This window comes from Photinus pyralis, unplaced genomic scaffold (genome assembly GCF_008802855.1).
Source record: "Photinus pyralis isolate 1611_PpyrPB1 unplaced genomic scaffold, Ppyr1.3 Ppyr1.4_LG2, whole genome shotgun sequence".
NCBI lineage: Eukaryota > Metazoa > Arthropoda > Insecta > Coleoptera > Lampyridae > Photinus > Photinus pyralis.
Window position 1 is genome coordinate 18,991,734 of NW_022170403.1, and position 106,943 is coordinate 19,098,676.

Sequence of the window (106,943 nt, forward strand, 5' to 3'; positions counted from 1 at the left end):
AGAACTAAAATAACAGCACGACGCGTCAAATTCCAACGTACCGTTAGAAGGCAGGTGGGTTTATAGAATGCTGAAAATAAATAACGATTCCTCGCATACTGCGGTGCGAAGTATGTGTCGCATAGGTGCGGCAATAACTCTGGTCCTACGTGCAGAGAGTCCGAGTGCGACGATGACTCGCTGGGCGAGTCGCTCGCCTGACTGTCGCGTCGTCCCGAACGATTTTCGAATCTCTGCCTGAAGAACGCTAGCTTTTCGGCGCCTATTTGTTTTAAGGATAGTAGACGGGACGTTGCACTATCACTTAGACTTGTATTAATTTCGGGCGGCCAAATGTAGCCCGTGGAATGCTGCTCGAGGATTAGACGCCATTGTTGGCCGCTTTCTCCGTTAATCTGTCAAAAGGTAAGCAATCAATTGATGGTGTAACGTGTAAAGAACGGGAAATTGTGTTACAAGCACGAAATTTGGTATACCCTTACCCTTTAGACATCGCTTTATTTTTTCGATTCGTACAATCACCTAAATATTCAATACATGAGAAACACAATTCTTGTATTGGAAGCAATCGCAGTAGATATCCAGTGTACTGTAACAGGTGGTTGCTTCAGAATTGAAAAAGTATTTTTTCGAATTTGTATTTTGTCCAGCATAAGAAAATTTACATACCGCTTCATAGCGAACATGAACGAAAATATGTCTGGTGATAACAAGCGATATCAAGAAACGTATTGCAGAAAGCGAGCGCGATTGCGACGATCTCTTGGGCCCTAAAAGTTTCGTTCCGTTTTGTGAAACGCACCTGGCGTAAATGGCTCGAGGATTGGGAAATAGCGGGGCCTATCGAATTGCAGTTCTTCTTGCGTAAGGTTTACCGTTAGGCGGCGCGTCCGAAGCTTGCTCGCAGAGTAACGGGGAGACTGCTTCGCTTCGCTTATACGATAAGAAAATAAAGAGTATTTTAAACATGAAGATCAATTGGGTACATGGTACAATAGAATTTGAATATTAAAAATCTCCAGTGTTTTTGCAAAAACTACCCTTGAAGTATGACGTTAATTCCAATGTTTGACATATTTATTACGGAGTTAAAATAATAAAAGTGGAAAAACAATTCAGTCGCAATGGAGTTTAAACTACTACTTACTTCGGGAATAGAGCACTTAATTAGCACCTAATTAGCACATAATTATAGTTAGTTCACTTTTCTTTTTCTTGATTTTTTGAGGTAGTTCATATGAACCTGGCAGAAGACGTAATAATTTTTTTTTAAACAGGAGCATTCAATTCGGGAATAAGGGCACTTAATTAGGTTAATGGACATAACGTTACAAATGCTGATAAGAGATATAGGAGAAAATTAAAAAATTGTTAATTTCAGAATGCCCCTATACTTTATTAATTACACAAGATATAGAAAAAATCACAAAAGTATCTTGATAATGATTGCTAAATAATATGCCATTTTCAGAATAAGTATACGGGATCAGGTAAAAATAAGACCTTCCCTCATTTTTTTTTAATCTAGAAAGATTCAATTGATTAAGCTCGGTCTGGGCCACAGGAAAAAAGAAGGGAATGAAAGATTGTGAGAGAAAGGTCTATCGGCACTCGCCAAGTCCCACTTTCCAATTTTTTTGTATTTTTTTGAAATGATCAATTGAAACTTTTTTAAATCTTTTTGAATTTTTCAGAATCACTTGAATGTTTTTTTTAATATCATCCATGGTGTGTGATATTTTGGAAAAAAGAATTTAATGACTTTGTAAATTAAAATATACAGGGTGTTCCATTAAAAAAATTGCGGTTAGGTCCAACAACTTTTTTACCGGATCCCATATACTTATTTCGAAAATGAATGATTATTCAACAATCCTTACAAAGAAACTTTTGCAATAAACATTTTTCTGTATCTCTTTTAACTTAAGAAAATATAGATCATTCTCCAATTGACATTTTTTATTTTCCCCTGTATCTCTTAAGCGACGTGAACGTTTTCAAATTTTGATTTTGTCATTTTAAGTTTCACACAAAAATAGCACATTACACCAATTAATACTACTTTTTTAGTAACACCAACAATTACGGAAATACCCTATAAAACTGTCAAAAATGGAACACCCTGTACAACCTCTCCGTAAGGAACCAAGCACATGTAGACTTAGGAGACGTGTTAAGAGTACAATTGTGAGACGGATCTTACCAACTAAACCAGCTATTCACCCTCAAGCTAATCTGCATTTGCACTCAAACAATCCCTATGTATTTTTGAAAAAAAATTAAAGAAATGTAATTTTACAGACTATTTTAAAGGTAGTTTTCAAGCAAAAGTTTAAGGCTCTAAGGTCCTGGGGCGGGGGGGGGGGATATGGACATGGCATGACAATTATACGGAAATTTGTTCTCTTTTTACTGGGAGATACGTTTTGCCTCCACGTTCAGCACTAAGGGCTCTTTCCTAGACTCTTTCCAAACTTCATGACTAAAAAGCTAATCTAAAAAAATTAATTGTAAAGGTTCAAAACATTAAAAAATAATTTTAACATTTCAAAAATCTTTTTGAAGTTTGTGTTTTTTGAATCATTTGAAATCCTTTTTATTTTTTACTGTTTTTGAATTCTTTTGAATCACTTGAGCCTTTTTTGAATGTCATCCATGATGTTATATTTTTGAAGAATAATTTAATGTTATCTTTTTAGATCAAAATATACAGGGTGTTTTATTTAAAAACTGCGGTTAGATCCGATAACTTTTTTACCTGACTCCGTAAACTTATGTTGGAAACTGAAAATTATTCAAAAAGACTCTCTTGTAATAAACGTTTTTCTGTATCTCTTTTAACTAAGAAAATATATGGCTATCTTTTGTAGGTGATTGCCTGATTGGTACACACTTACACTTAACTGTAGAGAATCCCAAAAATTTGAAAATAATCTACAGGGTGTTTTCATTAGTGTACCGTGTGTCCTATTTTCGTTGAGAACCCTTTTTTGTGAAACTTTTAATGCCACAAACAGAACCAATTTAGCTACGTTTGTTTCCAAGATACAGGGTGAAAACGCAAAGTTTAACTTTTTGGGATGTTAACGTATCTTACTACCCATGTGAGATAGAAAAAAAGATGGCATAGTAAAAAAAAATGTTTACCCCACCCATTTCCAAGATTTGACTTTTTTAGCCATGAAAATGAATAAAAACCTTATTTTTTTTTTTAGTGTTTTTAAATAGTAGGCCATGGATTCATGGGGATGTTTTGTTTATTGTATCCATAGTAACTGAGGCAGCCAATACCAATCAATAAAAATTCCGTAAAAATCCAATGGGGCGTCCATAAGAAATAAGAAAGTAAGTACTATACTGTGGCTTCTACCTCTAGTGTGTAATGGATATTCTAATAACAGATTTACGTTCTCCGAAAAAAAGTACTGTTAGCCAAGCAAGCCCCTCTTATTACCAGGCCCCAGGTACGGTGCTACCTTGATTACTAAAAATAAAGTCACTATTTGAGGGAATTAAGACAACCTAGCAGATAGATTTTGAAAATCTTTATAAAAACAAACAATTAAAACCAAAGGTCTTGGTACACGTCAAATCAATTGTCTCAAGGCCAAATGTCATGCTTGTACCACAAATTTCTTGCAGTATACTCCTTACCAGCAAAGAGACACAGTCTAAACTATTATCCTGACAGAGGTACAATCGTATAACTGCATCGCTAATGTTACAAGTAGCCAAACAGCGACCGTCTGTCAGGCTAATTAGTGCAATTACGCCATCTTCGTAACCGACCAACGCATTCTGATTACAATCGAGAGTTTGCCACCAGACTAAGCTTAACGGTTTCGAATCCGAAACATTGGGAGCTTTCGAGAAGTGAGTCAAATCAGTCAGTGACCATTTACAGTCGATTCTTTGCCGCTTATCGACGAGGCTAAGTGCTGGTATAATATACAACGAACTATCTAACGCTAAAACAAACGTATGCAGAGGACAGCAAAGCTGTAGATCCACGTACCGACTACTAACAGCCAAGTGCAAGTCGGATCGAAACAAATTGCCTTTATTTTCTTGCCGCTCTCGTTAAACCACGTCAGCCGCTTAACTACGGCGGACAATTCCCCATAAATGTAATGTAGAACGATATCACCTTCGCTAGAACACAAAGTAAGCGGTGCACCCATGAGAAACAAGGTACATACCCAGTAACCAAAGCCAATAGCTGCTTTATACCGTTTTCGGTACGACAACACAATTGAATATCGATATTATCTAAGAGACAGCTTAAATCGAACAAATTCTGTAAAGGCGGCGACATCATTTACTTGCGTAATTAGTAAGCGATAAAAAACGAAGAATTATAAAAATACAGGACTACATTTTTATCTTTCTTAATTCAATTGGCAATGTCGGAGTAAGAGGTTTTCCACTTGATACGAGAAATTTTCCAAAATGTATCCATCTTGTTCTTACAACGATCGGTTTTTTTTGTAAATTATTAATTTAGGTAATTGGTTTTTTAATTAGAAAAATTGACCCAGTTCTACACTTCAATATTTATTGTAAATCAAAATAAATTAAATTGTATTGCCAACTTCAGGAAATCTATCAATTTTTCCCCCACAACTGTCACCAATCACTGAATATTTTGAATTTTCATATACAGGTTGGGGGAAAAAAATTTGCGAATCTTATAAACACAGATAAACCCAAATAACAAAGATTATTGGGTTTCTTTCTAGCTTAGTATAAATAAATATGATGTGAGGGCGTTGAGAAAAAGGAAGCAAGAGGAAAATTTGAAAGCGGTGCAAAGGAGGAGTAAATAAAATGTGAAGGAAACGCAGAGCGAATCGTTTTATGAATGATCAATTCCCACTATTCATACTTATATTTATACGTACCGGTCTTGTAATATATAACCCAATAAACTCTCCTTTTCTTCATTTTAATTACGATGTCCCGCTTCATTTACCCATCCTGAAAATACATACGGAAAGTCGTATTTATTACCTTATTCTATTTATATCTGAATTAGAATTGCATTTCTAATCGCGCTTGTTACTTTATATTCCTGATTCCCTACCAACGTCCTTACGGTCATAATGAAATACCAACTGGGTTGACGGAATTTAGGCTTCGATCGGTTGCACAACTAATTAAAAAATTCCCATTTACTTTGTTGCGCACTTAATGGACCACACTGTACAGGCTATGGAAACGCCCTTTATTTTAAAAGATAGAAAAAATGGACCTAGGTGTCCGAAGCTCAATTTAAGAGAAAATCACTGGTGCAAAAAGAATTCAGCTATGTCTAATCGTTTGGCCGCTAGGAGGCGTTTCTGGAATGAAGTCGATTTCTTTAATGCCCTATAACTTTCTTATTATTAAAGATAGTTGATTTTGGCAAAAACTTTCTTAGAGCACTTTTTATGTAGAACCCATCGCGTAACGCAGGTTATACAGGGTGTTTGGTTTTTTATACTACATTTTTTCATACGAACCACCCTAAAACGGACCCAATTCTACACTTCAATATTTATTGTAAATCAAAATAAATTAAATTGTATTGCCAACTTCAGGAAATCTATCAATTTTTCGCCCACAACTGTCACCAATCACTGAATATTTTGAATTTTCATATACAGGTTGGGGGGAAAAAATTTGCGAATCTTATAAACACAGATAAACCCAAATAACAAAGATTATTGGGTTTCTTTCTAGCTTAGTATAAATAAATATGATGTGAGGGCGTTGAGAAAAAGGAAGCAAGAGGAAAATTTGAAAGCGGTGCAAAGGAGGAGTAAATAAAATGTGAAGGAAACGCAGAGCGAATCGTTTTATGAATGATCAATTCCCACTATTCATACTTATATTTATACGTACCGGTCTTGTAATATATAACCCAATAAACTCTCCTTTTCTTCATTTTAATTACGATGTCCCGCTTCATTTACCCATCCTGAAAATACATACGGAAAGTCGTATTTATTACCTTATTCTATTTATATCTGAATTAGAATTGCATTTCTAATCGCGCTTGTTACTTTATATTCCTGATTCCCTACAACGTCCTTACGGTCATAATTAAATACCAACTGGGTTGACGGAATTTAGGCTTCGATCGGTTGCACAACTAATTAAAAAATTCCCATTTACTTTGTTGCGCACTTAATGGACCACACTGTACAGGCTATGGAAACGCCCTTTATTTTAAAAGATAGAAAAAATGGACCTAGGTGTCCGAAGCTCAATTTAAGAGAAAATCACTGGTGCAAAAAGAATTCAGCTATGTCTAATCGTTTGGCCGCTAGGAGGCGTTTCTGGAATGAAGTCGATTTCTTTAATGCCCTATAACTTTCTTATTATTAAAGATAGTTGATTTTGGCAAAAACTTTCTTAGAGCACTTTTTATGTAGAACCCATCGCGTAACGCAGGTTATACAGGGTGTTTGGTTTTTTATACTACATTTTTTCATACGAACCACCCTAAAACGGACCCAATTCTACACTTCAATATTTATTGTAAATCAAAATAAATTAAATTGTATTGCCAACTTCAGGAAATCTATCAATTTTTCGCCCACAACTGTCACCAATCACTGAATATTTTGAATTTTCATATACAGGTTGGGGGGAAAAAATTTGCGAATCTTATAAACACAGATAAACCCAAATAACAAAGATTATTGGGTTTCTTTCTAGCTTAGTATAAATAAATATGATGTGAGGGCGTTGAGAAAAAGGAAGCAAGAGGAAAATTTGAAAGCGGTGCAAAGGAGGAGTAAATAAAATGTGAAGGAAACGCAGAGCGAATCGTTTTATGAATGATCAATTCCCACTATTCATACTTATATTTATACGTACCGGTCTTGTAATATATAACCCAATCAACTCTCCTTTTCTTCATTTTAATTACGATGTCCCGCTTCATTTACCCATCCTGAAAATACATACGGAAAGTCGTATTTATTACCTTATTCTATTTATATCTGAATTAGAATTGCATTTCTAATCGCGCTTGTTACTTTATATTCCTGATTCCCTACCAACGTCCTTACAGTCATAATGAAATACCAACTGGGTTATGAATAAACTACACCAATATAGACAACGACTAGGTCACTTCCGGTGGACGAGTATTGACCAATATTAATTCGGTTAGTTCCTTTACTATTGTCTACATATTACTGAAAACTGAATTGGAACATTCGAAACCGTTCAGGAGTTTCGTGTACACAGACGGGCGGACAGAAAGTCCAAAATCATGAACTTGCTTTTTGTCGCTCGTTAATGAATGAACTAATTAATTTATCGTTGCGTTACTATTTTTAAATGATGAGCGAACTGTAGTTTTTCTGTACATACGGAAGTCTGGTTACAAAGGGGTCTAATATTCCATATCCACCCATTGAATTAATCAACTTACCTCAAACCCAGCTTAAGAAAAGATCCATGATAGGTATAACTATTGTTGCAACAAGCAACTGTATTTAATCGTATCGTAAACACGTAGAAAACGAATAACTACCGTGCGTAACCATCCTGTACATACGGTGGCTGTTGAGCCAACTGTTTGCGAACTGTGTTCTCTTCCGGCCGTTAACGTGGCGTAGCGTCGCTCGTTTCGGCCATTTTAATTTTTACCGGGAATTGGCGTTTGAAAAGAATCCGAATTTTGGTATTCCATTTTTGTGGAGAGAGAAAAAAGGGCCTGCAATTTCGGTAAGTTGCTTATTTTTAAATAGCTAAATAGAGTAGAATATGTAAAAACTAAAAAGTTCGTTAACGCAAGTACTTATCGTTCCCATTGCTGTTTGGAGGTTAGATCCACCTTTATCAGTTACTTATTTAATTAATTACCGTCGTCGTACCGATGCGATTCGTTCTATTAACTGCTTTAATTCGGCAACACCTGTTCAACAATTTTACAGAATTGGCCATCCTTCCCCGATTCTTCCGGTACCTTCCGGCGAACCACTTGCCCAGTTTACCATATTCAAAATTCGAAATCGCAGTTGGCATGGCACACTTACTTTTGGTTTCGTTATGCATTCGAATAAGTTCCACTTTGTTGACGGACAGTAACGGTACCGGGCCCGGTATTTTCAGGTTTCTTCAGGTCAATTCTATACCGTTGTACTTAATTGTAGTACTGGGAAATGAAATGACCGGCTATTATGAATGCTGTTTTTTGTATTTTAAGTCCTCGAACAGTCGAATATGTCAATTACAGATTTTTTTAAATTAAAATAATGCTGTAGAGTAAAAAGTAAAGAGTTCATTGGTTATATTGATTTTGTTTTTAATTACTATTTGGTCGGAAGTGACCACTAATTTTTTTAATAATAAAGGACGTACCTTACTCACATCAAGCAAATGCGCGAAGTTTAGCTTGAAAGCTATTCCACCAGTTAACTCAGTTTAATTTCTTTAATACACAATACAAAAAAAAAATAATTTAAACTTGAAACCACCAGGCTAACCAAACTAATAGAAATAATATAATAAAAACACAATGTCACATATTTACAAATCACCAAAAAATAAAATAAAAATTAATAAAAAATGTGTATATTAATTTTTTTTCTGAATTCTAGAACACATGAGCGGTGGGCATAGGTACACACACACATAGGTACAATCTCGCCTCAAACGGAAGAACAATCCGGTTGATGTTTGCACAAATGAGGGAAAAGGATAATATATAAATTAGCTACAATTCCAGGGTTTGAAACTAATTACAACGCCGCAATTATGTAAAATAACGATACAATATGTTATGGAAGGTACGCATATCAGGGTACTTAATTAATTTTCGCTTAAATAAATTGTACCACTGAAGCATTGGGGTCAAAAGTACAAAACATTCATTGCGTTTATACTTGGAGTTGTTAGTTACGATAAATAAACAAGTAAATTATTCCTGTGATTAAACGAAATTTCAAATACTACAATACAAATCCTGATCGTCAACGATCTTTCAAAATTCACTTGCAACAAGCAGTCAAATTTACCAGGCGATATAAAAGATATAAAAGTATTTTATAACATATATTTAAATAAAATAATAATAAATAGTAACGTCTACCGAACTACATTAAAGAACACATTTCGCACGATAATTTCAATTACCATCTGGTACCTTCAACTGATCACTAAAAAACTTGAATAAGTCTAGGAGAAAAATACAATTAAGCTCACCCGTAGTACCGTACGGCTTTCATTTTGAAAGCGGTCGAGTTTTCTTTGCACTTGTACGCGAGAACTTGTTTTATTCTACTTATTTCTATCATTGGAAATCTGGTGGCGACGTACGCTGAAAAAGTGGGCGTAAAACCCGCAAAAGGCTCGAATTTACTCACAAATAATCGCCTGTACCTTGGCTCGGTCCAGTGCAGGCTTGACGGGTCGTTCTCCGGTCCCGGCCCGACTCCACCTCTGCCCGGTAACCGAGCACGAGGCTAACTCGGTGGGACTAAACAATATTGTGGCGAGCCCTCGTGTTAGCTTCCTATAGTCGCTCCATTTAACCGATCGTAGCTGCTCCTCGCATATTTCGATACCCTCGCCTAGCTTTACCTACGGCATTTTCACGTCATTGGCAGTTTTAGAAGTAGAATACGAACCAAACGTCTCCGATCTCTGTCGCTGAAGACATCCCTAAGTCGACTGCTAGTGTCACTGAATGTGGTTTCCGGGGAACTCGCGAAGGGTAAAAACTGCTCGGAGGATTTCCGCCGTTTAAATCTATCTGTATCTGGAAAATGGTGTATTAGAAGCCAAGTGCAGCTAATAGGGTATTGATTTAATAATAAATAATTCTCGGTACAATAATTAGTAATAATTACAACACACAATTATGTCTACTATAAATGCTGCTCTTTAATCTGATACCATTTCCCTTCGCTTAGCTCCCGTTTGAGGGCGCACCTATTGCTATCGTGCGAGCTCATTATGTGTCTTTTCAGATATAGATCAGTCTTGAACGATTTTTTGCATATGTAACACTCGACATAGGTCGGATTGTGTATTAATTTCATGTGCTGTCGTAAGTTAGACAGATTGCTGTACACGCGACCGCACTCCTGACACGGTCTCGGGTCCAGAGAGTGGAGTTTACGGCTGTCTATGCCTGCAACAAAACGTAAAATTATTTCGTTGCAAACGCCACCTCACTGAACCCGAGATTATAATATGTCGATCGCGAAAGCACTTACCCGAATATCCCTCGGTCTGATTTTGGCCGGCGTTGAAGCTCGAATGTGTCGGAATAATCTCCATTCCACCTAGAAATGAGGAATATCAATTTTTTGATATTTTAAATAATGCGGCGTTTCTTAAGGACCATTCTTGGGTCCTGTATTGTTGAGTGTAGGTTAAAAAAATAATATTTAAATACATCAGCATTACTGGGATACCGAATTTGAAAATTTTAAGTAATCGTATTTAACAGCGAATTAAATAAGTTGGAGTAAATCGCATCCGAACCAGTCATGAGTGGTTTCAGTAGAAGCGCGCTTAATTTTAAGACCAATTACAGATTTTTGTTTTATCACAGGCCGCACAATTAAATAAAAACGTTTTAGTTTTTGGGATGTAAACAACCTCCGTATTTTGGGAAGTTTATATAAGGTAATAGCACGATTTAGGGGGATCTTTTGGCAATTTCACTGTGCTCGCGTGCATTAAAAATCTTTTTTTAGGGCGGTTTCTTAAAAATAAAAAAATGGGCTATTGTGTGCGTTTTGTCTGTCCGTACATATATGGGGTCAGGTAAAAAATTATCCGACCTAACTTCATTTTTTATGGAACATCCTGTATGTTAATCTAAAAAGATAGCATATTAGATTCTCTTTTCAGAAATATAACACTCAAAACTTCAGTATTGGTTCAAAAAACGAAAAAAATTCAACAATCTTTTTGAAATGTACCGGGTGATCCAATAAGACTGTTCCTCGGCCATATCTCGGGAACCGTTCGTGGTATGACTTAGGGGTAAAAAAATTATTGGGTAAATCGGTCATGAAGAATCGCGGAAAAATATTTTCAAGTTCTAAAAATCATCACCAGAGGGCTGAACTGCCATCTTAAATTTTAGAACTGCATTTTCTTTAAATTTGGTTCGTGGTAGATTCGGATAACGCAAATACGTATTAAATGAGTTGGAGTAAATCGCATCCGAACCAGTCATGAGTAGTTTCAGAAGAAGCGCGCTTAATTTTAAGACCAATTACAGATTTTTGTTTTATCACAGGCCGCACAATTAAATAAAAACCTTTTAGTTTTTGGGATGTAAACAACCTCCGTATTTTGGGAAGTTTATATAAGGTAACAGCATGATTTAGGGGGATCTTTTGGCAATTTCACTGTGCTCGCGTGCATTGAGAACCTTTTTTTAGGGCAGTTTTCTTAAAAATAAAAAAAAAATGTGCTATTATAATTGTCTGTCCGCCCGGCCCCATTATGCGATTTTGAACTACTTTTAGGACAATTCTCTGAGAGGCTTGGAATGTTTCACAATAGATAGCCTATATCCTGAATCCCATTAATTATTTCCCAAAATGCTGTTTCTGAAAGTAATTTACGAATTTGTCTCTATGCCTCTTTAAAAGTTTTGAAAATGGGGACAGGGGGTAAAACACCGTTCATGGTATCTAATGAAACGTCTCAGCGAAAGGAAAATTGCTTTCTACAAAGTATAACTGGGAGACATTGGCTTTATTCTTCATGGTACTCTATGGGAGGTCTCAACGAAAGGAATTGATTTCCTCCACGCCCTATTATAATTGGGGGAGGGGACTAAAAGCTGGTATTGTTCTTCAGGTATTACAAATGAAAAGTTCACCAGCAGGAATCCTAGAAGAATCTTGTCTTCGATTGATTGGGAAAATTAAAATCCGCCCGAAAAAGGCATCCAATATAGACTCTGGAAAGAGTCAGACAGTTCTAGAAAAATCTAATTTAATTAAATATTGAATTAAAATAATAAAAATGTCTTGATACAGAATCAAACATTTTCCAGGAAGAAAATGCAAATCTGAATACGGAGGCATCATTTTGTATTTAATCATAACTTTTAATTCTGAACAGCTTTCCTCAATAATATTTTGCTGTATTGTTTAGACATTGGTACTTTGTACTTTCTTATTTTTTGGTCTACCCTGTATAGTGCCAATATAATTGCATATAAAATGGTTATGGAACATGCACCAACTTTTGATGGAATTTGGACTTCGATCGACCGTGCAACTAATTAAAAAAATTACTTTGTTGCGCAATTAAACGGAAATCAGCTATGTCTAATCGTTTGGCCGCTAGGAGGCGTTTCTCGAATTTAGTCGATTTCTTTAATACCCTACAACTTTCTTATTAAAGATAATTTATTTTGGCAAACACTTTCTTAGAACACTTTTTATGTAGTTATACAGGGTTTTTGGTTTTTTTATACTACATTTTTGCATACGAACAACCCTATATATTTGAAGTTTTTGAAGAAAGCGCAGTTTTGATTTTGATATATCACTGATTATATTTATATTAAATATTTCCAAATTTGCATTTTATATATTAAAATATTTTTACTGTACACATCTAAGTTTCCATGGTGAGCAAAAGATGTACAGGGTGCCCCATTTTCGAAGCTTTTAGAGGATATCTTCGTAAAAAAAATGTAATATAGGCGTCAAACCTAAAATGGTAAAATCAAAATGTGGAAATATTCTCTCGCTTAAGGCATCAGGGGCCAAATTAAGAAATTGTTAATTTCAATATATTTTCTTAGTTAAAAGAGACAGAAAAACACAGACATTTCTTTGTAATGACTAATGATTGTTGAATGATCTACCGTTTTTAAAATAAGTACATATATGGGGTCAGGTAAAAAATTATTCGACCTAACCTCATTTTTTATGGAACACCCTGTATGTTAATCTAAAAAGATAGCATATTAGATTCCCTTTTCAAAAATATAACACTCAAAAATTCAGTATTGGTTCAAAAAACAAAAAAAATCCACAATCTTTGAAATGTACAGGGTGAGTCAACGATTGCGGGGAGTAACTTAATACCTTGAAGATTGAGTGCTTTTGTATTATGATATGGTTGAATATTCTCCACATTTCAAAAATATTTGGAATTATACAGGGTGCGCCCACAAAGTAGGGTGCCCAAATGGTACATTTTTTTAAATAGAACCCCCTGTATTTGAATGCATTTTTGAATTCTACGTGTAATTGTACATCTTTTTTATTATATGGTTAATATCCGAAAAGCTAGTAGTTTTAAAGATAATTCGATTTTTAAGGAAAATTGGGCATTTGCAAGCGTCAGTATATTGTCAAAATTATTACTTAAATTTTTATTCCAGGTTTTATATCTTATCCTGGCTTAAGTAAAAGTCAAATAAAATACATCTACTATGAAACATTAAAAATATAGCTTACAGGGTGTTTTTTTTGGTAGGTCCAAAGTTGCAAAACTTCATATTAAAAAATCTCTCTTTTTTTAAATGGAACACCCTGTTTATTTTTCTGTCATCATTTAGCTCCTCCAAAAACCTTCAACTTTTGATAATAATGTCTTATACCTATCTCTTAGTTTTCGAAATATCTTGGTTTTCCTAGTATTGATATTATTTATAATATTATCTTAAATAAGTTATATGTAATTTACATAATAGGGAGGTGGACATGCCAAAAAAAAAGGCAATTTTAATCTATCTCGTCCAAAACGAAAATCATATCGATTAATTTATTTTTCAATTTATTTTAATTCCAAAAACTGGAGAATAAGTAAAAACAGTTGACTACAAAGCAAATTTAATTTAACTCCTAATGTCATCCAGTAAATGATATTAGTTTTTTTTTCATATTCACCTCATTATTATATAAATTAGAACTTATTTCAGATTAAAATATAAAAAGTAGAAAAACCAAGATATTTTTTATGTGTTTACGATCAAATTTATTTTAAAGTTTTTATAGACTTAAATGAATTATTAGAAAAATGAATTAATAATTATGATTTTAGCTTTGAACGAGGCAGATCAAAATTGCCTTTTTTTGCATGGCCACCTCACTATTCTGTAAATTGCATATAACTTATTTAAGATTAGAATATAAAAACCAGGAAAACCAAGATGTTTCGAAAACTATCAGAGATAGGTATAGGACGTTATTATCCAAAGTTGAAGGTTTTTGGAGGAGCTAAAAGATGACTGAAAAATATACAGGGTGTTCCATTTAAAAAAGTGAGATTTGTTAATATGAAGTTTCGTAACTTGTAACTTTGGATCTAAAAAAACACTCTGTAAGCTATTTTTTAATGTTTTATAGTAGATGTATTTATTTGACTTTTACTTAACCCAGGATAAAAGATATAAAACCTGGAATCGAAGTTTAAGTAATAATTTTGACAATATATACTGACGCTTGCAAATGCCCAATTTTTGAGGAAGGAGTTTAAAGAAATTCTTTGTAAATTTTTCCCAATTTTTCTTAAAAATCCAATTATCTAGCTTTTCGGATATTAACCATATAATAAAAAAGACGTACAACATAGAATTCAAAAATGCATTCAAATACAGGGGGTTCTATTTAAAAAATGTACCATTTGGGCGCCCTACTTTGTGGGCGCACCCTGTATAATTCCAAATATTTTTAAAATGTGGAGAATATTCAACCATGTCATAATACAAAAGCACTCTATCGAAAAATCTTATATTCAAGGCATTAAGTTACTCCGCGCAATCGTTGACTCACCCTGTACATATGTGTATTTTTGTAATAATTTTTTTTTTACATCCCTGGTGTGTTATATTTTTGAGAAGACTGTTTAGTGTCCTATTTTTTTAATTTAAAATATTGTTAATTTCAATATTTATTTGTATTTTAGACCTTTATTTTTGAGTGAGCGGGGTATCAGTCAAGGCTGCTTAACCACCCCAACCCACTATCAATGCCTGAACCAGGGACCCTTAATACTTCAGTCGAGCTTCAACTCAACTGCGCCACACAGGCCGGCAATATAGAATGTTCCAATTAAAAAAATGCGGTTAAGTCCGTTAACTTTTTGACCTAACCCCGTATACTTATTTTGAAAACGGTAGATTATTCAACAATCATTATAAATCACTGTTGTAAAAAGCATTGTATCTCTATCTCTTGTAATTAAGAAAACATAGTCATCCTGAAATTGAAAATTTTTTGATTTTCCCCTGTAGCGAATATTTTCAAATTTTGATTTTACGATTTAAGCAGACAGACAGACATCATCGAGATTTTGTTCTATTTAGATTTCTGGTGCTTCAAAACGTGTATTACCGTAGAATAAGTGGGGGGTAATTTTTTCCCCAAATGAAATACTTCCCCACTAACATGCAGGTGGTAAAAACAGAACAAACCAAAAACTATCAATACCAACTATACCTGTAAGTTCCGTAATGTCTCCAATACTGTTAAAATTCGAGCACCCATCCTCCTTGCCATCATCGTCGCTTAAGTACTCGGGCAGTTCGACTTTCGGTGCCACATTCCGCTCGTCTAAATTTATATGCGTTTCTATTTCAAAGCTTGCATCTTGATCTCTAATCAGCTGCACGTTGTTCTTCCCCATTTGACACGCCTTCTTCGTAGGAGGTGGACTGCTGGGGTTGATGTCTTGACTGGAGGTAACTGTACTACTACACGACGATATCTTAGTCTTGGTCAGTCGCGACTTGACATTTGAGGGTTGCGGGTTGAGGAACACCATATTCTGCACGATACTAAAAGTGTGTTAATCTGGCAAGGAGTGTCGTGGCTTACCTCTTCTTTGTTAGATTGTAAGTCGTTGGAGGTGTCGGTGAGCCCTCGAATTTTTAACGATTCCGCCGTCTTTAAGAAGGCGGAAAGTTGTGCTTGAGCAACGTTCACTTCCCCTGCGTACATAAACTCCATAAGCGCGACGATATGCTGAGCCTCCACGTCCCTCATGAATATAATGGGATGCGGACAGGGATTACTCTAAAATTCAAACCGGTCAAATTTCGCGCGTTGCGGTACTGCCAACCGTCCGATAGCTAAACAATTTGCAATACATATTTTTATGGCAATTCCTACCTTAAACAATTCCTTAAATAGAGGACTACACGCCGAAAGTATGATTTTGTGCGCCTGCAACTGTTGCCCCTCGCAGGCGATCGTCACGTCCGTAAAGTCCTCGTCATCCCTTAACGTTTCAAATTGAGACGTGATGTTCGCTTGAAAATTGTTCCATCTCAAACAGAACTGTTGATCGTCAACAACAGACATTTCGCGCACCAAATTTATAGCTATACTAAACTTGCGGGCCGAATTTAAGGAGGATCGCGCCAGTTCAACATAAAAATAAACCACCTTTTAATTTTAATCAATAATATCCTGCTTCTTCGCCAACTAAGAAAAAGGAGTTTCCCCTGAATGTATTAAGATGCTCTATTTTTAAAATTTTCGCTCGGAAACGAGGTACAATAACTAAACAAATTGTTAAATTTCGAAAGTTGGAATTTAAAACAATTAATTAATGCTTCCCTAATTTTCCATAATTACCCATCATTCTAGAGTTTCTTTTTAATGTAGGTACCTATTTTTTTAGATTAAGATTCTTCGGATTGTCAGTGTTTTGAATTCTTCTATTTTCCTTTGATATCCAAATTGTTTAAATTTTTTGGTCCCTTCCTTACACCTGGGTATATGGGCGGATACGTGCAAGTTACTATTCTTCTCCTTTCTTCTCTAATCCTGCCCTTGCAGTCATCGGATGTGGGTTTCTTTCCCTGTATCCAATTCCTCCATCATTTCCTCTGTCTAGGATTTTCATTTCCTCTTTCCATCCCTATTTCTCGGATTTGGCCCATCCATTTTCTTCTTGGTCTTCCCCTTTGCTTCTTCCTTGGTTTTTCCACTCCATTATTCTTCTTGTAAATCTGTCTGGTCCCATACTTACTATGTGCGCGACGCAGTTCAGTTGTTTCTTTTTTATTTTGTCCGATATCGGCTCTTGTTCTGCTGTTTCTCTAATCATGTCATTTCTTACCCTGTCTTCATTTTGTTTTTCTAGCAATTTTTCTGAGATGTTTCATTTCCATAGCATTTATTTTACTTTCGTTTTTTTTATTTAGTGTCCAATGTTCACAGGCGTATGGTTATTACATCTATCTATGTTTTTATGTCCTAGTATTGTTTTGTTTTTTGAGTAATATATTCTTGTTGATTTATTTGTTCTGTTTGTTAACTCCGCTTCTATTTTTCCATCCTTGGTTTGTAATTATACCTACTTCCAAAAAATTCGTATGTTACTCTTTCCAATAATTTATTTTTACATTTGATTCCTTTGTCGATCTGGGTTTCTTTTTCATTTGTGATCATTATTTTTGTTTTATTTGCATTTATTTATGTTGTCTTAATCTTTTTTCTAATATTTTTGTATATAACTTGTATCTGGTTTGGGCTAAGCGGATTGGTCTGTAGTTTTCGCACTTCGTCTGTATTCCTTTCTTGTGTATCGGAATTAAAAGGTTATCTTCCCAGTCCCTCGGGATTTTTTGTTTTTCCCACACTTCTTTACAGATCTCCCATATCCATTCTATTGCTTTTTCCCCCAGCCATAATCATCCCCAATGCAATGCCGTCTTTTTCACTTGCTTTCCCAATTTTGATTTTTAGCGCATTTTTGAAAAAAATACACTATTGTATTCGTTATGGCTGGCTGGCCGGCTGAGATCTCAGCAACTACAATAGTTAGAGACTTCAAATTTTCACTAAAAGCTTTCTGATGTAGTGTAGATATTTATTGAATTACGTATAACTTTGTAAGAAGCAGACCAATTTGGTGGAAATTTCCCCATAGTGGCCCTCGAATTGAAATCGACCTGTATAGCACAGGACTAAAGTGCGTCCAGGTGTCCTAGTCCCTTGGAATTAAAACCCACACTTTACTCCCTTGGTTTATAATATACTATTTTTGTACTTCATCACGATAGATCTAAACAATATAACTTTCTTAATCAAGGTGGCGCCATCTATGCACACTTCACCACACCTAGATTGACCTATTAACCCAAGCAACTACGATAGCTAGAGACTTCAAATTTTCACTAAAAGCTTTCTGCTATAGTGTAGATGTGCAGGCTCTAGTCTATTTTGAGTTAGATTACTCGTGAGATCGATAATTTAAGAAAATAATTTCGATATGGTTTTCGGAGGTGCTATAATTTTACCGTTAGATAGCGCTACCAGTTTAAAAACTTCATTATTTACATTGTGATTTGTTTTACAAAATAAAGACGTACCCTCAATTGAAATTAAATAAAATTAATTATTTTACGCAGCAAAAATTACTCGTGAGATCGATAATTTTAAACTTCGCTAATAAAATACTGACCTGTATTACCAAAAATGCGCTTTAATCATGCATATGCTGATTTACAACTTGTTTGTATTGTCTCTTCGACTTCTCTCTTTAGTTTTTTCCTGTTCCATTTTGTTTTCTGACTCTGTCATATTATATTTTATTCTGTCATGTTCTTTCCATATTTCGAGTATTTCTTTTGTGTCTGTTAGTGTTTGTCCCTACTTATTTTTAATTGCTTTTTATGTCTTTCCTTATCCTGCCTTTCATTCCTCTGTTGTAGTCCTTTCTTACTCTACTGTTTTAGTTTCCCATTATTATTGTCATATCATTAGTATTTATTGTACATTTGTGTAGAACTCGGTCATTTCTTCCTCTGCTGTCCCTTTTACTGGCCCACATATTTGTGTGATGCTAATTGATTCTTCCATTTTGCTATTATTCTTGAGTTGATTGCCTTAAAATCCGTTATTCTTTTGTTCATTTCCTCAGTGACTATTATACTCCTACTCACTCCTTTGCTCTTTGTTTCGGTTTCACTCCCGAGTAGTGTAAGGTATATGTGTTTTGTTTGATAAGTAGGTACCGGGTGACCCAATGAGACTGTTCCTCGGCCATATCTCGGGAACCTTTCGTCGTATGACTTAGAGGTAAAAAAATTATTGGGTAAATCGGTTATGAAGAATCGCTGGAAAATATTTTCAAGTTCTAAAAATGACCACCTGAGGGCGTAACTGCCATCTTAAATTTTAAAATTTCATTTTGTTTAAATTTCGCATAATAAACTAAACATTTTTTTTCACATTTTTAAAGAGAACCAGTTTATCATTTTCGTAAAAACAAAAACTCAACAATTGAACCCCCCACACCATCTTTGTGTTTGAAATAATTGAGTTTCTGTATTTAAGAAAATGATAGATCTGGTTCTCTTTAAAAATGTGAAAATTTTTTTTTGTTTATTATGCGAAATTTAAAGAAAATGCAATTTTAAAATTTAAGATAGCAGTTACGCTCTCTGTTGGTCATTTTTAGAACTTGAAAATATTTTCATTTAGGTTCTTCTTATGCTTCAGATCCTTTTCGCCATATTAACATGAAATAAAAATTCTTGTCTAAGTCTATGCTGTGTGGGACTGTTTAAGAAACACTAATTTTTTGTATTTTTAATTGAATTGGTTCTTTTTACTTAACGACAAAGATCCTAAGTACTAATTACACTTGTGATGTTATATTTAAACCAAATTCCCTTCGCATATGATACCCTTTTACATGTGACGTGAAACTTGATTTCCTTTTCGTGGTGAAATCGCAATCTTCACACCTAAACTCCTCCACACCGGTGCACCCTTTCATATGGTGCTGTAAAGACTTTTGTAACTTCGTAGTGAAGCTGCACTGTTTACACTTAAAATCGGACGCACCGCAACGTTCGTTCACGTGCTTGACGAAACTCGATTTCCGTTTCGTCACGAAGTCACATTGTCCACAATGGAATTCTTGCAGTCCGTGACAGCCTTGCATGTGCTTGGTGAAAGTTTCTTTTCTTGTTGTGGTGAATCTGCACTGATAACAACTCAACTGTTTAACACCACTGCATCCTTTCACATGTGCGGTGAAACTTGATTTTCTTTTAGTTACGAAAGTGCACAGCCCACAGGACAATTCTTCCACGCTGTCATGATTCCCTTTAACATGTTGGCGGAGGTCTTTTTTAGAGTATGTCGTGAAACAGCACTGTTCACAATTGAAAACTTTGGGACCGATGCAGGTTTTCACGTGCGTGATAAATTTAAATTTCCATTTTGTCACGAAATTGCACTGTTCACAATTAAATTCTTGCTGTCCGTGACAGCCATTGAAGTGCTTGGTGAAATGTGATTTTGAGTTTGTGGTATAACTGCACTGCCCACAACTAAACTCTTTGATACCGCGACATCCTTTCACATGTGCTGTAAAGCTTGATTTTCTTTTCGTGATAAAAGTACACAGGTCACAGGCGAATTCTTCCGCATTGTGACTCTCCTTGATATGCTTGTGTAGGTCCCTTTGAGAATTTGTGCTGAAATTGCATTGTTCACAACTCAACACTTCAACACCGCGACATCCTTTCAGATGTAGTGTGAAGCTTGATTTTCTTTTCGTGATAAAGGTGCACAGGTCACAAGTGAATTCTTCCACATTTTGACAGCTCTTGACATGGTTGTGCAGGTCCATTTGAGAATTTGTGGTGAAACTACACTGTTCACAACTCAATTTTTCCAGATCGTGACATCGTCCCACATGATTGTATAAGTTTGATTTATTTTTTGTGGTGAAATTGCACTGTTCACAATCACAGTCATCCACATCATGACAACAGTTCATGTGCGAGATCAAACTGCTTTTTGTCTTTGTCATGGGGCTGCACTGCCAACAGCTGAATTTCTCTACACCACGGCACACTCTCACATGGCGGTACAAAGACTCCCGTAATGTCGTCTTAAAGTCACACTGTTGACAACTAAATTCTCGCAAACCACACCACTTGAGATGATTCGTAAAACTTGATTTTCTCTGCGTGAAGAAGTTACAGTGCGAGCATTTAAATTGTGAAGTGTTTGCTGACGAAAAATCACTACATTCGTCATTTGTCCAAGTGACGTTATCCGGCGGTTGAAGGTGTTTGATGAGTCGAGACGTAGCACTTTTGTAACAGTCATACTCTTGATTTATGCTAAACTCTTCTTGGGTGAGGCAGTCGTTTAGTTCCTCATCGTATTTTACTTCCACATCCTCATCTATTTCGTCTTTTATTATAAGTTCATCCTGTAGTTCAGCTTTAATGTTTTCCATGTCTGCATTCTCTACGGGATTTCAACAATTAATTGTTAAATATAATTATATACCATACCTATCCTTTATTTGTACTGACTTGCCTCATCTATTGTTAAATAGCTAAAAAGGTTAAAATATATTATCCCTCAAGTTCAATAGCGTTGGTTTGGTTGGTCAGCAGAAGAACTACAACATAAAATGCGACATTCGAACTACTTTGCTAGGAGATGTTTTTAGGTATTTCATTTTATTTTTATACATAGACAGTGGCGGCGTAAAGAGGGGCGGACTGCCCCGAGGGTATTTTTATATTTTCCATAAGAAACAGCACCAAAGTTGTATATTTTTGAATCAATAAATTCCTTATTTTTTTAATTAGAAAAGTATATGGCTCTTAGTATGTTTGATTAAAAAAATTTCAGATAACCCATTATTCAATCTTGAAAATGTAGATTAAATGCAGTAGACCGTGGAATATATGTAGTTCGTATTTCAGAAGATGCTTATTCATTTCTTTATACTTTTTTTATTATTTTGGAAAATAAAGCAAAAACTTTTCATTGCATTTTTGCGCTGTTGTCCCGTTTGCACAAGTCATACGTTAAAATTGGCATATAGCCAATTAATGAAAGTTTTTCCAGACATATTGGAGTATCAAATTCAGAATTAGTATATTTTTCCAAATTTTGATTACAAATTATTGACATTAACGAAATACCGTTGAAAGATAAATTAACTAAACTCGTCAATGCTTTGTAAGGTAAGCGTCCGTTACAAAATGACACCCAGGATGGGCGCCTTAAAATGAGGACCGTTAGACGGTAGAGTGTTTTTTTAAATTTTTATAAAGGCGACATCTATTTTTTGTGTATGTCAAAGACACTTGAGAAGCTTTTTAAACAAAACCAATTGACACGTTTTTGATACACAAGGGTTGCGTATGTCAGCTATAATGGAAAAAAAAACCATTGACACAGGTTTTTGTGGCAAATGTATTTTGGTTATTTTTTTCCTTAGTAGAATATTCTTAAAAATTTAGGCTTCTTTCAACACATAAATAAGACCAACCCTTTGATTTTTATATTATCAGAGGGTGGGTATACATTCCGGCACTTTCCTGAGGATTCATTAATTTTCGTGTAAATTAAAGTGCTGCATGAAGGTCCTCATTCCAGTTGGAGCAACTGGTGGGCATTTTTACCACGCGCACTTTAGTAAAGGAAGGTATTGCATTGGAGTAAATAATGACCTCCTACTTTTTTTTTTACAGAAATACACGTTTTGAAGCACCATGAATCCGCATCAAACAAAATTGTCGATGATTTTGCCATATTATGGCTAAAGTATTGCACCGAATTGAACCAAATTTGCCACATATGATCACAGATTTAAATATAGTATATTTAAATCTGTGATATGATCTATTACTAAGAACTGAAATACATTTAGTCAAAATAGCTATTGCGCAAATGGTGGTTGCGCTTTCCTAATTACGTATAATATCCCAGGTTTGTTCGCCAGTACAGGGTGGTTTAAATTTGTGGCTCACCATCGGAATCTCCGTAGCTGTGAGAGGTATAGGTAGTGTAGGTTAAAAGGGGGCAGAGCTGCCCTTTTTTGTGCCTAAAAAAAGCATTTGAAGTTTTTGGAAAATCTTTGAAAATAACTGCGAGATATCACGAATAACTGAAAATATCGAATTTCGTTTATGTTAAGTGGACGGTTCTCGTTAGCAGATGCTATGGACCCTTTTTTTGGAGAATATGAATCTGTCATTAGAATTTCCATAACACGCTAGAAGTAAAAGCTACAGGTTACTATATTTTCTTATTTCTTATAGACGCCATATTGGATTTTTACGGAATGAGATAGAGGATAAAAAAAAGAAATCCATTTGAATGCATTGCCATCATAGCCATGTTGCATACAGCAAGATCTAGTTACCCTTGGATGGTTTCTTGAGAAATGAATGTAACACATCTGATTTTTAAATTTTTTGTAAATTTATCTAAAAGTATAGAGTGTGACTCATTATTTTTCTTTTTTGTCCTCTATTTCATTCCATAAAAATCCAATATGGTACCCATAAGAATCTAGCGTGTCATGAGAATTCTGATAACAGATTCATATTCTCCGAAAAACAGTGCCCACATCAGGTGCTCATGAGAACAGTGCATTTCCGCCCGATATTTTTAAAGATTTTTCAAAAATTTTGAATGTTTTTTTAGTGACAAAAAGGGACAACTTTGTCCTCACTTAACCTACACGGTATCTCCCACCGTTATGGAGATCCAAATGGTGAGGCACGCATTTGAACCGCCCTGTACATTACGTAATAACTGTAATGCTGCGCGGGCGGTATCTATGCTAGTCACAGGAAAGTCTTTACTCGAAAAAAAAAAAAACCTGCGCATTTGTGTATCGTTCGAAAAAATCCGCTCATCCGTCGCTCCATTGGAAAATGGTATAAATTTGAAATCAAAAAGCAACGTTCTGTTTGTAGTGAGTACGAAAATAAGTCCGTCCGTACTCCGTGTCTCTGTCTAGGTATGTCCATGAACCTAGCAGAGCAAGGCCAGCAAAACACAATCAAACATATTGCATAATTAGGTGCTAATTAAGTGCCCTATCCTCGAATTAAATGCTTCTTTTTTTTTAAATTATGACATGTTCCGCCAGGTTCATATAAACTGAACGTTATGAGGAAATTACTGCCTCCCAAATTCAAAAAGATGTTGTATACTGTCACTTTTCGTCCCTCATTGCATTTTAATCCTTCTGGGAGAAAAAGTGACACTTTATAACCTTAAACGAATGACAAAACACGTTCATCTAGTCCACGGAGTACAAAAAAGAAATTTTGAATCCGGTAATATAGTTAAGGAGCATTTAATTCGGGAATAGCACACTTAATTAGCACCTAATTATGCGATATGTTTGATTGTGTTCTGCTGACCTTGATTACGCTTTCAGTGTAAAAAGGTGCTACCGCCTATTCGCTTGAAATTTTCTAAAAAATATTTCATCCGAAATTACCTGCTGGAATTACTTGGAATGTCCTTTGTCCTGTAAGAAATTAGCGGAAGGCCTGCTTAAATAATAGAAGGACGGACGGATGGAAATGTTTTTTTTTTCGGTAAAAAGAAGCAAAATGGCCATGGAAAGATATGGAGGGTGGAGATATTTTGTGGTACAATAACCACTCTCCCCATAGTGAACAAACTGATAAAGTGGCCACTCTTTCTTCCCATTTAGAAAAATAACTGGAATGTTATTTATTTTGATCCAACTGTACTCAAAACGCGTAATCAACAAATGTTTTCTAAATTTGTGAATAAATTTCACTTGCCAATCGCAGTTAGAGATAACCAGTGTCGATGCGAAACCGGCCTCTACCCAAGAAGTACGATAAGGCACTTTTTCTCTGTCTTACCTGTTATACGTATATATCTCAAAATTCCCAATTGCAGTATCGTGCGAGATTTGGAACAGTGCGGTAGTGCAGTGATAAGTGTCTTCTTCCCATGGTAAATGGTACAGGTTTTCGCTTGGAGGGTCCAAAATAATAAGGCTAAGGTACGTTTTTTTCCCATTGTTTAATTAGGGCGTAACGTAAAACATGAAAAGACCTTTTACAAAAAGAACCGCATCTTACCCGTAACCAAATGTGTTTGCAAACCCATGTTTTTTAGTGGATTTGGTTCTTTTAATTAGTGGTTTTGGTGCATGATCCCTAAAAAGTAGCATCTTATTCATAGTGAATCCAAAAAAAAAGTAATTATAAGGTAATTAAATTAGAATCTTTATTGTACCTACAACACGTGTTCAAAGACAAGGTGCCACGTCATTAACGCACCTGCGGCCATTGCAAAGCAAAGAAAATCTGATTCAAATGATTGTGGATTTATTTTCGATATATCTAAATTGAACTTCTTTTGTTAATAACATTTAAATTTTTTCAAAATGGTTACCCATCTTTTGTGACGATATTTTCTTTTTCGTCAAAAATATTGTTTTTAATTTGAAATTCGACTTTTAACATTTTTTCCTCGTGCGTCTTTTATTCAAAATCGAAAATATTTGGAAAAGATCAGCGTAAAATAACTTGGGTTGGTTTTTAATGTGGCAAAATGGTGCCAATAGTAACAATTTTTGTTATAACCACTTGGCGGTGTTTATCGGAAAAGTTTCTTGCCGGTCATTTGCACACAAATGGCCTCTCTTCTTCTAACAGTTCCTATGCGATCAAAAATGAGTCAAAGGCGACTCGGCAGCAACTCATTTTTGATCGCCCGTTATAAACTCAACCTTCTTCCCAGTTTGCTGTAATGAAGGAATAAGTACATAAACATGAAAACGGTTACCTACACGTACAGCCATTATCAGATTGTCCCCATATCCTTGCCGGCTACTGAATTATTACAATTAAAGTTTTAAGCAGGTTTTTGTTTTGGACAGGTTAAAACAAAATTCCGTCTGTCCGTGCTTCTATCCAGGGCCGGACTGGACAGGAAGGATATCGTGAGATTTCCCGGGGGGCCCCTGACCACCGGCGGTCCTAATTCAATGCTTAATATTGTTATTAAATAGTAAATGGTTATTATTACAGTAGAAACTCGATTATCTGGGCATAGGATTTGATTTTGAACAGGTATTAAAGAAAAACGATTTACGGTGAGGTTTAAAGCATTTCTCTACTTTTCAAATCAAGAATCTATCAATGTTTGTTTTGTGTTAAACGTAAATTTCCGAATAATTTTATGGCACGATAACATATTGTTAGGTAGGGCCTTTACCTATAAATAAATAATCCTTGCAGGACAATACACTAATATATGTAAACCCTGCCCAAAAATTAAACTTCACACTGGAACGACGGCACAGCTTCCACTCTCACAATCTCTGCCCCTCTGTTTCGGAGAATATTTAGAACAAATAAATGGCGGCTAAGTTTAACGACTCTTCCAGATTTCAAAATATTTGGTTCGTTCTTTTTGCATTCGGTATCTTATACCTCTGGCACCTCATCCAAGAAAAATCTTGACGAATAATATGCGCAATGCCGACATTCTTATTTATATATTTAAATATTTTTTTTGAAATTTTGACTATAGCTTTTTCTAGTAAAGACAAGCATATCGCATATTGTAAAAATCAGATGTGCGAAACCTTACACTTTTCTTCGCTTCGCTAGTATCGACGCTCTTATCACTTGTCGCTGCTCCAACATAAACGCACCCTAATTTATGACACGGCCGCCTATTATATCAGTCAACTGACATGCTTCAACTGCTGAACACACTGAACTTTATTGACGTTTTGTTTCACTTTGGCTTTTGAACATCGGCAGATTATATTACCTCTGTTATTCTTGAATAATTTCTTTCGAAATAAAAAAAATTCTAACGCACTCGAGGATGTAGATAACGTTTTTTTTTTTGCAAGTTTGTGACCTTCCCACTCCCCACGTCAGATTATTAAAATGCACACTTTTCAAAACGTAGTCAACCCAGTTTACTTTAATCTGACGCGCTCCAGTAAATTCCAAAGTACCCTATTGAGCTCCCCTACTATTGGTTAGGCGTTCACTGACCCTCAGCAAATACCTCTCAAACCAAAAAGACACAAAAGTGCAATTAAGCGCAATCTAATCGCACATTACCGTCACTTTTCTTGGAGGACTGAGGGTTCACTTAGCCCCCATTTGATTTTTCAAAATAATTTTGAAATCGGCAAGGTACCAACCGTAGGATTAGGTTTAATTTTAAAAAATACACGATTTCCCAAAAAAAACCTTATAGGGAGCCCTTTTAAAAGCATTTCCCAGTAGGAATTTACAAACCAGTCCGGCCCTGCTTCTATCTACCCTTGCCTTCAGCTGAATTTTTACGATGAGATTCAATTGGCTAAAAACGCATTTTCCTTTATAGAAAAGTGCTTTGTTGTCAGTATCATACAAGAAATATTTGTCTGTCCGTCGCTTTCTATCCATCAATTTCTACTGGAAAGGGGCAAATTTCTGTTGTGTTGAGTAGCTTGGAAATTATTTCCGTTCGTCCGTCCATCTGCCGATGCTTTCTGCTAATATTTTTTGAAATTAAGTTTTACTTTTGTAAAAAGAGACCTACTTTTAGCGGACAAAGAAATACTTCCGCGTGTCTGTTTTTTATGTGCCCATTCCATCGGTCATTGAAACCATCAAATCAGCATGAATTACGGTATTAATAACTAGCTCTTTTTATTTGCTGTCTGTTTCTGGCCTCTAGGAATTTAAAATTTTGATTCGTGGAGCGATTTTACTAATTTTTGAGAACTGAGAAACTTGTGTTCTCAACGCCCACGTTCACTCATAGAATAGGTACCTACCTACTTTATTAAGGATCCTCAGATCCCTTATAGTTTTGTATGGCTGTTCGTTCTTTTGTCCGCCCGTTCGCCTGTGTACGCTATAACTTTTATAGTTCAGATCCCTACATACTTTTTGTAGCTTTTAATTTTTTTTCCGCCCGTCTCTGTCTGTGTGCTCTTTTTAAAATTAGCCGATCGTGTTGAAATTTTGTGAATCTGGCTAAACAGGAACATAAATTATAGCACCTCGAGTGAATCGCGAATAGGAAAAACGATGGGCTCATCACAGGGCGATTCAAAATTGAGTGCAAAGATTTTAACGACGTAATTTAGAAATTTTTTTCGTATAATCGTATGTCCTAACTTGCTTCGTTTTCTAGATACAGGGTGTTTTAAAAAATCGGTTTTTATCAATTATTCAAAAACCTTTCACCCGATTTAAATCAAATTTGGTAGGCTTATTTGTCGTCATAAGGGCTTTCCTTTGGTGGACATGAAATAAATAAAAACAGATTTTTAAAAACCTTTTACACCCTATATCTAGAAAACGAAGCAAGTTAGAACATACGATTATATCCAAAAAGTTTCTTATTTTTGGCTGGTAAATACGTCCTTAAAATCTTTGCACTCAATTTGCTGCTAAATTGTCACAATTAAAGTTTTCTCAAAATAAGTAGGTTTTTATTTTGGACAGCTTAAAATCCAATTCCGTCTGTCCGTGCTTCTGTCTACCCTTGCCTTCAGCTGAATTTTTACTTTAACTTGGAAATTATTTCCGTTCGTCCGTCCATCTGCCGATTCCTTCTGCTAACTTTTTTTTTCTAAATTAGGTTTTAATTTTGTAAAAAGAGACCTACTTTTAGCGTATAAGGAAATATTTTCGCCTGTCAGTTTTCTATGTGCCCATTGAAACCATCAAATCAGCATGAATTTCGGTATTAATAACTCGGATCTTTTTATTTTGCTGTCTGTCTGTTTCTGGTAAACTTGCTTCGTTTTCTAGATACAAGGTGTATAAGTTTTTTTAAAATAGGTTTTTTTATCAATTATTCAAAAACCTTTCACCCGATTTAAATAAAATTTGACAGGCTTATTTGTCGTCATAAGAGCAGTCCTTTGGTGGGAATAAAAGAAAACCAGATTTAAAAAAAACTTACACCCTGTATCTAGAAAACGAAGCAAGTTAGGACTACAATTAAATGAAGAAAATTTCTTATTTTGGGCTGATAAATATGTCCTTAAAATCTTTGGACTCAATTCAACTGAAAAAGTGTAACTTTTTATTTTATACGTTAACCAACTTATTTATGTGCATGGTGCATATGGATGAGCAGCTTTTGCTGAATTTCTACCATGGGATTCCATGCAATTCTTGGAATAAATATATATTATTATGGTCGGTGTTTCTTGTGATAGCTCAGGTCTAGCCTGCTTAACTAATCGCACGGATTAAAATCAAGTAACGATTAGTGTCTGTGTCTGTGTATCACAAAGAACTCTTTTTATTGCAATAAAAGCACTATTATTATTATCGGTGTTTCTTGTGAGAACTCAGGTCTAGCCTGGTTAACTAATCGCACGGATTAAAATCAAGTAACGATTAGTGTCTGTGTCTGTGTCTGGTGAAGTTATGTAGGGTCATTAAAAAAAAAAATAAAAAATAAAAAAAAAATAAAAAAAAAAATAAAAAATAAAATAAAAAAATCACACACGTACATTGGACATCTAGGGATAATGTAATTCGTACTTACCAACATACCTATTGATGGGCACAATAGCCAACGCTATCAGGAAAGAGGAAAACAAAGCAAAAAAAATCATTATAATAATTCCTGTAATTTTATTAAATGGAGTTTATTGTGTAAGTGTTTCTTTGGCTTTGCGTTTGGGTTGAATACGAGTGGGTTGTGATAACGTGGTGTGCTTCTGTGAAGAAGGAGTTTTGTGTTTTTTAATTGTATTTATGGTGTTTCCTTGTTCCTGAGGTCGTATTTGTGAGGTTGCTTGGGTTTTTGGTGGAGATATTGCAGTATTTTGTGAGCCTGTGTTAAGGTTTTTGCGTTTCGGTTGTATACGAGTGGGTTGTTTCTGACAAGAAGGAGTATTGTGTTTTTTAACTGTGCTAGGGCGTGTAACTTTATTGGATGGACCTGTCTTTGTAGTACATGTTGCGTTACTTGTGTTTATGGTGTTTCTTTGTTCTTGAGATTGTATTTGTGAGGTTGCTTGGGTTATTGATGGAGATATTACAGTATTTTGTGAGCTAGTAGTGCTGTATAGGTTTCTGCGTTTGGGTTGAATACGAGTGGGTTGTGATAACGTGGTGTGCTTCGGTGAAGAAGGAGTTATGTGTTTTTTAACTGTGCTAGGGCGTGTAATTTTATTGGGTGGACCTGTCTTTGTAGTGCATGTTGCGTTACTTGTGTTTATGGTGTTTCTTTGTTCTTGAGGTTGTATTTGTGAGGTTGCTTGGGTTATTGATGGAGATATTACAGTATTTTGTGAGCTAGTAGTGCTGTATAGGTTTCTGCGTTTGGGTTGAATACGAGTGAGTGGGTTGTGATAACGTGGTGTGCTTCGGTGAAGAAGGAGTTATGTGTTTTTTAATTGTGCTAGGGCGTGTAACTTTATTGGGTGGACATGTCTTTGTAGTGCATATTGCGTTACTTGTATTTATGATGTTTCTTTGTTCTTGAGGTTGTATTTGTGAAGTTGCTTGGGTTTTAGGTGGAGATATTTTAGTATGTTGTGAGCCTGTAGTTCTGTTAAGGTTTTTGCGTTGCGGTTGAATACGAGTGGGTTGTGAAAATGTGGTGTGTTTCTGTGAAGAAGGAGTTTTGTGTTTTTTAAATGTGCTAGGGCGTGTAACTTTATTGGATGGACCTGCCTTTGTAGTGCATGTTGCGTTACTTGTATTTATGGTGTTTCTTTGTTCTTGAAGTTGTATTTCTGTTGTTGCATGGGTTATTGGTAGAGACATTACAGTATTTTGTGAGCCTGTGTTAAGGTTGTTGCGTTTGGGTTGAGTACGAGTGGGTTGTGTTTGTGATAACGTGTGGTGTGTTTCTGAGAAGAAAGAGTATTGTGTTTTTCAGATGTGCTAGGTCGTGTGGGTGAGGGCGTCTTTGTAGTGCGTGTTGCGTTACTTGTATTTATTGCGTTTGTTTGTTCAGGAAGTTGTGTTTGTGTGGTTGGTTGAGTTAAGTTTGGAAATATTACATGTGTGTCATGTTGTGAGTCTAAAGTGCTGTTTAGGCTTTTGCGTTTGGGTTGAATACTAATGGGTTGTGATAATGTGGTTTGCTTCAGAGGTGAATCTCTGAATGTAGTATATGTTGTATCATTTGTTGTACTTGTTTGTTCGGTAAGTTGTATTTGTGTGTTTGTCTGGGTTAGAGGTGGAGATATTACAGTATGTTGTGTACCGTGTTGTGAGGGAGTGCTGTTGTTTACATGTATACGTTGTGGATCATTTCTGTATGTAGTATCTTGTGTTATGTTTAGAAATTTACGAACAATATGGCATGTGTTGATAATGACTGTTTTTTGTAAATGTTTGTATGTGTTTTTGTCCAAACCTAATAGTTGTAAATTGTGGTGTATTGTCTTTGGTATAACTCCGGTAGCACTAAGAATAATGGGAACTATAACAGTAGATTTCATTCTCCATTGCGTCTTAAGCTCGATAGCTATATCGGTGTATTTACAGTGTTTTTCTGCATGTGTTTTAGTTAAGTTGTTAGTGTTGGGTATGGCAATGTCTATAATACAAATGGATTTTTGTGTTTTATCTATAAGTGTAATATCTGGTCTATTATTTTGGATAGTTTTGTCTGTGAGTAGTGTCCTGTCCCAATATAATTTGTGTGTGTTGTTTTCAAGTATGATCTGTGGCGTGTATTTGTAGTATGGTGTCTTATCTGTTGTGAGATTGTGTTTAAGTGCTAATTTTTGATGTATGATTTTAGCTACCTGATCGTGTCGATGTTTGTATTCAGTTTGTGCAAGTCGTGTGCATGCCGATATTATATGTTGCATTGTTTCTGATGTTTGTGAACAGAGTCGACAAGAATCGTTTGTCACTGTTTTGTCTTTATGTATGTGTTTTTTATAGTTGCGTGTATTAATGACCTGGTCTTGTATTGCTAATATGAAACCCTCAGTCTCCGGGAAGATATCACATTCAGACAACCAAGTGTGCGTTGCTATAGAATCAACACAATCCTGACTAACCTCTTGCGGAAATCGTCCATGTAACGGCTTTTGGTTCCATGTCTGTATGTTATTTGTGATGTATGTAAGTTTGGATGGAGGTGGGAGTATATTAGTTTCGTGTAGGTTAAGTGGTGTGTAAGATTTGTCTGCATATGTTACTGTTTTGTGTAGGACTGAAGTATCTGTTTTGTTATAAAAGTATTGCCGCAAATTGTGTATTTGTGTTTGGTGCAATATTTTTATATCTGTAAGTCCTCTACCTCCTTCCGAACGAGGAAGGTAAAGTCGTATAGTAGAGGAGTGAGGGTGATGTATATGGTGTTTTGTTAATAGTGTACGTGTGTTTCTCTGTATTTGTTCTAAATCTGTATTTGTCCAACGTATAATCCCAAAAGAGTATGTAAGCACTGGTGTGGCATAAGTGTTAATAGCTTTGATTGTATTTCTACCGTGTAATTTTGTTTTAAGTATACTGCGTACTCTTTGTAGGTATTGTGTGATAAGTGTTTGTTTTATACTCGTATGTTTAATGTGTGTGTTTTGCTGAAAACCAAGATACTTATAAGTTTCATTCTCGTCCATGGAATTTATTAAATTACCCTGTTCTAGCTCATAATCTAAAAGTTGTCTTTTTCCAGCTGTGATGTGTTGTGTTTTACATTTATCGATTCCAAAGTCCATTTGTATGTCACGTGAGAATGTTTCGGTAATGTGTAGAAGGTGATTAAGTTTGATGCATGTGGAAGAGTATAATTTAAGATCGTCCATGTAAAACAGGTGTGTAATGTTGTGATGTATTTCGTGGTTGTGTTTAATATTGTACCCAAAGTTGGTAGTGTTTAACAAATATGAAAGTGGATTAAGAGCAAGACAAAACCAGAGCGGACTTAAAGAATCGCCTTGAAAAATTCCTCTTTTAATTTGTATTGGGTCGGTAATAAGTTTTGTGTCGTTTAGTGTAAGTGTTAACGTAGTGTTCCAACATGACATTATGTAATTGAGGAATTGTGTAATATTGTTGCTGACTTTGTATATTGAGAGTACTTGTTGTAACCAAGAGTGTGGTACTGAATCGAATGCTTTTTTGTAATCAATGTATGCAGTGTGTATGTTTCGTTTGTTATGTCTGGATTGTTCAAGTACAACGGAGTCTATAATGAGTTGCTCTTTACAGCCTCTGGAATACTTGGTACACCCTTTTTGTTCTTCGTATAGAATGTTGTTATCAGTACAGTGTTGGTATATTTTGTTTGTAATGCATGATGTAAGGATTTTGTATATTGTAGGAATTTTTTTGTTTCAGTTTCCAGAAGGGCAGCCTTATAAAGGTAGGATTTTTCTTTTTTGTGCATGGGTTATGGCATTTTTTTTTGTGTATTTAGCAAGGGGGGAGTGAATAGTGCATATTGTGATTAAAAGGTAGAAAAGGTAGGTATTACATTAGCTGATTTCCGAATTGTAATACAAAGTGAGTTGTGACCGTTTATCCAACCTATCAACTTGCTAACGTAGGTCTGACTGCAATGTTTCTTCTACTAGTCTCTCACTGTATTAATCAGTTGGCTATGTATAGTCATACTTCTTGAGAATCACACTATAAAGACGTATTCCAGTCAATTCTTCCGTCACGTAGTAGAGTAGCTTCGATGATAGCCATACCACATTTAGTATTTGATAAAAATCAGCTTAAAGGTTTTTTAATGGAGGTAAGTAGTTACATTACTGTATGCGTGTGTTCGCTTATAATCGTTTTAGTTCAAAGAAAGTTGTCGTTGATATGACAATTTGTTAATAAGCGAACATACCCGATAATTGATTTTAAAGGAATGATGGGCCCACTAGGCCAACTTACTATTCTTTTCTCCTGTCCGCAGCGCCAGAAATGCAGTACTTCAAGATCTCCATCTCCCATCAGGTTCCAACTTCTGACATGGAATAACACTGGCCTAGGTTCTATTGAACTCAGTTCAAGCGGTAAGTATTGAAAATAAACCGACGCAAAACTTTTTAATTTCTGTACCATTGCATATTGCCCATAGTTGTCATGTAACGCTTTGGTTTTAGTTTCAGTATTAATTTACACAAATAAATCACCAGCGTGGTATTAGAGCTTTTTGTAATATGTACTTTTTTACATTGCAGATACCTCCAACTTACCATGCCTGTCTGCCAGTAATCTACGAACGTGAACGGGTACGAGAGGCAGCGTGTCGTCGTCGTCCCTCCTGTGTGCGTGGTCCTTCCCAGGCGAGATCGGAATAATAAGGCTAAGGGTAAGGTGTCAATTTTTAATTATGAACTTAATATTTACAGTAAAATCTAAACAAAAGCAAATGTACCTAAGGGTAGTCTTTTCAAGAAATTAGAGATCTTTTTTTATTTAAATTTTTGTCATAAGAATTCTCAATAAAGTATTGGACTAATTAAGCATAATTTCACAAACTTACCTTTCTGCATCTTTTTAATTAATTTTTTTGTTTCAGATTCTAGATGGGCAGCCTTATAAAGGTAGGATTTTTCTTTTCTATGCATGGGCTTTTTATTTTTTATGTATTTAGCAGTGGGGGAAAAGTGAAAAGTGCATACAGTGATTAAAGTGGAAATCCGCGATTCATTTTAGCTATCGTTCGTGTTGTAATTCTAAATAGATTGTGGCTACCTTCTCGGCCTATCGTTCTGGTGACTGCAGTAATTCTTTGAATTGACTTTTTCGCGACGTCAATCAGTTTACCTACCGTGAATTAGTATGACTATGACTTCATAGCCATACCAATCTCGTGAAGTAAATTGATTTTCTCTGCGAATCAGACTAGCTAATTATTACGTTCTCCAGGTGAATGTCTGCGAGGGTGGCTATAGCCCATTTATTAATCACACGAAGATAAATGCATTGGTTTTTAAAAGAAGGTTAGTAATTAAATCGTTACCTATAGACGTATTCGTTAATTAATTAGTCTTATCTTAACTCTTCCCTCATACGATGAGATAGGTGACTAAATGAGACTGATTATGAAATGAACACGCCTTAAGCGTATACTTTGGTGGTTGTACTAATCTCATCAATTATTCACAGCACCATCTGCTGGCCAGGATTTACCATTATCAACATCTGTGATGGACCAGATCGGATTTAACTACGCTCGATTCTGGCAGGTGAGTAAGTCCAAACCCATTTGGATGGACCGGCACTTTTTAATTGCTTCATTTAGTGTAGCATACACTCATCGATCATTTTCCTTTGTAAAACACCTACAGATTTTGATTTCTTACTTCGGCGGTTAATAATATTTTTATTTTCAGTTATTGATGATGAAAATACCCATACCACATCACTCCAGTTTACCAATAGGCGGTCTATCAACGTCAACAAGTGCGATTACCTCCTGTTAGGCTGGATCTCATCAATAAGGCCAAAGGGTAAGGATTTACTGCTTGAAAAAATCGTTAAATTAGGGCTGATAACAATATACTGTTATGTAAACTACGTCATGCGGACATTTTGATTGGTATTAGCACCTACAGTACTATTGGGTCACCCTGTATAATGTAAATCTTAATCTTGTAAGGTTAAATGTGGTCGATTGAACACAATTTCGTTCATATCATTTGAATTCGAACCGAACTGGCCAGGATTTACCATTAAGTATCAATCTATGCGATGGATTCAAGTCTACCCTCGATTTTTCCGAAGAAGCCCAAAGTTCATTCAGACAAGGTGAGTACGCCAAACCAATGAACTTTTTAATTGCCGAATTAATGCAGCATATTACTCATCAATAATTTACGTCTGTAAAAAATCAATTGATTTTGTACCTTCCATAACGTTTAAATAAGAATGAAGGTAATTAGTCACGTACTCATCCTACAGAAGTACTTCACACAAAGTGTTTATTCCGTTGATCACTGTAAAGCGGCGCTGTTTTGCAAGTGGTCACCAATATCCGTAAAGTCCTTGGTCATTTATATAATTTTGTTTTCAGTTATTGGTGACGAAGATACCTATAGTTCATCATTCCAGTTTGCAACGTCAACGTCCTGTGGTTAATGTTCCATCCAGGCGAGTCCCAATTAGTAAGGCTAAAGGGTAAGCTTTCACTTTTTCTATAAAAAATGTAAATTGTCATTGTAAGCCATTTTTTGGAAGATTTCTTTATTTGTGCGGATTTAAACTTTAATTCACGGTTAATATGCCTTTTAAATAAGCCCCCTTAGGAGGGGATACTTGGAGACTAACCGTAAAAGATTTAGTCATCTTTTTTATTTAAGTCTTTTTTTGTTGCAGATTCCAAAAGGGCAGCCTTATAAAGGTAGGACTTTTATCTGTCTAAGCATGCTCTATTGCATTTTATTTTTTTGTGTATGAGCAGTGGGGGAAAACCGAATAGTGCCAGCCCAAAACCTTATTAAAGGAACTTTCAGCACTTTTGAGGCGCTATCTAGAACTCTAACCATAATTTAAAAATTTTACCAAGTATTTGTCTCAAATACTCTTTGGGCACTTGGAATTTCAATAAAACTCTCGGAATATTTGTTATTATAAGGTTTGCCGCAGACTTTAATTGCAAAAGGTTTTAGACCTGTTGAGATACTGTTAGGCTCGTAACCAGAATGATGTAGCATAGGTGGCAGGCATTTTTCTCTGCGGGGCTTCAGAAAAAAACAGTCCAAGTGTGTTGATTTTACTTACTGTCTGGTTGACTTGTAGTTGCTCCTTAGGCTATAACTCGTTGTATAAAACTGACATTTTTTTGTATATGGTAAAAGATCTAAATTAAGCGTTTATAAATATAAACTCCCCAAAATACGGAAAGCGAACGTAGGAAATACCGGGTCGGCCGGCGGCGTATCGGTTAATACTGTCCAAAAATTACAACTTCTTTAATGAATTGCGCGACCTGCTGACGTCTTAAAAATCTGTAAATGGTCCCAAAATTGAAACAAATTAAGAGCGCTTCTTTTGATATCCCACACGACTATGTGAAATGAGGTTTACTAACTCATTTATTTAGCTACTGTTAATTTCACTTACTTAAGTGGCCGGATTGAATTTTCTCAAATCGGTAGTCCAATTAACACCTATATTTAATGGAATTTCTAGGATTTTAAATGTGCCCAATGTATTTACGGAAGATACAATAAATTCATTTTGCAGTTAAAGAATGATCCTTCCAAAGATTTAAAATGTTTGACGGGAATGGTTACAAACGACCAATTAGTTGCAGCGTTATTTACGTTAGCGGCGGCTGAAACACAACTCTAGAAATTAATTCAATTACCACCATCTTCAACTTCCAGGAACCAACACATAAATGACCTAATATTTACGCTGCGGTTTGGAGCAGATATAACCAATTAAGATAATAGAATTTAAATACGCAGAACAAAAAAATGATTGCCAGCTTAAAAATGGAAACTGCGAATCTATTCTAATCTAAAGTTACGTACTCAAATTTTGAAATTACCAAGTCTCTATCCTTCGACCACCCTGTTCGCTTGCAACAATGCGCACCCCTAAATAATCTCCGAAATGACTACTTTCTAAAAAAATTAAACCCACATTTGGAGCTACCGTTACATTGCTCAATAGACGGTGCTAGCGATAACTCCAATCCTTCACAAGCAAGTTTATTTGTGTTTCTCTAATAACAATTATTGCAGTCTTATAAATGGAGGATAGCTTCCATGCTGGGAGATCTCTCGACAGTTTCGTGTGAAAACGACAAGATGGCGCCGTTATGGTACAATAATAATATTACCATTAACCAGAGTTAGGCATTGCAAAGAACACATATACTTTCCGTGTTTTTAATAGATGAGTTTGTTGCAAAATCAGTATAACCAATTACAACAAAATACATAACCTTGAATAGTGGTAGTCATCAATTTCTCATCGCCACTCAATTTCGTTTGAAATGGCTGTTTCCTTCACGTTATTCATCACTTTTGGTCTTCTAATTTTGGCGCAATTGAATAGTATCAGTGCCACTACATTATCAAGAGCAAAAATCGAAGTATGTACGAGTCTCGAGCACTAACTGTTCGCACTTACACTGTTTTTTAGACGTGCGGGGGTTGTAAACTGAATCGGTTACCTGAATTAAAGGCATTCATCCATGAGGATTTTGTAAATTACGAAAACACAGAATTGAAACTAATACCGGGGGCGTCTCCCGAGTTGATATTTTTTGACAAGCACGATGTGGAGGTGAAAAGGATTAATTTGGAAGGGTACAATAGGGAGGAATGTAACGCGTTGCTTGAAGATCACAAATTTCAACGTAAACAGAAACATGACTTATAGGTAGTTTGTGGCCTGACCACATCCTTACCCCACTACAAATCGGGTGCGAGTAGTAAATGTCTCACATAGTTCTTTTTATACGCACTTTATGTAAAAATTTTAAAATAAAATTCCACTCTAATTGCAGTGTAATATATACATACATTTCTACTAATTAAAAATTACACAACGTTTAATTATAAACAATGTACACAAGTGATTTGTATAATATTTGATTAAAAGTGTCCTTAAGCCAATAACAACCAAAAAATAAACAGTACGGCTAGCCACAGAAACAGCTTTGACAGATATTGTTCCTCCAAATGCTGAGGCGTACCGTGAGGGGCGGCACCTGGTCTCGCATCACCAAAATTAAAAGTCGAGGTAAAGAATCCAAACGGAAACGCGCCAATACCGAAGGACATATGAAATCCTGTATCGCCAAAGCCGAAGCCTACAAGTTGCAATCAACAAATAATTTTGTTACTAAGCTTGTAATAACCTGGAAAAGTTGAGCCGCCTTCCGGTTCGGTACGTTGTCCCGCAGGTCTAGGTGGGACTTTCTCCCTGGGGTCTTCCTGCTTGGTGCTGCCGCGACCGTACAACGGTACGACTTTCTCTTTGCTTATCGCGGCTTTGCATACGGGACAGACTTGTCGGCTCGGTCTTGTCTCGAGCCACTGGTGTAAGCAGGGCCAGCTAAAAGGCTATTACTTAAATGTCATTAGAAGTCTGATACTACCAGAATAAATGCCCGCACATACTGACGACAGCATCGCGAGCTGTGTCAAGGCAGATGTTGCACTCGAACGTACGATCTTCCTTCTTTTCCTCCTTATCTGCCGTATCCGGTCCACCATTTGCGTCTATCTTTTTAGACGAGCCTGTTGACGAACTAGCACTAGATGCCATTATATATACACATTTGTACTTTGGAAGGCCGTTGTACTAAAACAGTGACTTTAAAAAAATTTTAATTGCAAATTAGTAGGTAATGCATAATTTGAGGGTTCGGTACGCTCACATTTTGTAGAGAATGTCTTTATCGGTTTTTATTACGTTTGGTGACAGCTGAAGTCTGTGCAATTATTTCATTTTTTTTACTACGCAAAAGAATTTTCCAAAAATGTGATGTATCTCTTGACGTGTCTGTCATAAACTCACAATAATAAATTTAATTGGTTGTTTAGTGTTGTGTTTGCATTTTTCTTAGGTTGGTAGCAATGAAGGTCAATATACAAAAAGCATAAGCGTAGCAGCGGGCCGGGAGGCACTTTTGACTTGCCCCAACAGGATTCGTCTTGTGGTCTTATCTTTGTTTATTCATTTAATTAACGAATAAGCTGGAATTCTGAAACAATAGTTTTGTAATAAATATACAATGGTCTTAGTTAAATCATTATATGAACCACTCTGTAAATAGCCGAAAGGAAGATTTATTGATTTCATTGATGTTGTTTCCAAACTATTTTATCTTCCTCTTTCTGTACGGTGTTGATGGGTGATATTGTATTTGTAGGAATTAAACGGTTTAAGGAAATTGTATGACAAGACAAGTTTTATTTATATTGAAGTTATTATTTAAATTGTTTATATACACATGCTATTTTTTTAATTAAATTATAAAATCGCATAAGTTCCGAATGTAAACACAACAACTCCTCCCCAACTTATAAATTTAAACGATCCGGAGGACGACGTACACGGTTAGAACGGCGTAGCTGCGGTAAAGTATTCTCTTCATTTGTAGGTACACTGGCCGTTATGTCCAACGTAGGTGTATTTATTTCTGGATCAGGTAAAGTTTCGGGTAAAGTTGTAACATCAGGATGATTGTTAGAGGGGTCATAAGGAATATCATCATTTTGAGGAGCGTCTCGCGGAGTAGCACCCCAATTCTGCGTAACTGATCAACGTATCTCTTCCAAACATTACCATTATCAAGCTTAACATGATAGTGTAATTTCCCTAACTTTTTATCAACATTTCCAAATTTCCATTGGATATCGTTTGCATAGTTTCTTACAGCAACTCCGTCATTAATTTGGAAATCTCGAACTGGTATATTATTACGAATTGCAGTAGCATTTTTATTTAAATCGGGTTTAATTAAATCCAATCGGGATGTAATTTCACGTCCGAACATTAACATTGAAGGTGATTGTTTGGTAATACTATGAGACATTTTGCGATATTGTAAAAGTAATCTACATAATTCTTTTTCAACATCAGAACTATTACCATTAATTGCGCGTAATGATTGCTTTAATGTTTGAACGTATCGTTCTGCCAACCCATTTGTCGCAGGATGGTATGGCGCACTTAAATTATGTTTAATTCCGTTTTGTTTAAGAAAACTTTCAAAAGCGTAAGATACAAAATTTCTGCCATTATCACTCACCAGTACACGCGGTATGCCAAAACGACTAAATATTTCTCGGCATGTTTTTATGGTAGTTATTGGTAGTCATATCTTTTGTAACATAAACTTCGGGCCATCGTGAATACGCATCAACTAAAATAAAATAATAATGACCATAAAATGGACCTGCATAGTCGACATGTACACGATGAAATGGTTTATGAACACTTTCCCATGAATGCACTGGTACTACTGTAGAATTATGCTTAATTTGATTGCAGTTAGCACAATTCTTTACTAACGTTTCAATATCGTTGTCTATACCAGGCCACCAGCAATAACTACGTGCTAAACCTTTCATTTTGTAAATACCAAAATGTGCAGGGTGTAACTCATCTAAAATTTGTTTTTGTAAAATTTTAGGTATTATTACTCTTTGACCTCGCAAAATACATTCTTGTTGTATGGTGAATTCGTTTTGATCAATATTGAAACGTAGTTTACTATCAATCACTTTACCAGTTTTTAATCCCATGAATAATGGTTGTAAATTCTTATCCATTTTAGTAGCTTGAGCTAGTTTACTAACTGTAACAGGTAGTGTTTCTATTTGACTTATTTCAGATATGTCTGATTCTTCAAAATCGTATAATTGTTCAGAATTAATTGGTAATCGAGACATGCAATCTCCATTACCATGTAACTTTGTATTCTTGTATCGAATATCGTATCTAAAAGCTGAATGGCTTCCTCCACATCTATAACATTTCACGCCACTAAAATTATAGGTTTTCTTGCTTGTATTGGATGTATTGAATTTGCCTTTCTTGGAATTGTATTTCATGTGTGGTCTGTTTATATCCACAGCTCCAATTGTACCGCTGTTTGAAACTCTCCCCTGTGTAATTGTACGGTGTCTCTCGCTGAAAGTTCAATTCCAACAGCAATTCCTATTGCTTTGTCCATTGTAAGGTCCTTTGTTTCAAGAAGTCTATTTTGTATTTTCTCACTCCGAATGCCAAACACGAATTGATTTCTCAGAGCCTTCTTTTGGTAATCTCCAAAGTTGCAATGAATTGCTAACTTCTGCAAAGCAGTGTAGAATTCCTGAATACCTTCGCCCTCGTGCTGTTTGCGTTGATGGAATCTAAAATTTTCTGCAATTTCCAAAGGGACAGGACTGTAGTAATCTTGTAAAAGTTTAACAACTTGATTGTATGTCTTGTCTGTAGGTTTGTTAGGTGAAAGCTTGTCGCAAAGAAGATCGTATGTATCAGGTCCCATATAATGTAGTAAGTATGGCAGTTTCTTATTCTCTTCAATTTGAAACACATCAAAAGCACCTTCCAATCGTTTCACTCAACTCTCCCATTGAAATCGAGAATTTTCAAACATTTCAATTTGAAAAATTATGCTTGTAGTCATTGTAGGTCGTCGTTTCTAATAATCCTCGTCGCCAATTTATTGTATTTGTAGGAATTAAACGTTTAAAAGTAATTGTATGACAAGACAAGTTTTATTTATATTGAAGTTATTCATTAATTGTTTTTATACACATGCTATTTTAGCCAATTAAATTATATAATCGCATAAGTTTAAATGTAATCACAACAGGTGATATTGTGGAAGGTTTAGAAATTGCTCCCAATAGTTTGTCGTTTTCTAATGCACCTATTACTTTTGTTGATGTAGAGAGAAGTTTCTCTGCTTAGTGCTTATAAATTAATTCTTAGCGACAGGAGGCAATCATTTCGTGCAGAAAACTTAGAGGAACATCTTATTGCTAGTGTTTCTCGTAATTCCTTTTTCATTAGAAATTATGCAACATATAATTTTGTATTGTGTATTAATACAGACAGTATAGAAAATTCGGAAAAAAATTTTAAAAAAACATTTTTCTAAATTACAACAGTTGATTTTATCGAAAAAGTACTTATAACAATATGTATACCACATATAAAGAGCTTTCATTAAAAAAAAAAGAATAATAAAATTGGATCAATACTTCCAGAGATGTAGTTAATTTTACAAAACTCAACATCCGCCATCTTTGATTGACCGCCATTTCTATTAGCTACCGCTTTGAGATGGCAATCATGGTTTCGTTAAATATACAAATAAACGTTTTGTGCAAATGGAGACTATAGATTGTTGCCCATCTATAGAAATTACCTATATGTTTAAATATATTCAGAGCTCAGAGCAAGAAATTTCTTTTCTGAGGTACAAGTGTTCCATTTTTACGGTTGTAACTTTTTGCAAAATGAAACACCCTGTATATTTTTAGTTGATTAGATGTCATTTGTTAACCTCTACATTGATTTTTTATCAACATTGTTATCTATAATTAATTTTTAAAATTCCTCATAAGCATGCTTAAAGTTTCATGAGTCGTAGAAAAATAAATTGGAGAAGTCTTTGACAATGAGAAAGTTTGCTTTAGTGATACAGGGTGTTTCCTCTTTTGTTTCTGATCTAATTGAATTTTAGAGATTGGGTTGATTCAGTCACCTTCGTCTGCAACAAGGGTTACATTTTAGGGTGAGGCAATCACCGATTTAAATTTTGACTGTTTACGGTACTGTTAGATTCCTTTTCCGAAAAATGTATCCACGGCTAGCTCACATTTACTAAAATACAATTTTCCTAAAAAAATGGACTTATCTCTTTTTACCTGAAAATTCCAAAACTGATGTCTTGCGCCTTCGACTACTTAAATGGCAAATAAATACACAAAATAGTATTGACATACTGGCAGACTCCACGAACTTCGTACCGCTTTTGGGAAATCTCGTTTTCTTTACGTACGCTCGGTTTCCTTACCTCGCACACACGGCGAGATCAAAAAATGTTTACAAGACTGGAAATGTTGCCTAGGAACATGAACCAAGATGTATTTAAGCGTATACAGGGTGTAGCACCTAAGATCCATCGGATCATAACTCATTTACCATAAAAGATACCGAAAAAAATCTTAGGGTAAAATTGTACACAATTACCGTCGCCATATTTTAAAATATTTTTGATCACAATGGGAGTGCTGTATTCCAGTGGCGTATCAAACTTGCATTTTTTAAATGGAACACTATATTTTTTTACTGATTTGGAATCTACTTAAAAAATACTTATTTTTTTATGTAACATGTTATACCCCTAATAAATAATTGCGGTAACATTCTCCAATAATTAATACCATCAACCATTTCTCCTTGAGTTTGGAACATTTTCGCATTGTTTATTAAAAAACAATGTTACACTGCCGGTACTTTACTGATAATTGTGGCAATTGAACATCTTTTGTTTCATCATGGCACACTTGGGTTTGGAAAGGAACTTTTTTTTACTAATTGACGTTTAGCTTTTTCTCTGAAATTTTCCTATGGAATGTGTGGTTTTGTTTATATCAGTGGAAAATTTGTAGTTTTGGTTACCCAGAGGTGTCATTTGTTTAGGGTGGTGCCATTTGAAATTTTTAAAAAATATGACATTTGGCGAAAGTCAATCAAAAATTTTATTTTTTTGATAAAGTACCTAAAAAAATTATGTGACTGTAGAAGAGGTCTTAATCTATGTCTCAATCCAAAACTTAGCCGCCTACGCGATGTAGTTTCTCTCCAAAAAAATTTCGAAAAACGTAGGCTACATATTGCACAACATTCCAGGACTGTAGGACCATTCCCCTAAAAGTAGTTGAAAACCGTAGAAGTAGGTCTTAAAAAATGCGCTAAAAATCTTAAGGGTTTCTTTTTTGAGAATAAATTAACGTCGTCGCTTTTTCGAAGTAACATTTTTTTGTTTTTTTTTTACCATAACTTCGGTACTTATCTGTAGAGTTACAATAAACTTTGAAACGGAAAATAAAATTCTACATAACGTTGCCCATTTAAGCGACCCTGTATTTCTTCCGGTTTACGAGATCTTCATGTGAAAATGAAAAAAAAACTCACCCTGTATAGACTAACTACCTGAGACATTTTATAACATTTTTCAAACTACCAGAAATACCAGAAAAACCTAATAACTTTTTGCTCCAGAAATTCTAAAGGGTAAGCAGTGGCCGGCTACTGTTGAATGCTAAAACAAAATTAAAGCGCACAGCAATTTCTCTTAAGCGGAAACGAAAGCAACAAAACACAAATTAGCGGTATCTACGGAGAAGCAAATTCAGGAAAGCGAAATAATATTCCTCCCTTATAATTAATGAAACCCAAAGTAGCAAAAAAATTTACCTTGTAATTAAACGGAGCGGTAAAAATTACTGCGCAAGAAAAAGCTAAAGATAAGGTACGGTAAACTTAATGTTAAAGGAAACATACGGTATGAATAGTTCTTTACATAAAAGTCACAAAATTACACATTACGGGCGAGGAAATATTGAAGTACGAGGCCCCTCGGAAAATGAGTATTCTAATTTCCGAGTCAATTAGCGTCATTTTTCTAACGAGTTTTGCATTAGATTTTATTCCAAATCGTATTTTAATGTAAAATTTCAATGTTCATATAGATTTTTTGATTAATGTAATCTGTCGGTGATTACAGGAGTCATTATAGACACTTAGGAATGAGCCGGGAATGTGACAGGTGCGGTCCGGTAAAGTGACAGGCGAGAGGAGAAGCAGTCTGGTCTGCCTCTTTCATGGAAACTGAAATTTTCTTATATAAAGTAGGCATGAAAATGAAGGTTTCATGACGATTTTGGGTAAAATAAATATACGGAAAGGCTCACGGTACTTACAAAACTTAGCTTGCGAAAGTGCAAAAACCAGAAAACCCTCCCCTCTAAACAACGGCTTTTCGTTTTATAAAATTCGTCTATTCCATGGAGGGAACGATGGTTTTCCCGACCGATTCGGTCATCTACATTTCTTTTATTTCTCGGCTTCTGGTCATCATAAAAATCGGAGACAACTGACAAACATCTGGAAAAATTAGGGCGCATTCAGAGACAACTCACACGACTGATTTTGATAACGTTTACACATTTCTTTAGCTACTGATAATTGCACTTACTTGATTGGCCGGATTGAACTTTCCAAAGTCGGTAGTCCATTAATCATTGTTATTTGGAATTCTTTGCGCCGGCATAAAGGTCGCTTATCAAAACTGATATCGGCGTAAACCTGCATGGCCTTGCAGTTTTAAAGCTCGTTTTAAATTACCTAGGAAACAAAAACCTCCTAATAATGACTTACCGCGGCTGAAATTCTAAAATATTAATTTGTCTTCTAAATGGCAAGAGCTTTCGGACCTAACAAAAATAATTGAAATATCTCGACGGGAACGGTTGCAAACGGCGAAATAATTGCAGCTTTTATTTACGAAGTACAACTCTAGAAATTAAATCAATTACCTGTTACCTTCCATCTTCAACTCCTAGAACCAACAGAAATATTTTCAGCACTATGCTTTTCGTAACGAAGCGCCTAACTTACAACGCTTCTAGATACCGGGTGTGCATTTACAGAGCGATCACTAAAACTGGTAAACATCAAGGCACAGAAAAATTTCTTACAAATTGCAAATAACAAAGGTGAAATGAAACAATTCCGATTTTAACTATGAAATATTTCAAATAAATGCGTTCATAAGTTACAAATTTATGCAATATGTACCGGCTTCAATTTTCCAATTGATTGATTGGTCCTTTCTTTAAAAAAAACTAAATTTTACGTTTACTATCAACCAGATTAGGACAATTTCCTTTAAAGAGGTCAATCCTCTATTTTTAGACATAAAAACATCCATACGACGATTCTTTAGAGATGGCGCTTTCCTTACGATTCAGCCCTTTGCCCATTCGGTGGAAATACTGACGTCGAGCTTAGAGAACAGCAAGTTGGATCTCCGGAAATTCTGCATCCAATGGATTCGGGATTTTCTTTAAATTTTGAAAGTTCGACTTGAACTCAGGGGTATTTATTAGCTACATTAGATATCACTAATCGAAATTTGGAATTTAACTCTTTTAAATTCCCAAACGGGGAACAGATTTTTACTAATATTGAAAGAAATATTTTATTAATTTGGTTACTAGTGATGATAAAGGCACTATAATACAAAAAACTTTTTGCTTGTAACAAGTTCCTAGCAAGATGATCAATCCCTCCTTGTCTGCCACAGAGAAATTAATTTCTAACTTACCTGCAAGAATCTCACGAACTCTCCAGTTGCTCAATCCGTAATGCCTTCAAAATTTTTCCCCAGATTCATCCCTACCTATTCTGCTTCAATTAATTAACACTCACAAAATTGCGTCTTATTAATGAAAACGGCCATCTTTAAGTATTGATTCGTTCTTACCTACCTAAACTAAATGAAATACCTCCCATACTAAACTGCGGATGGTAAAAGTTCTATCCTTTAGCATAAGAAAAAAGATTTGTTTGCCGCAGCATTTTATTTCTGTGAATTTAGACAACTCTCATCAATATTGGGCTGCCAGGGTATGGGATTAATATACGTGACCGACGCCGAAGATCGCAGAGCTAAAAAACAGATGAAATTACCGATGAAAGTCCCAAAGTCATACTTTCAAGCCCTCTGTTTAGCGGGATCGGCATGGGTTTGTATACGGAATTTTTTAACCAATTCTGGTAAGCAGTTTGATTCCTTTCCGTTCGCCGGTCATGATCTTCGCTGCTTTTTATCTCGTCGATCTTCGCCTTTAATTTCTTTTCTACGATTCCTCTGAGATCTTTGCCTTGTTAGATGATCGCCTTACCTAGTTCCTCCTGTTCTTTCCGTTTGCACCACAATTTGTATTTCAGTTCGGCCTCCTTCTGCCGACGTTGCTTTTCGTAATCCTTTTCGCTTTGGTGCTTGGTCATCTTTTCCTTGCTGATTCGTTCCTTTTCCTCCTCGTCCTTTTTGTTGGCCAACCATCGCTTAAAATTTTGCCTCTGCTTCTCTAACCGTATGCGATTTTCTTCGCGCTTCTTCTCCTCTGCCCGTTTCGCCTTGAGCGATTTCAATTGTTCCAGTCCCATGCCGTTGAGGAGGTTTGGAGTTGACGCAAGTGATTTCGACGGGGTGGTTGAGGGACGTTCGTCCAAGAGAGAAGATTCGCTACTAAAGCTGGACGCGTCCGCATTTTCGCAAAGCTGCGCGTTTGAATATGAGCAGCTAATTCGCTTTCTTGGTTTCTCGTTTGCGGTCAGAGTTGTGGTCGATTCAATCGAAACTGCCCCATTCATAAACGTTCTGACATTCGCAATACTTTCCGTGCTCATTTTTTGAACATTCCGGCGCGGTTTTCACAACGGTAATGACAGTTGGACAGATGACTTGATTAAATAACACAAAATTACAAACATTTATTAAATTTACCAATTACATTTTCTAACAATGATCAGCCTTGGTAATTTTCAGCAGTGGGGTGGAGTCGGTCCAAGGGAACACTTCTTCCCGCACGATTTTGCCGAATGGGCTCACCGGCGCAGATATAACCTGCGTCGGCACGTTGGTTACCATTAAATTTTGACATAAGATAGGCACGCTGCGATAGGGGTCGCTCTCGTCGGAGAGAAGGGCGGGGAAGTGCGTTTGGGCTAACATAATCGACGAGTTTGCTAGGTTTTCGATGCACGGGCAGGAGAGACTGGACATCATTATCTCTTGACCCTCCACCGAGTTTCCGATAAGTGATGATGCCGATTTCTTGTGAGGGCTGCTGTCCTCAATTACGTCTAGGGTTTTCCTTTGTAGATTACTTATGCTGGCGAAGCGTAATTTTTTGGGCGACTCCAGGCTAAAGCAGCGATCGACTGGGCTTTTAATTATTCCGTGTTTATACTTGAGGGAACTTTTGGGACCGATACCGTTGTTCAGTCGCCTTTCACGTTCAAATTTTCTTAGCTTGCCGCTTACTGGGTCTTCGCCCAGTAGCCAATAGGTCGGTTGGTTTCCTTTGCCTTTAATGGAGACTTCGCCTCTTGGGATCAAGTAATATCCACCCAACATCGACAGGAGCTCCATTGTTTGCTGGCTGCAGTGAATTTTGAGGGCTGAAACATTTGACTTTGAGTTTAGTGGATGCAACGGAGATTACTCACGCAAGCCGGTTGACTCCATGCGACTGGCTGTGTTCACCGTGTCCCCAAATAAGCAGTACCTTGGCATCTTCAGCCCTACAACACCAGCACACACGGGACCTGAGTGTATTCCAATTCGCAACAACAACTTTGTTCCAGGCCGGTGGCGTATGCTGAAGTTTTTTACTTTGGACAGTAAGTCTAATGACATCGTCGCAATTTCCGCGGCGTGCTTCCTTCCGTTCAGTATCGGAAGACCGCTAACCTGCAGCAGTACTTTAAATTTTGGCCAACACTCACCCGACACCTACCACCATGTAAGCATCCCCGATGGTTTCCACTTTGTAAACGTCATAGTTTTCAATAATGGAATCGAAGCATGTGTAGAGATCGTTGAGGAAGTTCACAATCTCCAAGGGGGTGCTTTCGGCGGAGGTCGCCGTAAAACCGACAATATCGCTGAAGAAAATCGTGACGCATTCGAAACTTTCGGCTTCGACCTTGTGGCCGCGCTTCAGCTGTTCCGCCACCGGTTTCGGCAGCATCTCGTGGAGTAACGCATCTGAGGAAGGACGAATGAAAAGGCGAAATTAGTGCCGCGCTCACCTGTCTTCTTCTTTTCCTCCTGCAGTTGGTCAGTTCGTTCGTCGACGAGCTGCTCTAAGTTGTTGGCGTACTTTTCCATCATCGTCATCATGTTGTCAAATATGTTGGGTTTCCTTAAATTGATTTTTGGTTCAATTTGCGTTGAAATATTAGAGCACAAAGTGCAATTATTTGTATTTTTGTAAGGGTGTCAACAACTTGGCGCGAAGTTACTAGAACTAAGACGTATAGGAAATTTTTTTGAACCTGAGGAGCCTCAAATATTTCTTGTATTGAATGCGAATGTTATAGTCTGATAGAGTATACAGCGCGGTCAAATTATATGCTTGATAATTTCAAAAATTTGGTCAATTCAGATGTGAGGAAGTTCGTAGTTTCCTAATTAGCGATTTTTTCAGCGTAATTCAATTCTATAACGCAGTGATCTGGTAACGAGTTCCGGAAATCGTTCACTCCAATCTCTCTGCCTTTCAGCGTTCAGATGACCTTAATTAATTGTATGTGTTTAAAAACGCAAAATCAGAATGAGATCAGTAATAGGAGTGCAATATATCAAAAAAACAAAACGAATTCGATTTGCTAAAAAAAAATGGTTCATTTACTGGGCGCCATTTTGAAAGAGGCGTTAATTAATTCAAAACAGATAGGTAGGGATTAATGTGGAGAGATTTTTTGAAAGCATTACGTGTAGAGCCGCGATAGAGCTCTGTTCTAGCTTACGTGGTCACATTTGAAGAAGACAAACTTGTCAAACAAACGTTCCCATTTTAGGGATGGAAAATATCATCTTGCATATGACCCCCCTCTACTCCACTCGCATACCAAAATTCAAATTTTTTCCTCTAATTCAGAGATATTTCGGCGGTATAGACGTAAACTAATAATTGAGATTATCCCAAAAAGATAAATCGTATGGTGTTTAAATCTCACGACCTTGGTGACCACGAAAAAGGAGATAAGGCGATCCGGGAATTTCTCACGTAGCAACGCGATTGTTTCAGTGGAGGTGTGATACGTTGCGCCATCTTGCTGAAACCGTAACTGCTGAATGTCAATTGCCTCGAAATAAATAAATAATCACCATCGTATAGTAACGGTCTCCATTACAGTGACTGTATTAGGACAGCGGCGACAACTTATCATAATCGCCCCCCCATCCGCCATATTGGGGCTAACTTTAACAAAGCAGCATAGGGACAATGTACCATAAAAACTGCTACTTTCATTCAGTAAAAGCAATATGCGTTGTGTTTCAGCAATAAATGTTAAAATTTAAAATTCAAGTGTATTTATACTCACAATTATGGAACGCCGTTTTAACATTTAATGTGCAAAAATACTATAATCTTAAAGTAAATTATTACCCGAATTTCTATTATCTTAATAATAATTTCAAATCATTTTTTTTATTTTGTTGATAATGAAAAAATAATTATTTTTATCTTGTTGATAATTTTAATTCCATTCCGCCATTTAAAATTATCTGAGATAAAATTAAATGGCGCCGTGCGCTGCCTTTCTCCCTTTTCGCTATAAAACATCGTATTTCCATCTCGCTATGACTTGTAAAGGTGGCCATTTAAAATTATGTAAGATAATCGTAAATAGCGAACAAATTAAATTTATCTTGTTGATAATTTAAATTTTGCTATTTAAAATTATCAACAAGATAAAAAATGATTTAAAATTATCATTATGATAAAAATCAAATCCAAATCAAATATGAATTATTTTTATCAACAAGATAATAAAAATGAATATTTTTTATCTTGTAGATAATTTTAATTCTTCTATTTATACTTATCTACAAGATAAATTTAAATAGTTTGTTTAAACTTTATCATTAAGATAATTTTAAATAGGCAAAATAAAATTATCTACAAGATAAAAAATATTCATTTTTTTAATAATAATTCATATTTGATGAAATAAAATAATTATTTTTATCTAATAATAGTTTTAAATCATTTTTGTATCTTGTTGATGATTTTAAATAGCCAAATTTAAATTATCAACAAGATAAATTTAATTCTTCCGCCATTTACGATTATCTTAGATAATTTTAAATGGCCACCTTTGCAAGTCATAGCGAGATGGAAATACGCTGTTTTGTAGGGAAAAAGAGAGAAAGGCAGCGCACGGCGCCATTTAATTTGATCTCTGATAATTTTAAATGGCGGAATGGAATTAAAATTATCAACAAGATAAAAAAATGATTTGAAATTATTATTATAATAATAAAAATAAATAAAATTTTACTTAATTTTATCAAGAAATTCGGGCAAAACTATACTTTATTTACAGAATTTTGCAAAAACACAAAAAAAACGTGTAAATTCCTATACCCTAAAGCTAAACTCTAAAGCACAATATGGCGGCCGGAACCAACGACCAATCAAAAACAAGATACCCGGTTGTCACCATTGTTGTAAATTGGTCATTGTAGTCTCCGTTAGCTGTCACACATTGTCGTGACTCATTTAAATAAAAAATTTTATGGGCGACGAATCTTAAGTAACTTGTTTATTTAAAAAAGAAGTCAAAGGAATAACATCTTTCGCAATACCCTCGAGACGAGATATAAAATTACAAATGCAAATTTACCGCAACAAAATGGCAGACATCCGTTAATTTAAAAATTCAAATCTCCCACTCAAATTCAAATTTACCGCAACAAAATGGCTGACATCCTGAAATTCCTTTACACACAAGATTAAAAAGTCGAAACTCCCGTAACTTTGCGTTTACAAAATTAGACGCTCTTTTCACCGTCGCGAACTAATAACAGCAGCCCCCCATTGTACCTAGTCTCACGTATTTAAGGGAGCACCACTTCCATCATAGAGTAATCTCCTTCCTTCGCTATTTAGAAATAATGCACCAATGATAATTAGATTAAATAACGCCGATGAACAATACAAAATTACAAACAATTCTAAAAGGAAAAATAATACTAGAGAAATACAAACTCCAATGAAGTAAAGGAATTCTGTGTTTATTCGTAAATACTCCCCGTCGACGTAGGGTGTCGCTGGTATTTCTCTCCACTATAAATACAAAATGTCGTCTGCAATGTTTGATGATGGCTACGTAATGAGTTGGAAAGAAACGCACTCTATTTTTTATCCTCGCGATACTTTTAAAGTGAGTGTCTAAACAAAAGGCTTTGACGTTGTCAGTTTATATTTTTTATAAAAAATTGTTATGCAAGGTGAGCCAATAACGATTCCGATCAGAAGGAAGTCCACCTCCTTGGGAAACATAAGGGAGGCAAATGTGCGCAAGTTTTTGAACGGCGCAATTTACATCGAATCGGAAACCAAAATTCCCAAGAGTAGGAAATCGGACATGAGAGTGAGCAAAGATGACGGTAGCACGACGTTCTCGAAGATGGTAGCGAAGAGGATCGAAACGAACATCCGCGAGAGGCAGTGCATGGATCAGGAGTTGAGGTTGCAAGAAGCTCGGAGATGTTACGACGAGTGGTTGCAAAAGAAGGCGGCTCTAAAGGCGGAGCAGGCTCGTCTGAAGCTCGAAGCCGAAAGGGAAAGTGAGAAGCAGCGCGAAACCGATACCCATCTACGTCTGCTCGAGAATGATCTCAAGTACAAGCTGTGGCTCAAAAAGAAAGAGCTGAAAGAGCTGGGTTTGTTACGCTCTGAGTCCGGCACTACTCACATTTTCATTTGTAGAAAGCCAGTGGAAACAACTTAAGGATCTTTTAGAGAAAAGTTAGGCTTACATTCCCTTCCGCAATGGTCGAAGTTTAGTGCGTAAACTCTTGAAGTCGGGCCTTTCGTCGGGATTCTCACTCCAGCACTCTCGTAGGCATTCCTTAACAGCGTCAACTGTATTTTCTAGGCAGTCTAGAGATGGTCTAAAATAAATGCGTCAGCGTCTTACTGTAGGGGGCGTTATCACCTAAGCGACGAACCGCATTGCGCAATCCTATGCAAAATTTCCGAAGCCGACAGTGCGCAATCTCCATAGGGACCTTTGCGACCATGGAGCTCGTAGAGGATAATGCCAAAAGAGTAAACGTCGCCCTTTTGCGTGCCGTTTTCCTTCCTTAACAGCTCGGGTGCTCGGTACAAGAGTCCTGCAAAAGTGTCCATTAGTACTAGTTTTACCCGTAACGTAGAAACGCACGCGTGTACTTTTCAATAACCTCGTTTGCCTCTTGCGCCGTCGGCTTCTCCTCGTTCTTCTTAAACTCGTGCAGTCCAAAATCCGTTAGCTTCACCACCCACCTGGAGTCGACGAGGCAGTTTGCGCTGTGCAGGTTACCGTGGAACCTCACGACGGATTCGTGTAGAAATATCATGCCCTAAAAGCATCGCGTGCCTACATTCTGGAGGGGAGTTTTGCACTTACCCTTAGGATGTCTTCAACGAGCGAGGCGATGAACATGCTGTCCAGCTTAACGTCTTCATTTTCGAGAATGTCCTGAAAATAGTGTTGGTAATGCGGTCCGCTTTGCAAACCGAAATTACCTTGAGACTTCCGCGCGTGCAGTACTCGGTCAGGATGCATATGTTAGGGGGGTCGGTGCAAGCGCCGATAAATCCGTTCAGGTTGTCGTGGTGAAGATCTCGCATCTAAAATAGAAAAATCGTCGTTGTAAAAATGTAGAACCAATTTTCTAATCACTCGCAGATAAAAGACTGAGTTGGTCATCCGGTGTTGCTAGTGGCGGATTTGAAAAAAAGATGGTTGTCGAATTTGAAACCGGGATAAACCCGTGCTTCAGGTTCCTCACACCTTATAAGTTCCAATTTTGTTTATTTACGTATGGAATGTCCAAAATTACCCTTATAATTTATTAATAAGAAACATAAGCACGAATTAATTGTCTTTAACCTTTTTACCGGTTGCCGTTTTATGTAATATGTTATTAGCATTACGTATAAATAAATTAAGCGCAGAACGTTAATTACTAAACTGTTTCTTTAACGTAACTTGCCACTCCAAAAAATAACACAACAGAAATGCTTTGTATCTTGGACCCTAGCACTTTCGTGGTAAAAATTTATTTAAGAACAAAAACAATAATCCAAATATGCACCGCTACGAAAAATGTACGTATTAATACGATAACGCTACGCAATAATCCCAGCAACTACACCAAGTAATTCCCCTTTTTTCTTAAATACGCCACTGTATATTAGTTAACTCGTAAAGGGATCAATTTTGCGAAACTTGCGGTACGTTTTTCACTTGAATGAAACAGTTTCTCTATATACTATCACATACGACTACGGGGCTGAGAAATCTTTTCACATACCTCGATTATACGAACTTGTGAAGCTTTCCGATGAAGAAACAATTGTTACACGATCTAAAATGGTTGTGTTTACGTAGTTTTGTCTCGAAGGTACGCCTACGAATCCCTTACGCGATCGAGAAAATGCAGCGCTCGACCTGCATAGGTTCTCTTCGAAAGTTTCAGTAAGAATACCGCTCTCCCACCAGATTTTTCATAGCATATTCGCCGATTGAAAGTTCTGGAGCCGGCAACACTGTAACGTTTCGACTTTTATCTGCTTTAACACTCGCCCTTTTCTGAACGCACTTTATTTCTCGAATATAAATTCTGTTCTCTTTCATTATGAAGCGATACATGTATAAAATGTCCTATACCGGCAAATTTATAAATTTAACTAAAAATCTTTAAAGCCTAAAACGACCACCTGTTACAATCTAACCATTGAATTAATCACACTGCAATAATCATAACGGTCGAGCATGTGATCGGGGTTTTTTCGCCGGAGAAATTCCAGGCCACTACCTTGCACCATAAACAAGGTCACTCACTCCTTAAGCCCTCGTACGCATCGTGAGGAAGGCAATGTGGAGTAACCGTGAAAAGGATGTAAGGGAGGTTTCAACCAAGCGTGACTGAGGGAAAGAAGTTGATGTAATCGAATGTTAATGAAATCCTGAAGGAGACCTGATCGATATCTGTAGAAGGTGTGAGAGGGATGTAAACAAGGCGTAACGGAAATGTAAAACAATTTTGGAGCGGGGGAGTCGAAGGCGCGGAGATGTAAAGAGGTCGCGAGAAATGCGTGAATTTCCACGAAGAAAGCACGAAAAAAAGAAGAAAGGCCCATGAAGATTAGGGGGGGGGGGATGTAAACGCGGGCTGAAGAAGGCCAGAAAGAAACGTGCAGGAGATGTGGTGGATCCTTGAAGAGTTAGGGAAGGGAAACAAATATTAACGAAGGAGACACAAAAAATACCCGATGATTGTCTGAACAGGGAGACTAATGAAAAAAAAGTATGACGAATGTGAAATGCAATTGCTTGAAGGATGCTTGACTCGTTGAGTTGTGGTTGCTCCTTTAGGTTATTAACTCGTATAAAACTTACCTTTTTCGATTTGCCGTATAAATATTTTTATGTACGTGGTAATTGAATAAGATGATATTGGTACATGCAACATTTAATTTGGGTTGATTTTAAATATCCCATCAAATTTAAATCGATACGTTACCTGAATTATGTCTTCAAATCAATAAATACTGTAAAATGCTTTATTTATGATGCAAACGTTATAGGTTACAATGTAAACAATTCGAATCGCAATTGAAAAATCTGTTAAATTTAATACACAATTAGAACGAATATTCTAATAATACAATTAATTGTAAATTACCCCCAAGTCTTACGCGTAACGACATAAGCAATTGTTCAGAGAAACGCAATCCGAATTTAAGTATATATAACATGTAAACAAACTAACATGATCTTGAAACAGCTAGTGTGCCTGTAACGTCATAATGAACATGCAGATAAGGTGCTCAATTTTCCACAATTGACGGAAAAGTGTAACTACGAAAGCATGATAGTGACAACGAAGGCCTCCTTCCAATCTTGACATCCTTTTCATGGCAATTTTCGATCTTAACGGGAAATTCTTAAAAAAATACGTGTTGACAACGAACAACGAAATCTTCTAGAAATGGCTAAACCGGCCGATGCGCGTTGATAATTATTTTCACACTTTGATATGTATGGAAAAACACTTTTTTCACCAAAAATTAATTACTTAGACGTCACATAAAAAGGGCTGGTGATTGTGAGTGTAAGAGAGAGTGTCCCACTTCTTTTTGGTTGCCTGAGACTACGGTCTATTACGAGCGAAAACAAAAAGGGCAGTACTCGGCACCGATTGACCACGGAAACGCGGACTGGTATTAGGGCAGAAATTTCCTGCGATCCAAAACCAACCTAAACCAATATAACTTTTTTTGAAACAGTTCAACATATATTCAAGAAGTGAAGTGATAAGTCAATCATAAGAGTAAAAAGCAAAAGGAATTAATTGTTGTTTTACATCCAAGCATAATTAGAGCTCTTGATTATGCTTACCATCTTGAGCTCCTTCTTCATCTCTCGAGTGATATCAATGCTACGTTTATTGATCCGTTTAATCGCCAACATTCGTCCCTTATAAAAAGCCACTTGGGTAAAAAGCGAAGAGTATCGAAACTCGGGATCGGTGTTGGAGCTCAAAGAAACTTGACTGGTGCGCACGTAGGGATAACTGTTCTGAAACGTTCAAAAACGAATTCCTTAAAACCGAAAGAATGTGCACAAACCTGTACGGGTTTATCCTCGTTATTGTTAATTTTCAACTCGATGTCCTTGTAGTCGATCTTCCACAGTAGACTGTCGAGCTCCTGCTCGTACCTCCAGTTGCGGTACAAGATTGCGGCAGAGATCAGAATTATTAGACAGACACCGCCCGCCACTCCAAAAGTTATTTCAACTGTATTCGCTGAAACAAACCGGGTGCAGATGTCAGACGATTTTGGAAGTGTACCTACACACGCAGTGCTCCCCACGGAAACCACACTGGGGCAACGCTACCGGCGGCCGTCCTCCGACCCAGTTGAAGTTTTCAAACATTCGCAGGCTCTGAAAGGGCATTTCAGTACGCGAATGAGGAGCGCCTTCCTTACCGGTAAACCACTTTTGGGATCTTCAAGCCCGAAGGTGCCAATAGGAAAAAGGCCGTATTCCTCACAGTGATTTTTCAAGTGTTTTCGTGCGATTAAAGTGTAGTTCCCACCGGCGTCTCCATTTTCGTCAATGTAAACCATGTAACTGCAAGATTGTTCTCACACCTGAAAACTGAGCTGCGCGAACTTACCCCATTGCGCTCTTGTAGTGCAGCCGCTTTAAGCTGTCGATGATTTTGCGCCCGTCTCTTGGATCTCCCCCCACACTGAGCACGTGCAACAGCGATTTCGCGTAGAGGTGAACCGCGTCGTACAAGAACGCCGCTTCGGCTCTGATCTACGCTAGAGCGAATTAACCGCGCGCATCTCGCAAGCGGAGGGGTCTTACCATTTTACCCAATCCAAAGAAGTTCAGAGGGTTGGGGAAGTTAAAGGGGGGTTTTTCCATGTACGTGTTTACGAGCGCGGTGAAATTCTTGAATCCGACGGGACTTGACGGTATTACGCCGAGGTAGTTTTGGTACGCCCGCTGCGCGACCAAATTTTTTTCACCTCGTAGAAAGTCGCGAAGATATTTGGTCGGCGCCGTTTGGTCGTATTCGTCCAAATCGATACCAATTACGAAGTATTCTCCTGAAGAACAATTTCGAAAAATTTTTAGAACTTAAATAAATTAATATTGCTTTAAAAATTCGGAAATTTCGATCAGTTCCGAAGATATTCGAAAAAAACCGAAATTAACCATATTCGTCTACATTTTTTTCTGGTTCTGGTCCAGAAAACAAATGACACTTCCTTATAGGAACTTTATGTAAGCTCTACAAGATGGCGCCTACATATTTTTCCTGTGACGTTTCGTCTTTGAGAAACCATCACCAACTTGATATTCTTATTACTTATATGGGCCGGAAAAAAAGTACACCCTGTATTGAGTAGCGTCTCTTGTTACGATCTACAGTAACTCTTCAGGGAGTAGGAAAGGGGTGCAGGTAGAAAATTCATTTTCAGGTAACCTTTTTAACACTAAAATTGAGAAAACTGGTTATGTGCGACTTGCCTCTGGCATGGCTCGTATGAATATCGTACAGAGCTGAATACACTAAATTCTATTATATTGAACATGTAAGAGGTGGCTGTTCCTTTTCTTTTAGTTAAATCTTGTAATGGAAATAGTTTTTAAATTTTATAACTCGCCCTTTTCTGTACAGGGGCCGATTGCGCAGAGTGCTATATTGTGGCTTTAAGGGAGGATTTGAGATTTTTGTTGTATGATGACAATATGGTAGAATATTCTACATATTTTGAATTACACAGAACGCGAGCATAGGGACCAAAAAGATTTTTTTTTAAATAGAACACCCTGTAGTTGGTTTCAACTTAAAATTCTATGGAACGTTACGTATTTTTTAATACACGTAAACCCAACGAAAAAGCTATTGTTTCAAAGCAAATTCGAATTATATTTAAAAAATGTTCCCTGAAAAAGTGAGATCTTAAAAAATAGATTGAAAAATATGAAAATTAATTTTTTTTTATTTTTGATTGATTTATAACAGCTATTATTAATCACTCACTTGTACACAAATTTATAAATTAATTACATACGAGCGCACAGTTCACTAATAATCACTTCGGTATCGATGTTGGAACTGCCATTCAACACGCTTCAATTTGCCTGTATAGCAAACGGAAAGTTTCTAGAAAAATCACGGAACGTTCTCGAAGAGTCTAGAGGGCTTACCATTTTTCAAGGAAAGGCTTTCATTCCTTATCGCAGGTGGACTAGTCTTTTATTGACTTAATGGCTTCTACTGCGATACTCGCTATAAGTTGTCGGATATTACTAATGAAAGTTAGAGATTAAAGTGTGGCACAAAAATATATAGGGTGTTACATTTAAAAAACTGAGATATACACGTCTGAAATTTTGTAACTTCAGAAAACACCCTGTAAATAAAATTAAATAGTGGATAGAAAATGACTTTTTTGTTGGCTTAACATAATATAATGACGACGTTATTTGAGTCTAAGCACCAAAAATAATGACCCGACATCCTGTATATGAGGGATATTTCAATTTATTAATGGTAAATCTAGGAGATTTTCTACAAATAAGCATACAAAGTTGGTCGATTGTATTTGAATTTGTTTCTCAGTGTTCCTTTTAGAATTGTTTGGAATTACGTAATATTTAAATTTTATCGCTTTCGTAATTTATTCAATTTAGTTGTTTTAAAGTAAGACAAATCTGATCGTTTGTGATAAGAAGTTTAATTAACGCACGAACCTAATCGCATTTTTTTAAAATTAGAACACCCTTTAGATTTGAATGAAGAAGATTAAAAAAAACGTTTTTGAAATATTTTTTGATTTTTGAAATGTTTAAAATATCGAACAATTTTTGAATCTTTTTAAAATCATCCATGATGTATTATATTTTTGAAAATACTATCCTTTTAGATTAAAATAAATATTCATATTTTACCTGACCCCTGTAACGGCTTAGTTATATTGACAAAGGTCGAAGGCCTAACTTGCATAAAATAAAATTGAACCTCTATGGCTCTGGCAAAGAAATTCAAAATGATAATTTTGTTTTATCTACGGCTAGCTCAGTAATCTAAAATGTCCTTATACCCTGTAGCTTGTGCATGTGCAAGTTTGGCCCATTGTCTCCTTTGAAAACCTGAAGTACAATAAATACGCATATGACTTTAGTTGATTGAAATATGTTAATAAAAACAAAGGCAATCCATTTCCATTTTTGTTTACACGTTCCTGGATGTAAAATATTGCTTTGGTTCATAAAAAGAAATAGAAAAAAAGATCACGTATCCATGCTAAATTGAATCCTTATCTAACATTCATCTTTACCACATAATGAACTACTGGTAGATTTTCCTCTTCAAAATATACACACCCCTCTGTAATCCAACCAAAGCAATGGTAGCAATGAACTTAAATTCAAATTCTCCATTCAATTAAACAAGATAACGAAATCATTTGGGATTCGCTAACTATCAATAAATACAACACGAAATCTGTTTCATGCAAGTAATTTCCACGGGTCGATTCTTTTAGGAATATCAAAATTACTTCAAATGAAATTACTTATGTAATTTATAGCAATAATTGACCACTACTTACACAAATCAAAAAGTTTAAAATAATTGACAGCAATTGACGTGGGTGTCTTCTGGTAATCTTATCTTATCTCTCCTTGGAAAATGCCGCTTGTTTTAGTAATGGTAACACCATTTTCTTACCGATATGGCTTCCGCGTAACCTTTGCTGTACTTTTATTTAAATTATTTTCGCTCGTAGTGTAGAATTAGTATTCTTGTTCTTATTTATATCCTTACGCCATCTAGGTAATCCAGTAGTTTAGATGTAAATTATTTCTGCAGTAGATTTCTCGTTATCTTAGTTCTTTATTCTCGTGTGGTAGGTTTGTTTTACCTACTTCTTTCTTTTGCCGTTTGAGGCTCTTCTAGAGTTATTTGTCTTTCTGACTTTGCGTCTGCCTGAATAGGCTGAAAGGCTTTACCATATTTATCTTTGGAGTGGTTTCTTTTTGTCTTTGATGTCTAGGTGACTCCATTAAAACGTTTTTACGGATTAGCATTTTGCAGTTAATCAATAGAGGTATTATGACGTAGTATTCCTGCCTCATTACGTATGTATTTTTAGAGCTCAAGCTCAAGTTTTACCTTTAATTTCCTCATCCTTCTTTCACGAGTTTTTCTTTTGAATTACCTTTTAAATAATTGTCTCACACATCGATATTATAATGTGGTCATTCCTAAAATTAAAACGAAAACTTTTTGTATTGACGCAAAATAAACCAACAATAATGAAAAATTGGTACTGGCTCGCACTCGTAACTTCTCTAAAAACTAAATTTCGCGTACCTAACGTAGTACGTAACCGCACGCGAAATGCAATTTCAATCTCGCCCACGAGAAAAACCGAAAAGGGACTTATTTCTGAACGGAATGATCTCGACTGTTGTGCCCTAAAAACCAATAGAAAACTTGGTATTTTTTCACGTGCTCGACTTTAAACAATAAAATAATAATAACAATAACGTATATTGTGTAAATAAAACATTCAAAGTTTTTAACACTCGTCAACCGAAAAAAATATGTAAGACGAACACTATCACAGGTTACAATTACTATATATCACAGCTTAATCACAGAGAACAGTGACCAGAACGGAACCAAACTTTCAGGTACGAAGAGATCGCTTTCCGCAATACGTTTCTTGCTCTCGCTTGTTATCGCCGGACGTACTTTCGTTCAGGTTCGCTATGAAGCGGTATATGCGTAAATTTTCCTATTTAAAAATCGTATTCAGAATGAAACGACAAAATGATCACCTGTACAATACATTCTGTGTACTTATTTTGAAAATGGCCGATTATTCAACAAGCGTTATAAAAAACTTTTGTGTATAACATTTTTCTGTATCTCTTTTAACAAAGAAAATGTAGGGTCATTCTGAAATTGTTATATATTAATTGAAAAAAATTCACAGATTTCCCAATCCATACAACCATCTGAGACATTGGAAATGCTAACCGTATAACGCCATATATAAAACATAAATAACACTTATTAACACAGATGACAGTATCTGCGACTTTTCCGGTCACGACCGAGTACGATACAACCCTCACTTGATGCTACACCGTTGTCTTTTGGCTTTGAACGAAACTTAGTACCCGTATACGAAAGCATAAACATTTCCAATGTTCAAACTGGTTGTTGTCTTGGTTAATCTGCTGAAGAAATTATTTACGTACCATTGTCAAATAAGCGCTTCTCTTCCATGTAGATCATCAAAGCGAGATGCTCGAAATAGTGTCCTACGATGACGTATACTGAAAAAAACGTAACTATTGATCGTATTGAAGCACTTTACTTTGATCAAAGTAGGAATACAATTTCATTAAAGTAAAAGGAGCTGATGTTATGTTTACGTAGATGAAAGATCGCCCCGAAACGTTTTGTAAATTGTAATAAATCATTTTCTGTAGCGGCAGCGAAATATACCGATTAGTCTTACACGTTTGACACTTCTGTATAAGCCAATCCGCACAGTAACATTCTAACATGGAGGCGATGCAAATGAGGATAGTATCGATGCTAAGATAGATGGTTTTGTTCGTCGTGTTTCACATTTATTTCGTAACCTTATACAACTTTTAAGTTGTTTTGGAAACTTTTTGCTCGCTTATCTATTTCCACGGGCGTCGCTTTTTAATCGAACGTCTGTACGCTCAAACGAGAATAGCAATGAGATTTATACGTTGCTACTAATTGAAATACGTTTCGTCAGTGTATTAATTGGTCGTTCATCTAATTAGCGTATTGTCTTCCTTCAATTGGACCTTATCACGAACCTGGAAATAAGAGAATATTCTCGCTTCATTGCTCGCAACAGGCGTATTATAATGAAGGGCTGGAAGTTCGGATGTAATTAACCAATATTAGACGCATTTCCCGTAGGCTGGATGTTCGTTGGAAAAAGTCCTTAACGCATTTCCTTGTGTTCGTTTTGAGCGGATATGTGCGTCAACTCCCACGGTTTAATTATTGAAAATTTGAAAAACAATTTTCAATGTGATCAAAGGATAGAACACATTCTTTAAGAAAAATTTTGCTCCTAAATATGCAACGAGTTTATCCGGTCGACTTCGGACCGGTAACCAGTGCAGACGTGCTTTTTAAATCCGTCACTTTGAAACGCGAGGCGGATCGAGGCAAAGCACAAGCGGAAGTTGTCTTTATCAAGACACAAATAACGCGCGAGGATCTAATTAAATTATGAGGAGGTCAGGACAGTGTAGAAATCTCCAACCAACAGAACAAAAACGTAAAAATAAGTGCTAGAATTGATACTTGATACCTAGAATTAAGGCTAAAATTAAATTGAATTAAAGGTGAAAAGATAGAATAGAGGGGCGCAAGTCACGGAGGGTAATTAACCAGGTTCATTGGACAAACAGGGCAATTGCGAACGGTAGCGCTCGCACGCACCCCCAAATATACCCACCTCGAGGGGGCGGAACAAATTGGACTCTTACCTAGGAAAACCTAAACTTGAGAGACGATAAATAAATAAATAAATCTAAGATGGCGCCGGTTATTTCAAATTTTTGGGATTTTTGGGAGGGTGGTCAGGACATTGCTGGGAACGTTTCCACCAATTGTTCTAGTTTTGTTCAAGTTAATGTCTAATTTGATTTGATCTTAAGAGTTGAAATTACACGTTTTCTTTTTAATTTACGAGGAATTAACAGAAGTTTAGAGAGCAATTTCTTCAAGTAAGGATAATGAGGTGCGTTCCTTAAATAATGGGAGCGTAATTATTTTTTGTGAATCGAAATAATAACTCGGCTCTTGATAACGATAGAGAAATCCTTAGTTGAGAGAAATATTGGTGGTTCATGTAACAAAGTGCCGCCGTTGTAATTAATAAAAGTTAATCCGCACTTTCACTAACATTTATTTCACATATTCTCCCTTACTTCAGGCCTTATCTACACTTCCGTTTTTCACCTTTTCTTACACTTCCATCACGGCTCGTCCTTTTGCACATTATTCACACTCCTTCAGATATATTTCCTTGATACAATAATTCGGAAAAGTATAAAGTATTATAACATTCTTCCTGAAGTTAATGTCTTTTCTATCTGACAATGTCTCTTGTGTCTCTACGATTGACAAGGTTGACCTACGTTGTGACAAGTGTAATGGGTGCCCTACTTTTTTCGGGTTCGTAGTGCGGTTCAATGTATAAAATTCTTCTTGCAAACTTCGTCTTTTTCTCCCTTCGTTTTTAGTACGTTTAGACCTACATTCCGTACTTTTACTTCCCATGTTAGCTCAGATAAAAAAGGGTTGAGAATAGAAAAAAATTCAATACATTTTTCCATTACTGATACTCTCATTAATAATTCATAACCAATAATTTGGAAAATGAAACTTATGTATACTGAATACATTTATTACGAAAATTAAACAAATTTCGGACCACAGTTCCTAGCTAAACCCAAAATGGCCAAATAATTTAATTTATCTTAGTAAAAAATATGACGAGCCATTCTAAATTATTAAATAAAGCGTTCATTAGTACGCACAATGAAATTTGCCGCAATTTAGTCTAATTCAGCGACAATTCGCACAAAACGGAAACAGTAAAGAATTCTGTGCCTTGTTCTGGAATCTTGCCGGATGCACTTATCTCTTAGGTCTTAGGTGTTTGGAAATTAACGACGCCTGCTTATTAATTTCGGGGGTTGATAACCAACGCCGGTGATCCCTTCAAGTCTCTCAATCTTATCCCTCATAAATGCCTTTTTCATAACCAAGGGCAAGTGTTAATCAAAACAGCTCACCAGCTCAAAATAAAACACGCTGCACTTTTTAAAATAATGTGTATCAATAAATGGAAAGTTTTAGATTTATGGTGAACTCGGTTTTTGGTGCACTCAATTCTGCACTCCGTGCAACTTATTTTATTGTTTATTTTATTTTGCCTTTATTTTAGAGTGGGCGGGGTTTCAGCCAAGGCTGCTCTACCAACCCAACCCACTATACATTTACAAATATCCATGCTTGAACCCGGATTCGAACCAGCGACCCTTAGCACCACACTTCAGCTTTAACTGAACTGCGCCATACGGGCCGGCTATTATCACTTTTTATTTTGTTTTATCACCGAGATAATTTGGCACTTCACCATTAATACACATACTGGCGCCTTTCCCAATTTGAACTTTTAAATAATGGACCAGCCTCTTACAGCATTTCTACCCAACTACAAAATGCATGCGACCTTCACGCATAAAAAGCGCTCTCTGTGATCCAGACCTGCAAAGATTCTCCCCGCTACATATTCGTTCACCTATACAATGTAACGCAGGCCGTCCTGCTCACTATCACTATCGCATGATAAAAACAACAGTGCTTTCGTCGACCTAGTATAATATTACGTGATAAATTAACACGTTAACGATGCAATATGAATTTTTGAAAAAACTGTTATAGAGTTTAGGTCATAAAAACCGAGTTCAAGTCATGAGAAAATTACAAGAAAAATTTTGAGCCGGATTTTTTTATTTTTTCGGACATGGTCTTGCAAGTTTTAAGTTTAGATAAGCTATGGAATGCCACCAATGGACGTTAGTTCTATTTCTATCGACTCTTTCGTTGCTGGGGGTATTCCCTACCTCCAGACCCCTCGATTCTACGTTCGCTGCGGTACGGAGAAGACAATCTCATAATCCATCCCCAGCAGCTGTCATAAGCGTCCCGAAGCGTAAACAATTTGTGAACGGTGTTGCCAGGGGGGGGGGGGTTCTACATGAAAGTTGTTTTATTTCCCATAATAAGACAGCATTTTTATTTCTGAAAACAAATGAATAACGAAAAATAATTGAATTTTTTTAAATAGCAATGCACACTTTTATAGGCTCATTTCATAGACATTTTTGTTCAATGAAGTAACACATTAGTACCCGTGTAGAAGAAATTAATTTTTATTTCAAGCTTTTTTTGATAGATTATGCCCGTGCTTTCTATCTAGATTAAAACGTTTAATAAATTCGATTTTCACACAAATTCAGAAGTTTTGAGTTCAAGTCTTGAAATTACTAACTTTTCTTATTTTTAAAAATTCAGAAAATACAGGTTTCTTTGGGTTTTCAACTTTTTTTAGGGGTAATACGTTGAATAAATGCGATTTTCAACTCCTAGAATTCTAGGAATTCTATTCCACGTATTACCCCTAAAAAAAGTTGAAAACCCAAAGAAACCTGGGTTTTCTGAATTTTTAAAAATAAGAAAAATTAGTAATTTCAGGACTTGAACTCAACACTTCTGAATTTGTGTGAAAATCGAATTTATTAAACGTTTTAATCCCAAAAAAAGTTGAGCTCCGATTCATTAAAAAAAAAGAGATCTGGACTTTCTGAATTTGTAAAAATTCCAGAAATTGAACTCAAAATCTTTGATTTGGTGTCAAATTCGGATTCATTTATTCCTTAAAAAAAGTTGAGCTCTTCTTGCATTTAAAAAATTTAAAAAACCTGGACTGAAATTTGCAAAAATCAAGAATTCCAGGTATTGAAATGACCAAATTTGTATCAAATTCGAATATATTCAACGTTTTACTCCTAAAAAAAGTTAGGGTCTTAACTATTCATTAAAAAAAACTAAAGAAGCCTAGGTTTTCTGAATTTGCAAAAGTTTGACACAAAATAAGAATTCCAAGAATTGAACTAAAAAAAACCTGAACTGAAATTTGCAAAAGTAAAGAATTCCAGGATATGAACTCAAAATTTTTGAATTTACGTGTTAAATTCGAATTTATACAACGTTATTCTTACAAAAAGTTGAGATCTTTCTCATTTCCCATTTGCATAAGTTGAGAATTCCAGGTGTTCAATCGCAGAATAATCTGGATTGAATAGAATAATTAAATAATCGTTTGCAAATTATACATGAATGGACACTAGGTCAGTAAATTAATGCACATTAATTATTATGAAATGTTTCTACACGTAGGTAGTAGGTCACAATTGTTCAGATGCAGAAGGAAATTAATTGTACTGTATTGACTGATTAGGAATAAATTAGTATTTAGCTGATTGAGGATTTCCAGCAGAAACGTGCGTCGCGAATAAATAGTGGGCGGGCTTATAAGAGTTTACGATGAAATCAAAATTTTTGAATTTGAGTAAAATTCAAATTTCTTTAATGTGCATTATTTATTCCTGGGATTTCTAAACTTGCAAAAATATGTCCAAGTTACGAATTCCAGGAAAGATCAAAATATTCCACTCAAAACTTTTGATTTGGAGTCAGATTGAATTTATTTAATATGCAATATTTATCGCCAGATGCATTTATAAAATCAAAGCAACCTGATAGTTCTAAATTTGCGAAAATATGACAGATTATCCAGGAAAAGTTCAAAAATTCAAAGTTTAGTATTTCGGGAAAATTTTGAAAAATCCATCCACAACACCTAGACATTTCGCTTGATGATGAAAATGTCGACTAGCTCTCAGATGATGCGAAAAAAACGACCGAATCAGACAAACGCGAACTCTTTTGAAAACAACCGAGATTGCTTAATGAAGTTCTTGAGCAATTAGCCATAAATACCTCAATGCCAACATTTAGTTTTTTTTTTGTTAATTATTAAATTTTTGTTAAATTGTCTTAATGAATATTGACTTTATTGGTACCACTGGAAAGCATTTTTCAGTAACTTTCCAATGGTGCGTCACAAGTATGGGGTTGCCATTTAGGATTTTTGAAGAGGGAGGGTTAGGGGGTGGGGTTGTCACTCATTACGTTATTCTGGTTCCCTCTCGATACCCCCGAAACGGTTTTGCGCGATTTTCAATATCTTTTTTAGTTTGGAAAATATGGCCGACTGCAAGTTTTAAAATTGACACCCTGTATATTGTTGATATTATAAAGCTCAACATCCGCCATTTTTGATTAACCGCTATTTCTTTGAGCTTTGAGATGGCAATCATGGTTTTTTGGCACCCTAATAAACCTGTCTAACCACTGCAAAAAGGAAAATTGATACCCCCAAATTATACCGTCATGTTGATATGGACTAAATGGACTATTTCTTTCCCAAGAGTGGAAATTGTTGTAAAGCTGCACCGTGTCGTTTCCTTCATGATCCTTACCCGATATGTTGGAGTTTCAGGACGAAAGCGGTTCTAAGGAGGGGGCAGTGTAACGCTTCAATTTTCTTTCCTCAAACACTAAATTCCAATTTTTCGACTTTTTCGTATTTAAATTAAAACTTCTCACTTCATGATTTCTCCCAATTTAATATTAGCGAGATTTTACGCACCTTGACGCAGTCTACCGGTTTTATTATAACGCAAATACCAATATACCTATTTCAATTTTAGATAACATCCATCGTTGGAAACGGTAATAAATTGTTATGAAAAAAAATGAAAAGGGCCAAAGTGAAAGCGAAGATGGCAAGTTTTCCAACGTACCGTATATTAAATTTAATCCATTTCAGTAAATTACTTTTTCTTTTCCCACCGAATGACAATATCATAAATCCGGCAGGCTTACAGTTCGTCTTTGTTTCTCGGCCGATCTTTCAACTTTAATCATTTCAAAGTTCGTACACATTTGTAAAGCTCCAGTGAAAGGGAGTGGAAGGATTAGGTGATTAAAGAGTACTTACTTCTGGCATCTTGATACGTATCATCTACGAGCTGATGGAAAGGGTTCTCGGTATAGCCCTGATGGTAGGGCGTTTTCCACTGAAGCGCCCTGATTATCGTAAAACCGGCAGCTGTTAACGACTGTTGTATGGTAAGCGCGACATTTCCATACTCGAAGTCTGGAGAGTCGAGGTAAAGGAGGACTATCTGAAAGTGAGGGGTTTGTATCGCTCCCACGCTGAAAGTGTCACTTACGTGCGTCCAGTTAAAAGTTTTCAAAAGCGAGATTATCGACTTCGATATTTGTGTGTTAGGCGGCTTCGTACGGGCAAAAGTTGGAAATCTCCTCTTATCCGATGTCTCGTAATCTGTACAAAACTAAGCGCAGGGTGGATTAAACGAGTTCGTTAAAACACTTACGTAGGAAATCATCGGCAGATTAAAGGCGGCCGCTAAATACGCCTCGTGCTTGCAAGTCTCTTGCGGGCCAATGAAGACCGAAACGTTCCGCGTCCATAACTCAGCCGTTTTTTGAACGCTCACAATCTCCTCGCCGTACGTTTCGGCCACAATAAATTCGAATTTATGGCCTCCCTCCCCGAGCTTTCCATTATTCACTTCTTCGACCGCCAAAGAGATCGCTCCAGATATTGTAAGGCCGGGACGCGAATACTCGAAATCTCCGGCTTTCCTTTCGGACCCAGTTAAGTAGCCCAATATGAACGTTTCCGCTTTGACCTCCTTTGTCGTCAGAAAGACGAACGTCAGAAATCCCCACATTATCTGGAACAGAAATTAAAATCTTTACAGTCTTCGAAACGTAAATTTTTACGGTAGCATCCTCGTAATATCCCAATACGAGAAATGTCGTGCTCAATTGAGCGTCTCGGAGATAAAGGAGGATATTTTCCAGCTTATTTAACGAACACGGCTAAATCGCAAGTTTATTGGAGCAACAGTTTTCCAGCACCGGGACGTTGCAAGTGCACTCTGCTGCGACAAGCTTTTCGCGTCATCCCCCGCTATCCGAAAGGACAACCTGTTGTTTTATCACCGGGGATTAAATCTTAAAGATGGATTTTCGATTGACTTACCGACTCCAGAAAAAACCTTTTAGCTTCCTACAGTTCAAAGACCTAATAGCTCCACTAATAGAAACGTTCATTTCATATTTTATTGCATTCGGTATAGATACTTAGCGAAGGTATTGATCGTTTCGAGATTATGTAAATATTTTTTTGATGCGGGCTCACGACCGCAGATACTTTTATTACTGTCGTCGAAGTTAATAAAATCAATCGCTTATTGTCGACTATCGCCCGGTTTTTATTCGCTTCGACAAACTTTTTAAAATTTCGGTCAATAAAGAAAACTTTCAGGTCAATTAGGACCGTTTGCGGTTTCTCTCTTTCCATCATAAATTGCCTACAAACTTGACGGTTATAAATTGAGATGTTTATGAGTAAAGTTTAGAAAGTCGTTTAACGCTCAAAAATGTTACCGATCGCTTCTCATCAACAGTACCGGTAGAATCGAGTATTTAATATCCTTTCCTCAGTTTCCTTCTCCATGTGATGCTAATGGCATTGGAATATAATTCGAAAAGTTACTTTTATATTTTTAATATAAAAAAGCAGATCTGCAACAAGTAGCAACATGGCATCGTTTCTGTGACTATATCTGCAAAACGATCCCCCATGCATAAACTTCTCACAATGTGGTCAAATATGATTTCTACTATTCGAGATTGAGACCGAGGACCTAGAGTCAAACACCTGGTCTCTTTTTGTCATGAATTTAAATCACTCTGTACATGCAATTTACAGTTTTACGAGTTGTTTTGCTTAAATTGATCGTAAATGTGTTTTGTACTTGATTTGATTTATCGTGTTTTTCACTTGAGAAATGTCACTTATTTCTTCTTTGTTGACTGCATTTGACGATTTGAAAGGTTTTATGTGTATGTTTTTCTCTTTGACATTGTGTTGTGGTTGAGTTAGTTAGTTGAGTTCTTGTATTTGTGTGAGTTATGCCAGGTTTTTTGCCCATAAAAGGTTTTCCTGCCATCGCCTTGTTGTGTACGCAATGTACTTTATTGTTTTTTTCTTCCGCACACAAACCTGCATTTTTTATTCAATTTATATCACGTTCCAACACAAAAGAACCGACAGTATACACTACGGAGGACCGAGTCGACTGCTACCAAGATTCAAAGTGCCGCGTTTCAACTTGAAAGTTAGACGGTGGTTTCCCAGAGGAAAGGCCCTACAGAAGGTACGATTTGTCGTACAACTTCTCGTACCGTGTGTGGCGTTATCGCTCGACATATCTTTTACGTTTGTACGACAAGTCAAAACGATATTTGATACCGTCTGTAGTTCGTTTTAATTCGCTCGTTTATCGCTATACTGAACCAGCGTTCATCTTTCGTATGAAGCGGTACATACATAAATTTTCCTGTGCTTAAACGAAATTCGGAAAAATTTTAAACTGCAAAGCGAGCTACCGTTACACGTAACAAACATATGAAATATCTACGTAAATTTTACCAATACAGTTCAATTTGACAACAATGATTCAAGAGTAATTTAGTTCTCGCTAATTTGAGTACGTATTGAATCAGAATAACAAAAGTATTGCGATGTGCAATGGCAAGCGGTCAATAAATCACCCACAAGCACCTGTCCAGCTAGCTCAATTAAACACAAGTAGTAACAAAATCTTTTATATGAAATGATTATCATTTTTCCAGGGCACGTCCAGCAAACTAAAAAAAAGGAATGTGTACAGGACTCATAAGCAAAGTACCACACACAAGTGATCAATTAAAACAATTAAGTAAAGAAATCTTAATTATCTTAACGTGTACATAAACCAAAATAATAATAATAATAATAATAATAATAATAATCTTTATTTCCTGTAGACGTATAAAAATGTCCAATCGTAACAGAGGGCACAAACACAGACATCAGAAACCAACTGATGTTGCTTCTGGAACTGCACTTCTTTACTACAATTGCACTTGAATATCAATTTATGGCACTGGGAAAGGTTTCATAAGCGATAAACGAACGATACGAGAACACTTCCCATTAATAAATGGGTTTCGGATTGCGATATAGGTAATTAATTTTTTTAAACATATGGCATAACCTAAAAAGAAACGTGTTAACAAAGAGGAATGATATGAAAATAACTTTACCTCAAGAGGAATATAACCTTTTCTCATTCGCGTAAAGACTCTTAGATAAATAATTTAAACAATTTTGGCGTGATGATTCTGGAAATTTCAAATCAACATTTTTCGCAAAGATCGACCTGTCATTTCAACGACAAAAGCAAAAGTGATATTTTTCGCAATACCAATGGTGCCAACGACTCCTAACGCACTAAGAGCGCCTTCAGTCAGTTATACAAACGAAGAGTACAGTGCCACCATACTCAGAAAAGCCCCGGAAAATATGCGAACTAATTTTGAAATAATTCAGGCTGGCCAATAAAAGTCTGCAAATCGACGGGATACATTTCGCGCCATGATTATTAATTATTCCGTTTTGACAGTTGACGCTTTACGTTATTTTAGTTTTCACTTTGCTTCTTGTATTTGTTTTATTTTACGTTTTCCGTCTCCAGTTTCATACAAACTCGTCTTTTTCAAGACGCATATAGCTTGGATCTACGATCTGATAAGGTATGTAATTCCCTTAAACTGTTTTTAAATTTTGCATCAGAATGTACGGTCTAAATTTCAAGCGCCCTCGGACACGCCCTGTCAGAGACTTTCTGAGCGTGGTGCTACTGTATATTGAACGAAACAACGGGACGTTACAACTTTCAACTGCGTCTACGTAAAAAATTAACACCTGTGTTTTCTTATTGGTGAAAGACATCTGATTAACTACACTTCATTGGCTTTTACGCACCCATAACAAAACTTCTTGTCGCAACGACCGGATTTACAAAAGATAACTTTAACAAAACATTCATCCAATGAATTCCAGATGTTTAAATGCAATCTTTTAACGCGTAATAAAGTTACAATTACAATAAACAAAGCAGTTATTTAAACAAAATCAAACATCAAATAAAATCACATTGACTTTCAATTCAAATACGATCGAAATTGTGTTCAATCTGAATTAGTGACCAACATTTAACGTCAAAAATCAATCAAAATAATCACATACAGGGTGACCCATCATTATTATCGGTGGTGAAGCCCAAATAAATCGTCCGCAGTATGTGCGTGTAACTAAAAATTTTCCAAAAAATGTAAAAATCTGAATAGGAGGTCATGATTTTGTACTGAAGTTTAGTTCTAAACAACTTTTCTCAATGGCATTTTTCAGTGTTCTTAGAAATTATGGTATGAAAAAAATCCTAAACACACTAAATTCGGGCGGGGACTATCTTATAACTCAAACCCGTTTACATGCTATTTATATCACAGATCTTTCATTAACATAGTATGCAGGAAATGCCGAATACGTCAACACCTTGCCAATAATGTGCTTAATATTGCTTTCCTATCTTTGCAGTTTACTTCCTGCTAGTAAAATCGTATACACATTCCCGATTATTCTGCATTTCCTTGTTATTCTTAAAGAACTTACTTACTTAAATTTGGCGGTCGCTTTGGGGCCGGGTACTTTAATTTCCGAGTCAAGTAATGTCATTTTACTGATGAGTTTTGTATTAAATTTTACCCGAAATCGTATTTTAATATAAAATTTCAATTTTCATATAGAACTTTTGATTAATGCCAATCTATCATTAATGACAGGAGTCATTATAGACATTTAGCAATGTGATAGGTGCGGCAGGAAAAGTGACAGGTGCGGACGGTAAAGTGACAGGCGGCAGGGAAAGTAGATTGGCCTGCCTCTGTCATGGAAACTATCATTTTCCTGACATAAAGTAGGCATGAAAATTAAGGTTTCATGACGATTTTGGGTAAAAATTATTCGATTTTTAAGAAAAATTGGGCATTTGCAAGCGTCAGTATATATTGTCAAAATTATTACTTAAATTTTGATTCCAGGTTTTATATCTTTTATCTTGGGTAAAGTAAAAGTCATATAAATACATCTACTATGAAACATTAAAAAATAGCTCACAGGGTGTTTTTTTGTAGAATCCAAAGTTACAAAACTTCATATTAAAAAGCTCACTTTTTTTAAATGGAACACCCTGTATATTTTTCTGTCATATTTTAGCTCTTTCAAAAACTTTCAACTTTTGATAATAATGGCCTATATACCTATGTTTGATATTTTTCAAAATATCTTGGATTTCCTGGTTTTTATATTCTAATCTTAAATAAGTTATTTGTAATTTACATAATAACGAGGTGGCCATGCAAAAAAAGTACAATTTTTATCTGCCTCGTTTGTTTGGTAGGAAGTAACTCGAAATTTACGTGGTACACCCTATATATATTTGCACGCAATTTTGCACCTGATACTTTGTATTCGCTAATTCATATGAGGATGGTGATAGGAAATAGTTATTTGTGCAACTAGCTTGAAAGTGATACTTTTTTTCATGAATTTGCAGTTTGATTAATGAGGGCGAAGCCCAAGTTAATCAAGCAAATTCATGGAAAAAAGACACGTTCAACACGTGTTGTACACGAAATTTTTTTGCATAGTGATCCATAATAACCCACAATTGAATAATTTGATTGACATTCGCAATTTACTGTCACTCAAAAGTGGATGCTATTGTTCATAGACAGGACTAAACTCCATGGAAACGCATAGTAAAAGTCATGAAGAAAAGTACCACTTTCCATACGATTTTTCACTTATAATTGCACAAGAGGTTTGTATTTTACCGAGTAAATTTGGGTTTTTAAGGTAATGAAAATCTGTTGCCTAGCAATTAGACGAGAAAAACTGTCAACTAATAAAAATGCGACACCGAAGATAGAGCATTTTTAGGTTGACAGTTTTTCGAGTTCAATTGCTAAAAGGAAACAGATTTAAATTGCAACAACCCAAATTTACTCGGTTTAAATACAAACCTCGATTGTAATTCGGCAGGACAATTTAACGAACAAGAAATTCACCCAACTAATCAATTATTGACAGACGTCTAACTAGTCATATGGGAAAGGATAATGCGATAATTGGTTCGAAAATGAATAAGTGAAAAAACCACTATACTGCATTCATTATAAGAAGGTAGTAGATGGCGCTGTGTTTGAAGATAAACACATACAGGAAAACTATAAAACGGCACCAAATTATTGTAAAGTAAAAATATTCAGCACTGCGAACAGAAATAAATCTTTGACAATAACAACTAATGACACTTCGGCAGTTTAGTTGGCAACATAAACTACCACCTTACAAAATACACCAGTCGTTTTATGTTTCATTGTAATACTGACTCGTGTTTTAACCAATCACAGTGAAGGTCAAAGCTTCCCTATGCTTTCTACCGCTACCTTCTTAAAATGAATACAGTATAGTGCATTTGTCGCTGGAAAAGATGCAGGTAACTTTTGCCGCTGTCAAAGTGACAATTGCACTGCGGCTTATGGGATTTTTTATACATGAGTTGAATTGTCGTTAAAAAAAGGTCCGATAATTTCCATCACTATGTAAAATAGTATATTAAGATACAAGTGTATAATCAAGTCTTTAAAGCACGCGCAACCAGTTTAAGGGCACGACGCAAAGCGGAGTGCCTTTAACGTTGCAAGTGCTTTAAAGACTAATTATACACGTGTATCTTATAGTATTTTTTATTATACCTGCAGTATAATTTAAAAATAGAAAATACAATGAAGTCATATTGACGTTATACTCGAATACATGTCTAATTAAGTGGGCTGGGTGTTCGTAATTTCACGATTGCCATGGAAATGTCACTTTACGTTTGCTTATAAAAATCATCGTCTTTGTGAATTAAACGATTTCCGTTGAAAAAGATAATACACCGCCCATTAAATCGATTGTGGTAAAATCTAAACAAACGTTGGTAGGTGTAAAATCCAACTCCAGTAAAGCCTATTATAAAGAATATGAAAAGTTGTTTCCATGGATGAATAGGAAGTTACTTACGAATACAGTCTTAAATGCATCCATAATGCTGGCATATATGAAGGAAATGTCAAAGGTATTTAAATCTTCTATATTTTGGTGCATTCATTCAAAACTTTAAAGCAATGCTGCGATTAAAAAGTGGAACAGATTTGGAAGCATACCCTAAATTACGCGCGTTTGTGAAAGCTTCAACCAAAGGATAGGTACAAAAGCCAAAGAAATGTTCTGCATTTACAGAAAGCGACCTAAGAGGATTTTTTATTTCACCCAGATGACAGTTTCAAAAGTCATACTTGAAGTATCGTTACTTAGCAACTTTAAAGCACGTGTGTTTTAAAGGCCCTTTTTCGCACGCATTTGAGTGTTTAAAACGGAGATTGTGATTCAGGTATAATAAAAAAGCCTATTTAGAAGTTTCAAGTTATCCGCTGCAAACATTTTATATTTCTATCGTCAATTGTTACGGTACAGGGATAACCGTACACAGTGTAATGTAGTGTGGTGAATTACTAAAAGTAATTTCGTGCTAAACACGGTTTTAGCCCCGAAATCTTTTCCCCCCAGACGCCAATTAAACAAATTAGTATTTTCATTACCATTTGGTTACAGAGTTCACCTCCATTCAAAACAAGCGCAATACGTAAACTTATAATGAATCTCCTTTGTGCTCCGAACAACAATTACAGCCTCCACTGACAATAGTTGGCGAAGCATGTTTCATGTTAGTTGTCTTGTCTTCATGGACCTGTATAAATTCATACGGCGCGATGAACTCGGGATAAATTGACTTTTTATTTCGATTTCGTCCTCCCACGATAAGATTGTCGAACTCGATCCATCTGTCACCTGTAAAGTAGTTAATTTAAAACCATGACGCAATGTTTGATGCGATTCCCCGTCACGTCTCCTTTGGCACACCTCGCCCTCATTTTGCAGAACTTTGAGCCACCGAGAACGCTAATTTCCGCAACGCTTCGAGAATTTAAAAAAAATCAACGTAAAAGGCGTCATCATTAAACGCTGGCCCATTATTTTAATGGTTTTAGATGAAAGTGCAGCCATGTCATGGAAGAGGCAAATCCGTGGATCGCGAAAATGTAAAAGATGCGACCTAGTTAATAATCACAGGGGGAGACGCGTATTCGTCCTTTGTAGTCTTACACTTAATTCAATTTTCCCCCCTCTCGATCGAACCTTTTTGAGGTGTAATTTTCACTGCATCGCCGCGCCGTACGAATTAGTCTGGTCGACCGAAAGCGACAAGAAGAAAAATCGGATCCGATCAAGTGTATATTGGGCATCCGCATGTAAATTTTTTGTCAAAAACACGCGGAAAAGTTATTGCAAGCTCGACTGACGTCCCAATTACGTTGTAAGGAAAACTTTGCGAAGTTTACTTAGAAATCTACAACAATAAAATGTGTTTTATTTTCTTGGTATTTTTTCAAGAAGTTCGGAAATAGGATGACTTTTAAAATAACAATCAGGCTGGAAACGTCTAATTTTAGATGAGGTTGGAACTACAATTTTTGAGTTCATATTCACTAATGGGGAAAGAAAATGATATTTATTCATAGAAAGCCTTATTGAAAGCGAGATTGGGTATCATAGCTATACAGGTATTGTTGTATAAAAATGGAAAACATCACTGTCGTGTCTCTATCCGTAAGTAAATGTAATCTGAGAATCTCACGATATTTCCATTAGAAACCCATTTACCTCACCTTGAGAGGCCCTCAGATGAAATCGAGGTGTTTTCTTTGCGTCCCGTTTTTCTGTTTTTACAACCGATGACAGTAGATCACCCTGTCAATAGAACCTAATTAGAATGAACGCAACTTTTTAAATTTCGCCTTTCATACTTACCGAACTGTATGAAATAATGCAGCCTGGTCTGGTGAACATTTTATCGTGTAAAATATGGGTAGCGGGGCACATAAAACCATCATATTAGATTGAATTATACGATATAGGTTATCGCATACCCGCATCGTTCCGGCAACGTAGGAAGCGAAACAAAAAATTCGTGGTCCCGAATTTTAATTGTGGCAAGCGTCTAAGTCGCGAATTACAATGGCTCCGTTTCACTGGAGTGTTTGAATGTGATAAATGCTGTTTATGGATTATGGTTTTGCCGGAATGAATAAAAGGGGTTGAAGATGTATGGCCGCATTACGAATGCCTCATGTTGTTAGATATGTGTAGGGTTATTGAAAAGCGCGCGTCACGTTTTGCATGTTATTGCAGTAGAGGAAATTGGGGAAGACTAAAGAATGCCGTTTTGGAATGGATTTTTTAGTATTTAAGGAAAAAGCGTCTTTACCTGACAGAATCGAATTTTATCGTTTAGAATTCGTAATATTCCTTGTCGCATGAAACTTTTTTTCAAAGAACGCTGTGAGTAGAGGATTTAAACAGATTCAGAATTTAACATCCGAATAAAGTCTGTTCATAACAACATCAGCAGATATCATGCAAAAAAAGGCTCACAAATTTTACATGAGCTCTGCTGATACGACAAGTTTTTTGTTACACGTTGTTGACATCATCACAAAATTGTAGCAGAGGCAGCAGGAAAATAATACGGTACAAGCGTTTACTTTAAAGTACAAGCAAAAAGGCAACAACACGCAGACATTGATGGATACAAACGCGTTGCGGTGAAGACAAAGCGCTGCATTCGTGCCAAATTGTGCTGGAGGAATGAAAAAGACGTCAATCAATTGTTCAGATAGCGTGAAGAATTTCTAAGCGAATCGTGAAGAAGGGTAAACTAGAATTAAGGACGAAGACGTACAAAAGTCAGGCTTAGTAAGCACGAAGAACGTCTAAAGAGGATATGTGAAGGAAGAACTAGTGAGCGAGACATGTCTAAAACGAGGGGACATAAAAAATGTCAAGCAAAAGGCGTGAAGAAAGTAGATATGCAAAAGAAGCATGACAACCAGGAAGGTGGCCTGGGGAAAGAAGGCGTTAAGAGACGAGAGGTGAAAGAGTCTTTTTCGGGATCAAAGGGAAGTACTTTTCTCGCCTCTTAAGATCAATTTTTACGGCTCTTTTACTCTATTTATATTCACTAAGGGTGTCTATCATGGAGATCTCGGAAACTATAGAAAATACGAAGTTGGTCAAATTAGGGATATGTCAGAAAAACCAAAATTTGCCCATTTCGTTATTATTTCTTTTTGGTGGTATTTGAACAAAATAATAAAAAAAAACACTTTCTCATTGCCACTTTTTGAGCGGTACAAGACAGCGTTGAGAGATTTTCGTTTCAGAAAGATCATCATCAACTTCATTTTTTATATAGCCCGTTAAAAAAGTACATACTGTATTGGGTATCATGTTTTATTACAAATACAACGATATACGGCACACAAAAAAAACAAAAGTTGGGAAGTGTTGGTCTCAACAGGATGGTGCACCCTCGCACAACGCCGGGAACATGGAAAATTTCTCCGATAGATTTTCTCGCTCGATTAAGGCGTTGTGCGAGGGTGCACCATTCTCTTGAAACCAACAGTTTCCAACTTTTGTGGGAAGAAATTTGAAGAATTAGCAGTGTGAGACTATGATCCATCGAGAACAGAATTGGTAATTGTGAATACTCGAAGTACGAATCTCAAGAAACAATAAAAACTAAGAGTAGAAGAATCTGAAGATTCCACAACTATAAACATTTGACCTCCTAAAAGACCCAAATTATCTAAAAAGATAGAAGAATCTTAAGAATTCACAAAATAAACAATTTAAAATCTGAAAGAGCGTAGTGATCTGAAAACATAGATTTAGAAAAGAATAGGAACTTTTCAGATCAGAAAAATGCAAAGAATTAAAAAAGGTTTCGAAGATGAAAAAATTAAAAAATCCCAACACATTGAAGGATCCGCAATATCTGAAAAATATGAAATATCCTATGGATATTGAAGAATTAGAAAAATGAATAGGAAGAATATAACGAAAAGAAAGATGCGAAAGAATTCGAAAAAGTTGAACTCTGATGAGTCTGCGACAATGAATTCGTTAAATCGAGTAACTTGAAAAGTTTCAGGAAACAGTCGCACAATCTGAAGAAATTGAAAAATCGAAAAGGTCTCAAGAGTATTTGAGGATTTCAAGAATGGAATAAATTTAAAGAAGTGAAGAATCCGACGAATTTTTATAATACCAAGGAGCTCGCATCCGAAGCATTAAAATTCAAGAAGAACCTAAAAAGGAGAATTTTGTAGAAATGTAAAGATTTGAAGAAAGAATCTTAAGAAACAAAAGAAAGCGAAGTATCCACAAAATTATAAAGATTCGACAACCTGGAAGATGCTAATTATCTGAAAACATGAAGTAAAAAAAGAATAGGAATTTTTCGGTCAAAAGGAAGATTTAGAAGAATCAGAAGAATGGAATAAATTTAAAAAGAACTTGAAGAAACGGAAGAATTTGATAAATATAATAAATTGAGGGATCCGCAATGTCTGAAAAATATGAAATATCCTGTGGATGTTGAAGAATTGGAAAAATGCGAAGAATGGGAACAATACCTCGAAAGAAAGATGTTAAAGAATGTTGAAGAGCGGGAGGAAATGAATTCGAGGAACCGAGTAATCCGAAAAATCTCAAGAAACAGAAGAATCCGAACAATCTGAAGAATCTAAAAGGTTTCAAGGGTGTTTGAGGATTTGAAGAATGGATTAAATCTAAAGAACTGAAGAATCCGACGAATGTTTAGGTTTACGAAGGCTCAGGAACCCGAAACATCAGAAAAATGAAACAATTCAAAAAAAGGGAGAATCTTGATGAAATTTGAGTGTGGGACTGTGGCCAATCGAGAACAGAATTTCTGAGTCGAATACACAGAAGAATTTAAAAAATCAAAACATTCTAACAAAATGAAGGATCCGCAATTCCTTAAAAATATAACAAATCCCATGCACATTGAAGAATTCAAATCATCTGAAATGGAGGAATGGGAAGAAGACGACGGAATGAGAGATAAAGAATTTGAAGAATGTGATCGATCTGAAGATTTGGAAGAATCACAAGAATCCGAAGAGTTAAAAAGAATTAAAGAATGAAGAAATGTATTAAGACTCCTCTTTCTCGTCTTTTTTACTACTCTTCCATGTCTCTTACTTCACGTCTTTTTCATAATTGTTTCCTTCTTTTTAGTGCATTTTTTTAAAGAATTATTTTATCCGTCATGGTATTGTAATTAAAGGTCTCAACAAGAGGAACGTTTTCTACCACATACCGCCCTCCACTGCTACTTCTTTTCAAAATGTGAGGGGAGGGGGAACCTGGTTTTATCCTTCTTGGTAGGTACTCTAATGAAAGGCCTCAACCAAAGGAATTAATTTCTACCAACCATAGCCCTCCTCCTCGACCTTTTATCGTGATGCGTTTTATCTCAAGAACTGATTGTCGGAGGAGGGTACTCGCAAAGACAAAATGAATCGTCTGAACGAGACATATCTGTTGGTGGGATCGATAATTTTAATCTTTGCTAATGAAATACTGATCTGCATTACCAAAAATGCGCTTTCATCATGCAAATGCTGATTTACAACTTGTTTTAAATTCACCTTACATCTCGCTTTTTCCTGTCTCATCTGTCCCTTCGCTCTTGCTTTCAAATTCTTTTGATTTTTTAAAAGTTCTGTTTATGATTCTCCAGATTCTTGAAAGCATAACGGATTCTTTAGCTTTATCGAATTTTTTCGATTTCAGAAATTGGTCACATGATTCAATCGATTCTTCAAATTAGCCTTTAGATTCTCTTCAATTTGTTTAGGTCTTTTAGATTCATCAACTTTGTAAAATCTGTTAAATTCTTTTTATTTTTTAAATTCACTCTTTTGAAATTCTTTGCTTTTTTTAAATACCCCGAATTTTTCGAGTATCAATTTTATTTGAATTTCTCAGATCACTGAGTTTCTTCTGAATTTTCCTCGTCCCGAATGTACTACATTTAAACGAGATGAATTATAAACAACGCAAGGAAGATTTTCACATGTACCGCTTCACAGCAAACGTTAGCGAAAGTATATCTGGCGATAACACGAAACGTATTGCGGAAAGCAAGCGCGGTTGCCACGACTTCTTCGAATCTAAAAGTTTCGTTTTGTTTAAATCCGTATACGTGACAGAAATGCGGGTTTTCTATTGGTTGTTAGGGCACGCCGGTCGAAGTCATTTGTGTTGAGAAATATGTCACTTTTCGGTTTTTCTGCCGGACGAAATTGAAATCGCGAGAGAAGCGGAAGAACGGAAATGTTAATCGAACTTTCGCGAGCGATCGCGTACACTTTTTGTGCGTAAATTTTTATATCCTGAAAAATTTATTGAAATTGAATTCTCAGAGAAGTTATAAAAGGAGGCGCCCAGCATTTTGTGTATGAGAGATTTTATTTCGCGATTTATTGAGTGAAATTTATGAGAGTAGGTGGTAGTAAAGAATTAACAGTTTAACTCCGGGTTAAAATATGGTCGAGCAAGTCGTGGAGAAAAGTTTAAACAAATTCAGGATTGCGACAAAGTGCCCCCCTTGATCATGCAGAAGTGCGCCACTGACCACACTTCGAGCTTTCAACGAATTGGTGCCGCGTTACCACGAGGGTTCGGGTTCAAGTAAGTGCTACATTTTTGAGTGAGTCCCTAAAATATGAGGAGCTATCCACGGAGCGGTTCAGACTGGCAACGTTCACACAGGACATGGTTACTACATCAAGAAGGGTACAAGCACCCACATTTCGCCCTGGATTCAATGACTAGACAAATCCCAAATGGAGACAACCCAAGGGACAACCATTCTATTGTCAATGAATATCTTGGGCCGATAGTAGAAATCAGGGCGTGTTTGAGGTGGTACAGGTGTCGGTGATGACGATGATTAAAACATATTGAAGGATTCGAAAAATATGAATTTTAAAAACGATGGATTTGAAGACTCGGAACAATTGGAATATAAAATAAAAAATCGAAAGAATTAGAAGAAACTACAACAATTCGATTATTTCTAAGATGTGGATCTAAATAAATGAATTGAAGAATTGGACAATCAAAATGATTCAAAAAAATTAAAGATACCGAAGAATCTTAAAAATATGCGAAGGACCTGAAGGATTCAAAACATCAGAAAAAATTGAATTGAAGAACGGGATGGATCGGAAGAAATGAAAGAGTTTGAAGAATTCGAAAAAGTATAATGAATTTGAAGAAGTCGAATAAATTAAAAAAATCCACAAACAATTGAAGAAGCTGAAGGGTTCAACAATCATTGGAATTTGAAAAATGTCTTAGAAAAATTAAAAATAACGGAAAACGCAAAGAATCTCAAGAATTTGATGGATTTGGAAGATGAACCAAACTAAACTGTAATATTATGCAACCGTTAAAATCGTTTATAAATTCGCTAATATTAATTGAACACCCAGTACCCACACGCGTAATCGGCATAATGAGTATGCATATATGATGGTGGTCTAAGGTTGATGTCACGTCTATCAAATAGCCTCGTTGACTTTATTTATAAATTTACCCACATATTCAATGAAACTAAATGATTTAATTGACTTTTCGTGCTTTACATAAAGCGGCTGACCTCAAAAGTGCCACAAAAATGTCTAGGAACCAAAATCACCACCCTTAATTTGCTTCGCATAATTGCGAATGTATTGTGTGTTTAACACCGAGACGCTCGAATTGAAATTTTACCCCTTATGGTCGCTTAACTACCTCTCCGCGACACTGAAACGCATCTGTCAACTTAATGGGGTATTTTGAAAGATCCCTGTCGGGAACGCCAAAAGTTTACGAGCTCACCAACAACTTCTTGATCGTCCCTCTAAAATTTTATTCTAATTTCGCCACCAAAGGGATGATTAATGAGGGAGAAACCCTCTCGCGTGGACTTTGTAAATTGAAGCGGGACGAGGAAGCGCGCCCGTCATAACTTTGTGGGCTAAGAAAATGAAGAAGTGACGCTTAATTGAAGCTCACCTGTTGAATTGCGAAAATTTTGTATACATTTTAAGGCGCCCGTAATTTTTGAGCCGATCTAATTTACATTTATATTGCTACGTTTGCGAAACTCGCATCGCAAGATTCGGTGAGGTGGAAAACATGTCAGACGATACCTACAGAAGTGCAAGAGTTTTTACTTACGTAGGTGTTAAGAAACGTCGAGGGATGTAAGCACGTGCACGAATGGGGAGTAACTGAACTGAATGGAATTGGGATGTCGTCTAGTGCTACGTCCCTTAAATTTCAACATTTCCCGCATGCTCTTTTCAATACCTAAGGAAATTTGTTAGAATCGATTAATTGTACATTTCGCAGTTTGCAATAATTGCGCACGGACAAATGCTATGATAGGATTAAGGCCGGAAGGTGATTACACCTAATCCAGGTTTATTTCTTGCCCTTTGTTTTACGACGTCCGCCCGTTTGTTGGAGATGGAAATTTATGTTTTTGATACATTGTTCTACTACAAATTCGCATTTGAAGATAATTGTGAGCTTTCGCTTGATGGGGATTCCTCTCCGCTTTGAGCTAATTGAAACGGTTTTCTTTGTTTTATTTATAACGTCAAGCGTCGTGTATTTGGATCAACAAAAAGACAGTTAGCTACGCAATAAAGGTAAAAGGAGTTCAAGTTAATTAGTGTTTTGGGACACAAAAACGAAATACTTATAAGCAAACCGATCTGCTTGCTTCAAAGCAAATTTGTCAAAGTTGCCCCTTATGTTATTTACCTTTCAGCTTAATAGAGCAATTTTGTCTCGACGTTCTTCTAATATAAATAATACCTTCAATTCTCTAAAATTTGATATAGCTGCTTAAGTACATATACACTATACAGGGTGTTTTTTTGGGAGCTTTAGTTAAAAGTTTCTGGGAAAGTAAAATAGGTAGGATTTTGAAAATTTGTACTTAGGAGTTACTCTGAAGGCCGAATCGATGTAAAATATTTTCAAAATGGCCGCACTTCCGGAAACACCGGAAGTAGATAGTAACTTCGTTATTTTAAATGGCAACCCCTATTTTTTATTGCATTTTTGGATTCTACGTGAAATTTCAGTTCTTTTGATACCCATATGTCATATCTGCCATTTATGGTTTTTAAGTTATTTTGACTTTAAGAAAAAAAAATGGCGGATGCAGATGGTACCTTGATAATTGATTACTTGAAAAAGGTTATAGTCATGGCAACCCATTTTTATCAGTGCATAGAGAATGAATAGGGCTTTCTTTTACTGTACTTAAAACAAAGTTAAGTTGCGTACAACCGCACCTATGGAGATCCAAATTTAAGAAACTTCAAAGTCTATAAACTCAGTTTTTTTAAATGGAATGACCATGTTCTTAATATTGCATGAGATAGAGAATCGAAATTGGCATATTTTGATATTACATGTTCCTATAGCTATCTTTAACAGTTTCTGATTTATTCCCATTTCATTGAATTGATCTCGGAATTGATGCCATTTTTTTTCGCATTTTCTTTTTAGTAGTTGGCCATGATTTTATAACAATCGAATTTTAAACAAATCAAGGAATGGATTCTTTAATACCACTGATTCTAGTTCTAGTCTAAATAATTCATTAATAAATAACTCATTTAATAAGGATATAGGACAGAAAATTTTTGAAAAATCTAAACAGAGTCGTTCAACTGAATTTCTTAAACAACGTATAAGTCTGGAAATTAAGAGAGGTAATGCGATATCTGTTCTAGCAAAAATTCCATACCAAAAATGTTTCAACAAAGTTTTTTATATTTTGCATTGAATTTATTTTGTTAATCTTGCATTTGCAATTCAATTCATTTTCTTAAATATTCTCTTGTAGAGCTTTGTATAACTTGTGCTTCAACGGTTTGTAGTGCATTAGGGGTACAAAATTTCAAAAATTCATACAATTTCGTTCTAGTTTTCGAATGAATGTACGGAAAGCACGCGCCGCGATTCTGCCCATTTCACCATAAATAACAATTAAATTCCAAAATAGGTGAAACCACTGCGAGTCATTTTTCGATTTTTGAAAAACTTATGTTAACCTATAACAGTGGGTGATGGATTAGTGTCACTAGATTTGTTTAAAATTCAATTGTTATAGAATCATGGCCGACTACTAAAAAGAAAATCCTAAAAAAATAGTGTCAATTCAATAAAATGGGAATAAGTCAGAAACTGTTAAAGATAGCTATAGGAACATGTATTGTCAAAATATGCCCATTTCGATTCTCTATCTCATGGAATAGTAAGAACGTGGTCATTCCATTAAAAAAAACTGAGTTTTTAGTCTTTGAAGTTTCATAAATTTGGATATCCATAGGGGCGGTCGTACGCAACTTAACTTTTTTTTAAGTGCACTAAAAGAAAGCCCTATTCATTCTCTATGCACTGATAAAAATAGGTTGCCATGACTACAACCGTTTGCAAGTAATCAATTATCAAGGTACCATCTGCATCCGCCATTTTTTTTCTTAAAGTCAAAATAACTTAAAAACCATAAATGGTAGATATCGACATATGGGTATCAAAAGAAGTGAAATTTCACGTAGAATCCAAAAAAGCAATAAAAAATAGGGGTTGCCATTTAAAATAACGAAGTTACTATCTACTTCCGGTGTTTCCGGAAGTGCGGCCATTTTGAAAATATTTTACATCGATTCGGCCTTCAGAGTAACTCCTAAGTACAAATTTTCAAAAACCTACCTATTTTACTTTCGCAGAAACTTTTAACTAAAGCTCCCAAAAAAACACCCTGTATACACACTGTCCATGTGCACATATGGTTTATACCTGGGCTGGGTTTATATGACAAATTTTTTTAGATCTGGATTTATATGTTCCGAGGATCGGTCGTGCTTAGTCTTAAAGTAAATTAATTAATATACGGGGTGTTTTTGGCGATTTCTAAAGATACGTCACAAGTTTTGAAAAATCTTGAATAATTTTGAAAACCTATATGATGCTGGGTCCAGGGAGGTGTGGTTTCAAACGACGTAGATTTTCATGTAGATTGCGGAAATGCGATACAATACAGGGTGTTCTGTTTGCTATCGACATCCGGTAAAACCCGAAGTGAAACGATCATAATAATTTTTTTTTTAAATAGATCATGAAAAACTATGTTCGTATGCATATTTTTAGATTTAGTTAATCAATGAAAGCCTGGTACTTTTAGTTAACGGTTTGCGTGAAACAGCCTGTATATATGTTAAAAAAATAAATTGTTCCTTTGGGGACTACCTCACCAGTTAATAAGTTTCAACATTTTTTCTTAGTAGAAATAAACCATACAAAGGCGTCATGTGCCTTTTACACAAAAATTTTCCCGGCGTATGGCTGAATAATCTGGCGTTTTCAGAATACGAGATCGGGTTAAAAAGCTAACGGACTTAACCAAATTTTTTTAATAACACCCCGTAAACATACGTAAGGTACGCCATTACTTTTACTGACTTCGTGTCTTGTTCAATCTTAAAAGATAGCACATTACATTCTCTTTTCAAAAATATATAAACAAAATATAAATATCATAGATGATATATATGCCATTTATATACACGTTATTACTTTAAATCACAGCACACTATGAAACAAAAGCTAATCTAGAAACGAAACTGTGTTGACATTTTAGCTGGAAAGACATTTTAACCGACAAAAAATAGAAGAAATAATACCGCCCAAATTTGTCATAAACAATTAACAAAGTGTTAATTTTTGCAAGAAAAAAGAGAGAAAATCGCTCTAAGCAGTTTAATTTTCATTATTCAACCCAAATCGTGTCTAATGAGTGGAATACTGAGGTCGTTCGGCAGATTAAAGCAATTATTTTCTTCTAATAAAGAACTACATAGATCAGAACAGAGGAATATAAAGGATAACATTGGCGACTTATATTTTACGGCTTGGGAGAGTTACTGGCGACAGTCTGGCCAACGATAAAATAATCTTAATGTTTCTTGCGTGCCCAAAACAACTCGGTCCGGATTTCGCGGGTTCGTGTGAATTTGCAATTTCAAGGGCCGTGCCATTGATGATTAAAGATGTCAGCGTTAACTAATTAGCTCCATTTTGTGGGTGTTTTTGTTAAGTCGGAAAGAATAGGGACGGGTCGAGAGAAAATAGAATTAGGGTATTCGTATTTTGGGCCACGGGAGCGTTAACTGCATGGTTCAAAATGTAGTTTTGTAACGTCACTTTCTTACCGATTAATATTCCTGATTTGCATTCCCCTTAAGTAACTCTTTGATTTTTGCTCTTATTTAAATTCTTACGCTATTTAGCTATTTCCTTTGTTACCCACTAGTTGAGATGTAAGCTATTCCCGTAGTAAATTTGTTTAGTGATAATGGATTCTCATGCGTTTCAAAGAACAAGTCTCAATAATGATCAAAAAAGCATTTATGAACTTAAAATTGATATTTAATCATCGCTATAGCATCGGCCAACATCTAAAAATCATATTGTGTGAATCGCTTGTCCTCTCACAGTTCAATTATTGTGATACTCTCTATGGCCCTTGTTTGGATGCAGCTGACAAATATAGAATTCACAAAATCCAAAATTCGTGCCTTAGATTGATTTATGGTGTAAAGAAGTATGATCGCATCTCTCATAAATTAACCGAAATAAAATGGCTAAACATGGAAAATAGGAGACTTGCGCATGCAGCTACTTTATACCATAAAATAATCATCGAAAAAACACCAACTTATCTTTACGATAAAATCAGATTCAGTTCCAATCCTAGATTTCCTACCTTAATAACTCCACCTTTACACAAAACCTCCATCTTCGAACGATCTTTCAGTTATAGCATTGCCAAGCTGTACAAACGCATTGCCACACTCCTGCAAAAACCTAAACTCTATAAAATTTAAACAGTATATCCAACGCTTCATACTTGATCGTCAAATATTGCAGCAAACACAGTGCAGTTCTCATGTTTTCGTCTAATACTAATTCATTAGTTAACAATCTATTCTGGATTCATTGCCATATAACCACACGCTAGCTAAATTCTGTATCGGTATTCTGTCAAGCTTAATGTCTTTCGTTCTTTAAATATATATTTATGTAAAATGGGTTAAGTGGAAGAGCAGAAGTAGGAGCTTGGGCAACTACTATCTGAACTTCGCCCTTTTAGTTACTATTGCTCTCGCAATGTACTAACTTGTAATTATTTTTGTTTATACTGAATTGATAATATGGGTGCAATATGTAACCAAATAAAGGTATTATTATTATTATTATTATACATTTCTTATTACAATAGTTATTTATTTTGGTGGTCGTGCAGATATTCTCTATGGTACTTTTCCTCTTCAGTGAAGTTTATGCTTTCGCATTGCTTACATGCAAGTAAGGTACGCCATTACTTTTACTGACTTCGTGTCTTGCCGTAAGGGATTTTTGTTTTGGCTGTCACCATATACCTTTGTGGTTTCTCTTTTCATGTGTGTGGCGGTGCTTCATTGAATTGTACGGATCTGTATTCGTATATAAACAGTACGAGGTATGTTGGATTACTACGCACATTTGTCTTAATACGTATGTTTTTTTAGAGCGTTATCTTCTCTCAAAATGGATTTCTTTTAATTCCCATCCATTTTTTATTATTTTTTACGTTGTATCTACCTGGATATTACCTACGCAGTACCTCAATGATATCACACTTTTATTTAGACCCGCCCTCTTGTTAGGATTGGTATTGGCGAGCGTCACGCGATAGGTTAGTTTCTACATTACCGGCTTGAAAAATTCTATCTACATTAACCTGGCTAATTTAATTCATTTTACCAACATTACTGCGTACCTACTCGAAGTTTATGCCTGGAGATTTCGATATTGATCCTGTTGTAACCGCAAGCATTTACGAACCCCCTTTGTAGATTAACGACCTTGTGAATAGTCACGTTTATGCTTCTGTACCCCGATGTTGTAAGGATAATTCGTGGTCGGACCAAACTTTGACTTTTGCTAGTGTAAAGTCATTCGAATTATTAATTCATATTAAGTATTAATTACGGTTTAGTATCAGATTGACCTCAGTGTCAGTTGTTAGAAATGCTTACGCAATATTGTTTGTCTTGTGGTCGTTTCAAATTACGCCGAACGCGCCCTTTTGAGCTCACAAGGTTGCGACCCGAAGTTGAAATGTATTTTTTTTTCAATTTTTCGTCGACTTCTTGATATAACGTTTGTACCTGGTGACCCAATAAGACTGCTCCTCGGCCATATCTCGAGAACCGTTCGTCATATGACTTAGGGGTAAAAAAATATTGGGTAAATCGGTCATGAAGAATCTCATCGCTGGAAAATATATTCAAGTTCTAAAAATGACCAACAGAGGGCGTAACTGCCATCGTAAATTTTAAAATTGCATTTCGCATAATAAACTAAAAAATTCACATTTTTAAAGAGAACCAGTTTATCTATCATTTTCGTAAAAATAAAAACTCAGTTATTTCAAAAACAAAGATGGCGTGAGGCGTTCAATTGTTTTTTCAATAACCTGCTTTAACTTCTTAACCGTTTGATCGATTTTAACAAATTTGATATGGTTGAAAATAGCATTCCTTGGGCAATGAGAATCGACCAAAATATAGTTAATAATAATAGTTGAATCCTTCTCCGCTAGGGGGCTAGTTTTGACACTATGACCCAAAACCCTAAAAAATCGAAAAAATCAAATGGAATAATATGACTTTATGATTTATTATAAGATATTGAGAAAATGAGATTAATTAATTAATTAATAAAAATGCTTAAATTGTATCTTAAATTTACTTTTTACGTATTTCCGGTATTTGTCGATGGCGCGAAAGAAAAGTACCGTACACTCTTAGGTAGGTCTTGGAAAATTAAACAAATGAAACACGATGCATTATAAAATATAATTAATTTGTAAATTATTCACCTGTGTTTACATTCAGAAATTGCAGTTTTTTGAATTTGTAATCTTTATGTCATATGACGAACGGTTTCCGCGATATGGCCGTGGAAGAGTCTTATTGGGTCACCCGGTACATACTGGTTTTCGATACAATCCAATTGTAACTACTACATTTGTACAGCTGTACCAATGTGGTTGCTAATTTAGGATGAACACAATTTCGATCGTGTTTTGCGAATTTGAGGTCAATGTATTTTGATTTTAATTGTCCATTTAGAAAGATAAGGAACATTTGGAAATGTTTGCCTGAAATGTTTTTTTTTAAGTTATCTCATGTTGTCCCCAGTCATTGCGATAAGAGTATTATCGCTTCGTAAAGCTAAGTAAGTCAGATAAGCAGATATTAGTGATTCGACGGCGCAATAATTTTAATAAGAAAGAGGGGACGGTTTCGGAGAGTCGAAAAGAAAGGGAAATTGTTTTAAATAGGAGAGACTGACATTCATTGTGACTCTTTTTGGTGGTTAACCGTTTTTTTTTGTTTTTGTGAAGTTTTTTTGGTGATTGATAGTTAAGATTTCTTTAATTAATTGTTTCAATCTGTCGCTTATTGCGTGATGTTTGTAGTCTGGCTCTGAGTGCCTATTTTTAATTCAACCTCATTTTGTCTACTAAATTTGCTTCATCTATAAATGTTCTATGTTACTAAATTACGACCTAGATAAGAGTTTTCATGTCATGCCAGGTGTTTAAATGCGCTTTAAATTCAGTTCTTTGAAATTGTGGTACCGATCAAGGATGCTGAGTTTTCTCAAATTAATAAAATTAAAATCTTCGCGAGATTTCTAGTTGTGGCCGATGCTGGACGTTAGTAAAATTATAATCATCTAAGATTTTTTCAGTAGCGGAAAGGCTACATTACAGGAAACATTTCGATGGATATTAATTTCAGATATCCGGCTAATTGGGTTACGAAAACTGAAAGAAAGCGAAAGTCTCATCTGCTCGCGTTACCGGAAAACATTCCCTCCACTCCTGGAAATTTCGAAACTCGTTAGGAAAACTAATCTCTTTTTTTTCTGGGCGCTTACGACGCCAACAAGTAAATTGAATGCCCTCCTATAAATAGAGCACAAAGTGATTCACTTTAAGTGGGAATGCTAATGACAATTGTGAACGTGACAGTCGAAGACAAATAGAACAAAAGGTCGCAAATTTATTTACAATCGATTAGCTCAAGGGGCCTTTCTTATTCTAATCAGACTTTTCTCATTCCTACTCGCATTACTGCCGCTTGGTGAAAGATGTGGCGCGATAGGAAGAATGGAAAGTTGTTGCTCTTTCTGTTTATTTACAAACTACGATTTAATGTATGGGGAAAGTTCGACGCGCTCCCCAATTCCGGCACGTGTATCCGTTAGGTGTATACACAATTTCTTTTCTATCCCCTGTAGAAAAACTAACAAAACATCTCTTTGAACCGCATAAGACAAAGGGTGCATGGAGGCGGTAAAGAAGGGGTCCAATAAACTCCATTTAGATATAATTGTACCTTTTTACGGAGGCGAGCCGCAATTAATTTAGACAAGCCAAGACCAATTAACTGATTAATTACAAATTACAATTAATGTCACTGACTTGTCAAATGAAGTAGGTATAATTACGACTTTGAAGAGAAAAAAATTGAAGCAGTCGCAGTAGATGCCAAGTGTTACTAATGAAGGAAGAATGAAGCCTTTTATGTTACCATTAAATAATTTACTGATAACTTGCTTAAATTTATCTCAATTGTGATTGCTTCTTTGTTCACTTATTGCTCACAAATACTCTACCGTAAACGTTGGAAAGGAAAAATTGCCTTTATTTGAAGTTAAAGCGTGAGAATTAAAGTTAATTAAAATTTGGAATCTGCAAGGGTCGACGTTTACGATTTGGGTATTGGACCGGTGGTTAAAATTGCTTTTGGTCAAGTTAAATTAAATGCATCTTTTATTACGGGAGTGGGTTAATATCAAATCTCAATGTCCCAATTAAATTTTTGCCAACTAAGTGTTGGGCTGACACAGAATTCGAAATCTGGGAAACCACAGTAAATGAGTTACAAATGGCATTAATTCGCATTACATGTAAATACTCGAGCAACAACGAGGAAGCGCGATAAATTTACTAAGCTCAGAAGATAAATGATTCTGTTAAAACAAATACACTTAAAGATAGTTACACAGATTGCAAATTGTTAGTTACAAGCACTTTTAGCATAACTCTGTGTAGAAAAGTCGCCAAAAGGATATATTGATGCCAAAAATATCAAATAGTGAAATTTACATTTCATAATCATAAGTTTTTAGTAAGAAGAATTGCAATACCAATTATTTACACGTCAATAATAAAAATAGTATATGAATATAACATATAAATATAACAGACCCAGACACACAAGTAATTACAAAGCTATTTCCCTTCACTTCGAGGATTTCCTATGTATAGTTTTCGCTATCAAATTTTGGAATAATGGCCGTTGTCACGATCTTTGTGAATTGCCCTTAATTTAATATCGAATCCATTTTCTGAAATATTGAATTCACTTAAAAATAATCATAATATGGACCCACTACATTGGAGGTTTTTCTTATTGACATATGAACGAACCAACTTTAAATGAAAAACTGATTTATTCTACCAATTCCGATTCTAACGGATTCATCAGTACGAAAATACATGCAATACAAAACTGCTTCAAATTTGCCGAGAGACTGACATCTTTAAGAAACAACAAATTGAGATTTTCCATAATAATGTTGTTAAAACTTTAATACTGCATTTTTTCTTAAAGACATTCAAACCTTAACCTCGTAAACAGAATATCCTTGTAGAAACGCTTTCGGTATCAAAATAAGCTAATAAGCGAGGGTCCGTTAACTTAGCATCACCATTTCAAATTTCTGACTAAAGACACATTGCACTTGAATCTCTATAGCTAGCGCCACTTTGAGTTCAGCTAGCACCATTATAGATTTTGCAGAAAAGCCCTTGACTTTCGGGGGATGCTATGTTAGACCTAGCGCCAGCTAGCGCCACAAATTGCAGAGCAGGCGCCCAATCCCCAACATTGTGGGGGGTCCTTATATCTCCCAGATATAGTCAAAATCTTAGAAGTTGGCGCCACACCCAAGTAGTCTGGGACGGTTTTTCCTAGCTTTATGACTTGGCGCCACTGAAATATTTTGGATTCATTTTCGAGTAAAACGAGTGGTGCACTAGCTGAATCTGAGGCAAGTATAAAAATAAGGAAATACCGTTCAATTATAGAACAGAACCATATTTTATACCTTTCGCAGTAGCCAGACTGGGACCTTAGAGAAGCTCGAAAATTTTGTGGAATACCTGGGAAAACGCTATTTTTTTTAATGTTTCATAGTAGATGTATTTATTTGACTTTTACTCTAGCTTTTACTTAACCCAGGATAGAAGATATAAAACCTGGAACCAAAAATTAAGTAATAATTTTGACAATATACTGTCGTTTGCAAATGCCCAATTTTTCTTACAAATCGAATTATCTTTGAAACTACTAGCTTTTCGGATATTAACCATATAATACAAAAAAAAACGTACAATTACACGTAGAATTCAAAAATGCATTCAAATACAGGGGGTTATATTAAAAAAATGTACCATTTTGGCGCCTTACTTTGTGAGCGCTCCCTGTATAATTCCAAATATTTTTAAAATGTGGAGAATATTCAACCATATCATAATACAAAAGCACTCCATCGAAAAATGTGCATTAAGTTACTCAGCGCAATCGTTGATTCACGCTGTGCTTGGCCCTATACGTGAGAATTTTTGCGTGGAATGCCAATTTAACTGTGGAAAGTTGTAAAGATAAAAAAAATTCAGGTAAAGTTCAATGGTGAGCGGTCAAGCATGTTTTCCGTTACCTCAAAGGAACCTTACATTTTAAGTTAGAATTCAAAACAAATAAGCTTTACTTCCAATGAAGATGAGAAATGTCTTGGGTGCCACAAAATGCAGTTCCAATGGGGATGTTGAAGAAAGGGACTGAATTTTGTTTGTTTTTTTCAATTAGATTAACAAATAGATACGTTACTTCATGATTAATATTGTTCTTTTGGTAATGAGCTTATTAATTACATTAGTTACACACGAATTCGAAAGTCTTTGCTTATTTTCAAGAAAAATGTCGTTTAAAAAATATAAACAAATTAAAATACGCGCTTTCAATGTCAATGTCATGTTGAAACACAATTTGTCGGCTCTTTTTTTACTTTTGAACGAATTATTGGTGTTGGTTTGAACCGCGGTTAGTGTCGAATCTGTTTCCATTGACGAAACGATTTTGAATTTGAATTTTTACCATTGGTGGAACAATAATGGTCCAAAATACAAACCCCGTGGTACCCCACAATTGGAAATATTTCGTTCGATTTTCCACCGTTTGTGAACATCTGGCTAGCATACGTAATTATGTCATAATATACGTGCGCCAAATTATTGGGCAACTCGCTTAATTACCAAATTATGCAATGCGCCAATAAAGTAAATAGAAATATTTAATACAATTTTCGTAGCACCACGCAACATGATGAGGTAACAAGAGTATTATTTGACACGAGTGCATTAATTGACAGTAAGTAAAGCTTCGACCCCACCATTAATTGACCATAATGTCCACTTTGGGCTAATAGACGCCGAAGTTCCTTTTAGTTCCTATTCTATTCTTCTTTACACAAGTTAACGTCCATCCTGTCGAGAGACAAACATGATTAACGCGTTTCAAATTTTAATTCTTTTCGGCGTGAAATGTGCGTGTCAGGTCGAGTTTAAGAGTGCCCCGACAACTGTGAAAGCGCCCGAAAATGACACCGTTTTACTCCCCTGCTATTTGGAAACGATCACGAACGGTAATATAATTATGCTAGTGGATGAGAAAAAAACGCGCAAGCTTTCAATTAAAGATTTTAATTATCATCAGCGCGCGGTTTGTAATTATTTAATTGGCCGTGCAGTAGACCTTCTGCTTTAATAGTTTTGGTAGAAAGAGGGAGGAATCCGGTACCGGCCGTGAAAATTTGTACGGTCCCGCATGGGGGGTCGAAGAAAGACGTGTTCAATTTCGTTTAATTAAAGTAAAATACTGTTGAATGAAAATCCGGCCACGATGGGAAATGAAACTAAAGACGCAATTTCGGTGCAGGTATATAAAACAAAGGAAATTCTTTTTAATGTAACGGCGAAAATAAGTTCTTTGAATATTCATTTCCTCGTGGATTGGGTTTCGTATTTGGGCGAAGGTGAAAAAATATTTCTAAATAAACAATATGAAAAAATTGAGATATTGACGGATTTTGCGGCGCTAAGAGTTATCTTTAGCGCCTGGGGGGTAATTTTAAATTTGCTCGTGGTAATCCAGTTTTCGATATGATTTTAAATTATTATTATTATCGCGGCCTCGCGATTCAAATTAATTTTATTTAATTGAATGATTGGGTGATCGGAAAAAGAAGGTAAACCGCAACCCCCCGAACTAAACACTATTAGGAGATAATTTGAACCGATCAATAGTCTAAAGAATCTATTCTGTACACTATGATCCATCTCATAGATGGCCGTGGACGGTATCTCGCGGCAAAGTTATGAAGTCACAGAAACGATTTACAAGAAGCGCATTTTCACGGTTTCCCAGCCCTATTCCTTTGAGGCATTTAAGTCTTCGGTCTCCCACGTCGAGATATGTATATGTAGGGCCATGCAAAAGACACTACGTTCTGCAGATATTTGCAGTTTTAACATCAGCAATATACAGGGTGTTAATTAAGTACTTGTACAAACTTTAAAGGGTGAATCTATTACTAATTTTAAGATACAAAGTTCTTAAGAACATGGGTTCGCAAACGTCTTGGTTTTTGAGATATAGGGCGTCCAAAAAAACTATTAATTAATTAATTCATGTTAGAATTAAACAAAAAACTACCCAGTATCCCGAATTTCGTCCAATTGCCATGTTACTTACCAAAAAAAAAACAAATAAAATAGTTTTTGGCCGTCCTGTATTTCAGAAACCAAGCCGTTGCGTATCCATATTATTATGAACGTTTTATCTTATAATTAGTCAAAGATTCACCCTTTAAAGTTTGTACAAGTATTTAATTAACATCCTGTATATATCAAATACAACGCTTTTCAAACCTAGCTTACTCTTTATTGAGAAATTTTTTCGGTACGGATCCGCACCCCGACACGGCAGAATGATTTAATTTTGGCTTCACTTCCTGATTCCAGACAAACAGTGGCCGAGATCAAATCCTTAATTTCCAAACAAAATGAATTTTGGGCGTCAATTATTAAATTTAATGGTAATAGAGCATACGATTTCTCTTTTCGTCGTTAAAGGGTTCGAATGAACACACAACTTGCGCAATTTTATATAAGTAAAATTTATTTTACAAACACACACGAAACGAACCTATTAAAATGCAACTGGACCACAATAACCCACATTAAACCAGCTACGAAGAGAAACTTAAAATTATTTACAGTTTTTGAGTCAAAATATCCAAGTACAGTACGCCAAAACACTAATTACATTAAGGGAAACAAATGCACTTGACAACACGGGACACAAAAACTTGGTTTTCGTACTTCATCTTCCCGACACTGTGTGATGACGATGATTTTAATATCGTTAACACCGTCCGTGTTCCGCAGAAATTAATTTTTTTACATAGTAATGAAATTATCGGACTTTTTTTAACGAAAAATTGTATGGAAAATGGTATCTTTTTTCACGATTTTTACTATGGAGTTTAGTCCTGTCTATGAACAATAGCATCCACTTTTGAGTGACAGTAAATCGCGAATTTCAATCAAATTATTCAATTGTGGGTTATTATGGATCACTATGCAAAAAAATTTCGTGTACAACACGTGTTGAAAGTGTCTTTTTTCCATGAATTTGCTTGATTAACTCTGGCTTCGCCCTCATTAATCAAACTGCAAATTCATGAAAAAAAGTATCACTTTCAAAACTAGTTGTACAAATAACTATTACACGTTTCTGAAACTAAAACTTCTGAAATATTTCTTAATTTTTATAAACATTTCCAAAAATTCTTCTAAAATTTCTGTAACATTTCTATAATGTTTTACAAAATTCCCTATGCGAAATATTTCCAAAATTTAAAAAAAAAATTGTAGGAAAATTTCTGCAATCTCCAACTTGTCTGCACCTTCCGCATTTTTATTCAAGTATTCCTAATATTGTTAAACATTTTCAAGATTTTTGATGGTGCTGCGTGCAATGTCAGACGGTCGCTAAGCCACCCACAAAACACCTGTCCAGCTAGCTCAATTAAATAAGCTTGATTATAGATTTTTCAAAAACGTTCAAATCTGCATATATTATTAATTTAGGAATCTCAGCAGAGTTGATCACTTTCTGCAACTCCAAGGAATTATTTAAACAAATTTACACCCAACGTAACTCTGGGTACGAATGTCAAATTAACATGAGAAGTTTAATCCAGAAAATTGTTTATTGAGAAATAAAATAACATTTATTCGGACTACACACAAATTGACAAAGCTTAAAGAAAGAGAGGATCTTATGTCCTGTTTATAAATGCCACACTTGCAAGCGCTCGATAGACAATTAATTACAGAAATCTTAATTACTCACAGTTTTTAATAATTAAAATGAACTCAAAAACACTCGCAGACAGCTTCATTCGCTTTTTTCCTATTACACTTAATCTTGATGAAAGAAACTTCACTATCAAAAATAAAAACGCCACCCGTCTTAACATCCAACAGGCTGACTGCCCAAAAAAAATGCACATTATTCTTGGACCACCAACACAAAGCCTTGTTTGCGTTATGTTCTCGTATTTTTAAAAGAATCTCCTCTCTTCCACTGTAAAAATCTCCTTTAAACTTTCGTAAATAAACAGAGTTCTTATACAAACAACGTTAAACTTAAATTTAAACAAAAAGAACAAACTCCGTGTTTAATTTATTATCAGCCACCAAATTTACACTGAAAAAGAAAATTGATACTCCACATACAGGCTGACCTATCGTTCCTGATACATTACCGATACCAATGTGAAAGCAAATTTTGTCCAGTATAACAGGTCTATGTTTAACATTATCATACACATAAACGAAGGAAAATGGATGAAGTCAAGCAAATGTTTGCCCAAATAAATGCGAAAACACACGTTTTGCTGTCTTGTTTCGCGACAATTTAGGAGAAACTTTTGCTATACGCCTTTTGGTTTGCTTCAGCAGTGGAGAGCGTTTGCATAACAGTTTAACTCTTATTAATCAAGGAGGGCATTATCTAAAAAAACAGTAATGTAAATTTCTGTGAAAATTAGGGAACCAATTAGTTTTTTTCGAACAGCAGAAATGATTGTGGGAGCGAGGGATTTTTGAGTAACTTTTATTATCCGCATTAACAAAAGACAATGGCACATTTTCAAGCTAACAAATAACAGTGCTATTGTGATCAAATTTATTGTTAATTATACTGAAACAATTTGACTGGTGGGCGTTCACGTAAAAAACTAACCCAGAATCCCTCTTGGAAATCATCATCACCTCTTTCAAGACACTGGGTTGGTTTTGTCTTTGGAAATACACAAACGGCGCCGGACTGTTGTAATTCCTCCTTCTGTGGAACACTTATATTAAAGGCGTCACACCATTGTATTATTTTATCCAGGCAGTCACATTGCAAAGGATTATCGGTTACGAAAAATTCCGCTAATTGGAGTCGTATAGCACTTCATCAGATATGTAGGTTATGTTATTATTGCGAATATTAACTTTCTTCAATCTCGAAGGGGTGTAGAAATTACAATCAAAACTTTTTAATTTGTTGTCAGCCAAATTTAAATGCCACAATTTTCTTAATCCAATAAGGGCGTCTTTGTCGATGAACTCTATTACATTTCTATCTAAGTGTAGTACCTCAATAGCTGGTACTTTCCATATCGATCTAGACCAAATATTATTATTACAGATGGAAGTATTTACAACAGAATCAAATGGTACAAAAACGGAGAGTTACTTACCGACAGCGGTCCGCCTAGCATGCTTCCTCCCAGCAAAATGTCCTTAGCGGCTAACGGATCTCTTTTGGTTACCGATGTGCAGCATGAAGATACGGGCGAGTACATGTGCGAGATCATTCGTCCTGATCCATGGTCGACCATTAGACAGAGGCACGCTATCGAAGTTTTAGGTAAGATTAATCCCGCCACGCGTACTTACCATGCGAGTCTGTCTAGAACCTCCCACGGTGGTTCCAGACCCTGCGAATGGTTTTCTGCAGGTGCGATTACGGGAGGAGGTGCGAATGTCGTGTAAAGTTCATGGTGTTCCTTATCCTCTGATCACCTGGCTTTATGAGGTATGTGAGTAGAAAACCCCCACCAATTTTGTGGAGGAGAATTCTCCTAGATGATGTAACTATGAAGTGATCTTGTTTTGTGGTGCTTGGTAAAGGAGATTTACCGAGTTTTAATTTTAGGATAATATTTTATGGCATAAGAAATTATTAACTCGCGAGCATTCTAAAATCAAAGAATTGTATTGGTTGAATTCGCAAAACTGGGAATTATTATTGCAAATAAAAATTATTGTAGGTATCAGTTAAATAATCCGAATGAAGAGGGAGCGGTAGAGAAAAAAAGAGAGATACTATATTGAAAACCTACGCTACTCTTAAAAAATGACAAATTATTCATTTCAAATTTGACAGTGAACAAAAATCAAAGCGTTCAAGCAAAACAAAAAGGGTTCTGTGCTTACATATAACGTGCAAAATTAAATGACCTTGCAAATACCTATAACCGTGTAATTTAATTACGCTGCAGTAATGTGGCAAGTTCGTGTTACGGGTCGAACTTATGCTGATTATCTCTGAGCATTTTGATTAATTTATTTCAAATGTTTCACCCTTAGTTATTCAATACCACTACTCCTTAGTCACGCTACCCTCACCACGAGTGGTGGGGGAGTTGTCACTTTCCTACTTATGTGTATTTGTATCCCAGAACAAGGACATGCAACTGATCGACAATAGAGAGATGTTGAAATTTGCCGCAACAGATCGGCAACTCTCCGGTAATTACCAATGCATGGCCCGCAACGGTGTCGGTGAACCGGCCGTAGCAACCATTACTTTAAACATCATCTGTAAGTATCAATCCTACTTGTACTTCCACAACCTGAGCCAACAGTTTAGATCCTCCAGAATTGATGACGATGCGATCCTGGATGCACACGGCACCAGGCATTCGAACTCAGTTGGAGTGCATCGTCTATGCCGATCCCCCTGCCACAGTGACATGGCTAAAGGGCGAAATACCAGTGCCTTTCAGTAACCGAATCGTTGCGATGGTCGACGGAGATAAGCACATTTTGCTGATTCGAAATGCCACCTTTGCCGATTTCGGCATTTACACCTGCAGAGCGACCAACGATTTGGGACAAGGCGAATTGCAAATCCAACTCTCAGGTTTTCCCCTTCTTTAATGGTTGCTTCCCCCTTTTAACGCATTTTTCAGGTACCGCAAACCCGGCTGTCTTCAAGCAAGCAGATCAGAAAATGGTCGACACCAAAACGTCGTACAGGCTGGTTTGGGAGGCCGACAGCTACCCCTCCATAATCGAGTACAAGCTCTGGTTCAGACGCTACCGCCCCCACAACGACATTAGAAATTCGGACTGGAATATACTGACGATACCCTCTGAGACCAGCACCGGTCCGGTACACGCGAAATCCTACACGATCCAAGGGCTTCGGGAGAGAACCGTTTACGAAGCAATGGTAACGTCTCGAAATCGTTACGGTTGGTCGAAGAAATCGGCCGTGCTGAAATTTGCAACGGACGGCGCCGGTCAGTCACGTTCACGCTCGATTACCCTCTATTTACTTTTCTTTTTAGATTTTAAAGAGGAAGTCATTACACCGATACAGATACAAGGTTTTGATGAGGTGGTCTCTTCAACCGAAAGTAGTAATGGGGTCAGAATTACTTTGAGCTACTGCTCTCAAATTTTTATGTGTTTGTTCATTTATTTAATAAAGTAGTGACAACAAAAAGACAATACTTTATGCGTACGCAACCACGTATCATTCATTGAATGCGTTTTAAGTTTTCTAATGTTTTCCGGAGTTTTTTTTATCGTTTTCCAAAGTCTCCTAAATCGAGACTTAAATTTTTTCTGCAGGAATCCATCTTTTCCTTAAGGTGGTAGGAAAAATGTACCGCAAAAGGCTCACCGGATTTTCGAACTGGCTCATAACCCCAGCTCGGTCGCTATAAGAATCAACTTAACTGTTACCTACTTATTAATAATAATAATAATAATTTATTGTCTCTGATCAACTTTATTGACATAGACATAGTCACAATGAAAGTTTGGTATAAAAAACACACATATACATAAAAATTACAAAAGAACAAAACATAAATATTATATCACATATACATATCAGTTGCTTTGTAAAAACATTGATCCATTACGTAGTTTTTAAGTGCAGCTTTAAATTTATTTTTATTTTTAATTTTTCTAATGTCTGAAGGAAGTGCATTACATGCCTTTACACAATACATACAGGGTGATTCCTATAGTACCTGCCACCGTTTGGGAGCGTGTAGGTGGTGCGTAGGGGAGTATTTTGATATAGGACACTTGGGGTCGGAAATCTAAAATAAGGGTGCCAGAGCCAAATTTACCTTCTGGAATTTCGCGCCTGTAGGTAGGCAACCCAACCGGCCGGCGGTGCACACGGAGCGATCTCAGGCGGCGATGTGTGGCTGACACTTGATCAGAATTTTGTTTAAACCCACGAAATCACGTCTGCAACGACGCGTATCAAGTGAATAAACACTATGGCAATAGTATAATAATAGTTGGCTAGATGTAGGAAGTGCATTGAGAACAACGGTGGCCACGTTGAACACTTGTAAACGTTATTGCTTTTGACTGTCGTTTTCCCTCCTTCCCTCCCATGTCGCTTCCTCGCGCTAACTCGCTCTGCATCGCTCCGCGCGAAACGTCGGTCGGTTGGGTTGCCTACATACAGGCGTGAAATTCCAGAAGATAAATTTGGTTCTGGCGCCCTTATTTTAGATTTCCGACCCCAAGTGTCCTATATCAAAATACTCCCCTAGGCACCCCCTATACGCTCCCAAACGGTGGCAGGTACTATAGGAATCACCCTGTATGTATAATGGACTTAAGTGTGATTGTCACCTAGTGGAAGGAAATAGTTCTCGTGTTCTCGTATTATCGCTTACCTTTTCTCTGATACGTTTCAGAATCTTCTATTTGTCTATCTGCTCTATAAGGCTTTTCATAGCAATAGATACAGATTAACTACCTGTGAAATAGAGGTTCTCTAGGCTCAAATCGCGTTTCGTTCTTTTTGAAGGTTTCCATTTCTGTCGGAATGTCGAAAAAAGCCCTCAAGCGGCGATATGTGAAACTAACAAAACTTCAAATATTATAATATTTGTAGCCGAAGAATAACTTTTTTCAATTAACCCGAGTTTGTTAAAATCGGCTCAATCGTTTCGAAGATACAGGGTGTTCTTTACGGAAACCTTTGAATACCCCCCACCACTTCATTTTTAGAGATACAGGTCAAACGAAAAGGGTTCAGATTATCGTCTACTTCAAAGAACGGAAATTTTTTTGTTAGGCTAATATAGCGGAATTCACAGAAAAATCACTTTTTTAGATTCCAGTTACGCCCCCCTAGCGGCCATTGCAGAAACTTATTATTTTCCAGGTTTTTCTCGTGGCCGTTTTAGTAATAAATTTTTTACCGCAAGCCTCTACGATGGACAGGTTCCCAGATACAGTACCTCGCATTCTTACCCTGACATCAGCATATGCGTGACTAAGCGCATTTTTAATAATACAGACCAGCGCTTTATTATATTAGCAAAGTTTAACATCAAATAAATATTCAAATCTCCCGCACAAATTCAAACTTACCGCGACAAAATGGCCGACATCCGGAAATACAACAATTCTAATCTGCACAATTTCAGTTTACCGCCACGAAACGGCGCAGTCAATTACAGCGCAACACTTGTGACGTCATAAAAAAGTGGAGGGGATGGCAGATTCATTTTTACGCACGCTTTATTTGAAATATTTTTCTACATTTTCGATCATTTATCTCAAAATTATTGACACGTTCCTAACAATTCTCACACATTTCCATATTTTTTACAAATTACAAATTTTTGGAAATTGAACGAAAAATGCCTGAATGATTCTGATTACATTTTTTGAGAAGAAATTTTCATAATGTGTACAAGTTTTAAAAATGTTGAAATGTTTCCAAGATTTTTATATCACACGGTGTCCATTTTTCGAGTGCCACTATGGGGATCTCGCTTCCCTTAAGAGATAAAGTTGGCTACCATATTCGAAATCTCCATTAAAAAGTGTGTGAATAATGTGTTAATTAGAAATGTCTAATACGATTAGTTTATCATGAAAAAATTAAAAACGAAAATCAGAAGTTTTCGTTTTTTTGCGATATTTTCAAAACTATTGATGATATTTTAAATTTCTTTTCAGATTGTTATTCAGCACGGAAATTCACAACTTTCCCTCATTTAACCAAATTTATATCTCTTAAGATAAGCGAGATCCCGATTGTGGCACTCGAAAAATGAACACCGTGTATTTCCAAAATTTCCTACACATTTTCTAAATCTTTAATATATCTACATGCTTCTGATACATTACGGATACGGATGCAAATTTAATCCAATATAGCAGACCAAAAAAAAAAAAACTGTTTCATTTCGACCGTATTATTTTTTTCGTCTCTAAAATAATTTATTTTCAAAAAAAATTAGTAACCGGGCGAAACCGGGTTTTCCAGGCAGGTGAAATGATTAGAAATTGGGAAAAAATAATTTAAAACAGCTGAATTTTTCCGCGGGCAAAACTATTAATTTTAGACGAAAATGTACAATGTAAAAGTTATAGAGATTAAAAAAATGAGCAACTTTTGTATATGCACTATTTTCACATAACCTCCAATTTTCCTAGAAAAACCGGAAAAACTGTTTTTTTCGTTATTTATTCTTATTTTTGCGAAAAAAAGTCGTAGGGGTTTGAAATTTGGAGGAAACAGCTTGTTTTATGGTAAAAAAGAAGATAATTTTTTGGGCCTGTAAAGTTGAAATTTCCAAGATCTCACGATTTCTGAAAAAAAACCATCTCTTTTTCAAGGGGATCTATTTTTTTTCATCGTACAGAGGTGCGCAGGATAGCAAAATTTTCGTAAAGACTTACATTTTAATAATCAAAAATAAAAAATATTATTCCAATATAGACAAAAACTGGGGGAACAGTACTAAGATAGCTTTTTTTGCAACTAAATTAACGTATTGGATCCGCGCTAATAAAAAGTTTTTGAAATTTGTCTTCTGTCTCCTCTTTAATGTTGCTAATAGTATATTATATAGCAAGGGACTAAAGTGCACGATTTAATCCCGAGAGTGGAGATTATAACCACTTGAGGGATTAGATCGCACTTTAGTCCTGTGGTATATACGCAATTTTTTGCCCTCCCGGATAATGTAACTAAAAACTTAGGTAGATTCCAACAATTCAATTCAACGGAACCTAAAGGAATTGACCTTTTAAACAAAGCATTAGTAAGCTTGGTTAGGTACCCAAGGTAATAGGTGTAAATAAAACGCACCATTTTGCATTTCGTGATTTAAGGAAGCAAAAAACATGACTGAGAATGAATGTAAGGAACCTCTTGGCATAAAGATGGCAGCTGCACGAGCGGTCGAGAGCCTTTTACCCACGAAAGTCGAAAAATTTATATAACAAGCGGTACGAAGAATTTAAAAAATGGTGTGCAAGTAAAACTGTACAAGAATACACTGAAAATTAAACGTACTCGCTAATTTTGAAGAGAAACATCAAGGGTTTTCTCACCTTCTTCGCTGTGGTCCTTGTACTCAATGCTCAAGGCCACAATATTGATCAAGAAAAACATCGACATTAGTAGGTTTCCAAAACTAATTGCGTTTATCAAACGTCAAAATGACGGATATAAACCGAAGAAATCCAAATTGCTTACGAGAGAAGAAATGGACAGGTTTTTAAAAGAGGCTCCAAATGATAAATATCTATTGTCCAAGGTAAATTGTTAATATTCTACTAACAACGTTGAGTAATTTTGTAATCTTTTCAGACAGAAGTAATCTTAACATTGTGGAATTGTGCAGAAAATATATGTCACTTAGGAAGCCGAACACGAATCATGACCGATTCTTTGTTTATTACAAAGATAATGAGTGCACTGTCCAACCGATTGGAAAAAATACGAGTACGTTTAATGCAAATAGTAGCACCAGCACAAAAGTTGCCATTAAAGAAGAGGAAATGGTGAACATGTTGCTCCAATTATTAATCTACATAATTGTGAAAATTATGTTATAAACGTTAATATAACTAAATAAATATTGACAAGACTTGTCAAATTCGCTTCATTTTTTGGTTGTTATGGGAACACTTTTTATCCCTTGGGATTAAAAGATCAACTTTAGTCCCTATTCCCAGAGACTAAAGTAGCAAGTTTAATCTCGGGAGGGCAAAAAATATTTTCTGTTGTTTCCTAGTGCCCAACTGCCTTCATTAAAAAATTTTATTATTTCCTTTTTCTGCATTTTTACCGCAATAAAAGCAATTCGGAGTAAAATCGAATTCTTTTGCTTCCGGAACAATTTGTTTTTGTTCACTAACTCTTCTTCCTGCCTGTTTTACAGCTCATGGGATTCAGCTGGGCCAGTTGATCCTTAGGTAATTTACAGGAATTATGAATAAAATCCTCACGAAGTTTATTCCAGGTTTTACATCTCAAATCATTTGCTTTGGCCGGTAAAAGTGTAAAACTAACATTCTTATTGCAGATTTTGCAAGTTTATCAACAGGCCCAACGCAATTGAATCAGCTATAAAACAGGCAGGAAGAAGAGTCAGTGACCAAAAACAAATTGTTCAGGAATCAGGAAGCAAGATAATTCGATTTTATTTCGAATTGCTTTTATTGCGGTAAAAATGCAGAAAAAAGAAATAAAGATGTTTTAACCGAGGTTTTAACTAAAACATTTGAACATAAGATAACAAAAGAGAATATTTAAACAAACATTAAAGATAAGCAAGCACACAGATTTCGAAAAAATCTTTATTAATATCCAACACATATGATTTATCATGTCAAAAACCGTGTATATCTTAAAACTGTGTTTCCAGTTTTTGGCGATTTTCTCCAATTTTTGCTATAGGAATAATATTTTTTTTATTTTTGTTTATTAAAATATAAGTCTACCCCGCGCACCTTTGTACGATGAAAAAAAAATAGATTTTTCATCCCCTTGAAAAAGAGGTGGTTTTTTCAGAAATCGTGAGATCTCGGAAACGGTTCAACTTTACGGGTCCAAAGAAATTGTCTCTTTTTTTATCATAAAACAAGCTATCTTACTCCTAATTTCAAATCCCTATGACTTTTTTTCGTAAAAATAAGAATAAAATTCGAAAAAAAGGTTTTTCCGGTTTTTCTAGGAACATTGGAGGTTATGTGTAAATAGTGCAGATACAAAAGTCGGATCATTTTTTTATTACCTATAACTTTTATATTGAATATTTTCGCCTAAAATTAATAGTTTTGCCACAAATTGCAAAATATCAGTTTCCAC

The 106,943-nt window shown here is 35.9% G+C and overlaps 7 protein-coding genes and 2 long non-coding RNA genes across 12 annotated transcripts in view; 4 read left to right on the forward strand and 5 right to left on the reverse strand.

Moving 5' to 3' along the window:
• LOC116163293 overlaps window positions 1-4,569 on the reverse strand; it is a 19,191-nt gene extending 14,622 nt beyond the window's left edge. The window contains exons 1-4 of the mRNA XM_031477170.1: window positions 4,200-4,569; window positions 4,016-4,152; window positions 3,655-3,968; window positions 42-395 (exon numbers count right to left, since the gene is read on the reverse strand). Of these exons, the coding sequence (XP_031333030.1) occupies window positions 42-395; window positions 3,655-3,968; window positions 4,016-4,152; window positions 4,200-4,318 (924 nt within the window). The 5' untranslated portion in view covers window positions 4,319-4,569. The remainder of the gene's footprint in view (window positions 1-41; window positions 396-3,654; window positions 3,969-4,015; window positions 4,153-4,199) is intronic.
• Window positions 4,570-9,038: 4,469 nt separating this feature from the next.
• Window positions 9,039-16,469, reverse strand: LOC116162998 (broad-complex core protein isoforms 1/2/3/4/5-like). 2 transcript variants are annotated; one of them, XM_031476816.1, is made up of 8 exons: window positions 16,098-16,462; window positions 15,804-16,001; window positions 15,426-15,753; window positions 10,218-10,286; window positions 9,627-9,757; window positions 9,363-9,579; window positions 9,202-9,316; window positions 9,039-9,155 (listed from the first exon to the last, which is right to left on the reverse strand). In XM_031476816.1, the coding sequence occupies exons 1-8, from the start codon at window positions 16,287-16,289 to the stop codon at window positions 9,125-9,127; spliced, it is 1,281 nt and encodes a 426-aa protein (XP_031332676.1). In that variant the 5' UTR covers window positions 16,290-16,462; the 3' UTR covers window positions 9,039-9,124. The 2 variants fall into 2 exon arrangements, with proteins under 2 accessions (XP_031332676.1, XP_031332677.1); XM_031476817.1 differs by lacking the exons at window positions 9,039-9,155; window positions 9,202-9,316; window positions 9,363-9,579; window positions 9,627-9,757 and adding an exon at window positions 9,765-10,132 and having other exon boundaries at window positions 16,098-16,469.
• A 3,045-nt stretch (window positions 16,470-19,514) lies between these two features.
• LOC116162997 (zinc finger protein 260-like) lies at window positions 19,515-21,387 on the reverse strand. Its single transcript, XM_031476815.1, has 2 exons — window positions 21,257-21,387; window positions 19,515-21,209 (listed from the first exon to the last, which is right to left on the reverse strand). The coding sequence occupies exon 2, from the start codon at window positions 21,196-21,198 to the stop codon at window positions 19,579-19,581; it is 1,620 nt and encodes a 539-aa protein (XP_031332675.1). The 5' UTR covers window positions 21,199-21,209; window positions 21,257-21,387; the 3' UTR covers window positions 19,515-19,578.
• An 11,694-nt stretch (window positions 21,388-33,081) lies between these two features.
• Window positions 33,082-36,050, forward strand: LOC116162999. Its single transcript, XR_004143655.1, has 7 exons — window positions 33,082-33,717; window positions 33,886-34,016; window positions 34,227-34,896; window positions 35,044-35,160; window positions 35,310-35,458; window positions 35,724-35,827; window positions 36,026-36,050. It is a non-coding gene; the product is annotated as an uncharacterized LOC116162999 (long non-coding RNA).
• A 1,447-nt stretch (window positions 36,051-37,497) lies between these two features.
• LOC116163001 lies at window positions 37,498-38,170 on the forward strand. The gene is made up of 2 exons (XR_004143656.1): window positions 37,498-37,754; window positions 37,805-38,170. It is a non-coding gene; the product is annotated as an uncharacterized LOC116163001 (long non-coding RNA).
• LOC116163000 (E3 ubiquitin-protein ligase RNF185-like) lies at window positions 38,142-39,191 on the reverse strand. 3 transcript variants are annotated; one of them, XM_031476820.1, is made up of 4 exons: window positions 39,048-39,191; window positions 38,766-38,971; window positions 38,526-38,722; window positions 38,142-38,456 (listed from the first exon to the last, which is right to left on the reverse strand). In XM_031476820.1, the coding sequence occupies exons 2-4, from the start codon at window positions 38,933-38,935 to the stop codon at window positions 38,272-38,274; spliced, it is 552 nt and encodes a 183-aa protein (XP_031332680.1). In that variant the 5' UTR covers window positions 38,936-38,971; window positions 39,048-39,191; the 3' UTR covers window positions 38,142-38,271. The 3 variants fall into 3 exon arrangements, with proteins under 3 accessions (XP_031332680.1, XP_031332678.1, XP_031332679.1); XM_031476818.1 differs by having other exon boundaries at window positions 38,142-38,477; XM_031476819.1 differs by having other exon boundaries at window positions 38,142-38,477; window positions 38,766-38,983.
• Window positions 39,192-46,766: 7,575 nt separating this feature from the next.
• Window positions 46,767-83,464, reverse strand: LOC116163862 (guanylate cyclase 32E-like). Its single transcript, XM_031477993.1, is given in 23 exon segments — window positions 46,767-46,870; window positions 46,915-47,061; window positions 47,107-47,638; window positions 47,739-48,388; window positions 48,437-48,680; window positions 48,727-48,977; window positions 49,022-49,134; window positions 52,764-52,898; window positions 52,943-53,120; window positions 53,171-53,348; window positions 53,396-53,467; window positions 53,515-53,619; window positions 56,396-56,575; window positions 56,626-56,804; window positions 56,854-56,953; window positions 56,956-57,133; window positions 57,180-57,325; window positions 57,377-57,621; window positions 61,796-61,873; window positions 68,230-68,416; window positions 68,465-68,587; window positions 68,630-68,992; window positions 83,422-83,464. Coding segments are annotated over 22 exon segments (4,470 nt in total). The 5' UTR covers window positions 68,990-68,992; window positions 83,422-83,464; the 3' UTR covers window positions 46,767-46,781.
• LOC116163003 lies at window positions 52,178-52,852 on the forward strand. Its single transcript, XM_031476822.1, has 2 exons — window positions 52,178-52,667; window positions 52,714-52,852. The coding sequence occupies exons 1-2, from the start codon at window positions 52,226-52,228 to the stop codon at window positions 52,755-52,757; spliced, it is 486 nt and encodes a 161-aa protein (XP_031332682.1). The 5' UTR covers window positions 52,178-52,225; the 3' UTR covers window positions 52,758-52,852.
• An 11,425-nt stretch (window positions 83,465-94,889) lies between the features above and the next one.
• Window positions 94,890-101,306, forward strand: LOC116163004 (neuronal growth regulator 1-like). Its single transcript, XM_031476823.1, has 7 exons — window positions 94,890-95,091; window positions 99,213-99,434; window positions 99,481-99,602; window positions 100,249-100,390; window positions 100,440-100,712; window positions 100,762-101,094; window positions 101,143-101,306. The coding sequence occupies exons 1-7, from the start codon at window positions 94,950-94,952 to the stop codon at window positions 101,286-101,288; spliced, it is 1,380 nt and encodes a 459-aa protein (XP_031332683.1). The 5' UTR covers window positions 94,890-94,949; the 3' UTR covers window positions 101,289-101,306.
• The last annotated feature ends 5,637 nt before the right edge of the window (window positions 101,307-106,943 follow it).

Excerpts from the sequence above, each read along its gene's own strand:
- LOC116163000 (XM_031476818.1), bottom strand. The coding sequence starts at position 38,935 with ATGGCATCTAGTGCTAGTTCGTCAACAGGCTCGTCTAAAAAGATAGAC. Across the intron at positions 38,723-38,765 it reads ATGTGCGGGCATTTATTCTG|CTGGCCCTGCTTACACCAGT; the intron begins GTAGTATCAGAC and ends ATAGCCTTTTAG. Across the intron at positions 38,478-38,525 it reads AGGCGGCTCAACTTTTCCAG|GCTTCGGCTTTGGCGATACA; the intron begins GTTATTACAAGC and ends TGCAACTTGTAG.
- LOC116162997 (XM_031476815.1), bottom strand. The coding sequence starts at position 21,198 with ATGGAAAACATTAAAGCTGAACTACAGGATGAACTTATAATAAAAGAC.
- LOC116163004 (XM_031476823.1), top strand. The coding sequence starts at position 94,950 with ATGATTAACGCGTTTCAAATTTTAATTCTTTTCGGCGTGAAATGTGCG. Across the intron at positions 99,435-99,480 it reads GCACGCTATCGAAGTTTTAG|AACCTCCCACGGTGGTTCCA; the intron begins GTAAGATTAATC and ends GAGTCTGTCTAG. Across the intron at positions 100,713-100,761 it reads ATTGCAAATCCAACTCTCAG|GTACCGCAAACCCGGCTGTC; the intron begins GTTTTCCCCTTC and ends CGCATTTTTCAG.
- LOC116162998 (XM_031476816.1), bottom strand. The coding sequence starts at position 16,289 with ATGTCTGTTGTTGACGATCAACAGTTCTGTTTGAGATGGAACAATTTT. Across the intron at positions 9,758-10,217 it reads TCAGACCGAGGGATATTCGG|ATACAGATAGATTTAAACGG; the intron begins GTAAGTGCTTTC and ends ACCATTTTCCAG. Across the intron at positions 9,317-9,362 it reads CAAGGTACAGGCGATTATTT|CGTACGTCGCCACCAGATTT; the intron begins GTGAGTAAATTC and ends CCACTTTTTCAG.
- LOC116163003 (XM_031476822.1), top strand. The coding sequence starts at position 52,226 with ATGCAAGGTGAGCCAATAACGATTCCGATCAGAAGGAAGTCCACCTCC. Across the intron at positions 52,668-52,713 it reads GAAAGAGCTGAAAGAGCTGG|AAAGCCAGTGGAAACAACTT; the intron begins GTTTGTTACGCT and ends TTTCATTTGTAG.